Here is a 144,179-nt window from a genome sequence, read left to right on the forward strand (position 1 = left end):
ATTTATCTTTCAAAATAATATCATCAAATAATGCGTAATTTTTTACTAAGTATAAAAAAATATTGTAAGGTTTAACAAAAGGCATGATAATTTTTTGATAAATTAATATAATTTAAGATTTACGTCAACTAAAAATAAATTTAAAGAAATACCCGTTTTTTGTCAAAGTATGTATGTATTACATGTACATTGTCAGTGCTGATTTTCACAAAATTACAAATTATTAAATTAAAATATGAATTATTACTCCTAAATATTTTTAAAACTTTTTTCTACTTGACCAAACTGCAGATTATATAAAATATGCGTAATCTACCTATAATAATAAGTTTTTTAAATTCACTTAAACGGCAAACATTGATCAATTTATGTTTTTGAAAATGTTATTATTTTTGCAGAAATACTTAAATTTTTCCTGACTCATTGAAATTCCTATGTCGAAATTTGGTTTCAAAAATCATGATTTCCTATTATTAAAATTAAAATGTGTTTTCTCCTAATTTTTGTCTCATTATCACCAATTTTAAATTAAGCCTTTCAATATTGCAATTGGATTCCAATGTTATTAAAAAAACACTGAAAACCCAAGAAAATTGATTGTTATAAATAACTCAAGACACTTAATCTGTATTAAAATTAACGCAAGAAACTTGATTGTTTATTGTAATCAATGACTTGAGGAATTTGTTTGTTTTTTAGTAATATAAATAACTCAAGATATTTATTAGTAATTATAAATAACTCGAGATAGATTGTTCTTATAAATAAACTCACTAAATTTGTTATCACAAATAACTCAATATACAATGCGAACTTGATTGTGTGTTATCCATAACTCGAGAAATTTGATTATTTATTATAAATAACTCGGTTAAATTGTTTGCCATAAATTAATGATACAACAATATTGAAGGTTTAATATAAATAACTCAAAAAAGTTGATTATTTATTTCACTTAACTCAAGAAAATTGATTTTTTATTTCACTTAACTCAAGACAATTGATTATTTATTTCACTTAACTCAAGAAAATTAATTTTTTATTTCACTTAACTCAAGACAATTGATTATTTTTTTCACTTAACTCAAGAAAATTGGTGATTAATACGACAACTCATGAACAATTAGATTATTTTTAAAATGATCAAATAAAGAAACAATTATTATTTATGGGAATTTGAGAAAGAAAAGGCCGAAGTTTGTGGTTTTGGCATCTGGTTTTAATGCTCTGAGTTTTCATTGCACAATTTTCTACCCCCATAAAAGAATGGGTTTGTTCCGCTATTGCGCAACATTCAGCGTACATTAATATATAGAGTGTACATCTACCATGTGTATTTGATTAAATTTAATATCATATTTTATACTGTTTACTACAAAATATTAGAATGTGTACGATTAATAGATAAAATTCTAATATAAAAAGCAAATTGAACATTTCAAAACGTACGAAATCTCATTCCGTTTGAAAGATTCAGTTTCTAGATAGTCAATCCCACAGTGAAAATTATGAGATTTCTCGGAGAACTTTCGGGAAATTCTCTCTCTGACTTTGACAAAAACAACTCGTCTCAGAGATCTGGCAAAGATCTTGCAAGCTCTCAAAAGCGCTTGTAACAAACTCAGAGATCTCGAGAACATCTGCAATGAAACTATAAAACAACTAGAGCAACTATAAAACACTGGCAGGTTCTTGAAAGCGCCTGTAACGAACTCTGACAAACTCTCTGAGATCTTATTAGTGTTTGTAACAAACTCTGGGGATGACCTTAAGATGTTTCAGGTTCTTGAGAGCGCATGCTATGAACTCTGAGGACCTCCCAGAGATCTTACAAGCTCTGAGAAGGCACCAGATGTCTTGAGAGTGCATGTAAGTAACTCTGGGGATCTCTCGGGAGATCTCACAGGCTATTACGAGCGCCGGTCGCAAACTCCGACAGTCTCCCAGGGATCACTAGAGCACATGTAACGAACTCTTGGTATTATCCAAAGATCTCTCAAAATCTTTAGAGCTCCTGTGACGAACTCTAAAGACTTACCATGGATCTTACAATCTCTTGAGAGCGGCTGTAACGGCTCTAAAGATATCCTAGAGATCCTGCTGGCTCCCGGTAGCGCCTGTAACAAACTCTACAAGCCTCCCAGAGATCTTGCAATCTCTTGAGAGTACTTGCAATGAACTTTATAAACATTCTAGAGATCTTACAGGTTCCTGTGAGCGCCTGTAACAAACTCTCAAACCTCCCAGAGATCTTGCAATCTCTTGAGTGCCCCTGTAACAAACTCTTAGACCTTAAAGGGGTCTGTCGCATGTAACAAACTCTCGCTGTAAGCGAATACGTAGGTAATGATGTTTTGAAATGATCAATTACGTGCAGAAGCGCACGAATAACCATAATGTATGTAGTTTTGCTGAATTACTGAGTGTGTGTATTACTGTTTTTAAATAATTCTTTGGCCGACGGACGACAGTTCGCAATTCACAATATTGGAAATACATATTATATGATGCCATTTTATGTGAATACTTAGCATGTATGAATAGAAGGACTTGTTTTGGTGGAACCGAAAGGTGACAAGACTTGTTAGTCTAATATTTATTACTCTACAGACTTCTTTAACGATTAAAAAAAAAAAAACATAGTCTTTAAGTTATTGAATGCCTGTTAACTTAAATGTGTACTTGTAGTTCTTGTTGTTCACATTTCGTGAGACACGATGATCTAAATGTGGAGATATGCAAATATTTACAACTTTCACGCCGCCACTGTCTAATTTTTTCAGCTTACCTCAGCCACTTATTTAAAAAAAAAAACCATGGGGCGATAAAATTCATTGTAAAAAAATATTTAATTATTATTTCACCATGACGAAAGTTGGCATAGTGTAAATATATTGATGACTTTTTGATGACACTATATTATTATTATTGTAATAATTGATAAGTATAAGTTTTAATATTAAATCCTTAAATGTAATTAAACCAAACATAATCTGTTGGACAGAAAGCGAGAGTCACAAACTAAGTTTTAAAATGAGGTTTTGTTGTAACAGTTCAAGGAATACCACTGGTAAAAGAATGCATGTGATAATTTGAACTTATAATGGATCAACCTTTAACTAGGGCAATAGAGAATTTAAGGTTCAATTAAAATTCAATGCGCTGGCGATGTTCAAAGGACATCTTGGAGATGTTGCTCAGACGTTGATACATGTCCTAGAAATGTTTCACATACATTAGCATCATGTTGTATTGATGTTGCACAGACGTTGACTTCTGTGCTAGAGATGTTTCACAGACATTAATTAGCTTCACGTAAAACATGAAGAATTTTAGATGTTGCATAGTTATTGAATTCTTGTTCTACAAATGTTTCACAGATATTGGCTTCACATCCTATTGATGTTGCACAGATATTGACTTCTTGGCACATTAACTTGTATCCTAGGGATGTCGCACAAACATCACATGAGAATGTTTCACAGATGTTAAACTCATATCTCTCAATATATTTTCGCAGACATTAGCTCCTACACATCCTATTAATGTTGCACAGACATTGACTTCTTGTCACATTAACTTGTATCCTAGGGATGTCGCACAAACATCACATGAGAATGTTTCACAGATGTTAAACTCATATCTCTCAATATATTTTCGCAGACATTAGCTCCTACACATCCTATTGATGTTGCACTGACATTAAACTCGTGTCTTAACTGCTCTTAAATATCACACGTCTTAGAGATTTCACATGATAGTGTGAGAAATGTATCACTGAAGTTCCAGAGATGTTGCACAGCCCTTAAATTCACATCCTGCAAATGTTACACAAATATTCAATTCATGTTCTAACGATGATTAAATTCATGTTTTGGATACATTGTAGATAAGAACATCAATATCTTGGAGATGTCTCACATTAAACGTTCAATATCATGTCCCGTGAACTTGTTACGTTAGATACAAAGATTTCACGTCTTAGCATGTCTCACAGATGTCCTAGAGCTGTCGCCTCTTTAAGGGTTTGCTTTGAACACGCTTTTTCAGTGTTTTGTCATAATATTCGCCTATGAATTTTAACGCTAAGACTTACGCTGAATAAATTCATTAATTTCACAGCAAATGTACACTAATCATTTGCAATAAAAATTCAAACATACAAAAATACGTAGAAAAGATGTACTTTTTGGAAAGATCGAAATGATCTAATTTATTTGTAAAGGAATGGAACGAAAAATAGGAATTTGCAACTATTGATAATATCGGAGAATATTATAATCTTTTTCATCTAAATTTATTTGAAATTCTCATTTATAACTGGAAAATTTGTGTTCAGTTTACAGGGAATGATAATGAAAATTGAAATTGTGTTTTAAAGTGTAAAAAACTAGTGCTGGGACACATTCATATAATTTTATCAAAACTTAGGTCTAATATTACGACGATTTGTCTATGAGATAAGAGTGAGGTTATAAGAAATACAACGCTTTTGAAAGCTGTAAACTATCTGGAATGAACTGTTAAGGGAACATTAAATGATTAGAAATGATCATTTTTACAATTGATTTTAAGGTAACTTAGACCGATCTAATACATTTTTACAATTGATTTTAAGGTAACTTAGACCGATCTAATACATTTTTACAGTTGATTTTAAGGTAACTTAGACCGATCTAATACATTTTGGAACTGTTGCAAAAAAAAGGAAATTTCGTATAAGAAAAGCTGGTCTGAAAATGTTAGAATTATAATTAAGTATTTTATTGTATGACTCCACTTTTGCAAAAGCATTTCACAGTGTCGCTGTCATCAACACTTATTTAACGTATGGAATATTAATTGTATATCCTGATTAGCGATGTGGGTCCGCGTCGCTGATCGGTGGTATTGTTTCCCGCCTATGATTTCTGAATGGAAGCGACTTTTTGGTTCATCGCTTTCTGAAATAATATAATTGTACTGTGTAAGAGTACGTCGTAAGTAGGTGAGTTAATTTTATCATTAAAAATAATATTGTCAATAAAAATGATGGAAAAATAACAACTTGTGTTTTATTTATTTTTATTTGATTTTATTACTTAAAACCAAGAATAATATTATAACTCCCACACAAAAGTATGTACGTTATAACATATTTTCAATTTGTTAAAATAACTTTTGAATCAATGTAATTTTTAACCCTTAACTACCTACCCCCTATTTATATACTCTCGGTCTGTGAGACATCGCGGTCAGTGGCCGAGTTGATATCGCGTTTGGGTCCCACCCAGGCGTAGTGTGTTCAATTCCTCGGCTGGCTAAGTCCTCCATCACAACACAAGCAACATTTTCAGCTTACTGTGGTGGTAGTAGGAGATTTTCAAATATTGTCAGGTTATTCGTAACCCGGGAATGTTTGTCTTTCTTTTAAAAAAAAAAATATATATAGATCACTCGCAAAAAATCAAATCAAATCAAAAAAGGCAGTGGGAGATAATTTATAGTAAAACTTTTTATTTCAGGGGTTTTTGCTATGTATTTTAATTTTGGGGACATAAAACAATAAATGTGGGAACAGCATTTCTTATAAAAATCAAAATCTCTTCGTAAACTCAAGAAAAAAAGCAAAAAATCTAAATATTTGGAGAGTGAGATTTATGTTCATAGGAACATCAATTATTACGAACTGTTGTTACAATTTTCATAAATTCAATAGTAAACTTATACATAAACTCAATTTCAATAAAAAAATTGTTATTTTTACAAAACTTTCTACCTGCCCCCGGTCTCTCAGATTGGTGAAGGAAGTTTCTTACTCAACATGTAAAGATGCATGCACGCTTAGTTTTTCGTAAAAATAATATTCAATGGTGTCTGTGAGACCGGGGGTAGGTAGTTAAGGGTTAATCATAGAAGAAGATAATATTAATAGAATAAATGTAAAATATTTATTGTGTACAATGTTAGCAATATTAATGATGAAAAATGAGATTGATAAAACTAATGGAAAATAATAATATAAATAGAAAATAAGTCTCAATAGCTCAGCGGTTAGAATGTTATCCCGGTAAGAAAAGTATCACATGATTTTGTATTAGGTACTTCGTAGTGCTTCACCTTAAAGCTGCTGCCACACGCAAAGCTCACATCAACAGATAATATAAAGCACAATAGCGCTCGCCATACAATCCCATACAGACCCGACACACGTAAAAAGATAACGCGCTATAAGTGTGGTTCTGAACTTCGCTAACCGAATTTATTTTACGTAACCGCTCCCGACGCGATATTTGAAAAGTTATGCGTCCCCCTCTCCGCCGTAAAAAGGAGAGGGGGTCATTTTAATTACGGAGCTACCAACTAAGTTCCGTGTTCCCTTTGACAGCCATGACATAAGCAGCCTAATAATGCATTTCTTATTTATTATGTTAGCTCATATCGTCATGTGTGCTAGTAAATTTAGAAACATAAAAAAAAACTTTATTTGGCAAACATACTTAACATATATTTAAAATATAAATATAATCTATATTTGAATTTGAAGTAAACAAATTTTCGCCCTTTCAAAATTAATCATATTTTTAATCTCAGTAGGTATGTTTATATGGTAATATCATTCGGTTTTTTGATAAAGTTGGACGGCCTGATACCTACATAGAGAAGCTTCTACTTTGTTCGTTTGTTGATTGTTTTCAATTTTTTTCCTGGGTAATCTGGTTTGCTCTCGTCAGCTCTCGTGCTCTCTTCTCGTTCCCTGCCCTGGTGTTGGTCGAGCTGTCCAACAGATCCAGCAATAGGCAACAAGTATCATCCATTTCGAAAACGTGCTCAAGCTGTCAGTAAGTAAAGTTGTCACTTTGACAGATGAAATTATGTTCCTCGGCCGCTCTCGAATTCAACTGACCCCCTCTCCTACCATAGGAAGAAATATTTGATAGCGTCGTGTGTCGGTAGAAAAGATGATGCGCTGTACATTAACTTTTGATGTGAGCTTTGCGTGTGGCAGCAGCTTAAGGCTCGTAGTAAGCGTTCAAAGATGGTTTGAAAGGGAGATATGTAAATAAAAATGTTAGAGGGAGCGCGCTAATATTAGAAAACGATAATGATTAAGCGAAAATGGTGAAAATATATAATAAATTACGACTCGTTTGAAATAGAGCAAAAATATCTCGTTTAATGCTTTAGTGGCATTTAAAGATACACTGTGAATTTTTTCATGCCTATAACATATTAAATAACAGAACAAAACGTGTTTTTAATAACAGTTGAAAATTTAAAAATTTGGAAATTAAAAACTTAAAAAGTTAACGAGAAAGTTGTTATAAATCGGTAGAAATTGGGTATGTAGGGGCTTAAGATTAAGAACCGTTCTCATCCCAGGCGAAATAAAAAATATTGCATAGACCTACGTAATAAATATTTTATTATTTTTTTCTTATTCCGCTTCACTCTTAATACGCAATATTTCAATTTCAAACAAATGGATTTAGCTTTATTAATTCAAAACATGATTTATTATGTCGGGGGAGACGGAAAAATACGCACTTTTAATTTTAATTTCGTTTATTAAGTCACTTACGCGATATGTCAATTAGTATGCGGCGCCGTTATAGTCGCAGCCGACGGCGACTATGTTCATATCAAGAGTTGGATTATATTCATAATATCGTATTAGAATTAAATCACAAACCAGTCTGAGTCTATACAAACCTAGCGTAGCCTACAAACTTCTTGAAAACTGGGATATAACTCTAAAGGGGACGCGAGCAGGCGTTATTAAAGGTTCCCCAACATTTATAGTAACTTTTAGTAATAATATAACTAAATTCAAGTATTAATTCAATGTAAACATTCCATATTTACCGTGAAGCGGAATTCGTAATATTACCGATATTTTAACCATATATAATTTAGTATATCGTATCAGTCGTGACCATATACGGATACATCTTATTTTTTAATTTTCCATAAAAATAAATACTGTTTTAGAAACTTGATAAAATTATCTCCCCGATATATGCATTTTAAATAAACAAATGAAATAATAAAATTTGAATATCAAATGTAAAAAATGCTAACCACATTTTTACCTAATGTTTTACTCCAATCGTAAAAAATTTGAGAGAAGTCGATAATTCGAAAACACATTTGTGTTGTTTGGGGAATTTGTAAGAAAACTGTGACTTCACTTTTATCGCGTTCATATAATAAAATAAAATAACTTAAAGGTAAACCGATTGTTACGATATCGACGAAAGATATGAATTATTCAATTTGGCTATATTTTGGATTTTATTAATGGATTCCAGTCACAGACATAGGAATTAATAGACGAGAAGATAATGGCGAGGGGTAAAATCAACTGTTGAAGAACGAAGGGAGTGAAGCTGACTGTGATTCGTCAATAAATCAATCTGACAGTAAATAGGCATCTCGCATTATAATATCACCATTTACTTCTTAAAAGTAAAATCTGCTTTTGAATGAATAGACATTTTTACATGGGAGCGCAAATTACTCGCCACGTTATGAACAAATTTGCGAAGTCCAAATTCGGCAAAAAAATTCGGTTCTATTTTCAGAGTCGAATATTTCGTTTAAGTATTTAGTTAAGACACTTTTATAAATGTTCATAATTTACTTCCCAGCAACCAACCAGCTTTGTGTTTCGCGTCCAGACGTTTCTCGATGTGATAGTAACAACTGATTCATATTATACGATGTGAATATGCTTAAAATAAAGTAAAATAATGCTTATATATGGAATGTAATACGACAATTGGGTTTATTCTCTTTTTCACATCTATTTTTACAAGTTTTCATAGTACAAGTCAACATTTTGCCGTGTTATTTCGTAAAATGAACCGATGATGCCTCGACCATAGTTCGCACAAGAATGATGACGTCACGTTTTCAAATTTCACTTGAGGCCATACGCGAGCACAGCCGGCTCCAATGGAACCGGTATGGGGAGTGGGGATAATACGCTTTTAATCACTTAGGGCAGGTCTACTAATATTCATATATCTATGATTCCAGTATAAATATTTGAGGCAAACTGGAAAGAATTATTATTTCTCTTTCTAACGTCAAAAAATTACGTTTTTTCGCATGATAGAAAAAAAGATAAAATTACCTTTATAAAATAATAATTATGCTTTCTGTGAAGAGTATGCTGAAGAAACAAATATGTTGTATAAACCCACTAAAACGGCTCTATTGGTCATAAGCAGAGATGTGCTTTATTTCAAATAAATCCATTTCAAATGGAAATGCAAAATGGGTATTTTCCATTTTGCATTTTAAATGCTTTTCTAAAAACCATTTTGAATTTTGCATTTTAAATGCTTTTCTCAATGCATTTTCCATTTTAAATGTTTTTTTGAAACATTCTTCCTACTATCTCCACTCATCTTTTTTTCATAAGCCCCAAATATCAGTCGTTCCTCAACCTCGCTATAAGAGATAATTTACATTTGTCAAGTTGCTCCCTGGTAGGAGCCCTGGCAATTGAGTGATAACATTACAAAAAATACTGATTCAAATACTGAACATGATGCTGTAATATTAAATGTTAGATAGCAGTTTCTATGTTTTTACGTTAGCAACATTAGTCCCGCGCAAATTTTTTGTGGTTTCATAATCTGCAGTCGTGGTGTTTTTGGATTTACCACCATGTAATATGTTTGTTCTACATTGATGTCCATTATTAAATGACAAAATTGTTTAATAATTCTATAATTATTTTAATTGTTTGACCTGAGAAACCATTTTGCATTTTCAATGCATTATGAAAATAGGTATTTTGCATTTTGCATTTGAAATGCTTTTCTAAAAACCATTTTGCATTTTCAAATGGAAAAGTTTTGACCCATTTCCATTTTGCATTTCAAATGGTTTTGGGTACCCATTTTGCACATCTCTGGTCATAAGACATGGGCAATGCCCGAAAAATATTCCTCCAGCTACCCTGAACGGTGTGAACTTGAAGGTGACCGAAGGAACTAAATACCTTGGACACATAATCACCAGTAATCTGATGGACGATGATGATATCGATAGACAAAGACGAGCTCTCAGCGTTAAAGCAAACATGCTTAGTAGAAGATTTCGCCTTTGCAGTAGGTACTACAATAAAAAGGACGCTCTTCCTTTCCTTCTGCGCAACGTTGTACACGTGCAAACTATGGGCAAACTACAAAAAGAGTAGTATAGAAAGACTACGGGTCCAATACAATAACACCTTCCGCACAATGTTTTGTCTCCCCAGATACTGCAGCGCTTCCCGTATGTTCACGGAGGGGCGAGTTCCCGGATATGCAGCCCTTATTAGATCCAGGGTGGCGGGAATGAGGGAAAGGATAAGAAGCTCTGGAAATATCCTCACGATGGAAGCCCGCCTCACTCCATCCTCCAACATTGACGCACACTGGAGAAAAATACTAGCGCCTAATATAGTCTACGGCTCCCTAAAGGCTTAAACTTTCTATTATTCTATTATTTTTATCATTTTATTCTATTTTATGTTCAATCTGTTTATTTTTCTTCTTTGTTTTCCTGTTCTATTTTTTGTTTTCGATCATATTTTTTGCATCTCTATATGGAATGTGTGGGACTGCACTAACCTCGCCACATACCGGAATAAATATATATTTATTTATAAAACATGGACGCACGGTCATATATGACCCTAAAACGCTTCAGGGGGTAATCTAAGCCAGAGGGTTTTTAAATAATATCATTTAAAAATTTGCAAATTCATTTTATGGCCCAGTCCCTGTTTTCAAATGTCAAACGACAAAAAAAGCGGGATAAAAAAAAACATCTCCGCCATTTTGGTTTGGGTTTGCGCGCGCAGGTCAATCCCGTGACGTCACCGGGCCAAGTTTAAAATACCCGCGCTCTTCGCCGCCGTTCGACTCCAGGCAAATAGTTAATTTTAGTGTCAAATTCGCGCCGTGCCATCTACTCGTGTCGGGACTCGAACTTATTCTGGAAAATCGCGGTACCTACATAACTAGATTACTAGCAAAACGTTTAATTACTTGTCTAATATGCGGTAGATAAATTTGCTATAATAATATATTAAACTTAATGTCAAATTAGCGCCGCGCAATCTTCCCGTGTGGAGTCGGACATATTCTAATTAAGACGCGGTACATACTACCCACTAAATACTAGTAAAAATTACATTTAATTGTTTTATTTAACACAATCTAGATTAATTAGTTTCAATAATAATAATTACACGATAACACATCGTCGCGAGAGGAGAGCAATAACGAAAATAGTTACCTAAAAGTTTTTTTTTTAAATTTAAATTTGAATTGCTTGGTGACTAGATCAAATATTGAGGTACATCCTAACCTTCCTCTGCCCATCTCCTTCATCAACCTAGCAACATAATATAATTATCCCATTAGTCGAAATTATTTTATCGTGATTTATTTTTGAGGTATCATGCCATGTTGTGCTTTTTCATTCTTTAGCCAAATTTTTGGACAGAGTTACAATGTCCATCATCAGGGCAAAAATGTGTTACGCTTTCCGGAAATCTGGCTAAATGAGGAAGCGCAACACGGCATAATACCCCAAAAACAAATCAAGATAATACTTTTGACCGTGAAAATCTCAAATCACTTCAATCAGACATTGTGACTAGATCTGAATATCTGGGTGCTACATATTTTTTTTACTTTCGTTAACCTACCCACCTAGTATCTATTTATATAATGCATTTAATATTTAACTCGACCGAGAGTAATAGTAAGGAACCCGGTGAAAGACTACCATCTTTAGCCGTGTTTAGTGACCAGGTCTGAATAGCCAGGTACTTCCCAACCTCCCTCTTCCCCTCCCCGCTCCCTCCAACCTCACAATATATCGCACTGCACTGAAATGAAAATGCCTTACAACAAGACTAACTGACTTAGTACCTTTTGGTTCTAGCCTATATATCACGGGCTCTGTCTCTCTTTGTCTTGCCTGATATTGTATATCGCCATCCCATTTGAATTTCACAACGATTATGAAACACAATTCTGTATTAATTTGAAATTTAAGGCCAGTTTGGACAAACTTTTGGATTTTGGAACACGCAAACATCGCTTTTATTTTGTTTTTTTTCCTTCTATGTCACCCTGCTCCAGACAGTTTAAACTCTTGTGTGGTATATCTATTAAAAAAATATTCTTAATACAAAGGGCATTCTCTGAGAGAAACGTTCGTTGGTGTTTGTTGGCGATCTGAACGTTAACTGGCATTTAACATAAATTAACAATGGTTGTTTATCAGTTGTGTAAAATTTAAAACACAATTTTTTTATTAAGGCGATGCACTACGTAGTAATGTAAAATCATGTGTTTTTGGTTTGAAAATTTGGTCGCCTAGAAATGTTTCAGATGCTTTAATTAAATACTGCGAGTAGAATACATCTTGGCCTTTGAAATAATCGAGTATATTTTGGATAAGTCTTTTTATAAGCCCAGAAAAATATAATGTATAAAAATATAATGATCGAAAAAAAATTAAATATTTATGACTGAACATGCACAAAATAAAATAAAAGGATCTTTTTGGCCATGTTTTTTTCTTGCATAAATCAAAACAGGCGGATGGTGTTAAGCGGGAATTTAAACCTTTTCGCCATCTACGTAAGGGTTGTTATTGAAGGGGCTCAATTTAAAATATTACACGACGTAGTGCATCGCCTTAAGGCTCATTATCGGTAAACCTTTATCGATTGCGTATACTAGGGGCCTTGTAATCTTGTATTATTTGTCGCTTCGAAGACACAAAAAGAAACGTAAATATAATTCTCTTAATATAATATGTACGTATTTTATATATACATATTTATATATAAAATGGGAAGAAAATTACTTCTGGAAGAAAATTACTAAATGATAGTGAAAACCCTATTAAAATCCGTTGCATAGTTTAGAAGCACTAAGCGCACAAACAGACAGACGGTGTACCCGGCTTTGTTCGGGGATTTATGAATAGTTTGGAGTAAAGATGTCGGGTTATGATGATCTCACAGGGTTTAGCCAGAGCGTTAGCAATGTAAGCACCCGAAAATATTTATTTTTATGACTTGATTACAAAAGATAGATTTTTCTCTATTTTCTATAATTATAGTATGCATGTATTTTATATATAAACCTTCCGGAAGAAATTCTCTAAATGTTAGTCAAAACCTTATCAAAATCTGTTGCGTAGTTTAGTAGAACTAAGAGTACAAACACACAGACGCGGTACGTGATTTTGCCTTACATTATTTAGAGATAAAAAGATAGATTTTCGCCTACACAGCAAAAATATGCTAAATAATTTGTGATCTTTTTCGGTAACCGGACAACTCACCACATTATAATACCCAATTGGTGATATAAAGTCATGAAAAGTGATGAAACAAAAACTAAGTTAAAAAGGTTAGATTTTTTTTGATCATCACTTTTATTGACTTTAAATCACTTTTTAAAGGTGTGTTTACTTGTCGTTGTATTGAGTCGTCATGGAATCATTTTTTTTCACAAATTAGCACATAATACCTATAGCTACAGTCAAACCCGCAGAGGGCCGTCGTGTAATGGAAAAATAATGTTGTTTGGTTTCTATAAATAGTATAAAATAAAGTCGCTATCCGCGTCTGTCTGTTTGTGCGCTTAGTTCTTCTAAACTACGCAACGGATTTAAATAAGGTTTGCACTAGCATTTAGAAAATTTCTTCTGCAAGGTTTATATATAAAAATACATGCATATTTGCTTGTAGAAAGTAGAGATAAGTCGATGTTTTATAATCGAGTCGTAAATTTTTTTCGGGCGCTTACATTGCTAATGCTGGCTAAACCTTATCAGATACACCAAAATGATGTACTACGGAATTGTATATCTTAAAAATACCTACAGAAAAGTCCTGCATGACATATTTCTATCTCCTAAAGATAACCCCCAGTAACGCCGGGTACCCGTCAGCTATTTCGGTTTAAATCCTTCTCACACATCTTGCATGAAAACTAAAAAACAGCATATATCAGAATGTCGAATGTTTTAAATTGATACCTGTTGAAATTGAAGAACGAACTGAATCCTAGGTACACGTAATGCTACGTATACATACGCGAGCCAAACTGCCGAACTGAACCTCAACTTATGGGAAAGGTATGAAGCAAACGCAAATGGCGCGAAACGCCGCTTGCAGTTGCTTCGTTCCTTTCCCGTAATTCGTGGCTCGGTTCGCGTTTCGGTTCGCAAATGTATACTTACCATTAGGTAGGCAAAGGTTATGATAAGCATGACATAGTTAACTGTACAGAAAATGTGAATAAAATCTCTAGAAATTGATAGCAGGGTTTCTAAGAAAATTCATATTTATATCATTTCCTAAATCGTGTAGGAAGTTGAGTTCGTTTCCTAATGATGTAAATTTAATGACGTTCTAAACGGGAGATTTAAATTTAGAACGAATCAATCAGCCAATGAGGGAAGGCAAACTGTAAACGTATTGAAATAATGTTATGTGTATGGTAAAAACAAATTATATTAAAATACTTAAATTATGTGGTTTGACTGAAGATTAAACCATCCTCCCAAAGACACTAAGGGCGGGTTGTTTCGGAGAATTTGAACAATTCATCAAATTTAAACTTTCATTTCCGGGTTCTGTGAAAGTCCTATTCAAGTTCTGTTAATATATCATTATAGGCTATATGCTTGACAGAACTGAAATAAAAACAGAACTTGAAAAAATCTTTCGCATAACTGGAAACTGAACGTTGAAATTTGATGAATTGTTCAAATTCTTCGAAACAACCCGTCCTTAATTTAACCGCGCTAACAACTAAGCCAAATCTCGATTGGATATAATCGATGTTTAATTCGTATTCTTTACTATCTACTATTGTACTCTCATTTTTTAATAAAAAAATGTCTCTATTGAAACTTTCAGAAAGAAGAATAAGGACAGATTTAATACTGTTACAAAGAATACTACATTTTAAAATTGACTGTCCCGAATTACTTCAATGTATCAATATCCATGACATTTCTTACCTTTTTACTTCAATAACACCGCGACACTAGCTTACTCCGATTCCGAAACTTCACAATCTCGGAAACAAATATTCTGATCTGGGTGATATATTTCATTTGAAAACTAATCAGTATAAATGTTGTATATTCTATCAATTTTATTTTTCTAGACACAAATAGACCTATGTACCCATATAACTTCTCCGCTTCTACTATTTTGTTTTGTTGAATCTTTTAAACTCAATTATATTCGTGAGGATTCATTTTTGCCATTATGTTTACATTCTTCTTTAGGGTATTAATTTTTAAGTGTTTACTCTGATACAAAATGCTTGTATTTTTTTTTTTAAGAAAAGCCGCCTAGGGCGTGTAATAAATAAATAAATAAATTTTATCTAAGGCAGCATTATGAAATAACGCAATATCATGTGTTTTTGGTTTGAAAATTTGATCTGCTAGAACTATTGTAGAGATGCTTTAATCAAGTTCTGAGAGTAGAACACATCTTGGTCTTTGCTGTAATGGATCATTTTATAAGCCCTGAAAAAAAATCAGGCCTATAAAAACTGCTTTAAAGTTCAAAATCTCCTACTTACAAAACCTTTTTCATTATGGTTTTATAATGTGGCAAATAAGTGATCGTAAAAAATATTTGTGCCTGAACTTTTGGCGATGTTTTTTTCTTGCATAAATCAAAACGGATGGGTTGTGTTAAGGCCCCGTAGTAAGCGTTCAATAATGATTTAAAAGGGAAAATGTCCAAACGAATGTTGGAGGGAGCGCGCTAATATTTAAAAACGATAAACATTAAGCGAAAATGGTGAAAATATTTATTAAAACACGACCCGTTTGAAATAGAGAAAAAAATTCTCGACAGATGTTTTAGTTGCATTTAAAGATACACTGTGATTTTCATGCCTATAACATATTAAATAACAGAGAAAAACGTTTTTAAATAATTTTCGAAGCTTACTTTGCGATTTTTTTCTATTGAGGGAATTTCATATAATGAACGTTTCGGTATAACAAATATACAAACGTACTTGTTATAAATTCGTAAAAATTGGGAATGCGGGAGTTTAAAACTTATCGCCATCTACATAGAGAGTGTTATTGTTAGCGGCCTGGTTCCAAAATGTTGAAATCCAAATTCTGGCATATCAAATGCATCATTTAGAATTTTATATAGAAATACCAACTCAGTGAGAATCATTATCATTTAAAATAGTGTTAGATTGTGTAGAGTTTTACGTTTTATGGAACACATGAAAGATTTTCATTTCCAAAAGTATTAATTTTTTGCGGCGAAGCTTAATGCTAAATCACTATTTTGATTAATCTTTATAACGAATTGGTGTACATTATGAATACCAAAAAATATGCTTTAGATAAATTGAAGGTTTTCCTATCGTTTCGCTTAAGTAGAATGCAAATAAACAAATAAATTACTCAATAAAACATATAAATGTAAACTATAATTTTTTTCTCTCAATTGAAATGTATGAACGCGTAAAGGAAACAACTTAAAAAAAACAGTATTATAGCTAAGATTATCTGTGACAGTTTCACTTGATTAACTTTTTTGCTTTCTTATAAAATTATTTACAAAATAAATAAAAACCAGTTTTGTGCTTGAAATTTAACGTTTCTAGACTCCGTTTGACAAGCGATTTTAATGCCTATTACCAACAATACAAGGTATACCAAGAATATACATACTTTTTGCTTGTAGCTTTTTCTTAATGTCTCAATAGCATTGTTATCAATGCTGTAATTAAAGATCACTGGATTTTTTAGCAACTTAACAATTTGTTGCTATTTATTATCTTGAACAATACAGTTCGGTGTATCATAAGATAAACAAATCATGAAATATATATTTGATTACGTAGAATTATCTCCTGAATTAGTTCACTTGATTCCCGGACACCTTAATAATGTAATCTAACGTTTAAACAAAGCAAATAACCTACTTTCCAACTATCGAAAGAAACTACACCGCAGCTGTACACAAAAATGCGTATTTTTAAATGTGTTATTCTTGTAGTACGCAGTTTTATTTCTATCATCGAAGATTTGGTTTAGTCATGTTAATTTTTACAAAATAAGTTTACACACGCCTTCGATTAACAACAGAATTACGATATTATTAAAATTAGACACGTTATTTGCTCGACAGATTTACGCTCTTAAATCTATCGATCTTCCAGGGAAATCCATCACTAGTCGACCGAAAAATTGACGAAGTTATTTTCAAATTCTGCGAGTTTTTCAGTCAGTCTAAAATTAAATTTGTTACGTAGCTGCCAACTCTAGCCCTCAGTGCAGTGTTACGTTATATTAAACGGGGAAAACTTAACTTTTCTTGAAACACCTAACTTTCCATAGAAGTGTGATATATACTTAATTCAATATATGATATTCTGATGTCACCGATTTTGGGAGGCGGGTTTGGTTACTGTTGTGTTCGTACAAACAGGTCTCCAACTCTTCTTGAAAGGAGTTTTATAATAAAATGGTTCTTTTATATTAATCAGGGATTTATTAATACTCCATGTATTATAATGGTGACTCGATAGTCGACCTAACTAGAAGCTTGCTAATTGGAATCTGAAACAGTGAGTTTCTCCGAGAGCCTTCCCACTGGCCCTGGCGACTACTGGCCGCTGGTTCCATCTTGCGGACTTCCACGCAAGCTCTATGCACTGCCATCTGTGCTTGCATCTATAAAGCTTTTACTTCCCAACAGTTACCGTCGCCCAGGAAGCATTACTTGGATAACCAAAACTTCTACCCCAAGTGGTTCCCTATGTTTGGCGAATTAGCAGGGGTGCCTGGGTTTATCGGGTGAGGTGTGTTTTGCTGTGTGAGGTGCCTGATCGGGAAAACTGGTTTGGGGAGACCTTTTGATCTCTCCAACTGATCTCTCGACCTTGCGTCGCAAGGATGGAAATTCATATGTCCGTCACTCCTGGATAGACTGATCCCTAGATTCCTACCCAACCATCATACCTATTACCTTCTCAGAACTTCCTCTCCTTCCTTTCCTTAAAAAGACCCTTCACACAGCATCCCAAAAGATGACAGGCCTTGAGCAAAATTATTTTCCCAGGGCCTCCTGTAAAAAAAAAGAAATTTTAGCCTCAATATGAAATTGATAAAATTGTCTTTACTTATGGCGCACTGACACGCCCACAACACATTTAGGTCAGTTCATATCTTCAGTTCTTTTTCCTAACCAGAACGGTTTTATTCTATAATTAATTTCACTCGGTTTCTGATAAAAAAACTTTACACCTAATTATTTTTTCCGATAAAAACCGAAGAACTCTATTAAGGCGATGCACTACGTCGTGTAGTATTTTAAATTGAGCCGCTATCAATAACACACCTTACGTAGATGGCGATAAGGTTTAAATTCCCGCTTAACACCATCCGCCTGTTTTGATTTATGCAAGAAAAAAACATGGCCAAAAAGTGCCTTTTATTTTATTTTGTGGATGTTCAGGCATAAATATTTTTTGATCATTTTATAGATGACTTAATTTGCCACATTATACAATAAAATCATAACCGAAAATTTGTTTGTAAGTAGAAGATTCTGAACTTTAAAGCAGTTTTCATAGGCCTTATACATTATTTTTTTTCTGGGCTTATAAAAAGACTTATCTAAAATATACTCGATTATTTCAAAGGCCAAAATGTATTCTACTCGCGGTATTTAATCAAAGCATCTGAAACATTTCTAGGCGACCAAATTTTCAAACCAAAAACACATGATTTTGCATTACTACGTACGGCATCGCCTTAAGTCTATCGGCAAGTTGAAATTTAACAGCAAATAATTTTATAAATCGGGTCGTAGCCTTGAACGATATTTTAATTAAATTCCTAGCGCCCAACTCTCTTGTGTTTTATAACACCGGCGTGGGAGGAGTGCTGAAAGCGTAAACACCGGGCTGTACGATTCTAGTCATTTATTATTTACACTATTTATTTAAAATTAATTTATATTTTATATAATTGGTTACAGGTTTGTTTGGATTTCAAAAATGAATTAATCAGTTTATATTTTCTAACCTCAAATATTTTTACAACTCATCATCTTTCTTAAATCGTTTTGCATACAAAATGTATTTTCCCGCCAACAATCCATCTGTCAAAACAACTCGTCTGCTTTTGTTTATTTCACCTTAAAAATAGAACAAATTCAAATATTATAATCAACTGAAAAATTTTAAATTTTAATTGTCAATGTTGACAATTAAAATATTTTACCAACAATTATCGGTAATTTGTCGACTTTCGCCAGTATTTATTTTGTATGAATACCGCACAAGTGTTCTAACTCCTCCCAAACGTCCGGAACGAGTGAGACTATGGCATCCCCAATTGGGGGATGTTGTAAGGCTGAAGGCTGTGGGGAGGGGAGGGAGATGGAGAAGAGGAAGGTAGGAGAGTACCTGGTTATTCAGATCTGGTCACCAAACACGATTAAAGTCATTTCTAGAAACGCTTCAATTTTGAATTGTGGTCTTGCACCAGGGCGATACTGACAATATGTTCCACTCTAAAAAGTGCCGAAAATATACTATATTTTATTCTTAATGAATAAATTGTTAAATAACACAAATCTCTGATCTCTAAATAGTATAGTCGCTATCCGCGTCTGTCTGTTTGTGCGCTTAGTTCTTCTAAAATACGCAACAGATTTTGATAAGATTTTCATTATCATTTAGAGAATTTCTTCCGGAAGGTTTATGTATATAATACATGCATATTATATTTGTAGAAAGTAGAGAAAACATCGATGTTTTGTAATCAAGTCGTAAAATTATGTTTTCGGGCGCTTACATTGCCAACGTTGGCTAAACCTTATGAGATACATCAAAATAATGTAGTACGGAATTGTATATCTTAAAAAGACCTACAGAAAAGTCCACTATGGTATATGTCTATTTCCTAAGGTTAACCCCCAGCAACGACGGGTAAACGTCAGCTATAAATTAAATAATTATTTAAAAATAGTGAACAATGTCTGAATACAGTGACACCAACTGCAGTAATTAATATATTTCTAATTTAATGTTCCTTGGCGCAAGTTGGCAACCTGACAAAACTATGTCGGCCGACAAAATGTATAAATATTTAAAATAAGAGTTTTGTTATTTGAGTACATAACTTGTGTTTGCCTCATTGAACTTGCGTTATATCACGTTTTTTCTTAATGTTATCTAATAACAAGGTTAATCCTGTGAAAAAATGCGGGTATATTTCTGTGTAAGAAAGTGGACATTTAAAATTAGCTATAACGTGATAGTAGTGGAATAATCTCGGTATCGCTCTAGGTCAGAGGTTCCCAAAGTGGTCTATATTGACTCCCTGTGGTCGATATCGGCTTGCTAAGGGTCTATGTCAGTGAGAAAAAAAATTGGGGGTCCACGAGATTCAAATGGGGGTACATACGAGCGGACCCCCATTTACCTCAAGTCAACATTTAGAAGTTCCGTAAATGAAACAATAGACCTAACACAAATATAATAATCTGAGAAATCTCTTCTTTGATATTTGTATTTTTATATTTCGTAAAGTTGTTAATTGAGGTATATAAATAGAGTCTATGTTCCTTTTCTCGTCAGAATTAATATATTCAAGCAAAACATTGCACATTGGAAGCCGCGAATTTTCCTAGTTCCCCAACTTGTTTTTGAAAAACTTCCATGGTAATAATGACGTTAACATTTAAATGCACTTCACACAGACTTCAAAACTAAGTTTGAGGACATTTTGACTGTGGAAATGGAACGTTGAAGAATCGGATATCATATGACAAGAAGAACTGAACGGAATAAGCACTGACAAAGAACTTAAGAGGCAGTTCTGTAGGGCCAGCTACAGAAAGAAATTCCCGTTGCTTATCCTGCTTCATTTTTATTTGGTGTAATACCTCAGAAGGGTGCCCCTGTCTGCACAATGTAAAGACAGAGCAACTATACCGCCACCCGGTTGTTGGGCAGGCAAGGGAAGGGAATATTTTTACTAAAAAAATAAATGATTATCACATGGGACGTTGATAGTTTTAGGAAAATTCAATATTCGGCAGGCAGGGGGTCGACGGAAAAAAAAATGGCAAGTGGTCTACGGGGCAAAAAATTTTGAGAACTTCTGCTCTAGGTTATAACCACGGTTGATCGATAAAGGATTTATCGATAGTCTCGATAACTTGTCTTCGTTCCCGAGCACGATTGCAAATCGTTAACGTACTAACAACAGTTCACCTCGAATGAATTAAGAACTGTTAGTAATTGTTGTTGGTTCGTTGGCGATCTGCAGTCATGTTCGGGAACGATAACAAGTTACCGACATTATCGATAAAATCTTTATCGATTGATTGTGCTTGATACCCTGGTGAAAGTCCACCATTCAGATTCCAAACCGTCTATTATATTTCGTCATATTATATTTAAAAAAAATATAGAAAAGTCGATGTTTTGTAATCAAGTAAAATGTATTTTTTTGGGTGCTTACATTGCTCACGCTGTTTAAACTTATGAGATACATCAAAATAATGTACTACGGAATTGTATATCTTAAAAAGGCCTACAGAAAAGTATGCCATGATATATGTCTACCTCCTAAGGATAACCCCTAGCAACGCCGGGCAGATATCAGCTAGTTGATTCATAATATTAAGACAAATTATTTGTTTGCGCCCGTACATACGCAATATGAATATGAATAAACAGTTTTGTCCGTAAAAAAACACAATTCTTTCAAGAAAGGCATACAAATACAATATTGGATTGAATCATCGGTACAATATTGGATTCAATCATCGATACAATATTGGATTGAATCATCGGTTCAATATTGGATGCAATCATCGGTACAATATTGGATTGAATCATCGGTACAATATTGGATTGAATCATCGGTACAATATTGGATTGAATCATCGGTACAATATTGTATTGAAACATCGGTACAATATTGGATTGAATCATCGGTACAATATTGGATTGAATCATCGGTACAATATTGGATTGAATCATCGGTACAATATTGGATTGAATCATCGGTACAATATTGTATTGAATCATCGGTTCAATATTGGATGGAATCATCGGTATAATATTGGATTCAATCATCGGTACAATATTGGATTGAATCATCGGTTCAATATTGGATGGAATCATCGGTATAATATTGGATTTAATCATCGGCACAATATTGGACGGAATCATCGGTACAATATTGTATTGAAACATCGGTACAATATTGGATTGAATCATCGGTACAATATTGGATTGAATCATCGGTACAATATTGGATTGAATCATCGGTACAATATTGGATTGAATCATCGGTTCAATATTGGATGGAATCATCGGTATAATATTGGATTCAATCATCGGTACAATATTGGATTGAATCATCGGTTCAATATTGGATGGAATCATCGGTATAATATTGGATTTAATCATCGGCACAATATTGGACGGAATCATCGGTACAATATTGTATTGAAACATCGGTACAATATTGGATTGAATCATCGGTACAATATTGGATTGAATCATCGGTACAATATTGGATTGAATCATCGGTACAATATTGGATTGAATCATCGGTACAATATTGGATTGAATCATCGGTACAATATTAGATTGAATCATCGGTACAATATTGGATTGAATCATCGGTACAATATTAGATTGAATCATCGATACAATATTGTATTTGTATGCCTTTCTCGTAAGAATTGACTTTAAAAAAAAAAAAAATAACTAACTCCATCTATGAACACATAGAATATGCGCCAATTCAAGCGCCCTTGAGGTGATTTTCTCACGAAAACGGCGCTATATAAATAATCCAATCATTATTATTAATATGAGGAGCGTCGCGTTTAAAAGTCCCAAAATGGACAGCGCAGCAAACTTTAGCCTTACTTCAGCGAACTTTTACTTTTCTACGCACGGCTTGGTTATTTCAATGTGCGCTCTTAGGTGGTCAATGTACGACTGATGTCGTAGTTTATTCAAAGCTTTTTCGAACCCCCCTGGTGCCAAAAATATGGTCACGTGGTTCGACTACAGCTAGTCAAAAAGATACCCAGATTTCGTTTTAGGGCAAGTCTATTATCAATTTGGGTGTATTCACATGTTTTATGGCAGTTTTTTTCTTGTCTCATTTAACCTAAAATATAAATCTAAGAACCTGAAATAGGATCTTAGTTTGCGTTTAATTCAAAAAATAAATTTAAGTGGCCTAAAAAAACTATTTTGATATTGTCAAAACGTGGCGTAAAGAAAATATGTCAAATTATTATTTTTTAACGAAATAGCTATTAAAATGCGTTATTTTCTATTTTCGATTACTTACTTATGGCGATGCACTACGTCGTGTAATATTTTAAATCGAGCCGCTATCAATAACAATCCTTACGTAGATGGCGATAAGGCTTAAATTCCTGCTTAACACCATCCAGCTGTTTTGATTTAGGCAAGAAAAAAACATGGCAAAAAAGTGCCTTTTATTTTATTTTGTGGATGTTCAGGCACAAATATTTAAATGTTTTTCGATAATTTTATAAATAACTTAATTTTCCACATTATACAATAAAACCATAACTGAAAATAGGTTCGTAAGTAGGAGATTTTGAACTTTAAAGCAGATTTCATAGGCCTATACATTATTTTTTTCTGGGCTTATAAAAGACTTATTCAAAAAATACTCGATTATTTCAAAGGCCAAGATGTATTCTACTCGCAGTATTTAATTAAAGCGTCTGAACCATTTCTAGGCGACCAAATTTTCAAACCAAAAACACAAGATTTTAAATTACTACGTAGTGCATCGCCTTAAGTTAAAACATGGCGTAAAGAAAAGTTTTCAATTTTTTTTTTCTTACGAAATACCTATTAAAATGCGTTATTTTCTATTTTAGATCAAATTACTTACTAAAACACTCGTAGTTGTTTCTCGTTATATAACTAAATTTATAAGAAAATTCTTAAATTATAAGAAAATTCTTACTCTCCCAAACTAAAAAATTCGCCAGAGAAAATAACTACAAATACTCTTGGTCATCTTTGGGGCGCATTCTGCTAAGACATACGGATACATCCAAAATTATTACGATTAAAAACATCACTGATCTTGATCGAGAAAAACGCCAACAACTATGACAGATGATAAAAAGTACCTCAACATTTACTGCACTGCTAAACAAAAATAATCCGGATAATATCATATTCATCGCAAGTTTTCTCATGAGTTATTTCTTTGTCTTTATAAATAATAATGTTTTAATTGAAAATAATGCATTCCTACTCTTTTTAGGAGTTTTTTCATGTAGCAACAATATCAGTGTGAAAATTGTTTATATCAGTATTCACTATTTTTATTATACTTTACCTCCTTCGACTGTATCTCACGTTTCGTTAGCTCTCTCTAAAAAAAAATTATATATCTCCATAAATAATACTTTCACTTCAAGTTTTTATTTGAATATTACCGCTATATACTTTTCACACACCCTAAGCGTAATACCTAATTTTTATCAAAATAATTCATTCTTACTTTCATTAGTAGCTTTCCCTAGTAACATCAAAATTATTATAAAAATTGCGAATCTTACAATTAAAAATTCTAACCATACTCTTCCTCTAAGCAACAAAAACCACGCTGTTTTAGTATTCTTTAAAATATCTGTTTACTGGGTAAATATTATTCTTCCTTCATGTTCTCGTAGGAATCAGAGTAGTAATATCTTATTTACTCACTATATGACGCTCTTATTTTCTTCAATAATCTTTTTATTTTGGCTAACTTTTATTATATTCACTTGTATTTACAGAATTTACATTAACTACAAATGCTCGAGCTCTGTCAAAATAATGTTTTTGTATTTCTCAAAAACCTTTACTACTGTTTTATTTACATATTTTATTCGCACATTTTTAATCATTCTTTTGCATTTTTCACATGTTAATAAATTTAATTATTGTCCTTTATCATACCTAACAATTACAATCAGAAGCATTATACACTATAGTATGCACTTTACAGTTAAAATATATTTTAAGTTGGAATACTATGTATCAACATTATCATTCATGTTATATAATGTTCTCTCATTATCTCATAATAATGCACTCTCTCTATTCCCTCTCTCTGTGCTTCAATCAAACTCATATGTACGTATCACAAGCAGCGAGAGTCTTTGTAAGATTATGTTCCCAACAAATCTATGTAAATCTGGAAAAAATCTTAATTTACATAAATATGTCCTAGTATTGGTTCTTCTTTGCATTTTTCGCATGTTATGGTATTTAATTATTGTTTTTTGGCATTTTTTTTCGCATCAACTCCTCTACAGAATCAGCACATACTTTGCATTTGGCCATTTTATTGATTTTATTGTTTTCATATTTTTTGTATTTGCAGCCTTCACGACAGATATCTACATAATCATCAACTGCTTAGATTGCTCTATACGAAACATACCAACACCATCATCTTTTATAACATCTTTTACATCTAATATAATTAGTGGATTCAACTTTCATCTCGAAGTAAAATACGCATCATACTCGAATAATCAGAACTCACATTCTACTATACAATATATTAATAAAACACTGATTAACAACACAGTAATTTACACTTTCGCTTTTAACTTTTTGTTTGCAGACTTTTCGCAAAAGAACTACGGGTTCACCACCACACATCATAGTAAATTTAATCATAATTATGTTTCAGTTACCTTCGGATAATTACAATGATTCTGTAATTAGCATTAATATGAATATAATTCGAGATCTGGAGAATTTAAACAACTATAACTGGGACTCATATAGTCTAAAAATCATACACCAGAATATTAGAAGCATATCAAATCTCGATGACTTTACAATTTTTCTTGATCAATTTAATTCATCTTTCGATGTTATAATATTAACCGAATGCTGGTTAAATAAATACTACACCGTAAAATCAATCCACAATTACTCTGAATATCACACCACAACCAACCTCAATAAATCCAGTGGAATTGTTATCTACATCAAGGACGGAATTAAAGCTCATGTAGAGGAAATTACTTTAGCACAATCAAACTGTATGAAAATAGTATTGAATAATAACATATGCATATTTGCCATTTACAGATCTCCTTCCTTCATCAATATTGACCCCTTCCTTTCTTCATTGCAAGCAATTTTAAACAATGCGAAAAAATTTGAACAGCAAATTATAATGGGAGATTTAAACATTAACACTATCCCTGACTACCACCGTCAATCAATCGATTATCTATGTCTACTCGCGGAAAATGGTTTCACACAGACTATTAACAGCTTTACTCGTGAACAGGGCTCGAGTAAATCCTGTCTTGATCACATCAATGTAAAAAATATTAACTTTATTGACACTTTTGTTATACACTCAACTATTTCAGACCACTATACAACATCTCTTTGTCTTAAAAACAAGCCTCCCACTTCTTCGAAAATTAAATACGTTGCTAAAACTAATTTCAACAAGTTAATTGAGGACTTGAGCGCAGAAAACTGGCTAAATGTTCTAGATAAATCAGATACTGACTTAGCAATGAAAGAATTTATTATCAAACTACACGAGTATATATCAAAACACACAAGTAATACAACCGTATCTAATAAACAAATTAAATTCACACCATGGATCACCCTGGGGCTAGTTAAATCGATTCACAGAAGAAATCATCTTCATGAAAAGGCAAAAACATATCCTGAGAATTTGGTATTACAATGTTATTATAAAAAATATAGGAATTTGTGTAAGAAATTAATTACATCGGCGAAAGAAAATTATTATAAAAAACTCATTTACGAAAACAACTGCAATCCAAAACGTTTTTGGGATACCTTTCGCAACATAACCAAATCCAAAATCAATAAATCTTCTGAAATAAAATCGCTATACATTAACACATCAAACTCTGAAGTCCCCAAAGATATGGCAAACTTTGCAAACAGTTACTTTTCATCTGTGGGTGACACACTTGCGAAAAAAATTCTCGATAAGTGTAAGAAATCAGAAACCGCTCTCGCCAATTTAACTATCCCTAGGATAGGTCACAAAATAGACTCAATCACAACTTCAACTAAAGAAGTCATGAAGATAATTGACGACCTTAAGTCATCAAAAGCATGTGGTCCCGATAAGATTTCATCAAATCTTCTAAAAATCATTAAAGTATACATAGCCATACCGATTGCGTTCATTGCGAATCTTAGCTTTAATTCAGGGAAATTCCCTAACCATTTAAAACAGTCAATCGTCATTTTACTGCATAAAAGTGGGGACAAATCACTGATACATAATTACCGGCCTGTTTCCTTGCTCAACTCTGTCTCTAAAATTATGGAGAAAATTGTAAAGAACCGTCTCATCCTCTATCTCGAAAATAACAACATCCTTTCTAGTAGACAATTCGGCTTTCGCAAAGGTTTAAGCACTGAAAACGCCATCGCTAATTTGACAAAAATCATCTCTAATAATCTAGATAAAGGTAATAAATGCATTGCACTTTTTTTAGATCTAGCTAAAGCGTTCGACACTATCTCGCACAAAATTCTGCTGAATAAACTACAGCGAATTGGGATACAGGGTCAAATTTTCAAGTGGTTTGTTAGTTACCTAGAAAACAGGAGCCAAAGAGTGGATATTAACGGTACTCTGAGTGATCCAGCCAATATTAAATATGGCGTACCGCAAGGAAGTACACTAGGTCCCATATTGTTTAATGTTTATATAAATGACTTATGTAATACTTCATTTGCAGACCACATTATTACATTTGCTGACGATACAGTACTTTTATTCGAAGGCAAAACCTGGAATGAGTCTTGCATTAAAGCTGAATTTGGCATAAACAAAGTTAAACAGTGGCTAGATAGTAATCTCCTCACTCTAAACTCGGATAAAACGAAATTCATCTGCTTCAGTTCAACTCAAGCGGGTCAACCACAAGAAATTATTAACATTAGAATACACCATTGTTACGACACTATTACATGTAAATGCAATACCTTAGAATGTGTGGACAATATAAGATACCTAGGAATTATCATTGATAAATTTCTGAGATGGGACAAACACATAGCCTTTACTTCCACAAAGGTCAGGAAACTTACACATCTGTTTATAGCAATAAGAAATATTCTATGTCTAAATGATTTGAAACGAATTTACTTTGCAATGTGCAATTCCATACTAGACTATGCTTCCTTAGGTTGGGGAGGTTGTGCTAAAACCATACTCGATCCCTTAGCTAAATCCCAGAAATCGCTTATAAGAGTCATACTGAAAAAACCTTTCAGGTACCCCAGCGATTCATTGTTCGCAGAGTTTCGTGTTCTTGATGTAAGACAATTATACATGAGGAAAATCATTTTACATACTCAAAAACAGAGGCACTACTTAGCTTCCGTAAACCACTGTCATAATACAAGACATGCAAAAAAAAACCCAACAGTTCCGCCCACCACTTCCTCATCTTTAGCACAGAGACAATTCTCATACTTAGGCCCTAAACTGCTCAATCTCATACCTGATGCATGGAAGGCAAAGAGTACTAATATTCTGCGTATGCAGGTAAACAATTGGCTTCTGGTCTTGGGGAGAGTTGAATGCGAGAATATGCTAAAAAACAGTAATTAAATGGTAAATTTTGTTTTTCTTTACATTCTTCTTTACATTTTAACTTATATTGGTATTATATTAGCATTACAGGAACTGTATTTTTACATAAAGAAAGTTCGAAAATTGTTCAATTCTTCGTGATATTTCTCCTTAAAGGAAAAGTTCCTTCTTTACTTTCATTTTTTATTTTTTGTTATTTTTCATTTCCTTTTTTTATATATTAATATTTCTTTAGTTTAATATATCAGCTAAACAATAGTAAAAAAAAAAAATGAATGTACATTTGTATTACTTTACCAACAGAATTTCTTCAATTCAGTTTCATTTTCAAATTCATTTTCTTGTTTTTATCTATTAATTCAGCTTATGTTATGTTAATTCAGTTATTATGTCAGCTAAATAATAGTAAAATATGTCGTGATATAACTGGAAGTATTCTAGAATATGAATATACATATGTATTTTTTTTAACAACAGAATAGTCAACACTATAATGTACCATAATTTACATGTAAAAACATTATCATATTGGAATGTCCTAAAACGGGCAATCGCCTAGTTGGACATTTTAAGTTCATTAATTGTATTATGTAATATTTACAAACAAACAATAAATAAAATAAAATAAAATAAATAAAACTGGTACAAAGGTTTTAAAAATAAAATGTGGATATTAAAATTGTGCCATTTTTCTGTACATTTACCGAAATGGCTTCAGTCGTGTTGGGTGACTAGATCTGAACAGCCTAGTACCTTTTGATTAAATTAATCATTTTTCACTTTGTTTAAGTATTTTGGTCTCAAATCCAAATTTAATTTTTTATATGCCGTTACTAGTATATACGATGATCAATTCCATGCATCTCTTTGGAGCCCAGGAGGCAAAATGTCTTGTGTAAACTTAAGTTTTATTTTTATTTGGTATAAATTACAAATCCTGAAACAGGATTACGAAATTACAAATATTATATTATAGTAAAAAAAAAAAAATTCCACTTTGAAATTACAAATCACAGAGAACGTGTGTTTATCGGAGATTGTTCAAATGTCCAATCAAAACGGTGCTGATCGACGATTTCATTAACGCATTACGTCATTTTCTTTATTGGTGTGGAAATTTTTGAGAAAGCGCAAACATATTACCATCAAATTGAAATAGAATCCAATAAGACACAACACGATAATATTTACGCTTTTTGATTCGTAAACATCTTGTTCCGCATACGAGTTGCATCCGACTATTCAATGTTAATATCCTAACAACATAATGTATGCATAAAGTTATCAACAAGTTTTAAAATTGCTTCGTAAATTTGCTATTAAATTTTATTTGCTTCAAGATTCATTTGTCAATTTTCTTTGGCCATCATTTAAATGATAAGCTTAACATTGAAGTTTTCGTCTGTTCCAAAATGGTTTCTTCCGGCAAATAATATTTTAATTATTGAAGACAATATTAGCGATTTCTAAACGAAAATCTGAAACAGAAAAATCAGAAAAGGATACGGTCACATCTAGGACTCGAACCCAGGACCCTTGTCTTTCCGGGACAGTGCTCTACCAACTGAGCTAATGGGACCCTATCCCCTTCGGTCACATTTTACTGTATCATACCTACTTCGAATAAGAACATTACAAAGCACATTTTTTATTCAATATATGTTTTTCTAAAAACACTATCTTCATTGCATTTAGTTCGGGTTGAATCTTATGAAGACAATGTTGGTAATTCTAATTCGAAGTATGACACAGTTAAAAGTGACCGAGGGGGATAGGGTCCCATTAGCTCAGTGGTAGAGCGGTGTCCCGGAAAGACAAGGGTCCTGGGTTCGAGTCCTAGATGTGACCGTATCCTTTTCTGATTTTTCTGTTTCAGATTTTCGTTTAGAAATCGCTAACATTGTCTTCAATATTTAGAAATTACAATTTGAGGTTTTACCCAATAAAGTTATTCCGAAAAAATAAATAATATTTTATTAATTTAAACGCCCTGATAGGCTTTAACATGATAAATATTTTACTGCATAATACAGTGCCAACTTCAATGTTTTTATTTTTAAAACACCAACAGCAAAATAAATAACAGAAAACACAAAAAAATAACATAATACATGGTACTAATAATTTTCCATTTAGATGTACTTAATATAAGAAAAAAGAAAAAAAATAAAGCTGTTTTAATAGTGCAGATGGCATAAAAATAATTTAAATTAATAGAACAGGTTGGTAACATGTAATTTACAATAAGAAGTAAATGAAAAAAAATGTAATCGCTCCTACGCAATATACGTAAATAATATTACGAGCTTCATAAAAACATCATTCAGGTATTTCTTATATAATGATAAACTTATATTAATTATTAATAATATAGTATAATTAAGTCAGTTTAGAATCCACTTGTGGTAATCAAATAGAAAAAGATTTAATTATTGAAGACAATATTAGCGATTTCTAAACGAAAATCGGAAACAGAAAAATCAGAAAAGGATACGGTCACATCTAGGACTCGAACCCAGGACCCTTGTCTTTCCGGGGCACCACTCTACCAACTGAGCTAATGGGACCCTATCTCCTTCGGTCACATTTAACAGTATCATACTTCGAATAAGAACTACCAACATTGTCTTCATAAGATTCAACCCGAACTAAATGCAATGAAGATAGTGTTTTTAGAAAAAACATATATTGAATAAAAAATGTGCTTTGTAATGTTCTTATTCGAAGTAGGTATGATACAGTTAAATGTGACCGAAGGGGATAGGGTCCCATTAGCTATTGTACACAGTTGACATTGTTCACACGAGAACGGATCGTTTCTACGACTCGTTCTTGAGTTCAACAGCTCCTGTGGTTTTTTTTGTATGTTTTTATTTAGTTTTAATTTTTATTACATGTAAAACCTTTTAACTTATTTCTATTACATTAAGGACACTTTACAATACATCTAAAACTTATTCTTTATAGTACATATTACTTATTCATTCAGAATTGAAACGTTGCCCCAAATGGCTTTAGCCGTGTCTAGTGACTAGATCTGAATAGCCAGGTACTTACCCACCTTCCTCTTTCCCTTCCCCACTTACCCTTCAGTCTCACAACATCCCCCAATTGGGGATGCCATAGTCTCACTGGCTCCAGACGGGAGCAGTTGGGACTCTTGTGCCCACGAAAGGCAGCAAGACTTAGCTTCCTTAACATATGTCGGTAATGCATTAAAAATCTAAAATCCTTTAAAATAGAGATTATTTTGGCTTCCCGACAAATAAAACCTCCACAGTTTCTCGTTGGGTAGCCATGTAGCGAAATTAAAATTAACATTCTTAAATATGCATTTTGGGAGTATCTTATTTTTTAGCTTAAATATAAATATTAGACTATTGTAAATTATTCGCTGTCCCACACTTAACATTCCTAAACATTAACATTGTTTAGGGGTGCTCCAGCAACTCTTCAAGGCCTATGTTCACTCCTTGCTCTACTCAAGAATCTTTCCACAAAGCAACCCAAAAGGTGACATAATGACAGTAAAAAATTTCACTCAGTGCCTCCTATGCGGAGTTATTGTAAAAAAACTATAAATTGTGAAAATCGTACTACAAATCCGCCATTTTAAAATATGGCAACCCATTGCACTTTCCCGCGTCAACGGAACGATAATTTTCCCGCCAACAGCTCAGTGTTGCCAACTTGGCCACTAAAAACCCACATAAACTATTGCTCAAATGAAAATACAACAATAAATTTGCTAACACGTCGCCTCGGGCAAACAGACGGGAAACGAAATTGTATTTACAAAAATAAATAGAAAAAATACTTCCGTATTGCCAGAATTAAAAACATATCATTTGAATTTAATTTACTTATTATTAGTGGAGCCCGCAATGCTTCGCTATTACTAATGTCTTTCTCGAGCGTCTTCAACTTCTTTCACCATTCACTACTGTATATCACAATTTTACTGTTAAAAAACTACATTACATTAACTTTAATTCGACTCTGTATTTCATTCCAGTGCAGAGATTTTGCGTTAAGTATTAACACTTTTGTCACTAATCCTGTTATTTTGTGTATCCCAGGGTATATTTTTGCTTTAAGAGGTAAGAATAGGGGACGAGGGTGGTTTTCATAAATCTCATGTAGACAGTGAACCTTGAAGGTCAAGTGTGCAAAATTTCATCAATCTCGTAATAAAACTGTGGATTTGTATAAAAAACCAAAACCACACCGGGACACTCTTCGGTATATATTTATATACCGTGTTCCATGGGGTGGTTATTCATGATAATCTAAGAAAAAAATCTTAATAAAGTTTTCTACAAAGCAATTATAATTGCCAAAAAAATAATAAAACTGTGCTGTGTAATCTTAGCTTTACTTTTGAGCAGTTGCGGCTCGTGATTTTTCGGAGTAATTGTGTGCTAATATTAAAATAAAATGGTATTATTAACGTTGTTGTAGCCGAAAAAGTTTTTTTTCCGAAATTAGATTTTTTTATGAAGATTTTCAGGAAATCGGTGCAGTGCACTGCCAAACTTAAATTTCCCGAATATCTTTTTATATTCGACAAAAATCGAATTTTAGAAAAACAAAAACTTTTCAGGCAAAACATCAATAATACAATTTTATTTAATATTAGCACTCTAGTACACCCAGAAGTCACGAGCAGCTACTGCTTATGAGCAGAGATGTGCAAAATGGGTACCCAAAACCATTTGAAATGCAAAATGGAAATGGGTCAAAACTTTTCCATTTGAAAATGCAAAATGGTTTTTAGAAAAGCATTTCAAATGCAAAATGCAAAATACCTATTTTCAAAATGCATTGAAAATGCAAAATGGTTTCTCATGTCAAACAATTAAAATAATTATAAAATTTTTAAACAATTTTGTCATTTAATAATGGACATCAATGTAGAACAAACATTATACATGATGGTAAATCCAAAAACACCACGACTACAGATTATGAAACCACAAAAAAATTGCGCGGGACTAATGTTGCCAACGTAAAAACATAGAAACTGCTATCTAACATTTAATATTACAGCGTCATGGCCCCATGTTCAGTATTTTTTGTAATGGATCACTCAATTGCCAGGGCTCCTACCAGGGAGCAACTTGACAAATGGAAATGATCTCTCATAGCGAGTTTGAGGACCGACTGATATTTGGGGCTTATGAAAAAAAGATGAGTGGAGATAGTAAGAAGAATGTTGCAAAAAAGCATTTAAAATGGAAAATGCATTGAGAAAAGCATTTAAAATGCAAAATGCAAAATGGTTTTTAGAAAAGCATTTAAAATGCAAAATGGAAAATACCCATTTTGCATTTTGCATTTCCATTTGAAATGGATTTATTTGAAATAAAGCACATCTCTGCTTATGAGTGCTTACAGTGTTCGGATGACAAAATGGCCATCACCACATTTCAAATCTTGAATAGAACAACTGACCAAGAACGAAGAAATAATAATTATAAAGGTGTGTTTATATGAACTCCTTGTAAAACACACAAAATAAGAACTTCTTTATTTGGGCACTAATAAAGTTTTTCATTTACCTCTTTTGAATTAAAAAAAAAATACATACACCTTTGTAATTGTTTTCATTTTAAACACAGAAATTTTATGAAATCAGCCTGCAATTCAGATCTAGTTACTGAATCGTAAAATTTGTGCTCTTTCGCACTCAGATCACGACAATCTGAAAGTATTTTAATTTCTCACTTTCGTCCAGAAATCACTCGTTAAATCTCCCGTGAAAACCTGTCAACATAAAAATAATAAAAATTATTCATGGAATATTAATAATATTGAAACAATACGAAAGATAAATAAGACAAGGTGTCAACAGTGACACAATAAAGGTTTTTTTATCAATATTATCGGTGATTAGTCGACTTTCGCTTGTACGCCTGCGATCTACAATAACGTTTGACAGTTTTAATCGACTGAAAGCTGCTTAGCTTATCGATACTGTGCGCACTCTAGATAAAGTTGTCAATTGTTTAAAATATTATTAAGTTAGATATTAGTCGCTAGATTTGAACACGGAAACTTTCTTTATCCTGGAGAGACGCACTCAAATTATTTTTTCTTATCTCAGAGTAAAAGCTTTCTTCTTGATAAGCAAGTTATTTTGCTCTATAACTTTAATGACGCTCATTATTTCAGGTAAAAAGAGTCAAACTTGACAAGTTAACCACTTAAAATCAACTGTAAATAAACAGTAAATAACCAACAACAACGACAAAGACAAAGTTTAGTGCTTCGTAAAAGAAGGCGACCAACCGATCAGCAACGATGTTGACCATCAGCGAGAGCAACTACTCGTCCAACAAGATGTCGACAATCCACAAGGTCAACGATAAGGTTGTCCACCAAGACAACTTCAACGACGTTCAACAATCAACGTCTACCAACAGCGCGTTGATCACCAAGCGCGGGTTCAAACCCTCCGACATGTTTGACCCCCAGAAGAAGGAGTTTCTGACCAATCTCAGTTATAAGCTTTTTCCCGTAAGTTGGGTAAGTGTTCTGTTGCTTTTACTAACCACAACATCTCGTTGCGTATTACATGTTTGTGTTGTCCGTCTGTTGTGTCAACTACTGCTGTTAGAAATATTATTAATTGAAACATCGAAAAATTTAACTAAATTTGTCACAAATCCATCAGAAATACACAATTTTTCGTAGAATAGTTCCTTCTAAAGATAAGTTTTTACTTTGTCAAGACACAATTTATGACTTAAATTCAAATTACTTTGTTTACACCATTTTATTAGATACGAATGCGTTTGTTCTGAAGAGTGGATTTTGTATCTAATAAAGTAATAAAATTAAAGTAATTTTGTAACAAACCAAATTAGTAATTTATAGATTTCTTGAGTTGATTGATTGGTTCTTCGATCTTGAACACCTTCTCGTTCCAGCATCGCTTCATCTCTTACTAACTAGGACTAGGGGTGATATTTATTAACTTTTTCATCCCCGCCGCTCAGGCTTACATATGTGATTCCTGAAAGGGATGTAACAGCTGTATAATGTCATGATTCATCTCCAGAGAGCAAGTTGATTCTCAGTGCCCAAAGCACAACTTCTGCCTCATCTGGCAGGTCTGAACCAAGAGACGCTTGGTTAACCGTCTGCTTGGGATTTCAGCTAACCCAGAGTAAGAGAAAAAATTTTGTGCCTCACGCGCCATCAGTCACCTCTGGCAGGTCTGACTCCAGAGACGCATAGTTAACCGTCCGCGTAGGAGTTCAGCCAACCCATAGAGATAATCTCATTGGAATCTTTTTAGAAAAACAAAAGGTGAAGGGAACATATAACGTTTCCTTTTGAAGGACCGCGACAATTGTAAATTGTTTCGTGTTTCTCCGTGAACCCTTAAAAGTGGTTGTTAAAGTTTATTACACTGTATTATTATAAATACCTGCCATTATACTTGCAAATTGATTATACCCAAAATAAAGACTAACCCGCTACAATTTGACTTTATTTCATTACCTATGTCAGTTTATATAAATTCGTCCAGCAGTTCAGCCATACATATATGGATCTGTGATACTTATGGATTGGAATTCACCGAGGGACTAGGTCTATTAAAAGGACCTGACACATGGAGGATTGGAAAGTACACACTAATAGCTTTAGGAAATGTGAAGAAGATGAAGAATTGACCATTTATCTATGCTGCCAATGTACCGCCTTGATGGGAAGAAGGCTAATGAGAAATGGCCAACCACAGTTATTTAGTCAGAGTTTGATGATTTTAAGTTTCCACTCGCAATAAAACCGATTCGAAAAACAATTCACGAGTAAGACATCACAAAGATCAAAGCAGTTTTCTGGGGCTGATAATTTATGTTTTTCTGGACTTATGAAAACATATAATAAAAATTGCTAGATCAGAATGTAGGTCAAGATATGCTCTGTCCGTAATACACGTATTTTATTTCAAAATTCTAGAATAATCATTTATTCTTGGCATTATTTCGGACTATTAAAAAATAAAGGTTTTGAAGTCATCTAAAAATCAATCGTCTCAAAAGAGAAGCGGTTTAAAGATCCACCTAAAGATCAATTAGGCATCTCTGATATGATACCATTAAAAATTGGTCGTTCCTTTTTTGGCCGCCTGCATACAAAATCTTGGAGGTCTGTTGAAAGTGTCTTGGGTTCCATTCAAATACATATTTTAAAGTTATTCGTAACTTGTTTGTCTTTCTTTTGAAGAAAAAACTTTAGGAAGATCAATGATGCCATATTTTTATTAATATTTCGGACAGCAGTACTCACAACAAACGGACAACACTATCATTAGCGCTAAATTTGGATGACAACACTAAACTGTATTTGACAGAATTGACAACAATTGACTCACCAGTTACCCGATGTTTGCAGGAATGTATTACCTAGTTTTGGGCTTTTATCTTGAATATTTAGCACTTAATATATTTTTATTTTCATCACCGTTTGGCATTTCCTAATAAATTTCTGCTTTGTGTGATAACATATATTATCTACCTGTAAAATAGTTAACCTTTGTATTATATTGTTTGCTTGTTCGTTAGGTACCTATAGTATGATTTAAGACTATCGTGGCTACTAAATATAGTTGTTACGGCTATGCGTGTGGTCCCAGTTTTTTTTTAAAATGAAAATGAAGACGGTACACTGATAGTTCCCGCGAGCGCTCAGGCCATGGGCCCATTATGCTATCTCCCATTTCACCTCATTCCTTTCAGTTTGTTTCCAGGTCCCGGTGAGGAGCTCTGCTTTCTTATCGGAAGACCCTCTTTGTTTAGGTTTCCTGTAGGATCCACGAGAGAAGACTCCACCGATGTGGTTTCAACTCTCCTCTCCACTCCCCATGGGGGGAGACTACACCTAGGTGGTCTAAGCTCTCCTCTCTTGGTTCCCCTCGACCCCTAGTATTTTGGTTTGAATGCCATGGTCCATTTTTGGTCCCATGTATGTCTGGGGAAATAGAAGGCCCACTCCTGCAGAGTCCCGAGTGCTAGGGTAACGTCCAAATACTCTTAGATGCGACCCCCTATCTCGGAGGCACCGTTCTTAACACTGTTTTCCAGAGTCATTCAGCCTGAGCAGGATAGCTCACGCATTGACTTGGGATGGATATAGTAGGACTTTTTTCCATTCCCCGTACGATGGGTTCGCCACACTCCCTACGCTACTGTTGCCTTTTTAATTTAACCCACACTTAACAAAATGGTTAATAAATAAATGTGTTCTTCACCGAACAGACAAGCTGTGGCCATTTTATACTTCTCAGGATGCTGAGACGGCAGGAGGCCGCATCACACCCACACACCAATAATTCTTCTTTCGTAAGATGGGGGTCAGATGCGAACATAAGGGCCAGTGATCCAATCTAGGGCCTCAGGCGTCGCCCTGTGGACCTCGTCAATCCCGTTTGGGAATTAATGGAGCGGGCATTTGTTGACTACAATACGTTATGTGGTCTGCACTGCACCGCATTCACACATCGCCGAGTATTTAAGGCCCCACCTATGCATCATGTGGGCACAGCGGATGTGGAAGGACCTTATCCTATTGATGACTGACCAGAATTTACTCAGGCTGTTTCTCGATGGGGTCGTGCACGAGACGAGCATATCCCACGTGGGCCGATCGCGACTCAAGGTTCTACCTATCTTCTGATAGACCAATGAGAATTATTACCTAATGAATTCATAAATCTAGTTTTCTGACAGCTTTGCAGTATCTATTATCCATCATAAATGTGCATTCATGTTTAGTTTACTGGATTCTTGAATGATAATACCTATAACATATTACAAAGTACAGGGTTTTCCAATAAGAGGTGTTATTTCGAATAGCCCGTTATTTCGGTAGATGTTACTTTTGAAGCTGTCATTTTTTGACATTTGACAAGTAATAACTACGCCATTAATAAAAATACAACGATACACGCTTCAACAACGATTTAAAATTATTAAAATTCACTTAAGTGAATCAAATGCAAATCATCTTGAGTGATGAGGCCCATTTCCACCCCGGTGGCTTCGTCAACAAACAAAATCGTCGCATCTGGGGCTCGGAAAACCCAAGAGTTATTGTTGAAAAGCCTCTCTATCTTCAACGTGTGACTTTTTGGTGCGGTTTATGGTCCGGCGGAGTCATTGGACCTTACTTTTTCGAAAATGAGGCTGGAGCAATAGTTACGATGAATGGATCGCTATCGAGAGATGATTAATGATTTTTTATGGCCGAAATTAGATGGTATTGATCTAAACAACGATTACTTTCAACAAAACGGCGCTACGTGTTACACAAGCAACGAAACCATTGAACTTTTACGGGAAAAGTTTCTTTGAATATCAAAATAACACATCTTATTGGAAAACCCTGTAGATATCATATTATATAAGAAAACAAGTAATTTATTTCCTCTCATCTCAAAACATTCAATTAGTTGTGACATAATCCGCTTAGCTTCGAGCAGCTGAACTCTTGTGTGGTGTCACAAATCAAAAACATCAAAATCGTTCATTTACATCTCGCGTGCATTCAGGCTCATTAGGAAATCGTTAGAGTAATTAAGAATATTTAAAGAACTGAAGCAGCTACCGCACTTAAAAAGTAGGTCAAGAAGCTCAATCCGTCAGTGCACCAATCCTCAAGCTACAATCCTCAGTCCACATTGCATCCATCTTCCACGACTGTGGGCTGAAGCCACAGTCAAGATTTAGCCAGTAAAAATAAGTAGAGTTTTGTTATATTGTGTAAAACAGGTGAAAGCAACTTGTGGTTTCGTAACCCATTTAATTTTGAGTATGGTATACCTAGTATACAGTAAAAGATTACCTTTCAAGAGTGCTTGGTTATTGCTATCTCGGAGGAAGTTTAGTTGTATGTTACAACAGGATTGTAATACCTAAGTATTTTATTTTAAACTATCATCTGTATCTTGCTGTGGCTCATTCTGTATGTGCATATATGTAAACAATGGCGTGTATTGCTTTACGTTCGACAGATGACGTTGTTTAAAATAAACATGTTTCTACAATAGATGGCGCTGTTTTTCAAAATCTCACGTTTTTACCTGTCACAGGTTACGTCTATATAATATAGGTATATAAAAACACACGCGTATTTGAATGCAAAGTTGTGTCAAAATTTCAAAGCAATCGGTGTAGAACTTTCCAAGATTTAAGATTTTGAAAAAAGCGAACATTTACGTTTTTATTTATATTGACTAGAAACTAGCGCACTTTGAAAAATTGGCAATTAAAATAAATTTCTGTTAAAAATATTACATTATAGGTAGGTACTTTATCGCTTGTCTTAATTCTTCAAACACTACCAATTTTGAAAATGATGACACTTAAATTGAAAGCAAAAGATCTATAGTTTATTGAACCGGATTTACAGACAGATTCACCATCGAAATTAGTATTTTGAATTACTTTGAGAAGGAATTATTTTACTGGAGGAAGCAATTTTTCTCTCCTAGGTATAACACGCGTATCTTGAAGACCTAGGTTTATTTCTTACTTTCCTCAGAACGACTCTCGACACAGCATCTCTAGAGTTGAGTATAGGCTATAAGCTCTGAGGTAAACGTCAGGGTCTTTTTTATTTTTTAATATTTACCAAAATTTTTACCAAGATTTTTGTGAGTGTTGCAAAAAAAAAATCTTTTACTGAATTTGATTAGCATTAGAAAAAGTGCTATACTAACAGTTATCGTCAGACACATAAATAATTAAATTATATCATTTTCTGGTACCTACCCTGATGTATGGAAGTGAGGCATGGAACTGGCAAAGAAAGGATGAAAGTAGATTGAATGCTGTTGAAATGAGATCCCTGGGGCGTATGTGTGGTAAAACCATGTATGATCGTGTGAGGAATGTGGAGATCCGCAAAGAGTGCAAGGCTGATGTAAGCGTAATGAGTAAGATCAAGAAAGGGACGCTTAGATGGTTTGGGCATGTAGAGCGAATGAGCGAAGAAAGGAGCGAAGAATATACGATGCAAATGTGAATGGTAGCACAGGTCGGGGACGCCCGAGGAAGACATGGCACGACCAAGTGAATCAGATACTTTAGTCGGGCCATGTCAAGAGTCAGAACAATAGAAGAGTATGTATGAGACGATATATGAATGTGAATGAGGCAAGGAGTATGTGCCAAGACCGAGTTGTTTGGCGGTCCGTCCTCTCTGCCTACCCCTGCGGAAACGGCGTGATGGTTAGTTAGTTAGTTAGTTAGTTTATATCATTTGATATTTTTCATTCCAAAACGGCGAAGAAAATGGTTGCTCACCCCTGGAGTAGACTGTTGCATGCAAAATAGAATAACGCTCAAAGTAGCTACTAGAAAAAAACACATGGCAAAGAATCCTTACCTATTTTCTGGCTCCCTAAAGAACTGCTGTTTTGTTGGAGTTGTTTTATTAGACCAGGATAATTTATTAGAATTGCCAATTTAAATGTCAACTGAAATTCGATACATGATTTTAGTGGTGCGTCACATAGATTAAATTTGGTATTTGTATAAATATGTACTTAGTATAAAACCGTCAAAAAATTTTTTGATAGAAAACTCCTTTTTGAACAATTTAATTGCATTATTATTTATTTGCCAGCTGACGTGTTCCCGGGTTTGCTCGGGGGTTATGAATGGTTTTTATTAAAGTTTTGAGGTTATGAGTTCTGATGTGAATCTGAAAACTGGGTCCCTTTTGAAGGTGTAAACAGTATATTTCCTTATTAAGGCGATGCACTACGTAGTAATTTAAAATCATGTGTTTTTGGTTTGGAAATTTGGTCGCCTAGAAATGTTTTAGATGCTTTAAATAAATACTGTGAGTAGAATACATCCTGGCCTTTGACATAATCGAGTATTTTTTAGATAAGTCTTTTTATAAACCCAGAAAAAAATAATGTATACGCCCATGAAAACTGCTTTAAAGTTCAAAATCTCCTACTTACGAACCCATTTTCGGTTATGGTTATATTGTATAATGTGGCAAATTAAGTTATTTTTAAAATGATAGAAAAACATTTAAATGAACATCCGCATTCAGGCACAAATATTTAAATAAAAGGCACTTTTTGGCCATGTTTTTTTCTTGCATAAATCAAAACAGGTGGATGGTGTTAAGCGGGAATTTAAGCCTTATCGCCATCTACGTAAGGTGTGTTATTGATAGCGGCTCGATTCAAAATATTGCACGACGTAGTGAATCGCCTTAATTTTAATGATAAATTAACGTTTATAAGACAAGGTTTTATACATAGCATAAAGAATAACAAATAATTATTAGCAATAATTAGTCGCCTGAAATAAGCTGACATAGCTCAGTGGTTTCAGATCGATCGGATGTTGGAAAGTGGGTTATTACCTAACAATACCTAACAGTGCTAACACATCATCCTTGAGAGTATTTTTCATGAAAACGGCACTACACAAAAACAAAAATCATCCGAATGTTATTGATTACAGTGATCATTTATCTACCTAGGCGTCTAACGGTTTTGACAAGAGGCGCAAAAAATTTACTCGCGCCAGGCGCCGTTTGGCTAAGGGCCGGTCCTGACCGTTATCATAAAACGTCATCACTAAATGCTCGTTGTTGGCAAGTCTTCCTTGGAAAGTCATTGGATACAACATTGTAATGTTAATATGGCAAGGTCTGCTACTAAAACCTTATAAATAATTTTCCTTAATTTAATTTAGTTTTCTTGAAAATTAGATGTTTTTAAATAAATCTGTTTGAATTTCACTTTTGTTTTTGGTAATCAATGAATGCACATTTTGGAAGCGGAAATTAAGTCACTTCCCGATATCCGATCGAGCTGGAACTCGTTGTCGATAACAATTTTATTTTATTGATACATGATTTAGAGACTACATATAATTTTTTTTGTGATATTTCACCCTCCATGCTAGGGATGACCTTGTGTTATGGCGGGTGAATTTTACAGTTTGCGGACATAGAATCTATACATTACTGTAATATAAATAAGAAAAATGATGTATAGCTAGTTTGGGTTGCAAGAAGAGGATGGAGAAGTTATAGAATTATAAGAAGATGAAAAATTTGAGAAATTATTAGTAAATAGATCACACTAATTAATTATGTACATACTATACCGCTAAGTTAGGGAATAAGGATATGTTATGTTTTGTCTGAAAGGTGATTAACTTGATAGAGTGTAGAATTAATGGGTATTGCAGTTTATTCCGTGTGTAAGAATCCATATCGTAATTTGTTTTTTAAAGGAATGGGTTTGACTCACGGTTTTTAGGTTTAATGTTGGTCTCGATCGATATTTGGCGAGGTGGGTAGAGTTGTCGACTAATAAAATAGATTAAGGCGATGCACTACGGTGTGTAATATTTTAAAATGAGCCGCTATCAATAACAACCCTTACGTAGATGGCGATAAGGTTTAAATTCCCGCTTAACACCATCCGCCTGTTTTGATTTATGCAAGAAAAAAACATGGCCAAAAAGTGCCTTTTATTTTATTTTGTGGAAGTTCAGGCATAAATATTTAATTTTTTTTCGATCATCTTATAGATGACTTAATTTGCCACATTATACAATAAAATCATAACCGAAAATGGGTTCGTAAGAAGATTTTGAACTTTACAGCAGTTAATATACGATCCAAATATAGGTCCCAATCGACAATAGGCGAGGTGATTAGAGTTGTCGACTAAGAAAATAGATTAATGTAAAAAATTTGGTTTTTTACGGGTCGATTTTTTAATCAAAATATATTTAAAAAAATTAGGAGACAATGAATGAGTTATGATGAATGTAAGTAAGTCTAAAGTAATGGTGTTTGAAAGAGAGAGTACGAAAACAGTGTGCAATATAGTTGTGAATGAGGAATACTTGGAACAGGTGGATGAGTTTGTGTATTTAGGAAGTATGTTCTAGAGAGATGGGAAGGCTGACAAAGATATTGAAAGAATGGTAAATGCAGGTAACTCCATTAATGGAGTACTGAACGCAGTTGGCGCTAACAAAAAATTGTCTAAAGAAGCGAAGTTGGCAGTCCACAATGGAGTGCTGGTACCTACCCTGATGTATGGAAGTGAGGCATGGAACTGGCAAAGGATGAAAGTAGATTGAATGCTGTTGAAATGAGATCCCTGAGTCGTATGTGTGGTAAAACCATGTATGATCGTGTGAGGAATGTGGATATCCGCTAAGAGTGCAAGGCTGATGTAAGCGTAATGAGTAAGATCAAGAAAGGGATGCTTAGATGGTTTGGGCATGTAGAGCGAATGAGCAAAGAAAGGAGTGTAAGGAAAATATCCGATGCAAATGTGAATGGTAGCAGAAGTCGGGGACGCCCGAGGAAGACATGGCACGACCAAGTGAATCAGATACTTGAGTCGGGCCATGTCAAGAGTCAGAACAATAGAAGAGTATGTATGAGACGATGTATGAATGTGAATGAGGTAAGGAGTGTGTGCCAAGACCGAGTTGTTTGGTGGTCCGTCCTCTCTGCCTACCCCTGCGGAGAAACGGCGTGATGGTTAGTTAGTTAGTTTATTAGGAGACAATCTCATCGTTGATCATAGAATGTATGTGATCTGATGTATATATATAGATGCTGGTGATAAGTACCGATTTATCGTGTGAAAAGTGTAATTCGTATGTCTCCGTGGTCCAGTGGGGAGTGGGCCGTGGGCGTGGTGCTGTGGGATGCCGTCTTGGCTCTGGGCCAGGGTTCTAATCCCAGAACAGACAATAACACCACGGTCTACTAAACCACACACTCGCTGATTCTTATAGTTTTTAGACTAGGGAAAACAATGGCATCAAAAGATCTAAAATTACTCTCAGAAGATTGATGTGAAATTAGTTCAAATGTAGGGTAAATTGGACTATGATTGCCGGCAACTAGTAATTGCCCACTCTCACTTTGATTGTCCTTTTCACCGGAAGATTCCGGTGAAATATTAACGGATTTCTCTACGAGTGCAATGTGAATCGACAAACTGCCGTTTTTAATATTGTGGATTAGAGATTTATGTAATCCTATTACAATACACACGACATAATTTACATAACTTTAAAACTCTTGCCTAAAATGACCCTTGAAATCTTCAATGCCAGTGTTAAAAGTGTCAAAGGACCTAGAGATATCATATCATTAAGATATCTCTTGTCACACTATGCTGGACCAGAACGTCTTTTTCTGTCATGCCAATTGCAGGTCGTGGTGTCGACCCAGGCGTTAGTTGTTCGGTACGAACATTTTATAAAATTGCAGGAGGTATGGGCTGTAAATAAAATAGTTTATTATTTTTAATGCTGTTACCGAAAGGGCCCATTCCTCTTAGATTAGACACTTATGTAGCGCGTTACAGAGAGCACATCCATTATGCATAAATAGTGGGTGATATCCATGCATTCTCATGTAAAGATACCTTAGATTTTTTTAAATTTGTTTCAGTAATTCTTTGTATTTTTTCTGGTATGGGACTCAGAGGGACATCAGAAGCGTATTCTAGTTTTGATCTTCAATGCAGTTGAATATTGATGTCATTACTTCGGGCTTGGAAATGTTGTACTTGTTTTTATCAAAAATCCAATATCGACAAAAACAGACACAGAAAAGCGTGTCGAAGTTTTTAAATTTTGCAGGCACTTCTTAGTCTTAACATTATACCTATTATTTATATTAATCTTCTTGTTGTTTTAATAACGATGTTTATCGAATCACTAAGGTGGGCAATCACTGTCATTATTATGTGAATTACTATAAACAAGTGGGCAATCATTGTACGATTTACACTAAGCTGTGTTCTTTTTTACTAAAAAAATGTATTTTATGGTTTTTATCACAAATCCAATATCGACAAAAACAGACACAGAAAAGCGCGTCGAAGTTTTTAAATTTTGCAGGCACTTCTTAGTCTTAACATTATACCTATTATTTATATTAATCTTCTTGTTGTTATAATAACGATGTTTATCGAATCACTAAGGTGGGCAATCACTGTCATTATTATGTGAATTACTATAAACAAGTGGGCAATCATTGTACGATGTACACTAAGCTATATTCTTGTTTATTAAAAAAATGTCATTTAGGGTAATATAAACGATAAAAGGATTTGATAGAAAATTAATTAAATATTTTGTTAAACTATTTATTATGTTGTAATACGATGGGTAGGATCAAACCTATACATCGATCAACATTAAATTTATTTTGGTATGTATACATTTGCGAACCGAAACTCGAGCCGAGCCACGAATTACAGGAGAGGAACGAAGCAACTGCAAGCGGCGACGTTTCGCGCCTTTTCCCGTTGCTTCGTTCCTTTCCCACAAGTTGAGATTCAGCTCGGCAGTTCGGCTCGCGTATGTATCCAGGCCATTAGATTCATTATTAATTAGGTACGTTGTTACTACCATGTTACCCCGTGTTTGAACAAATCCAAAATACATATACAGGGTTTTCCAATAAGAGGTGTTATTTTGAATAGCCAGCTATGTCGGTAGATGATACTTTTGAAGCTGTCATTTTTTGACATTTGACAAGTAGAAACTACGCCATTAGTAAAAAATGGAACGATACACGCTTCAACAACGCATTGAAATTATTAAAATTCACTTGAGTGAATCAAATGAAAATCATCTTGCGTGATGAGGCCCATTTCCACCTCGGTGGCTTCGTCAACAAGCAAAATTGTCGCATCTGGGGATCGGAAAACCTAAGAGTTATTGTTGAAAAGCCTCTCTATCCTCAACGTGTGACTGTTTGGTGCGGTTTATGGTCCGGCGGAGTCATTGGACCTTACTTTTTCGAAAATGAGGCTGGAGCAACAGTTACTGTGAATGGATTGCGCTATCGAGAGATGATTAATATTTTTTTATGGCCGAAATTAGATGGTATTGATCTGGACAACGTTTGCTTTCAACAAGACGGCGCAACGTGCCACACAAGCAACGAAACTATTGATATTTTACGATTGAATATCAAAATAACATCTCTTATTGGAAAACCCTGTAGAACTAATCTTTTCTGCTTCTGCAATAAAATTAATAAATTACAACTTCAATTAGGAACGTGAAGCAGTAGGTACTATTCTATATGCGTTTGCTAATGCCGCTACCTGTTTGTTGAACATGAACATAAGTATATGAGCTCACCCATAGATTAGTCTATTAGTTACCCATAGACGGCCGGCGTTAGTTGTCAAGAATAATAGATAAGGTGAGGTTCAGATAATTCCAATCGCCTTCTATTTAAGATATCAGAGCACGTCATTCTTTCACACTAAAGTGTTTGGTTGAGGTCGGAGTTTTAGTTGCGAGTTTGAGATAACCCCGGAGATATAACAGCTTTCATTTGCGGTTTTTATTAAAATTTGACATAGCATTTTGTTTGACAAGCCTTCGAAGGGTACAGAAACTCCAACAGCTGGTAAGGCTTTGAAGGAGAGAATGACAGTTACCTCGAAACGGTTTCCTCTTGGGTTAAGAATAACCTCGGCGAATTTAATGTTCCAAAGACCCAATCATATCTTATTACTTCAAAAAGGGATCGAAAAGAAAATCTAGTCTCATCTTTGATATCTTTATGCTGTAGTGGGATTTGAACCCGAAACCTCCGGGATAAAATTCAACGCGTCTAAAATGCGTGGTTTCGTCAGTCGTGTTCCGAGCGACAGGAATGTTGTAGTTTGTCGTCGGATGTGCTTCGTAAAATTGCATTCGTAATGAAACAGAATTTTTGGCAAACGAACCCATTTAATTCTGGATGTGAGCCATTTTTTCCTGTTGCCGTCCTGTTTACTACTTCATATTGTGATTTAGGATAATATATGAAAGATTATTAGAAAGACTTTGTGAGTTTGAGAGGTTTTGGTAAAGAATCTATAGTTTTAGGGATTCTTTGCGAGACTCTATGAGTTTGAGAGATCGTTGGTGGAATAATAATAATAATATTTGCGCCGTTTTTGTGCAAAATCACCTCAAGGGCGCTGTACAAATATATAATACATTTCTACAATGATCTATGTTATTACTAACTATATATGGAGATAATGCACAGTACAATACTTACCTGGTAGGTCACTTGAGATTAACACTTAATTAACATTATCTAATTTTTTATTAGCGAAATTTAGAAACAGGATTTAGGACATAATTGGAAAATTGGATATAATTGGACTTTCTCTCAGAAATGGTATATTTAATTTAAGGGTATGACAGCTTAAAAAGGTAAGTTTTTAGTTTAGACCTGATTTCTGTTGGACCTGTTATGGATCTTAGTTCCTGAGAAAGTTTATTCCAAGCATTCGGCTCAGATACTCCGAAAGCGCGATCACCAAACTTAGTATTTGGCTTGCGCTTAGGTTCCATCAGTCTGCCTACAGCTGATGATGTTGCTGACGCACTGCTCTTTGACCGTCGATATATAATAAACTTTAGCAATATCATACTTAATTTCCCCGCTAAATATACTTGGCAAATCTACTCTCATAGTAATAACAATCTAAATAGTATAAAATAAAGTCAATATCCGTGTCTGTCTGTTTGTGCGATTAATTCTTCCAAACTACGTAACGGATTGTGATAGAGTTTTCACTATCATTTAGAAAATTTCTTCCAGAAGGTTAATGTATATAATACATGCATATTATATTTGTAGAAAGTAGAGAAAAGTCGAAGTTTTTCAATCAAGTCAAAATATATTTTTTCGGGTGCTTACATTGCTAACGCTGGCTAAACCTTATGAGATAAATCAAAACAATGTAGTACGGAATTGTATATCTTAAAAAGTTCTACAGAAAAGTACACGATGGTATATGTCTATCTCCTAAGGTTAACCCCCAACAACGCCCGGTACACGTCAGCTAATTTCTTAATAAAACAACTTGTTGTACAAGATTTTGTGATAACAGTGCTGTTGTAATTTGTTGAAATAAATATAAGATTTCTATCAATTATTGTTAGGTACTTTAATCGATACGCCCTCGCGGCCACGAAGCTATTACAAGGTATCTATATGTTTTATAAATATTAAGTCCGCGAGAGCTTCTAATGAAAACATTTCTAACTTCCTCAAATTCGTGTTTGATAAATGATGTTCACAGCTGCTCATTGATCGTTGGGATTAAATTGCTTAGCATACAACTTTGCTCCGTGAAGACCAACACAAGGTAAAAAGCGATGCTTCTTCCAATTCAATCCTTTGACTGCGGGATAATGCACTTTCTTTGAATGTCGTTTGGTTTCGGTGTTAATTTTAATGTTCACATGCCCTGTCTAAACAAAACTTGGTCGATGTCTTTAATCAAAGATAGGCTGTGTCGCTGTGTGTAGTTTGTTTTACACCATAACAAGGGCGTGCGCCTAGCTTGGTGGTCTTAACATACCCAATCATTGTAATAACCAAAAAAAACTGAAAAATGAAAAACTAAAAAAAAACGATTCCGAAATGTGCATTAAATGTTTGAAAATGGCCCCTTACTACGGAGCCTTACGAAGGACTCCATCCAGGCAGCCATAGCAGTGATGATGGTATTTTTAGATTGGCGTAGTCTGCACCATAAGCTTCCCATGCGATGGGGGAAGAAGTGCCCAGAAATAGTGCACTCGTCTCTCAGGAATATTTCCTTAGATCTGTAGCGCTGCAGTATGTCGGTAGGCGGAATAATTGGGGGCATTATTTAGCTTGTCCCAACGGGATGCAGTGTAATCTACTCACAGTTCTGACGCATACAGTGATGTGCAGAATGCGTTAAAATGTATTCTTTTGACATTTGAAAGACCTAATGTATTTGAAGATATTGTGAGAAACTTTATGACTTTGAGAGCTTTTGGGGGACACTTTATGATTTTGTATGCGATTCCTGTTTGTACAAGATCAATATAGTTAACAGTAAGCATTTATAGTAGTGGTATGTGCAGAGGCGGCTCTAGGGGTCCAGAAGTGGGAGCTCAATCGAAAAAATAAAGAATATGAAATGTTAATACATATGGGTAGTTAATATCATAAAAACGCAAATGAATGTAATTAATTTGCCTGTACTCACCTATTCTGAAGCCGGTAGTACAAAATTGTTAAATTCAAGATTATTTATGTAATTTTTTACATTTGTAAATAATTAACGTTTCTTTTTCCCTTAAAAAAATATTTTTCTATTAAGGCGATGCACTACGTACCTAGTAATTCCAAATCATGTGTTTGGAAATTTGGTCGCCTAGAAATGTTTCAGATGCTTTAATTAAATACTGCGAGTAGAATACATCTTGGCCTTTGAAATAATCGAGTACTTTTTAGATAAGTCTTTTTATGAGCCCAGAAAAAAATAATGTATAAGGCCTATGAATACTGCTTCAAAGTTCAAAATTTCCTACTTACGAACCCATTTTCAGTTATGATTTTATTGTATAGTGTGGCAAATTAAGTTATTTATAAAATGATCGGAAAAAAATTAAATATTTATGCCTGAACATCCACAAAATAAAATAAAAGGAACTTTTTGGCCATGTTTTTTTCTTGCATAACTCAAAACAGGCGGATGGTGTTAAGCGGGAATTTTAACCTTATCGCCATCTACGTAAGAGCTGTTATTGATAGCGGCTCGATTTAAAATATTACACTACGTAGTGCATCGCCTTAAAATGTTTTTAAAACACTAACTCCAATCTCAGTCCAATGTTTATCAGTTGAGTTGAAAAGTAAACAATGAAAACAAAAGTACCTGTACGTCAATTTTATAGCACACAACAACACATCACAACAAATTATAACTTTTCGTTTGAAAATATAATTTTTATTTAAATATCTTTATTTTTATCTCCCTTAACGGAACCTAATTGACACTTCACTTAAAATATCTATCTAGTGTAATTTTTTTTTCAGTTAGCATTTTTTAATTATTAGAATGTAAAGCCAACAACCCTTTTATTCCAGTATTTTGAACATCTACGTTGTCTGCTGTAAGTTTTTTGAACTGTACAAAAATAAAATTATGAATCTGTAAACATCAAAACACAAATGTATCTACTGAAAAGAAAACTGAGCCATCCACATCTGGTAGTATTAAAAGCTCTGGTCTGACTCGTAAATCCGCAAACAAAGTATCAAATATATCCCCAAAATACCCCCAAACAAAGCTGGACTGTAAGTATTTCCACGTGTTTTATATTTTTGTGTGTTGTACTAAACATGCTGACATTCCGATCATTAGTCATTTAGTTGCGAGTTTTCAAACAATCCTCAAAGCTTAAAATGGTAGGACATAACATTTTATTTGTAGGTGATTTGTAAGTTGTAAGAATATGGACTGAAATAGATTCCCAAAGTTGGTTAAAGTTCTTATGTATCAAAATGCACGTTTTTTCTGTTTTGTGAAATTCAGGCACAAATATTAAAATATTTTCCAACCATAATCTGAAGAACTAAATTTTCCGCATTATAAAATAGAATAGTGTTCGAAAAGGGGTTCGTAAGTAAGTGATTTTTCACTTTAAAGCAATTGTTACAGGCCTGATATTTAATTATTTCTAAGCGATCAAAATGTCAAACTAAAAACAGGTGGAAAAAAACAGAAAGAGAAACAACGGAATTTACAGATCCAATAAAACATTTAATCCATTCCTGGCTAGAACATTCCGACGTTTAGTAGACAGGTTTAAAACAGTCGGAACAATGTCGTATATTGGAATATGATTCAACACTCTTATATATTTAGTGCGTGAATCATCTCGGATAGAGAATGATCTTCTGTTATAATAATATACAAATAGATTGGCTAGAGTACAAAAAATGATTGTCTGAATTCTTCCCACTAGGCCGGTGCGAGGGAGGTTGAATAATTTAACTAATTAATTTCGCCGTTTCTTTTGCTTTTTAGTAATTGTTTTTATGCTTCTGTCAAGAGTCATTTGTCTATTTGTTAGAGACTTTTTTAATATGGTTGTATCACTATGGAATCCCCGATTGAGGTATGTCATGGAAAGAGGATTTATTTATTTATTTAATATCAACGGTATAAATATATCATAATTCATGCAACAGAATGATCATAAAATGACGACAGAAAGTCTAAAATTAATACTAGAAGGAGATACAAGTACATACAAAATATTATCAACAAGTATGAGTAGACTTACGTTATATTAGTAATGATTTAGAAGATATGATAATATAGCCTTCTTGTACCTAGCTTCTGTGCAGTTAAACAGATCCGCTACATCTGCGTACCTATTACTAACTTCATGTAATCTAGGTACAAGCGAGTGTTTGAAATGCTCAGTCTTGGAATTGTTACAATTTAACAGGGTTTTAGAACGAGTAGCTCTAATGAGTACATGAAATTTAATGAGGTTAATTAAATCATGGTTGTCTACACTACCATTTACAATTTTAAACATAGTAAACATAGTCAGACATAATTCTTCGATCTGAGAGATTTAATAAATTTAATTTTTTCACTAAGTAGGTAATTATAGTTTATACTTTCAATGGGAATACAGAGTTTAAAATTAATGTGTTTTAGGAATTTGTGTTGAATTTTTTCTATTGTATCTGAATGTATTTTTTAATAGGGGGACCATATCGAGGAGTTATATTCGACTTCAAACTAAAGATGTATACAAAATTTTCAAGGTTGAAATATTTCAGAAGCCTCTGGAGTTTCGAAGAATGAACCCAAGCATTTTCATTCCCTTATTGTTAATTACGTTTATGTGAGATATAAAGTTTAATTTAGAGTAAAAAAATATGCCCAGGTAATTAATTTCTTCGACAGAGGTAAGGGTTGAGTTATTAAGTTCATATGAATATACAATTGGTTGACCTTATTGAATGTTGATGGTGTGGAAGTACCTGCTTATATTCTGATATGGTCACTAAATAAATCTAAAGCTACTTAGACAACATTTTGATTTCTGATTGGCAATATTTCACCAGGGTGATGCTGAGAGTATCTACCACCCTTTTTGTAACTTTATTAAGATTTTAATTTTTTTTCTAATTATTTGAGTTGAATGGATTAAAGCCGATTTTATGTTGGCCTTATTTTAGTGACAAGGATCAATGTTAATTGAAATTAAACAACAAGAAATATTGGATGCAATGTCAAGAAAACCAACGACATGAACCACCAAATTCACCGGCAAGAGAACTCCATCCTTAGAAAATGTACGCCGATGTATTGGCACGTATATTTGTTGCATGTATTTGTTTATACCAAAGAAATTGTTGACGGTATTCTTGGGACAATTAGTACGTATCTACAATCCGAGGAGTCAACATTTTTTCGTGCAATTGTTCGCTTGTATACTTGTACGTGGAATTATATTTTCTTTTTAAGTTTTAGCTATTGATGGAACCATGTATTTGGTGTATGTAAGAACTCTTTTTCATTTTTGAGGCATATATGTCTTTCTGTATAGATTCTTTAGAAGCTTTTTGTGCCTACCCCATGGCCCGTTTTTCAACAATATTCAGAAGATAGACACGTTTCTATCAGTGTTCTTGTATTCCCTTAGAAGAAGGCACTGCAAATAGATAAATAGATAGATAAATACCTTTGCACGATGATGTCGTCTCTCACCCTGAATGACGTATAAAGTCCCGAAAACTTTCTGAATGGAAGGAGATAGGTTTCTTCGGTCTCTAGATAGCTCTAACTCCAGAAGATAGGTGGAAAATTGAGTGGCAATTGATCCCACTGAGAGATAGCTTAGGTTCCCACTGCCTCGAAACTCTGTTCCTCCAAGAATAGGATAAGGTGCTCCCACAGCCGTTGTGACCACATGAAGCATAGGTGTTATCTTAAATACTCTGCTCGGTGTGAATACGATGCGGTGAAGACCATGGACCATGTGGTCAACGAATGTCCGCTCCATTCCTTCCCCAGCAGGATTGATGAAGTCCACATGGCATCTCCTGAGGCCTTAGATTAGCTCGCAGACTTAGATGTCTCCCACTTTGACCTACACCAACTAGTAGTAACTACACGTTGGTGTAGGTCAAAGTGGGATGCTGCGATTATCCAGCCAGTCGATGGCAGTCACTTGGTCAACACAGATAAGCACATAATCATAAGTTGGTAACTTTCTTATGAAGGTGATAAGTTGGTCAGTTCTTTCACACCTTACGTTATATCTGCGCTACATTTTCTCTTTCATCCAGTCTCTAGACGCGGCGAGGTATTTAATTAGTCACCTAGTGTTGATTCAAAAACGTCTTGGCTGTCACAATATTATACACAGGTGTTTGCCCTGTCGCAAGAATAATTATTCAACTAATTAACACTGCATACAGTGGTGGTTGTTCTGTAGCGCAGTTATAGATGCGTTTGAGTCTTACCACATGATAACAGAACTGTAATAACTTTGTGTATTTTTGGCCATCGTTCAGGGTATATTTCTAGTTGATGGGCAACGTAGTTTTCTAGGCCCATTGATCTAGATATTCAAATTTTGGTTGTGCAACCAATCAAATATAGTTTTATTGGTTGGGTGAGTTCATTGTGCGCTGATTGTTATGAAATATGAAGGGTGGGAATTCAATTATGAATCAGACATGTGTTTATCATATTGTAGACAAGTGGAAATAAGAATATTCTTGGAAACCATTAAAATAAAATTGATTATGTCAATGTTGGGATGGTAATTTTCGCATTTCCTAGTCAGGTCGGGGCCATTTCTTTGATAAGGAGTTTCGGTAAATATTGAAAATCAATTATTTATTGGACACGGATTAACAAATTATTTATATATACAGTTTAATAACAATGATGAACAGCTATTTCAGTCACCAAAAGTGAAAAAAATATCATGCATTAAAATAGCTATACCCAAAAAGTCAAAATTAAAATTATTCTATAAGAACTAGCACTGACGAAATCTTCAATATCATGTCAATTAAACAACTCTATTCTAAAAAAAATCTCCTTTGTATTCATAAATACAAAACACAAGAAAATACGTATATTAGAAACACCTATTTCAGGGTCATAAACATATCCAACAATGTAAAACATTTTTTTTAAACATGTACAATATTTGTTCATAAAATATTATATTACAAAATATTATAACAATTAAATAGCTGTAACCGAAACTACTCAACTGCACCAAAAACACCATGCAATATATTTATAATTATTTCAGAAAAAACACTTTTTAATATATTTATAATTACTCATACTAATACATTTTATTAACAATTAATCCTTGAGGAAGATCCCAGTGAGGACATAATAAAACATAAAAGGAAGATAATAAAACACAAAAGAAAGATAGTAAAACACAAAAGGAATATAATAAAACACAAAAGGAACATAATAAAACCTTTATTTTAAAAATATTTTATTATTATTATTTTTATTATTTCATTCCAAATTGGGATAATTGTTCTCGCTTTGTTTTGACATAAGTGATAATATGGGTTTTTAAGCTATTTTTAGTTATTTCATTAAAATTAAAATTGATTATTCACTTGGCGACCATTCATATTGTCGGTTTTAAGGTAACATTTTTTTCTTTTAATTTGTATAATTTAATTTAAACCAATTTTATTATTATCACATACTTATTTGCTTATACAAATTTATTTATTATTACTTACCTGATAGTATTTACCTATTGTTCTCTAATTATTATTACTTACCTATTTAGTATTCACCTATTTTTATTTTCATTTATTTATTATTATTTATCTTTGTAATACTTATTTAGTCAGTAGCATAAATGAACCACTCATGCATCACTCATGTCAGTAGACTGTCTGTTAGTGTTGCCAACTTAAAACGTACTCCACAGCTGCAATTTTAGTTAACTGTAGTGTTTATTTTTGTTACAATTTCGTTGGTTAGCGTTCTCAATTTTAGTATTTTTGTCGTTACTAACTATAATAGTATTGCTGCACATCTCGACACAGAAAATATTCCCTATTGAGACATTGCTGTAATATACCATTTTATAATATAAATAAATAAATTCAAATTCATTTTACAATCGAAATAACTAGTTATAATAAAGTACGTCAAATTATCCAAATATTTCATTAAATACATAAATGGATTATTTTTCATTAAATTATTATAAGCAATTATTAGTCGTCTGAAATATCAATAAAAATTGAAAATATCTCGTAAAAATAAATGCTGCCGACGGGAATTGAACCCGTACCTTCTGATGTCCCGTTAGGTGCTATGTACCACTGAGCTACGTCACTACGAGCTACACGCCAAATAATTCAATATGTACTTGTACTTCAATTAATTATTGTTTTTAATAATTTGTTACCCTTCGTGCTATGCATAAAAAAACCTTGTCTTATAAACATTAGTTTTTCATATAAAAAAATAATGTTTTCTCATTATTTTTAAACTGATAAAAGTTTGTTTTTCAAATAGTTTATGCGTGTACTGCGTAGTAATTCTGGATATTTACCCGAGTTTCCAGGCGTCCCTCTTTTACGCTTTTTCGCTGTGACCTAAGTCAATTATCTCTTTGCAAAGCTTCTTCATTTTAAAATCTTAATTAACCTGATAGACGCCACTGTATCGTATATGGGATCTTAACAGGCTGTTGCAAATGTGATCCATGAAGTTTCATACAATTCTATTTATCATGGATACAATTTTAACGTATAGGGGAACGGAATATTGCTAAAGAAGCCGGGACTTGTCAATAATTTATACAAAATAACCTTTGAAATGTATAAATATATTTGTTTAGTATTGAAACAGTTTTGGATAATATCTACTATTTTCCCATCATATACCTACTATACATTTCTTTTCTTAAAAACAGCCTTACCCACACTTGAAAAGAAGAAGATGATTTGTTGCATTGTAAATTGTCGCAAGTACAACATTCGAATTCGTGTCGTGTAGCAAGAAGGTGCAATCGTATTGTCCTCGTCGTATTATTCACATGCTTTGTGCTCGGTTTGCAAATATCATAATCGTATTAAATATTATCTCGTTTCGGAGGAAATTTCACCCCTTGAACAGTGCAAGTTTCTTCGAGAGCCCTATTGCCGGGACTCTTGGGAATTCAAGGTAGGCTGTTCCTTCATTCCACTTTTCCCGTGATTTTTCAAAACCAATTGAAGAGCTTTACATTGTCGTTTTATTGTGGATTTGATTTATAGTTCATTTACATGTAAAATAACACGTTACAATATTATTAATTTAATTTCCAATATTCGTTTGTTATTCAGAATTTTAACCGATTTGTACCATATTTTTATTGAACACGTTATTATTGAAGATAAATCGATTATAGAGCCGAACGGTAATTATATAAAATTCCCTCGATAGAAAAAAATTGCAAAGTATGCTCCTAAAATTGTTAAAAACACGTTTTTTCTGTTATTTAATGTTACAGGTATGAACAAATTCACAGTATATCTTCAAATACAACTGAGACAAGAGATTTTTGCTCTATTTTAAACAAGTCTTGTTTGAATAAATATTTTCACAATTTTCATTTATTTACGGTTTATTTTAAATATTAGTCCCTTTCAAACCATCTTCTTCTTCTTTTTGAACGCTTACTACGGAGCCATAATAGCCACACATCTTCGTAAATACAATATAGGCAAAAGTTTAGAATTATTTATAGTCGGGTGAATTCAGTTTCAGTTTCAGTGCCGGCAACCCGGACGTTTATTTAAGGTTGGTTCTGTACAGATGTTTTTTTTTCATTACCCTCCTCACTAGACAAAGTCTGTTCTGAGGCTGGTAATTAATAATTTATGTTTAAACCAAATGTTAAGTAAAAAATAGTAAAATAAAAATAATAAGAAAAATAGTAGTAAAAAAATGAGTAATTGTTTAAATAACTTTAAAAAAACATGTCATGGTAATGGAACCAGACTTATACAAATATCAATTATTACCTACCATGGCAAGAAAAGTATAATTACCCTATGATTGTGTTACATTACACTGTTGCCAGATTATCTTGAAAGCTTACGACAGCTGCTGTCTCGTTTGTGGGTGTAAAGGATATCTGCACGGAGAGTCGAAAGCTTGCTTTATATTTCACTACACAAGCAGTGTACTACTTCATTAATTTAACCAACGTTGCTTTGAACCCCATCGCTTTGATAAGGCATCAAAATGTATCCCTATGACAACCCCAGACGCTCCCTTGGGCTTCCAACACATAATTTTTAACCACCGCATTCCCAATTTCTACCGATTTATAACAAGTTTATCGTTAACACTCTAAATTTTTAAGTTAAAAAAAATTTATGTTATTTTTTTAAGATAATATCAATAAATTTGTTATGGCAAGCCGTTAATTACATGAAATTCCTTTGAGGGAAAAAAATCACAAAGTAAGCTCCGAAAATTATTAAAAACACGTTTTGTTCTGTAATTTAATATGTTATAGGCATGAAAAAATTCACAGTGTATCTTTAAATGCAACTAAAGCATTTGTCGAGAGATTTTTGCTCTATTTCAAACGAGTCGTGTTTTATTAAATATTCTCACCATTTTCGCTTAATTATTATAGTTTTTTAATATTAGCGCGCTCCCTCTACATTCGTATTTACATATCTCCTTTTTAAACCATCTTTGAACGCTTACTACGGGGCCTTAAGATGGTATCAAGCGATTTTTGAGCATTTTTGGAGTGAAAAATATAAATGTTATTTTGCTGTCACACTGCTAAACGGATCACGTGATACGCACTCTCATCTGTTGGAATTTTTCATCGGACAACAAAATGACATCTACATTTCTTACTTCAATGTTTAGGAACCGCTGGTTAAAATCCTTCAGTCGCTTGCAGTTAAATCTGTATATAAGAAAAGTTTCGTATAATTTTAGGCTATTAGTCTGTTAGTGATTAGTTTGACTTATTTCTGTATTAACGTTGTCTTTTTCTATAAATAATATCTAGAATGACCACCCGAAGTCCAGAGATCTGTCGCCGACTGAGTTTCTCGTAGACGTCGACCAGGAAATCTCTAATCTGGTAAAGCTCAATCAAACGCCATCTATCAATCGAAACTAAAAGCAAATTCCGCCATCGCATTTCTCATTCAACAAATCGTTAACTAAACGATTCTCGTGTAAAATTGTCATTTTATCGAACCATTTCGTCATTTTTTAATAATTTTATTACTTTTCACAACATTATCGTGTAAAACTGTTCATGTTTCCAGTCATTTCGCCATTGTTTGAGGAAATTTTCTTACATACTTTTCATTTCACCTTTTTTGGGTAAATGTTTAAACCTTTGTCAATGTTTGTGCGGAAAGATTCATTTTTGAGTGCCAATATCTTAAAGTGTAAAATATAACCCGATAATTTCCATCTCTCAAAAGTGTAAAATGCCCCATAATTTCCATCTCTCAAAAGTTAAAAATGCCCCATAATTTCAATTTCTTAAAAGTGTAAAATGTCCCATAGTTTCCTTTATATTTATGGTTTGAAATGCCCTACAATTTCCATGTCTCAAAAGTGTGAAATTCCCCATAATTTCCATCTCTCAAAAGTGAAAAATGCCCCATAATTTCCATTTTTTAAAAGTGTTAAATGCCCTAAGTTTCCTTCTATCAAACGTTTGAAATGTCCCACAATTTCCATCTCTCAAAAGTGAAAAATGTCCCATAATTTCATAATTTCCATCTCTCAAAAGTGTAAAGTTCCCCATAATTTCGATCTATCAAAACTGTTCATTGTCCATAATCCATTTCTCAAAAAGTGTAAAATTTCCTTAATATTCAACATTCAAAAGCGAATTATTTATACACTTACTTTAAAAAATGTGAACACTCATAATCTCAAAAGTGTAAAATGTTGTCTATAATCTCATCTCTCAAATGCAAAAATGCTTCATAATTCTGCCATTTTCGAGTTCCTAATACCAATACCCTGTTTGAGCAGTAAACAATTGACGTTTTGAAATGTAAATATGGCTTTGGCGATTTTTGTGTGATTTCACCGATTTCTTTGAGTGCGATCTTTTTAACACATTAAACATTTTACATTACATCACCGTGTATAAGAACTAAGCGCATAAACAGACAGACGCGGATAGCAACTTTATTTTGTATTATTTAGAGATAAAATACCGTTCTTCAAAGTAGAACAAAGAATCTTTCAGATTCTAGAATTATAAATACATTAATATACAATTAAAAATATTAAAATTATGAACGCAAACGCAAAAATAAAGGTTTTTAAGTAGCTTACCCGTGGTTTTTATCGTATATCTAAACTGTAATTATTAGTTTTCAGGAATATAAAAAAAGTGTAATTAGACAATGGTATTATAAAAGTTAATGCCACTTTACTTTTTTCGTTTAAAAAATATATATTTAAAAATTTGCTTACCTTGATAAATATTATTCAAATGTTAAATGTTTCATAGTAATTTAAATGTTTCATAGAATTAATTCAAATGTTTCAAGGAATTAATTTTCGGGAGGGCTTATGGTATTTTTTTTAATTAAAACTAAAAGCGCAGTATTCGCTCTCTTTAACACCGTAACTTTTTCTAACCCTTCAGAACTTTCATCAATTTTGTTCAGTTTGCAATGTTTTCTGTGTATTTCATGTGCGATATATACATCTTATTTTTCAATTTTCAGTAAAACAAATACTGTTTTACAAACTAGACAAAGTTATCTTTCCGGTATACGCATTTAAAACAAACATTACTGTTTCTAAATAATAAAATTAGAAGATCAAACGTTAAAAACCACATTTCAATTAATTTTTTACTCCAATCGTAGAAAAATTGAGAGAACTCGATATTTCGAAAACACGTTCGTTTTGTTTGGGGAATCTGTAAGAAAACTCTACCTTCTCTTTTATCTCGTTTATATAATAAAAAATAGTAAATAGTTTTTTAAATTTAAACCGATTGTTACGATTGTTAATTATTCATTTTGGCTATTTTTAGAATTTAATTAATTGGATCTAGTATATATATTTGAGACAAACTGAAAATAATAATTATTTCTCTTTATAACGCCAAAAAATACGTATTTCCTAATAATAGAAAAAAAGATGAAAATTCTTTTATAGAATATGGATGCCCGGTCATATATGACCCTCAAACGCTGGACGGGTTAAATCACATTTATCACCGCGATACAAAATAATATAAATATGCATAAATTTTATGAAGAATATCTCCCAAAATTGCCCACGACAGATTTTTTCAAATTTGACTTAAAAAATTCCAACTTCGGACACAATTTACTGAAAAAAGAACGCCAAAAATCTAAAAAGTATCTATGCTAAAAATCGACTCCAAATAATGTAACGTGGATTCACCAGTTTCCCACTTATACTACGAGTTTCCGGACACCGTGTAAGTTAAAATTTTAGGCTTTTCAGATTGCTGGACCTTATCCATTTCAATTTGCGTTGAATCCAATCGTTTTGAGATGGTGTTTATATGACCTGTCAGCACTCTTCTCCATTGTCCACCTTATTGATACGGAGATGGTGTGCATATCACCTGTCAGCACTCTTCTCTATTGTACACCTTATTGATACGGAGATGGTGTGCACATCACCTGTCAGCACTCTTCTCCATTGTCCACCTTATTGATACGGAGATGGTGTGCATATAACCTGTCAGCACTCTTCTCCATTGTCCACCTTATTGATACGGAGATGGTGTGCATATAACCTGTCAGCACTCTTCTCCATTGTCCACCTTATTGATACGGAGATGGTGTGCATATAACCTGTCAGAACTCTTCTCCATTGTCCACTTTATTGATACGGAGATGGTGTGCATATAACCTGTCAGCATTCTTCTCTATTGTCCACCTTATTGATACGGAGATGGTGTGCAAATCACCTGTCAGCACTCTTCTCCATTGTCCACCTTATTGATACGGAGATGGTGTGCATATAACCTGTCAGCACTCTTCTCCATTGTCCACTTTATTGATACGGAGATGGTGTGCATATAACCTGTCACCACTCTTCTCCAGTGTCCACCTTATTCTATGAAAGTAACCCTCTAATTGATGTAGTTTTCCAGGTCTTAAAAACGACTTTCCGGCTGTCGCAACGAAACTCTGATAAAAATAAACATAGCCATTGTATTAGCCCCACGTTGGGCGCCAATTACGTAAATGGCTCATAAACAGAATGTAGTATGCGCCACATTACTTGGCAGCGGCCAGCGTAAATATTACCAGTCGTTTTGTTTGGATTGAATTCATCCGCTTGCTAGTGCGGACTAAAGGTCACTAATGTCTATTTTGGGAGCGATAAAATAATAATTCATGGTTCCTGTGTTGCCGAAAGTCATGAAATATGTATTAAATTTGTACGTTTGTACATTTACGAGCAAATTGACCCAATTATATGTATTATAAACTATTTGTTAGCGTTTACATAGGATGAAAAGACCTGATGTGTATGTCTGTGGATGAAGCAGTAGTGTGTGTCATTAGTCATAACATAGTTAGGTTAATCCCTAATGTCTACCTCGGTAAGAAATGGCATGATGGTTAGTTATGTAGTAATTTGTTAATTTTCTGGAAATCGACAGTTTATATTTTATCAGTTTGAACGTGTCGTGGGGTTACTGGCAAACCTGTTTTGAAGTATACTCAATTTTAATGTTTGATATTCATTATAAAAGTAGGGTTTTCGAAATAATGTTATTGTTAATCGTTAACAATTCTATACATAGTTGTTTTTTAAACAAACATGCTAATTTTTGTATGTGTTTTTACAATATTTTTGTTACAATGTTTTGAATTTATTAAATTTTTTTAAAAAGCAGTTCTTATTCTAGACAAAGATAAAAACACATAAACATTAAAATCATCGTTAACTCAAAAAACCAAAAGATGTAGTTACAATTTTTCGGAAATAATCCCACGATGTGTAGTATTAATATCCAAAATAAAGCCAATTATTGATTCCCTATTTTATTAACATTAATTTCTTCATATAAAAACAACAAATCTCATAAACAAAGTAAGAAAAGCATTTGTTTTATGGAGCTTTTTATGGTGTAATTAAGACAAGATATCATATTACAATAAATATATGACAGGATATAACGTTAATGTTCAATACAGAATTATATAAAACTACAACGACAAAAACTCACTACTGATAGTAAAAATTCAGAAAAACATTTCTTTTTCAATGTGTTAATAACATAATTAAAAATATTTAAACAAAACACAAATATTAAATTGCACAGTGGCGTAGCTATAGGATTCTCGTGGGAGGGGTTTGAAACTTATATAACCTATGTAAAATGATGGGCCATAAGTTGGTTATATGCGATTAATGCGTTTATTTCCCATTACAAATCATTGCGCATTTGCATTTTTTGTTTTTGAGCTATCATTAGATGTTTGTTAATTATCTTAGCTCAGTTTTTTGTGAAAATGTCACCTCCAGGGCGCCGTAGAAAGCTAGAAAAATATGCATTTTAAAAAGTTGTTTCTGCCAAAGTTAGGACACGGAAAATCACGGTATATTATGTTAATTAATCTGGTTAGTTAGAAAATAACGCTTTATTGAAAATTGTAAAAAGTTCAGACTCTTGAAAAATCATGAAATCTCACCTTATTTGCCAATTTATACCAAATAAATACACATTTCAAAATTATTAGGTAGGTCTTTATCGCTTGTCTGAATTCTGCAAACAAACTTTGAAAAACCAATTTTGAAAACGTTGACGCACAACTCAAAGCAAAAGTTCTGGAACAGAAATTGCAGACAGAGACACAGCCGAAATCAGTTTTTTTATAATGAATGAGTTTCAGAGAGATGTTGAATGCGCAACAAATTGAATTGTATTCATTCTGACATGCGCATACTTTCCAAGATGTGTCGCCCAGCCAGTCCATGCCAGCAGCTGTCAGTTCGCCCCTGTCAACGATTGATTGGAAGACGGAAATAAATGCAATAAATGGCATTGGGTCAACTGATCGTAAATGCCAATATCTTCTTAAATTAAAGTCGCCACAGAGATGACTTGGGAGCAATAAACTCTCCTGCAAATAAACACATAGAGATGCAAACTCAATGATACGTCATCATCAGTGGCTGTTTTCTAAGGAGCATGTGCACGTGCAGTGAACTCCCGAATAGCACCAAAGACGACAAAGACAAAACATCAATTATAATATTAGACCATATTTTGAACGGCTACTCATAAGTGCACAAGCCCAAAAATCCGTTCACCGGAGCGGAAACCAGAACGCACCTATGAACATATAATTCCTTTGGAATGTTTCATACGAACAATATTCTGTTTCGTAAAGTGAGAGGTACATACTACAAGACCAATATATTCGTATTTTGTCAAGGCACATATTCCACTAGCATTTTACTATATATTAAGCGAGATATTATAAAATTCGCCAGATGTCACTTTCGAATAATGTCATATTATTTGTGTGCGCCTCGGAAAAGCGAAGCACAGTAAAAATATAAGAAATTATTACTGTACTAGCTGTACCCCGCCACACGTTGCTGTAATTCAGTCTATCTGTGCAGACAGAGAAACAATGGCGGATGTTACTTTTACGTCTGACAGATGGCGCCGTTTCTAAAAAGCATGCTTTTACTTGTCACAGGAGACATCTATATAATATAGGTATACAGGGTGTATCGGCACGTACCCGACAAACTTTAACCAGCTTTTACTTAACACATTTGGAGTAAAAAATGTTATGTGCACTTTGCTGTCCAGTAACAATTTTTTTCAATTAAAAACAAAAAATGATAAAAAAATCCACACTCCGTCACTGTCATTGGCATTGTTTCTCGTGTTCAACAGCTGTTATTAGCAAGTGTGTCAAAAAGCGTGTTCGCTCTTTCATACACACTAAATAATAATAGCTAAGAATGAGACGAATGGTGCCATGCCATTTCGTTGTGATTGTAAAAGCGCGCTAATGTAGGTACTTAGGTATATTATTCAACGAAACTCGAATAAAATATTGCCAGGTGGGTTTTCAAACTTTGACAAAGGATAAAACAGTGGTGACATGTGGTGAAAATACGAATAGTAAATTTTTTATTAAAAAAAAATGTTACCTGACAGCAAAGTGCCCATAACATTTTTTACTCAAAATGTGCTAAGGAATAGCTGGTTAAAGTTTGTCGGGTTAGTGCCGATACACCCTGTATAAAAAGACGCGTATTCGAATGCAACGTTGTTTCAAAATTTCAAAGCAATCGTTGAAGAACTTTCGATTTTGAACAAACGAACATTAACATTTTTTTTTTTTTTTTTTTCCTTTATTCATGAAATATTAATGTGTACAGTTTTTACATGCTTTTCGACTACCACACTAGACACACGCCCGTATTATGGTAGTCGAAATTTATATACATAGGTTTATATAATTATATAAATGTAATATTTGATAACTTGTTAATCTAAGTATTTTTTTTCTTACATGCAATGTATGTGTATAATAGGTGACACTTTTACTGGTTCCCAGTTCAGTAGATTGCTCAAGTGTACATCAACCGTATTTTAAACTGTTGATATCAATGAGATAAAATGAACACAATCAGCAAATAAATAGGTTACTTTACTTGTTAAAATAATGAAAATAAAGTAGTAATTATGAAAATGAACTTGTTGAAATAATGAAAATAAAGATTAATTAATTAATTATTAAACTTTTTTCTTTACAGAATTGAATGAAAAACAAAAATGACTAATAAAGAAATAAAGAAAATGAGCTTAATTTAATGATGGCAGGCATTCCTTGAAAAAGTTCCTTCCCTTTATAAATAACCAATTTTGAACACTTATGACATACAAATTGTGAGTTTTTGATTTTCTGATATCAATACTCAGCGAGTTGAATATTTTGGGAGCAATATAAGAAAACTGCCGCTGGGCGAAAGCTGTTTTCGTTTGGGGAATTTTACATTTTAGGTGTGACGAGTAACGGGTGTTAATTTTTTGTTGTGTTTTATTCACCAAGTCATTTTTCCGTATGTATATGAGAATGGTCTTAACATATAATTGTCGAATATCTAATATTCTGAGTTTTCTAAAAAGTGGTTCTTATGGGTTTGTTGGCTTACATTTGAATATTATCCTTAGTAACAGTTTTTGAATTAAAACCATGGGATGAAGAATCGTTTTTGCACAACCTCCCCATCCCACTATACCATATGTAGTAATTGATTGAAAAAGTGCAAAGTATACACATCTTAGTGTTTGTAGGTTAAGGATAGATCTGAGAGAGTAGAAAATGTAGCATAATTTGCGAAGCCTTTTTGTTGTAGAATTTATATGGGCCTCCCATCGCAGTTGATTGTCTATAATGACCCCCAAGTACTTAATTTCGTTTGATATTATAAGGTTATCGCATGAACAATTTTTGTGAGGTGATGTAGCCATGTTGAAGTTCTGTGAACATGAATGTATGGTAAGTTTATGATAGTTTTGAGGGAGATTAGGTTTGCGTATGGAAAAAAGTAAGTATTTAGTTTTCTCAATATTTAGAGTGAGGAGGTTGGAATCTAACCAGTGTTTTATTTCATTTATACCATGATTTGCTTTTTAAAATGCTGAATTCAAATTTTCATCTGCAAATATGATAACCGTATCATCGGCAAAAGATATTATAGTGCCACCAGTATCCAAATTGCATAACGAGTTAATGTATATTAGAAACAGAAGTGGGCCCGACACACTGCCTTGGGGCACGCCATATGTGATTGGCAAACTTGTACTTCTATACTCTTTAGCGGAGTTAATAATAGTTGACTGGGACCTATTTGTTAGATAGCTCTCAAACCATTTAAGAGGAACACCTTTTATTCCTATCTGTGAGAGTTTTTTCAAAAGTATGCGGTGAGATACAGTGTCAAAGGCTTTAGCCAGATCCAAGAATACAGCGAGGGGCTTGCGACTTTTATCGAGGTTATCAGAAATTAATTTAGTAAAAGCTGCAATTGCATCTGATGCACTAAGACCTTTGCGGAAGCCGTATTGGTTTTTTGACAGGATTTTATTTTCTTCGAGCTACTACTTTCTACTTGTAGAGCCTTTGTTTTACTGTTTTTTCGATTATTTTAGAGATTGGACTCAGTAGAGATATTGGTCTATAGTTATTGACGATTGATCTGTCCCCTGATTTAAAGATAGGACTAATTGTTGAATGTTTTAGAGTGTTTGGGAAAAGGCCAGTTCGAAAACTTAGATTTGTGATGTATACAAGGGGCTTAGCAATGATTGGTTTAAGGTGTTTAATTAGTTTAGTGGATATATTGTCAACTCCCGTGGAGTGTGTATTTTTGAGTGAATTGATGATTTCAGTGATTTCTTGTTCTGTTGTTAGTGTGAGATTGAAAGGGTCATAACTCAGATTATCGAGAAAGATAGTATTTGCAAGATTATTTTCAGACTTGCTATTTCTTTTTAAAATATTATTTGCTAGATCCGATCCGATTGTAGAGAAGAATTGGTTGAAGTGATTTGCGATTGTTTCTGAATTTTCGGTTGCATTTAGTGTTTTATTTGTGATGGTTATTTTATTTATGGGTGTGGTAATTTTGTCGGTGTAGCATATTTCTTTGACAATGTTCCAGATTTTTTTATTATCATTCGCAGCTTCCTCTATCTGTTTCCTATAATAATCTTCTCTGGCCGTACAGGTTATTTTTTTACAGGCATTTCTGTATCTTTTATAAAATAAGAGAGATTCGTAATCAGTGGGGTTATTTTTACAATATTTATGAAGTTTATCACGTTTGCGGATACAGTGTAAAATACCAGTAGTTATCCAAGGTTTTAGTTTAATTGTACGACTACTTTGATTGTTGTGTGTGTGGGATGTGGCATTTTTCAGATGCTTATGTAGGATGTTGATGAGAGATTCACACGCTAAGTTTGGATCGCTAATTTTGTAGAAATTTGACCAGTTTTCATTGGAAACCAGTTTGAAGAGAGTGTCATAAGAAATTTTCTTTAGTTGTATAGTGGATGCTGGTAATTTTTGAATTTTATGAGAAATGGAGGTGATAGTAGCGTAGTGATCTGTCACAGTGCACTGATATATGAGAGATTTGATATTTAGCTTACATTTGACAAAGACGTGGTCTATGCAACTGGCGGATAACTCTGAGACACGAGTAGGGGCTGTAATAGCTGGGATAAATCCTTGAAGAGTTAATAAATTTATGTAGTCGTTTGCTTGGGGATGCATTGTATTTATAATATTAATATTTAGGTCACCAATAATAAGAACATTTTCATAATCTCTAATACATGCCAGAAACTGATTAAGCGAGTTTAAAAATGGTGTTATATTGGAAGTGCTCGGTGATCCTTATATAGTTAGAACAGTAACGCTATTTTCTATTTCAAGTTTAAGACAATTTGAGTGAGTTATTGTGATTTCCTTTATAGAGTATTGTATATGATTTTTTATGTATATAATAACGCCATCATTTTGTAATTGGTTATTCTGAGTACTGTATTGATTATAGTTTTTTTATGTTTTTAGGAATATAGTTATCTCTGATCCAGCATTCGCTCAGAATAATCAAGTCAAAGTCTGAGTCAAGTTCTGTAAGTAGTATCATTAGTTCATTGAAATTTTGTTCATGCTTCTGATATTCATGGAAAATATTTTTAGGTTGGATTTATTTAGGGTTTTTTGAACTTCTACAGAACTACTTGTTTCGATACATGGAATCTGCGACAAATTGTCTAAAATATTATTTATATTATCTTCCATTTTTTAAATTGGTGTAGGGTGTTGGTAGCTAAACTTTGGATGAAGACTAGAAGCTGAACAAAACTTGGTGAGCAATTTAGAAAACAAGTTGTATGTAGAGTTTTTACTGTTGGCAATGTTAGAAAATAATGTTGATGTTTCAAAGCAATAGAAATAGGAATAGTATCTTTTACCGGATTCTTGATTCTGACACTAGTACAATATATGTGATACCTCAAAACAAGTACAATAAAAAAATAATAATACGATACAATAAAAGTTTTACACATGATAATTTTAGAACTATAATTGTGATGAATTTGGTGAGAGTAGTGCCAGTGTCACCGCATTAGAAACAAGAATTGCAGGTGTTCCGATATCTCTACGTACGTAGATCTGCCCTGATTTGATCCACGAATACTTAAAAAAATTTTCCTTTGTAGCTTTGCGGGCCAGGTACCACAAGTGGTTAGCACGAAATGTCAGGTGTTCCGCAACGTAGACTGGTGAGCTTGGTCCGGCAATCCCTAAGTTCAGAGTGTTGAGCTTCTCCTCGGGACTGGATGCTTGTTTGTGGAAGGCTTTTATATCCGATAGTAATTGTTCTCGATCGCGATTCGAGGTCAGTTTAAAAACAATAGGTCCATTTTTGTGTTTTTGTGTCCTGTAGGACGCTTCAATGTTTGAAGTATTTACTTTTGATTGAATGGTTTGGCATATATTGTGGAATATATTTTTCAAACTTTCTCCCTTTATTTCGGGTATTCCCCTCACCTCTATATTTTTGGCTCTTGCCGACCTTTCGACATTTTCAAGCTGGCCTTCTAGTAGGTCAATTCGGGATTCTAAAGAGTATTGTATTTATATGTATATAATAACAGATAAGAAGGTTTGTCATATATTATATAGATATCACCACAGGTAAAAACATGTTTTTTAATAAAGGGTCTTTATTTAACCCTTCAAGCCTCGGAAGGACATTACTAGCCACAAACATCATATTCCATTAGAGCCTCTGAAGGACAGATCTGACCGGGCGTCGATACATTATTAAAGTATTTTAAATTTTTTTTCTATAATGCGTAGATATGTGATATGTTCGTCATTGGAAAGATAAATAATTATTCTTCACAGTTTGTATCAAATATTTATACATTATTGCAAAATTTAAAAAAAGTCAAATTACGAATTATACAGACAGTTGAAAATTAAATTAAGGAATATGTAATATGGGAAATAAACACAAAAGGAATATGTTTTATGAATATCGAATTCTTTCAAAATTACAGACGTTCCTAGTCAAAATGTCCTGGTAAGTTTTTTTATTAAAATTTTCACGTTTGATATTAAAAAATTATTTTTAGAAATACAAATATTTCAAACAAAATTTAATCTAGTTTCTAAAATAGTATTTCTTTTAACGATAACTTCAAAAATAAGTAATATGGAGCACATTTTAGATACCTCGGAAGCATTCCGAAATTCAATGAAAATTCACCATGTCGTTAAGACTTGTTGGTAAAAATATTTAAAAACCTTAAGGGTTAAAAAAAATATATATATGAATTTGTGTTGGAAGCTCACCACGAGTCCGATGCAAGATACCACGATATTATGGATTTTTTAAACTATTATTTTAATTATGTATTTATTTCATCTGTTAGTGGTATGAAAAATAAATATACAGGGTGTCCGGAAACTCGTAGTACAAGCGGGAAACTGGTGAATCTACATCACATTTGGAGTCGATTTTGTGGTATATTTTTTTTTGATTTGAGCTTTCTTTATCGAGTAAATCGAGTTAGAAGTTGATTTTTTTTAAATTTTTTAAATTTTAATTTTAATCAAATTCTAATAAATTATTACTGAAGATCGAAGTACCCAACTAATTAAAACTATTTGAAAGTAAAACAAATGAAGAAACTCGGATTTGAAGCATTATTTTGAAATCACCCTTCATTTAATCCGGTGTAATCATAAAATATTTCTGCTCTGCAGGGTTAAAACATCTGTTGTTCAACCCTAAACACCAGAAAAAACTTTAACCCTAAAATAGCCGAAAAATATATATATATATATATTTTTTTTTTTTGTGAAAATGCTCAAATCAAAAAACTTTATGTTTATTTGGGTTCCCCATGTGGTGTAGATTCTCCAGTTTCCCGCTTGTACTACGAGTTTCCGGACACCGTGTATATGTAGGAATACAATTAATATGATGCATATTTATTCACTAACTGCTTATAATGAACACTACCTTAACCTTTACTGCTAATCATACAAAATAAAACTAATATTACAGCTTTAACCTGACAAAATGACACAGACACAGTTATGCATGTATTACGTTTTATTTTATCCACTGGAGCGTTTTTGGCCAAATTTTGGACAATTTTCAAAGACCCGCGAGCGCACACTGGCCAAAATGTGGGCTATTTGAAGAGATACTCGTATATCCCAAAAACACACAAAAAATTTTAAAAAAATTATTGTAGAAATAATTTTTAAACTATTTTCCGCGATTATAGAAATACTGCATTAATAAATACATTGGCTTTGTTCAAACCATGGTTCAGACATACCTAATCTTGTGAACTGTTACCATAATCTATTCCAAAAGTTATATTGAAGAATTATTCAAACATTCTTCTTATTTGCGTGTTACTTTCAAACATTCTTTAATTTAAAATATTAGCTGACATGTCCCGGCGTTGCTAGGGGTTATCCTTAGTAGATAGACATATACCATCACAAACTTTTCTGTAGGCCTTTTTAAGATGTACAATTCCGTAGTACATTATTTTGATGTATCTCATAAGGTTTAGACAGCGTTAACAATGTAGCGCCCGAAAATATATTTTTACGACTTGATTATAAAACATCGACTTTTCTCTACTTTTTATAAATATAATGTGTGCGTATTATATATATAAATCTTCCGGAAAAAAATCTCTAAATGATAGTGAAAAATCTATCAAACTCCGGTGCGTAGTTTAAAAGAACAAAGCGCACAAACAGACAGACGCGGATAGCGAAATTTACTATTTAGAGATTGTCGAAGGAACTGTCACAACAGACCAATAACAACCGTTTAATTATTCGCCAATTATTATGAGTATTAATTTTTGTGTTGACAGCTGGTTTGTTTTTTAGATTTGTTCTGTTGATTATGATTGACATTGACTTTTAAAATCGTACACAAAAATATGAAAATCTTCTGCAAATAGTTTTCTTACATAATTCAAAGAAAAATACAAACATTATTCACTTGACAAAAGAAACAACATTTATGTAACGTTTCTTTTACACATATTTTATTTCAGCTCTAAAAGCTTTGAAGTTTTGTTTGACTAAGCAAAGTTTTGAAAAAGCTTTATTACAGCAGAAGCTTTAATTTTGTCCAACAAGACAAAACCTAGGTTTTTCACGTGTTTTACATCACTATATAATTGTTATAAATCTGTAAATTTCATCCCATCATGTACAGTAATTTCATTTGAACATATTATACACATTTTTAAATATCTGTGTTCAAAGTTAGGCTTACCCAAATGTTATATTTACACTTAGGGCCTTACTAAAATTTAAATCATGTTTATTAGTGGGGGTTGTATCAAAACTGTTGTTAAAATCAAAATGTAATATTCAAGCATTATTCAATTTACTGTCTCAATGTGGCATAGCCACAGTTTGATAATGGCTTTGAACGCCGAAACAGCTGTCATAATAATACAAAATTAAAATACATGCAGAACTACTAACTACGAAGTTCTGCGAATGAAACAAAATAACAGTAAATAAATCAAATATTATCACAATATATATTTTTTTAAATCAACGTCAAAAGTTTTTGGATTGGAGTTTTCAAAACAGGGTAAAAAAGAAGGGATGATTCTTGGGCAGCCTTTTATTGGACACAGATATGAACATTGCTAAACATATTCTATAACTGCGATGTGGGTGGTTTTCAGGAGGAGTTTGGAGACACCCGCTCTCCTATCACAGTTGGGGACAAGGAGATAGACCTCAACAAGATCTTCACTCCTGCTCCTGATGCGGAAGAGCATCTCATCAAGAAGAACAGTGAGTGTTGTCGACCCTCTCGAATAGCTCTGTTTAACCAGGCCACTCCACTCCCCCCTACTTCTCAATCCACTCCACACCCCGCTACACCACGCGCTCCACTCCCCATTCCACTTCATTCCTCGCTCCAATCCCCGCTCCACTTTACTGCTCGTTCCACTCCCTGCTCCACTCCAATCCCCGCTCTGCTCCCCGCTCCACTCCCCATTCCACTTCGCTCCCCGCTCCATTCCTCGCTCCAATACTTAATCTACTCCCCTCCCCGCTCCACTCCTTGCTCCACCGCCATTCTACTCCCTACTCCGCTCCACTTCCCTTACTCTACACCCCACACTCCGCTCCCTGCACCACTCCCCAATACATTCCCTGCTCCATTCCCCGCTCCAGTGCACTCCCCGCACCAATCCCCGCTCCATCCCACTCCACTCTCTACTCCATTTTGATTCCCCCACTCCGCTACCCTCACCACTTCCCATTCCTCTCCCCACTCCACTCCCCGCTCCATTCCCCAATCCCCCCTCCTCTCCCCACTCCAAATCCTGCACTGCTTGGAGATCCGCAGACACCGACGCTTCTACGGCGATTCTTCAACAGGGATACAGCAATTGCCGGATACTCATGTTGTGCACATACTCACATCGCAGGGACTGCAGACTGGCGTCACCGACGAGTTAAGAAAATGTCGTCGGTAATGTTTGTCTGTGTTCGAACCCCGCGCAGATATATGGTGGTGATACCCCAAGATACTTGAATCGTGGAGTATTGGGTACTTACGTTAGGGAAATTCTATCAATTTAGATGTCTATGCTCATCACATTTCTTATTGTTGGCTTTCCACTCCCAACCGTTCCATGTGTCATGTGGTTGTGTCCTGTTTAGTTTTACTAGCTCCCTCAGTGAGTCTTTATTAATATTCGGACCGTCTACGAACGTGCATGGTTCACGATTCTCATAGTAAATAGTAAATAATGTTCGGGCCTTTTTGTACTACCTCCTCTTTAGTCAACACTGTTGTTCATCATCAGAAAAGATGTTTCTTTCTTCAACCGTCCAGTTTTTTAAGTCTAACTTGCTCCGAAGGGTGCAAAGGGGTTTGCTGCGCAAAGAGGCCATAAATGGAACCCTCTAATGACTCTCTCGCTCTCTTCTTTTGATGAAACTTGCTGTTAACTTATTGATCCCAGAACGAAATCACATTATTCCAAAAATTACACAATTCCTGCAAACTCTGAAGGTTTCTTTGTTGCGTTGATTTGTTCAATATAGCCATTCAACACTTATGTAAAGTCAAACTTATCCAAGGTTTGTAAAAACTTGACCGATGTTTGTTTTCAGGTATAGCAGAGTCCGCCTTCGCCAACTCTGCCTTCTACGCCACCGGGCTGCACCCAACCGTGAAGGACCAGATAGAATTGGCTAAGAAGATCAGTAGCTCGCTGAGCGAGCCTGCCAATCAGCTCTCCAAGGGGCAGAGCATGTACGTCAACAGGAAGAAGCGCTCTGTAAAGTGGGTGCATGAAGGAAAAGGTAAATAACCAATATACATTTTATAAATATGTGCCATGTTACCTAACCTAACCTAACCCAACCGTCAAGAAACAGATCGAGTTTGAGGTTTCAAAACAGATCGAGTTTTTAAGGTCAGTAACTCGCCAAAATAGTCCGCCAACCAAAAACTTTGAAAAACTTTTATGATATCCTATGAAAGTTTTTATAAGAAGGTATTGGGCTGAAGCTGCCATGTATTGCACTGGAAAGCTCTTGAAGATATTCTCGAAAGATTCTGGTATGATATTAGGAATAACTTGTCCTCGTAAATAAAATTCATGTTCCGCTTCTTGGAGAAGTGTGGAAAATCTAGAGATTTCTTTGCACAGACACTGTAAATCCTTTGATTTGTCCTTGTATGTTATAAACTCTTGGACTGAAGCTGCTACTTATTGCATCGGTAAGCACTTTGAGTCTGGAAAGATCCTGTTACTAAAAATGTTCTCAATACTAATTGGGTTTCTGTGGATTTCAATTTCCCCCGTAATTAGGCGTGCTAGGTACGTTTTGGGTCTTCCTGTACTTCAGGAACAAACCCGAAGTAATGGCTGTGTAATGATAATACTTCTGGCCGTGAAACTCCTACATCATAATTTGTTTGTACTTCCTTCCAGGTCGCAACACCTCGAACTCCTGCATCACCCCAACACCCAGCAGCAACCACGACACGCCCTACCGCCCGCCCAACAGTCAGAAGCCTCAGCAGAATAAATACAACACCTTCCCAAGACCGAACACCCCCAAATCTGTGCCAGTCAACGTTTTGCCGATGATGGAACCCTTCCCCAGCTCCACACCAGTGCAAGCCCTCACTCCCCTGCCCGACTTGTTCATCCCTCCACATACCAAACTCAATGATAACGTGTCTTCTCCGCTCAGCAACAAGTCCAGCCAGTGGAACGGAAAGAATTACAATACTGCAGCCAGAGGATGGGGACAGATTAAAGACTTCTACAGGCCTGTGACCTTCGACGACCAGGGATATTGCAACAGTCTCCCTTACTCTGATTTTTAATTCTGTCTTTACTTTAGTCGGATTTTGATTTGCGACGTGGTTGTTTATGTTATTGTTTAGTAACTTTCTGGGTTATTTTACATTTTAAAAACATTGTTGTGAACCTATACCATAGATTATTAAGGGTGCAAACAAATAAATCATCTTAATATTTTATTGACTCCGCCAATCAATAATAGAATATGGAATTATTGCTTGGGAAGGAGCAACAAACTCGGCTATCAATTATATAGAAACCGCACAAAAAACGATCTTAAAGGTAATACTAAAAAAACATAGACTTACTGATACAGACCAAATATTCAACAGCTGTGACGTACTAGATATACGCCAATTATACGTTAAAACACTACTAAACTACATTTTTGACAAAAAAATAAAATTCAACATACACAAAATAACACTAACAGACCAGTTAGACAAACGTACAAAGAAAACATAATAACTCCGACAGTAAATTCAAGCTTTGGACAAAGACACTACCAATACCATGCTATAAAAGCTTTCAACAGTGTAATGAATTTAAAATTGAGGAAGATAAAAATAAATTTACACACAAAATTAGAAAATGGATTAAAGAACAAAAAAGACAATATTACCAAAATGTCATAGCATAAAATAAAAATACAACCTACACGTAACACACAAAACCAATATAAACACACATCACTCACAAACACACAAGATCATATTTAAAATAAATTATTTTCTCTTTAAATGTATTATGTAGATTATATTTTCATATTATAAAATAAAGTCCTCAGCACGGGCAAGCCAGTGAGGCCAAAATTACTGGAAAACTTTGAAATGTAAAAAATATTGTACCAAATAAAATTTAAAAAAACATAGATTTTAATATAATTCATCACTTTAATTTTTTCTCCCAACATAATCAAATTAGTGCCATCTATGAAAGAGCAGATTATGAATTAACTTAAGTACACCCTTAAGTTATAGACAATATAACACAAAAAATTGTGTATTTTTGTAAAGTGTTTTTATTTACAAATTCAAAATTTCACTATTTTATTAAACTATTTTCGTAATAGCAAATAAAATGATGAACTAATAGCTGCGATACTATTAAATAAATAATTTAGCAGTCAAAAGGGAAAAATAAAGTGTATGTAATCATTTGTGATCATAATATGAGTGTTTGGGCCTTTTTATCAATGTTCAAGTAATTATTAACTTACTTGTACCGTGTGTACGAAGCTATTGATTTAGGGGACGAATTTTATGCAAATATGGGGTTTTCTAATAAGAGGTGTTATTTTGAATAGCCCGCTATTTCAGTAGATATTAATTTTGAAGCTGTCATTTTTTCACATTTGACAAGTAGAAACTACGCCATTAATAAAAATGGAACGATACACGCTTCAACAACGCATTGAAATTATTAAAATTCACTTGAGTGAATCAAATGCAAATCATCTTGAGTGATGAGGCTCATTTCCACCTCGGTGGCTTCGTCAACAAGAAAAATTGTCGCATCTGGGGCTCGGAAAACCCAAGAGTTATTGTTGAAAAGCCTCCTTATCCTCAACGTGTGACTGTTTAGTGCGGTTTATGGTCTGGCGGAGTCATTGGTCCTTACTTTTTTGATAATGAGGCTGGAGCAACAGTTACGGTGAATGGATTGCGGTATCGAGAGATAATTAATGGTATTAATAATAATTAATAATTTTTTATGGCCGGAATTGGATGGTATTGATCTGGACAACGTTTACTTTCAACAAGACGGCGCTACGTGCCACAAAAGCAACGAAACCATTGATCTTTTACGATTGAATATCAAAATAACACCTCTGATTGGAAAACCCTATATAATGGTAAAACAATGATTTTTGAAAAATAACCCAGAAACGTAAAGCAGTAATGATTTTTTATGTGGTATAATAGTCCCAGCGAGAGATCGTATGTGACGTAATATTCTAGTATCTTTTGTCTTTTTCATTTTCAAACAAGACCCGTGAGTAGGAAGAGGAAAAACGTTGATAACGTCCGTCCGAGCACTGGAACTAGTTTACTTCTTATGACAATATTAAATTAAATTTGTAATTAAATAGTAATTTAATTTTACATTTTTATTTACAATTAGTTTAAAACTTTTATCATTAGTAAACTTATGGTAACTGACACACAATAAAAAAATAATATTAAATTATTAGAGTCATAAATAAATAATAAATTAGAAATATGTATAAACTTTGCACATTTATTTATTTATAATTTTGAAAAGTTGTACACGTAAATTATGAGAAAAAAGATTTTTTTGGCAATATAAAAAAATTATATCAGATTTTTCCTGCTATAAGAAAAATATGAAAAAATAAATAAATCGTTGTTGTTACCAATATTTTTACTAAGTAGCGAAAAACCTCGAACGGAGAGCTCAGGCATTATGAAATTTGCATAGCTTATTCCGTCTATAACTTCAATGATAACGCAACTATTTTCGATTAACAAAATCATTTTTGCTCTAAAAATCGAAAATACTATATACTTATGTACTTCATAAATTGTGTATTTAAAAAATGATTTGTATTACGAAAAATGTAAGTGCCTTATATAACATCATGTCTAAAGAAATTATATGGCTAGTTATTCTAAAATATTTTATATAAGTAAACAAATGTTTTTATATTCTAGTCAAAGAAATTATTAACTATTAACAGAATATCTTATTTTAAAATTTAAAAATTAATTTAGCAATATAATATATTGATGTTAAAAATTGTATATTATTCAGTTACTTAGATTTATTTAATGGCATTTTTAATTTTTAAACAAAAATTGAAATCAATGCAAAAAATACTTTCACAATAATTTTTAATAATAATTGTAATGTTAGTTTATAAGGAAATAATGTTAGTGAGTTAATTCAAATTAACCGAGCTAAAATGACGTGTGTACTTAAATATATTCATTTATTTATTTATTATTTAATGAAGATAGCTGAAGCGTTTTATGTGTTGAAAATAAAAAAAATTATTCAGTTTATTTTTTGTTTTTTTCGATTACACAAAATTTTGCACCGTAAGTTGAAAAGACACTGAACTTAGATACATTTTAATTTTAAGTAAAATTCTCTTATAGATATTGCAGCCATTGTCGGGCAAACAGAACATTCTAATTGACTAACTAAAGAACAGGTAGGTAGAGAGGACTTCTTGCCTCATTCACAATCATACATACTCTTCTATTATTCTAACTCTTAACATGGCTCGACTGGAGTATCTGATTCACTTGATTGCGCCATGTCTTCCTCGGGCGTCCCCGACTTCTGCTACCATTCACATTTGTGCATTCATATATTCTCCTTACACTCCTTTCTTCGTTCATTCGCTCCGCGCCCAAACCATCTAAGCGTCCCTTTCTTAATCTTACTCATTAGGCTTACATCAGCCTTGCACTCTTTGCGGATCTTCTCATTTCTCACACAATCATACATAGTTTTACTACACATACGCCTCAGGGATCTCATTTCAACAGCATTCAGTATACTTTAATCCTTTCTTTGCCAGTTTCATGCCTCACTTCATACATCAGGGTAGGTACCAATACTCCACTGTGGACTGCTGACTTTGCTTCTTTGGGCAATTTTTTGATAAAGCCAACTGTGTTTAGTCTTCCATTAATGGTTTAGAACGTGTTTTTCAACTTCGTAAAAGAAAAATCCATTATAACTGAAAAAGTTCATCTAGCACATAAATAAATATTTCTATGTTATAATATGCATGATACGATGTATGAATGTGAATGACTCAAGGTGGGTGTGCCAAGATTGAGTTGTTTGGCGGTCCATGGCATATTAAAACATGCAAATTTTCGCCACTCTGGCGACCATGAGCAAACAGTATGAGGAGATTCTACTCCGCGTTTGCCAACTTTGAACACAAATAAAAAAACTTGAAAAAAAAACTGTGACTTTGAAGCCTGAAGCCAAAACTAACGTCATTGAAAGTCAATTAGAACAAATTGACAGGTAAAACAGATCAAAAATGTAGAAATTAGAGGGATCCCTGAAATGAATGGGAAAGCAAAACCTACAAAATCTCATTTTTTAAATTCAAAAAAACTACTAACCCTAGTATACAACCCAAAAACATTGATGCAGCGTACCGCGTCACCCAAAAAGTCACCAACGAACAAAGGAGGCCTATTATAATAAGGTTCAAAACAAACAATGACCCTGATGACTTCCTGAATGATGTAAAAAAGTACAACAAACAAGCCACCACCAGAGAGGACAAACTCAACACCATCGCCATTGGAGTTGCAGGACCGAGCTACACCGGAACACCTGACATTTCGAGCTATACATCTATGGTTTCTTGCAAGAAAGGCTACGCGTGATAAGTTATTTAAATTTGCCTGGACCAGGGGAAGTCAAGTGTTTGTACGAAAAGACTTTGGAACTCCTGTCATTAATATTAATGGCAAAACCAAACACTTCTTATCTCCCGCACCCAACAACTTGTAGGCTGAACTTACCTATCTACATAACTTACTTTTACATATTTTTAATTTATATAAAATTCTTTATAGCAGTGAAATTCTATTAGATACTTCCAGCCCAAAGATATTCTCTATGAACACGAGAAGTAGTATGTACCTCCTGACTGTCCTAAATCTTAATCTGAATCTATTTTATAAATGTGTAGAGTCATTCAATGTTGTTTTAAATAATGTGTCAAATCTATTGACATATTTTATTCAGCTTACTATGTTGTGTTTCAAACATTATAAATGGTGGAAATAATTGATCAGTTGGATATTTTGTCTACACTTCCATGTATGGAAACAAACAATGCTCTCGTAGTTCAACAAATAAACTCAATCTGCCCTAAAAATATTTGCAATTAATGTCCGAAGCATAAGGCGAAATTTCGCAACACTGCTACTGCATCCTTACTACCAAGCAATAACAAAAAATGGAAGAATTAGCAGATTTACTAGATAATATAACACCAATACCACGTACACCAACTAATGATTCTGAATTAGTTCATCAATCATTATTAGTTAATTCTATCATAACTATATTCTCTATGAATATAACAAGTTTCTATGTTTTGTTTCAAACAATATAAATGTTGGAAATAGATGATGAATTAAATAACTTGTTTATACTTTCATATACGGAGATAAATAATGCTCTCGTAGTTGCTCTCTCAACAAATGTTAACTAAATCTGCTAAATAGTTATCATATACATAAAAAATCACATATCTCACTCAGTAAACGAAATCTCAACCAATCACTCTAACTGTCTCAAAATTGTTATAGATAAACACGTAACCATTTTTTCTATATATCGATCACCTAACACATCTAACATAACCCTTTTCTAAATTCACTAAATCACTCTAGCTCACTTATCTTGCGTGAATGATTGTGAAAATATCCTATGTACGTAAAAAAATCCCACCAAGGCGAAGCCTGAGTGTGGGTATTATATGTATTTTTATCTCATTTCTATAGTTTAAGTTGAGATATTTATATTAGAAACAACATCAAATATAAATTTAAGTAATTTGAGAAGAGTAACTATACAGATTAAATACAAGAAACAAAAGCATGAAATATATGAGAGCTTTAAAATAACACAAAAAAGGTATCTACTAGTTTAAAAGACATCTTAAAAAGTGAATTATCAAACAAAGCATTACAAATAATAAAATATATCTGCTGTTTTGTATGTATGTGAAATAATAAAAAATAAGAGTTTTTTAGCCAAGATTTGATGTAGTTTTTAAAAGATTGGCGGTTTACACATGTAGCATTTCAGATGGAATTTCTAAAAACTCGAATTTCAAGGCGCTATAAATAATCGCCTAGTAAAACACGATGCCGCAATCTTCTAAGCTTGCTTGATATCCTGTTTTAAGGCGCAATTGATTGTCGCCTTCCAAAACAGGATCCTGCAATCTACATTACTTTAAAACGAAGAAGTTTGCTTAAACTCCTGTTTTAAGGCGCAATTGACTGTCGCCTTCCAAAACAGGATCCTGTAATCTACATTACTTTAAAACGAAGAAGTTTGCTTAAACTCCTGTTTTAAGGCGCAATTGACTGTCGCCTTCCAAAACAGGATCCTGCAATCTACATTACTTTAAAACGAAGAAGTTTGCTTAAACTCCTGTTTTAAGGCGCAATTGACTGTCGGCTTCCAAAACAGGATCCTGCAATCTACATTACTTTAAAACGAAGAAGTTTGCTTAAACTCCTGTTTTAAGGCGCAATTGACTGTCGCCTTCCAAAACACGATAACGCAATCTACACTACTTAAAACGAAGAAGTTTGCTAAAAATCTTGTTTTGAGGCGCAATTGACTGTCGCCTTCCAAAACACGATCCTGCAATCTACACTACTTTAAAACGAAGAAGTTTGCTTAAACTCCTGTTTTAAGGCGCAATTGACTGTCGCCTTCAAAACTTTAAAACGAAGAAGTTTGCTTAAACTCCTGTTTTAAGGCGCAATTGACTGTCGCCTTCCAAAACAGGATCCTACAATCTACATTACTTTAAAACGAAGAAGTTTGCTTAAACTCCTGTTTTAAGGCGCAATTGACTGTCGCCTTGTAAAACAGGATCCTGCAATCAACATTACTTTAAAACGAAGAAGTTTGCTTAAACTCTTGTTTTAAGGCGCAATTGACTGTCGCCTTCCAAAACACGATCCTGCAATCTACACTACTTTAAAACGAAGAAGTTAGCTTAAACTCCTGTTTGAAGGCGCAATTGACTGTCGCCTTCCAAAACAGTATCCTGCAATCTACATTACTTTAAAACGAAGAAGTTTGCTTAAACTCCTGTTTTAAGGCGCAATTGACTGTCGCCTTGTAAAACAGGATCCTGCAATCAACATTACTTTAAAACGAAGAAGTTTGCTTAAACTCTTGTTTTAAGGCGCAATTGACTGTCGCCTTCCAAAACACGATCCTGCAATCTACACTACTTTAAAACGAAGAAGTTAGCTTAAACTCCTGTTTGAAGGCGCAATTGACTGTCGCCTTCCAAAACAGTATCCTGCAATCTACATTACTTTAAAACGAAGAAGTTTGCTTAAACTCCTGTTTTAAGGCGCAATTGACTGTCACCTTCCAAAACAGGATCCTGCAATCTACATTACTTTAAAACGAAGAAGTTTGCTTAAACTCCTGTTTTAAGGCGCAATTGACTGTCGCCTTCCAAAACAGGATCCTGCAATCGACATTACTTTAAAACGAAGAAGTTTGCTTAAACTCCTGTTTTAAGGCGTGATTGACTGTTGCCTTGTAAAACACGATACCGCAATCTACACTACTTTAAAATGAAGAAGTTTGCTTAAACTCCTGTTTAAAGGCGCAATTGACTGTCGCCTTGTAAAACAGGATCCTGCAATCTACATTACTTTAAAACGAAGAAGTTTGCTTAAACTCCTGTTTAAAGGCGCAATTGACTGTCGCCTTGTAAAACAGGATCCTGCAATCTACATTACTTAAAAACGAAGAAGTTTGCTTAAACTCCTGTTTTAAGGCGCAATTGACTGTCGCCTTCCAAAACAGGATCCTGCAATCTACATTACTTTAAAACGAAGAAAATTGCTTAAACTCCTGTTTTAAGGAGCAATTGACTGTCGCCTTCCAAAACAGGATCCTGCAATCTACATTACTTTAAAACGAAGAAGTTTGCTTAAACTCCTGTTTTAAGGCGCAATTGACTGTCGCCTTCCAAAACAGGATCCTGCAATCTACATTATTTTAAAACGAAGAAATTTGCTTAAACTCCTGTTTTAAGGCGCAATTGACTGTCGCCTTCCAAAACAGGATCCTGCAATCTACATAACTTTAAAACGAAGAAGTTTGCTTAAACTCCTGTTTTAAGGTGCAATTGACTGTCGCCTTCCAAAACACGATAACGCAATCTACACTACTTAAAACGAAGAAGTTTTCTTAAACTCTTGTTTTGAGGCGCAATTGACTGTCGCCTTCCAAAACACGATCCTGCAATCTACATTACTTTAAAACGAAGAAGTTTGCTTAAACTCCTGTTTTAAGGCGCAATTGACTGTCGCCTTGTAAAACAGGATCCTGCAATCTACATTACTTTAAAACGAAGAAGTTTGCTTAAACTCTTGTTTTAAGGCGCAATTGACTGTCGCCTTCCAAAACACGATCCTGCAATCTACACTACTTTAAAACGAAGAAGTTAGCTTAAACTCCTGTTATAAGGCGCAATTGACTGTCGCCTTCCAAAACAGGATCCTGCAATCGACATTACTTTAAAACGAAGAAGTTTGCTTAAACTCCTGTTTTAAGGCGTGATTGACTGTCGCCTTGTAAAACACGATACCGCAATCTACACTACTTTAAAATGAAGAAGTTTGCTTAAACTCCTGTTTAAAGGCGCAATTGACTGTCGCCTTGTAAAACAGGATCCTGCAATCTACATTACTTTAAAACGAAGAAGTTTGCTTAAACTCTTGTTTAAAGGCGCAATTGACTGTCGCCTTGTAAAACAGGATCCTGCAATCTACATTACTTAAAAACGAAGAAGTTTGCTTAAACTCCTGTTTTAAGGCGCAATTGACTGTCGCCTTCCAAAACAGGATCCTGCAATCTACATTACTTTAAAACGAAGAAGTTTGCTTAAACTCCTGTTTTAAGGAGCGATCGACTGTTGCCTTCCAAAACAGGATCCTGCAATCTACATTACTTTAAAACGAAGAAGTTTGCTTAAACTCCTGTTTTAAGGCGCAATTGACTGTCGCCTTCCAAAACAGGATCCTGCAATCTACATTACTTTAAAACGAAGAAGTTTGCTTAAACTTCTGTTTTAAGGTGCAATTGACTGTCGCCTTCCAAAACACGATAACGCAATCTACACTACTTAAAACGAAGAAGTTTGCTTAAACTCTTGTTTTGAGGCGCAATTGACTGTCGCCTTCCAAAACACGATCCTGCAATCTACACTACTTTAAAACGAAGAAGTTTGCTTAAACTCCTGTTTTAAGGCGCAATTGACTGTCGCCTTCAGTACTTTAAAACGAAGAAGTTTGCTTAAACTCCTGTTTTAAGGCGCAATTGACTGTCGCCTTCCAAAACAGGATCCTACAATCTACATTACTTTAAAACAAAGAAGATTGCTTAAACTCCTGTTTTAAGGAGCAATTGACTGTCGCCTTGTAAAACAGGATCCTGCAATCTACATTACTTTTAAACGAAGAAGTTTGCTTAAACTCCTGTTTTAAGGCGTAATTGACTGTCACCTTCCAAAACAGGATCCTGCAATCTACATTACTTTAAAACGAAGAAATTTGCTTAAACTCCTGTTTTAAGGCGTGATTGACTGTCGCCTTGTAAAACACGATACCGCAATCAACACTACTTTAAAATGAAGAAGTTTGCTTAAACTCCTGTTTTAAGGCGCAATTGACTGTCGCCTTCCAAAACAGGATCCTGCAATCTACATTACTTTAAAACGAAGAAGTTTGCTTAAACTCCTGTTTTAAGGCGCAATTGACTGTCGCCTTCCAAAACAGGATCCTGCAATCAACATTACTTGAAAAAGAAGAAGTTTGCTTAATCTCCTGTTTTAAGGCGCAATTGACTGTCGCCTTCCAAAACAGGATCCTGCAATCTACATTACTTTAAAACGAAGAAGTTTGCTTAAACTCCTGTTTTAAGAAGCATTTGACTGTCGCCTTCCAAAACAGGATCCTGCAATCTACATTACTTTAAAACGAAGAAGTTTGCTTAAACTCCTGTTTTAAGGCGCAATTGACTGTCGCCTTCCAAAACAGGATCCTGCAATCTACATTACTTTAAAACGAAGAAGTTTGCTTAAACTCCTGTTTTAAGGCGCAATTGACTGTCGCCTTCCAAAACACGATCCTGCAATCTACATTACTTTAAAACGAAGAAATTTTCTTAAACTCCTGTTTTAAGGTGCAATTGACTGTCGCGTTCCAAAACACGATAACGCAATCCAAACTACTTAAAATGAAGAAGTTTGCTTAAACTCTTGTTTTGAGGCGCAATTGACTGTCGCCTTCCAAAACACGATCCTGCAATCTACACTACTTTAAAACGAAGAAGTTTTCTTAAACTCCTGTTTTAAGGTGCAATTGACTGTCGCCTTCCAAAACACGATAACGCAATCTAAACTACTTAAAACGAAGAAGTTTGCTTAAACTCTTGTTTTGAGGCGCAATTGACTGTCGCCTTCCAAAACACGATCCTGCAATCTACACTACTTTAAAACGAAGAAGTTTGCTTAAACTCCTGTTTTAAGGCGCAATTGACTGTCGCCTTCCAAAACACGATAACGCAATCTACACTACTTAAAACGAAGAAGTTTGCTAAAACTCTTGTTTTGAGGCGCAATTGACTGTCGCCTTCCAAAACACGATCCTGCAATCTACACTACTTTAAAACGAAGAAGTTTGCTTAAACTCCTGTTTTAAGGCGCAATTGACTGTCGCCTTCAAAACTTTAAAACGAAGAAGTTTGCTTAAACTCCTGTTTTAAGGCGCAATTGACTGTCGCCTTCCAAAACAGGATCCTACAATCTACATTACTTTAAAACGAAGAAGTTTGCTTAAACTCCTGTTTTAAGGCGCAATTGACTGTCGCCTTGTAAAACAGGATCCTGCAATCTACATTACTTTAAAACGAAGAAGTTTGCTTAAACTCTTGTTTTAAGGCGCAATTGACTGTCGCCTTCCAAAACACGATCCTGCAATCTACATTACTTAAAAAAAAAAGAAGTTTGCTTAAACTCCTGTTTTAAGGCGTGATTGACTGTCGCCTTGTAAAACACGATACCGCAATCTACACTACTTTAAAATGAAGAAGTTTGCTTTAACTCCTGTTTTCAGGTGCAATTGACTGTCGCCTTCCAAAACAGGATCCTGCAATCTACATTACTTTAAAACGAAGAAGTTTGCTTAAACTCCTGTTTTAAGGCGCAATTGACTGTCTTCTTCCAAAACAGGATCCTGCAATCTCCATTACTTTAAAACGAGGAAGTTTGCTTAAACTCCTGTTTTAAGGCGCAATTGACTGTCGCCTTCCAAAACAGGATCCTGCAATCTTCATTACTTTAAAACGAAGAAGTTTGCTTAAACTCCTGTTTTAAGGCGTGATTGACTGTCACCTTCCAAAACAGGATCCTGCAATCTAAATTACTTTAAAACGAAGAAGTTTGCTTAAACTCCTGTTTAAAGGCGCAATCGACTGTCGCCTTCCAAAACAGGATCCTGCAATCTACATTACTTTAAAACGAAGAAATTTGCTTAAACTCCTGTTTTAAGGCGTGATTGACTGTCGCCTTGTAAAACACGATACCGCAATCTACACTACTTTAAAATGAAGAAGTTTGCTTAAACTCCTGTTTTAAGGCGCAATTGACTGTCGCCTTGTAAAACAGGATCCTGCAATCTACATTACTTGTAAACGAAGAAGTTTGCTTAAACTCCTGTTTTAAGGCGCAATTGACTGTCGCCTTCCAAAACAAGATCCTGCAATCAACATTACTTTAAAACGAAGAAGTTTGCTTAAACTCCTGGTTTAAGGCGCAATTGACTGTCGCCTTCAGTACTTTAAAACGAAGAAGTTTGCTTAAACTCCTGTTTTAAGGCGCAATTGACTGTCGCATTCCAAAACAGGATCCTACAATCTACATTACTTTAAAACAAAGAAGTTTGCTTAAACTCCTGTTTTAAGGCGCAATTGACTGTCGCCTTGTAAAACAGGATCCTGCAATCTACATTACTTTAAAACGAAGAAGTTTGCTTAAACTCCTGTTTTAAGGCGCAATTGACTGTCGCCTTCCAAAACACCATCCTGCAATCTACACTACTTTAAAACGAAGAAGTTTGCTTAAACTCCTGTTTTAAGGCGCAATTGACTGTCGCCTTGTAAAACAGGATCCTGCAATCTACATTACTTTAAAACGAAGAAGTTTGCTTAAACTCCTGTTTTAAGGCGCAATTGACTGTCGCCTTCCAAAACAGGATCCTGCAATCTACATTACTTTAAAACGAAGAAGTTTGCTTAAACTCCTGTTTTAAGGCGCAATTGACTGTCGCCTTGTAAAACAGGATCCTGCAATCTACATTACTTTAAAACGAAGAAGTTTGCTTAAACTCCTGTTTTAAGGCGCAATTGACTGTCGCCTTCCAAAACACGATCCTGCAATCTACACTACTTTAAAATGAAGAAGTTTGCTTAAACTCCTGTTTTAAGGCGCAATTGACTGTCGCCTTCAAAACTTTAAAACGAAGAAGTTTGCTTAAACTCCTGTTTTAAGGCGCAATTGACTGTCGCCTTGTAAAACAGGATCCTGCAATCTACATTAATTTAAAACGAAGAAGTTTGCTTAAACTCCTGTTTTAAGGCGCAATTGACTGTCGCCTTCCAAAACAGGATCCTGCAATCTTCATTACTTTAAAACGAAGAAGTTTTACTAAACTCCTGTTTTAAGGCGCAATTGACTGTCGCCTTCCAAAACACGATAACGCAATCTACACTACTTAAAACAAAGAAGTTTGCTTAAACTCTTGTTTTGAGGCGCAATTGACTGTCGCCTTCCAAAACACGATCCTGCAATCTACACTACTTTAAAACGAAGAAGTTTGCTTAAACTCCTGTTTTAAGGCGCAATTGACTGTCGCCTTCAAAACTTTAAAACGAAGAAGTTTGCTTAAACTCCTGTTTTAAGGCGCAATTGACTGTCGCCTTCCAAAACAGGATCCTACAATCCACATTACTTTAAAACGAAGAAGTTTGCTTAAACTCCTGTTTTAAGGCGCAATTGACTGTCGCCTTGTAAAACAGGATCCTGCAATCTACATTACTTTAAAACGAAGAAGTTTTCTTAAACTCTTGTTTTAAGGCGCAATTGACTGTCGCCTTCCAAAACACGATCCTGCAATCAACACTACTTTAAAACGAAGAAGTTAGCTTAAACTCCTATTTTAAGGCGCAATTGACTGTCGCCTTCCAAAACACGATAACGCAATCTACACTACTTAAAACGAAGAAGTTTGCTAAAACTCTTGTTTTGAGGCGCAATTGACTGTCGCCTTCCAAAACACGATCCTGAAATCTACACTACTTTAAAACGAAGAAGTTTGCTTAAACTCCTGTTTTAAGGCGCAATTGACTGTCGCCTTCAAAACTTTAAAACGAAGAAGTTTGCTCAAACTCCTGTTTTAAGGCGCAATTGACTGTCGCCTTCCAAAACAGGATCCTACAATCTACATTACTTTAAAACGAAGAAGTTTGCTTAAACTCCTGTTTTAAGGCGCAATTGACTGTCGCCTTGTAAAACAGGATCCTGCAATCTACATTACTTTAAAACGAAGAAGTTTGCTTAAACTCTTGTTTTAAGGCGCAATTGACTGTCGCCTTCCAAAACACGATCCTGCAATCAACACTACTTTAAAACGAAGAAGTTAGCTTAAACTCCTGTTATAATGCGCAATTGACTGTCGCCTTCCAAAACAGGATCCTGCAATCGACATTACTTTTGAACGAAGAAGTTTGCTTAAACTCCTGTTTTAAGGCGTGATTGACTGTCGCCTTGTAAAACACGATACCGCAATCTACACTACTTTAAAATGAAGAAGTTTGCTTAAACTCCTGTTTTAAGGCGCAATTGACTGTCGCCTTCCAAAACAGGATCCTGCAATCTACATTACTTTAAAACGAAGAAGTTTGCTTAAACTCCTGTTTTAAGGAGCGATCGACTGTTGCCTTCCAAAACAGGATCCTGCAATCTACATTACTCTAAAACGAAGAAGTTTGCTTAAACTCCTGTTTTAAGGCGCAATTGACTGTCGCCTTCCAAAACAGGATCCTGCAATCTACATTACTTTAAAACGAAGAAATTTGCTTAAACTCCTGTTTTAAGGCGCAATTGACTGTCGCCTTCCAAAACAGGATCCTGCAATCTACATTACTTTAAAACGAAGAAATTTGCTTAAACTCCTGTTTTAAGGCGCAATTGACTGTCGCCTTCCAAAACAGGATCCTGCAATCTACATTACTTTAAAACGAAGAAGTTTGCTTAAACTCCTGTTTTAAGGTGCAATTGACTGTCGCCTTCCAAAACACGATAACGCAATCTACACTACTTAAAACGAAGAAGTTTGCTTAAACTCTTGTTTTGAGGCGCATATGACTGTCGCCTTCCAAAACACGATCCTGCAATCTACACTACTTTAAAACGAAGAAGTTTGCTTAAACTCCTGTTTTAAGGCGCAATTGACTGTCGCCTTCAAAACTTTAAAACGAAGAAGTTTGCTCAAACTCCTGTTTTAAGGCGCAATTGACTGTCGCCTTCCAAAACAGGATCCTACAATCTACATTACTTTAAAACGAAGAAGTTTGCTTAAACTCCTGTTTTAAGGCGCAATAGACTGTCGCCTTCCAAAACAGGATCCTGCAATCTACATTACTTTAAAACGAAGAAATTTGCTTAAACTCCTGTTTTAAGGCGCAATTGACTGTCGCCTTCCAAAACAGGATCCTGCAATCTACATTTCTTTAAAACGAAGAAGTTTGCTTAAACTCCTGTTTTAAGGCGCAATTGACTGTCGCCTTCCAAAACAGGATCCTGCAATCTACATTACTTTAAAACGAAGAAGTTTGCTTAAACTCCTGTTTTAAGGCGCAATTGACTTTAAAACGAAGAAGTTTGCTTAAACTCCTGTTTTAAGGCGCAATTGACTGTCGCCTTGTAAAACAGGATCCTGCAATCTACATTACTTTAAAACGAAGAAGTTTGCTTAAACTCTTGTTTTAAGGCGCAATTGACTGTCGCCTTCCAAAACACGATCCTGCAATCAACACTACTTTAAAACGAAGAAGTTAGCTTAAACTCCTGTTATAAGGCGCAATTGACTGTCGCCTTCCAAAACAGGATCCTGCAATCGACATTACTTTAAAACGAAGAAGTTTGCTCAAACTCCTGTTTTAAGGCGCAATTGACTGTCGCCTTCCAAAACAGGATCCTACAATCTACATTACTTTAAAACGAAGAAGTTTGCTTAAACTCCTGTTTTAAGGCGCAATTGACTGTCGCCTTGTAAAACAGGATCCTGCAATCTACATTACTTTAAAACGAAGAAGTTTGCTTAAACTCTTGTTTTAAGGCGCAATTGACTGTCGCCTTCCAAAACACGATCCTGCAATCAACACTACTTTAAAACGAAGAAGTTAGCTTAAACTCCTGTTATAATGCGCAATTGACTGTCGCCTTCCAAAACAGGATCCTGCAATCGACATTACTTTTAAACGAAGAAGTTTGCTTAAACTCCTGTTTTAAGGCGTGATTGACTGTCGCCTTGTAAAACACGATACCGCAATCTACACTACTTTAAAATGAAGAAGTTTGCTTAAACTCCTGTTTTAAGGCGCAATTGACTGTCGCCTTCCAAAACAGGATCCTGCAATCTACATTACTTTAAAACGAAGAAGTTTGCTTAAACTCCTGTTTTAAGGAGCGATCGACTGTTGCCTTCCAAAACAGGATCCTGCAATCTACATTACTCTAAAACGAAGAAGTTTGCTTAAACTCCTGTTTTAAGGCGCAATTGACTGTCGCCTTCCAAAACAGGATCCTGCAATCTACATTACTTTAAAACGAAGAAATTTGCTTAAACTCCTGTTTTAAGGCGCAATTGACTGTCGCCTTCCAAAACAGGATCCTGCAATCTACATTACTTTAAAACGAAGAAATTTGCTTAAACTCCTGTTTTAAGGCGCAATTGACTGTCGCCTTCCAAAACAGGATCCTGCAATCTACATTACTTTAAAACGAAGAAGTTTGCTTAAACTCCTGTTTTAAGGTGCAATTGACTGTCGCCTTCCAAAACACGATAACGCAATCTACACTACTTAAAACGAAGAAGTTTGCTTAAACTCTTGTTTTGAGGCGCATATGACTGTCGCCTTCCAAAACACGATCCTGCAATCTACACTACTTTAAAACGAAGAAGTTTGCTTAAACTCCTGTTTTAAGGCGCAATTGACTGTCGCCTTCAAAACTTTAAAACGAAGAAGTTTGCTCAAACTCCTGTTTTAAGGCGCAATTGACTGTCGCCTTCCAAAACAGGATCCTACAATCTACATTACTTTAAAACGAAGAAGTTTGCTTAAACTCCTGTTTTAAGGCGCAATAGACTGTCGCCTTCCAAAACAGGATCCTGCAATCTACATTACTTTAAAACGAAGAAATTTGCTTAAACTCCTGTTTTAAGGCGCAATTGACTGTCGCCTTCCAAAACAGGATCCTGCAATCTACATTTCTTTAAAACGAAGAAGTTTGCTTAAACTCCTGTTTTAAGGCGCAATTGACTGTCGCCTTCCAAAACAGGATCCTGCAATCTACATTACTTTAAAACGAAGAAGTTTGCTTAAACTCCTGTTTTAAGGCGCAATTGACTTTAAAACGAAGAAGTTTGCTTAAACTCCTGTTTTAAGGCGCAATTGACTGTCGCCTTGTAAAACAGGATCCTGCAATCTACATTACTTTAAAACGAAGAAGTTTGCTTAAACTCTTGTTTTAAGGCGCAATTGACTGTCGCCTTCCAAAACACGATCCTGCAATCAACACTACTTTAAAACGAAGAAGTTAGCTTAAACTCCTGTTATAAGGCGCAATTGACTGTCGCCTTCCAAAACAGGATCCTGCAATCGACATTACTTTAAAACGAAGAAGTTTGCTTAAACTCCTGTTTTAAGGCGTGATTGACTGTCGCCTTGTAAAACACGATACCGCAATCTACACTACTTTAAAATGAAGAAGTTTGCTTAAACTCCTGTTTTAAGGCGCAATTGACTGTCGCCTTCCAAAACAGGATCCTGCAATCTACATTACTTTAAAACGAAGAAGTTTGCTTAAACTCCTGTTTTAAGGAGCGATCGACTGTTGCCTTCCAAAACAGGATCCTGCAATCTACATTACTCTTAAACGAAGAAGTTTGCTTAAACTCCTGTTTTAAGGCGCAATTGACTGTCGCCTTCCAAAACAGGATCCTGCAATCTACATTACTTTAAAACGAAGAAATTTGCTTAAACTCCTGTTTTAAGGCGCAATTGACTGTCGCCTTCCAAAACAGGATCCTGCAATCTACATTACTTTAAAACGAAGAAGTTTGCTTAAACTCCTGTTTTAAGGTGCAATTGACTGTCGCCTTCCAAAACACGATAACGCAATCTACACTACTTAAAACGAAGAAGTTTGCTTAAACTCTTGTTTTGAGGCGCATATGACTGTCGCCTTCCAAAACACGATCCTGCAATCTACACTACTTTAAAACGAAGAAGTTTGCTTAAACTCCTGTTTTAAGGCGCAATTGACTGTCGCCTTCCAAAACACGATCCTGCAATCTACACTACTTTAAAATGAAGAAGTTTGCTTAAACTCCTGTTTTAAGGCGCAATTGACTGTCGCCTTGTAAAAAAGGATCCTGCAATCTACATTACTTTAAAACGAAGAAGTTTGCTTAAACTCCTGTTTTAAGGCGAAATTGACTGTCGCCTTCGAAAACACGATCCTGCAATCTACATTACTTTAAAAAAAAGAAGTTTGCTTAAACTCTTGTTTTAAGGCGTGATTGACTGTCGCCTTGTAAAACACGATACCGCAATCTACACTACTTTAAAATGAAGAAGTTTGCTTAAACTCCTGTTTTCAGGCGCAATTGACTGTAGCCTTGCAAAACAGGATCCTGCAATCTACATTACTTTAAAACGAAGAAGTTTGCTTAAACTCCTGTTTTAAGGCGCAATTGACTGTCTTCTTCCAAAACAGGATCCTGCAATCTCCATTACTTTAAAACGAAGAAGTTTGCTTAAACTCCTGTTTTAAGGCGCAATTGACTGTCGCCTTCCAAAACAGGATCCTGCAATCTACATTACTTTAAAACGAAGAAGTTTGCTTAAACTCCTGGTTTAAGGCGCAATTGACTGTCGCCTTGTTAAACAGGATCCTGCAATCTACATTACTTGTAAACGAAGAAGTTTGCTTAAACTCCTGTTTTAAGGCGCAATTGACTGTCGCCTTCCAAAACAAGATCCTGCAATCAACATTACTTTAAAACGAAGAAGTTTGCTTAAACTCCTGGTTTAAGGCGCAATTGACTGTCGCCTTGTAAAACAGGATCCTGCAATCTACATTACTTTAAAACGAAGAAGTTTGCTTAAACTCCTGTTTTAAGGCGCAATTGACTGTCTTCTTCCAAAACAGGATCCTGCAATCTCCATTACTTTAAAACGAAGAAGTTTGCTTAAACTCCTATTTTAAGGCGCAATTGACTGTCGCCTTCCAAAACAGGATCCTGCAATCTACATTACTTTAAAACGAAGAAGTTTGCTTAAACTCCTGTTTTAAGGCGTGATTGACTGTCACCTTCCAAAACAGGATCCTGCAATCTAAATTACTTTAAAACGAAGAAGTTTGCTTAAACTCCTGTTTAAAGGCGCAATCGACTGTCGCCTTCCAAAACAGGATCCTGCAATCTACATTACTTTAAAACGAAGAAATTTGCTTAAACTCCTGTTTTAAGGCGTGATTGACTGTCGCCTTGTAAAACACGATACCGCAATCTACACTACTTTAAAATGAAGAAGTTTGCTTAAACTCCTGTTTTAAGGCGCAATTGACTGTCACCTTCCAAAACAGGATCCTGCAATCTACATTACTTTAAAAAAAAAAAGTTTGCTTAAACTCCTGTTTTAAGGCGTGATTGACTGTCGCCTTGTAAAACACGATACCGCAATCTACACTACTTTAAAATGAAGAAGTTTGCTTAAACTCCTGTTTTCAGGCGCAATTGACTGTCGCCTTCTAAAACAGGATCCTGCAATCTACATTACTTTAAAACGAAGAAGTTTGCTTAAACTCCTGTTTTAAGGCGCCATTGACTGTCTTCTTCCAAAACAGGATCCTGCAATCTCCATTACTTTAAAACGAAGAAGTTTGCTTAAACTCCTGTTTTAAGGCGCAATTGACTGTCGCCTTCCAAAACAGGATCCTGCAATCTACATTACTTTAAAACGAAGAAGTTTGCTTTAACTCCTGTTTTAAGGCGTGATTGACTGTCACCTTCCAAAACAGGATCCTGCAATCTAAATTACTTTAAAACGAAGAAGTTTGCTTAAACTCCTGTTTAAAGGCGCAATCGACTGTCGCCTTCCAAAACAGGATCCTGCAATCTACATTACTTTAAAACGAAGAAATTTGCTTAAACTCCTGTTTTAAGGCGTGATTGACTGTCGCCTTGTAAAACACGATACCGCAATCTACACTACTTTAAAATGAAGAAGTTTGCTTAAACTCCTGTTTTAAGGCGCAATTGACTGTCGCCTTGTAAAACAGGATCCTGCAATCTTCATTACTTGTAAACGAAGAAGTTTGCTTAAACTCCTGTTTTAAGGCACAATTGTCTGTCGCCTTCCAAAACAAGATCCTGCAATCAACATTACTTTAAAACGAAGAAGTTTGCTTAAACTCCTGGTTTAAGGCGCAATTGACTGTCGCCTTCCAAAACAGGATCCTGCAATCTACATTACTTTAAAACGAAGAAGTTTGCTTAAACTCCTGTTTTAAGGCGCACTTGACTGTCGCCTTCCAAAACAGGATCCTGCAATCTACATTACTTTAAAACGAAGAAGTTTGCTTAAACTCCTGTTTTAAGGCGCAATTGACTGTCGCCTTCCAAAACAGGATCCTGCAATAAACATAAGTTTAAAACGAAGAAGTTTGCTTAAACTCCTGTTTTAAGGCGCAATTGACTGTCGCCTTCAAAACTTTAAAACGAAGAAGTTTGCTTAAACTCCTGTTTTAAGGCGCAATTGACTGTCGCCTTGTAAAACAGGATCCTGCAATCTACATTAATTTAAAACGAAGAAGTTTGCTTAAACTCCTGTTTTAAGGCGCAATTGACTGTCGCCTTCCAAAACAGGATCCTGCAATCTTCATTACTTTAAAACGAAGAAGTTTTACTAAACTCCTGTTTTAAGGCGCAATTGACTGTCGCCTTCCAAAACACGATAACGCAATCTACACTACTTAAAACGAAGAAGTTTGCTTAAACTCTTGTTTTGAGGCGCAATTGACTGTCGCCTTCCAAAACACGATCCTGCAATCTACACTACTTTAAAACGAAGAAGTTTGCTTAAACTCCTGTTTTAAGGCGCAATTGACTGTCGCCTTCAAAACTTTAAAACGAAGAAGTTTGCTTAAACTCCTGTTTTAAGGCGCAATTGACTGTCGCCTTCCAAAACAGGATCCTACAATCCACATTACTTTAAAACGAAGAAGTTTGCTTAAACTCCTGTTTTAAGGCGCAATTGACTGTCGCCTTGTAAAACAGGATCCTGCAATCTACATTACTTTAAAACGAAGAAGTTTTCTTAGACTCCTGTTTTAAGGTGCAATTGACTGTCGCCTTCCAAAACACGATAACGCAATCTAAACTACTTTAAACGAAGAAGTTTGCTTAAACTCCTGTTTTAAGGCGCAATTGACTGTCGCCTTCCAAAACAGGATCCTGCAATCTACATTACTTTAAAACGAAGAAGTTTGCTTAAACTCCTGTTTTAAGGAGCGATCGACTGTTGCCTTCCAAAACAGGATCCTGCAATCTACATTACTCTAAAACGAAGAAGTTTGCTTAAACTCCTGTTTTAAGGCGCAATTGACTGTCGCCTTCCAAAACAGGATCCTGCAATCTACATTACTTTAAAACGAAGAAATTTGCTTAAACTCCTGTTTTAAGGCGCAATTGACTGTCGCCTTCCAAAACAGGATCCTGCAATCTACATTACTTTAAAACGAAGAAATTTGCTTAAACTCCTGTTTTAAGGCGCAATTGACTGTCGCCTTCCAAAACAGGATCCTGCAATCTACATTACTTTAAAACGAAGAAGTTTGCTTAAACTCCTGTTTTAAGGTGCAATTGACTGTCGCCTTCCAAAACACGATAACGCAATCTACACTACTTAAAACGAAGAAGTTTGCTTAAACTCTTGTTTTGAGGCGCATATGACTGTCGCCTTCCAAAACACGATCCTGCAATCTACACTACTTTAAAACGAAGCAGTTTGCTTAAACTCCTGTTTTAAGGCGCAATTGACTGTCGCCTTCAAAACTTTAAAACGAAGAAGTTTGCTCAAACTCCTGTTTTAAGGCGCAATTGACTGTCGCCTTCCAAAACAGGATCCTACAATCTACATTACTTTAAAACGAAGAAGTTTGCTTAAACTCCTGTTTTAAGGCGCAATAGACTGTCGCCTTCCAAAACAGGATCCTGCAATCTACATTACTTTAAAACGAAGAAATTTGCTTAAACTCCTGTTTTAAGGCGCAATTGACTGTCGCCTTCCAAAACAGGATCCTGCAATCTACATTTCTTTAAAACGAAGAAGTTTGCTTAAACTCCTGTTTTAAGGCGCAATTGACTGTCGCCTTCCAAAACAGGATCCTGCAATCTACATTACTTTAAAACGAAGAAGTTTGCTTAAACTCCTGTTTTAAGGCGCAATTGACTGTCACCTTCCAAAACAGGATCCTGCAATCTACATTACTTTAAAAAAAAGAAGTTTGCTTAAACTCCTGTTTTAAGGCGTGATTGACTGTCGCCTTGTAAAACACGATACCGCAATCTACACTACTTTAAAATGAAGAAGTTTGCTTAAACTCCTGTTTTCAGGGGCAATTGACTGTCGCCTTCCAAAACAGGATCCTGCAATCTGCATTACTTTAAAACGAAGAAGTTTGCTTAAACTCCTGTTTTAAGGCGCAATTGACTGTCGCCTTCCAAAACAAGATCCTGCAATCAACATTACTTTAAAACGAAGAAGTTTGCTTAAACTCCTGGTTTAAGGCGCAATTGACTGTCGCCTTCCAAAACAGGATCCTGCAATCTACATTACTTTAAAACGAAGAAATTTGCTTAAACTCCTGTTTTAAGGCGTGATTGACTGTTGCCTTGTAAAACACGATACCGCAATCTACACTACTTTAAAATGAAGAAGTTTGCTTAAACTCCTGTTTTAAGGCGCAATTGACTGTCGCCTTGTAAAACAGGATCCTGCAATCTACATTACTTGTAAACGAAGAAGTTTGCTTAAACTCCTGTTTTAAGGCGCAATTGACTGTCGCCTTCCAAAACAAGATCCTGCAATCAACATTACTTTAAAACGAAGAAGTTTGCTTAAACTCCTGGTTTAAGGCGCAATTGACTGTCGCCTTCCATAACAGGATCCTGCAATCTACATTACTTTAAAACGAAGAAGTTTGCTTAAACTCCTGTTTTAAGGCGCAATTGACTGTCGCCTTCCAAAACAGGATCCTGCAATCTACATTACTTTAAAACGAAGAAGTTTGCTTAAACTCCTGTTTTAAGGCGCAATTGACTGTCGCCTTCCAAAACAGGATTCTGCAATCAACATAAGTTTAAAACGAAGAAGTTTGCTTAAACTCCTGTTTTAAGGCGCAATTGACTGTCGCATTGTAAAACAGGATCCTGCAATCTACATGACTTTAAAACGTAGAAGTTTGCTTAAACTCCTGTTTTAAGGTGCAATTGACTGTCGCCTTCCAAAACACGATCCTGCAATCAACATTACTTTAAAACGAAGAAGTTTGCTTAAACTCCTGTTTTAAGGAGCAATTGACTGTCGCCTTCAAAACAGGATCCTGCAATCTACATTACTTGAAAACGAAGAAGTTTGCTTAAACTCCTGTTTTAAGGCGCAATTGACTTTAAAACGAAGAAGTTTGCTTAAACTCCTGTTTTAAGGCGCAATTGACTGTCGCCTTCCAAAACAGGATCCTGCAATCTACATTACTTTAAAACGAAGAAGTTTGCTTAAACTCCTGTTTTAAGGCGCAATTGACTTTAAAACGAAGAAGTTTGCTTAAACTCCTGTTTTAAGGCGCAATTGACTGTCGCCTTGTAAAACAGGATCCTGCAATCTACATTACTTTAAAACGAAGAAGTTTGCTTAAACTCTTGTTTTAAGGCGCAATTGACTGTCGCCTTCCAAAACACGATCCTGCAATCAACACTACTTTAAAACGAAGAAGTTAGCTTAAACTCCTGTTATAAGGCGCAATTGACTGTCGCCTTCCAAAACAGGATCCTGCAATCGACATTACTTTAAAACGAAGAAGTTTGCTTAAACTCCTGTTTTAAGGCGTGATTGACTGTCGCCTTGTAAAACACGATACCGCAATCTACACTACTTTAAAATGAAGAAGTTTGCTTAAACTCCTGTTTTAAGGTGCAATTGACTGTCGCCTTCCAAAACAGGATCCTGCAATCTACATTACTTTAAAACGAAGAAGTTTGCTTAAACTCCTGTTTTAAGGAGCGATCGACTGTTGCCTTCCAAAACAGGATCCTGCAATCTACATTACTCTTAAACGAAGAAGTTTGCTTAAACTCCTGTTTTAAGGCGCAATTGACTGTCGCCTTCCAAAACAGGATCCTGCAATCTACATTACTTTAAAACGAAGAAATTTGCTTAAACTCCTGTTTTAAGGCGCAATTGACTGTCGCCTTCCAAAACAGGATCCTGCAATCTACATTACTTTAAAACGAAGAAGTTTGCTTAAACTCCTGTTTTAAGGTGCAATTGACTGTCGCCTTCCAAAACACGATAACGCAATCTACACTACTTAAAACGAAGAAGTTTGCTTAAACTCTTGTTTTGAGGCGCATATGACTGTCGCCTTCCAAAACACGATCCTGCAATCTACACTACTTTAAAACGAAGAAGTTTGCTTAAACTCCTGTTTTAAGGCGCAATTGACTGTCGCCTTCCAAAACACGATCCTGCAATCTACACTACTTTAAAATGAAGAAGTTTGCTTAAACTCCTGTTTTAAGGCGCAATTGACTGTCGCCTTGTAAAAAAGGATCCTGCAATCTACATTACTTTAAAACGAAGAAGTTTGCTTAAACTCCTGTTTTAAGGCGAAATTGACTGTCGCCTTCGAAAACACGATCCTGCAATCTACATTACTTTAAAAAAAAGAAGTTTGCTTAAACTCTTGTTTTAAGGCGTGATTGACTGTCGCCTTGTAAAACACGATACCGCAATCTACACTACTTTAAAATGAAGAAGTTTGCTTAAACTCCTGTTTTCAGGCGCAATTGACTGTAGCCTTGCAAAACAGGATCCTGCAATCTACATTACTTTAAAACGAAGAAGTTTGCTTAAACTCCTGTTTTAAGGCGCAATTGACTGTCTTCTTCCAAAACAGGATCCTGCAATCTCCATTACTTTAAAACGAAGAAGTTTGCTTAAACTCCTGTTTTAAGGCGCAATTGACTGTCGCCTTCCAAAACAGGATCCTGCAATCTACATTACTTTAAAACGAAGAAGTTTGCTTAAACTCCTGGTTTAAGGCGCAATTGACTGTCGCCTTGTTAAACAGGATCCTGCAATCTACATTACTTGTAAACGAAGAAGTTTGCTTAAACTCCTGTTTTAAGGCGCAATTGACTGTCGCCTTCCAAAACAAGATCCTGCAATCAACATTACTTTAAAACGAAGAAGTTTGCTTAAACTCCTGGTTTAAGGCGCAATTGACTGTCGCCTTGTAAAACAGGATCCTGCAATCTACATTACTTTAAAACGAAGAAGTTTGCTTAAACTCCTGTTTTAAGGCGCAATTGACTGTCTTCTTCCAAAACAGGATCCTGCAATCTCCATTACTTTAAAACGAAGAAGTTTGCTTAAACTCCTATTTTAAGGCGCAATTGACTGTCGCCTTCCAAAACAGGATCCTGCAATCTACATTACTTTAAAACGAAGAAGTTTGCTTAAACTCCTGTTTTAAGGCGTGATTGACTGTCACCTTCCAAAACAGGATCCTGCAATCTAAATTACTTTAAAACGAAGAAGTTTGCTTAAACTCCTGTTTAAAGGCGCAATCGACTGTCGCCTTCCAAAACAGGATCCTGCAATCTACATTACTTTAAAACGAAGAAATTTGCTTAAACTCCTGTTTTAAGGCGTGATTGACTGTCGCCTTGTAAAACACGATACCGCAATCTACACTACTTTAAAATGAAGAAGTTTGCTTAAACTCCTGTTTTAAGGCGCAATTGACTGTCACCTTCCAAAACAGGATCCTGCAATCTACATTACTTTAAAAAAAAAAAGTTTGCTTAAACTCCTGTTTTAAGGCGTGATTGACTGTCGCCTTGTAAAACACGATACCGCAATCTACACTACTTTAAAATGAAGAAGTTTGCTTAAACTCCTGTTTTCAGGCGCAATTGACTGTCGCCTTCTAAAACAGGATCCTGCAATCTACATTACTTTAAAACGAAGAAGTTTGCTTAAACTCCTGTTTTAAGGCGCCATTGACTGTCTTCTTCCAAAACAGGATCCTGCAATCTCCATTACTTTAAAACGAAGAAGTTTGCTTAAACTCCTGTTTTAAGGCGCAATTGACTGTCGCCTTCCAAAACAGGATCCTGCAATCTACATTACTTTAAAACGAAGAAGTTTGCTTTAACTCCTGTTTTAAGGCGTGATTGACTGTCACCTTCCAAAACAGGATCCTGCAATCTAAATTACTTTAAAACGAAGAAGTTTGCTTAAACTCCTGTTTAAAGGCGCAATCGACTGTCGCCTTCCAAAACAGGATCCTGCAATCTACATTACTTTAAAACGAAGAAATTTGCTTAAACTCCTGTTTTAAGGCGTGATTGACTGTCGCCTTGTAAAACACGATACCGCAATCTACACTACTTTAAAATGAAGAAGTTTGCTTAAACTCCTGTTTTAAGGCGCAATTGACTGTCGCCTTGTAAAACAGGATCCTGCAATCTTCATTACTTGTAAACGAAGAAGTTTGCTTAAACTCCTGTTTTAAGGCACAATTGTCTGTCGCCTTCCAAAACAAGATCCTGCAATCAACATTACTTTAAAACGAAGAAGTTTGCTTAAACTCCTGGTTTAAGGCGCAATTGACTGTCGCCTTCCAAAACAGGATCCTGCAATCTACATTACTTTAAAACGAAGAAGTTTGCTTAAACTCCTGTTTTAAGGCGCACTTGACTGTCGCCTTCCAAAACAGGATCCTGCAATCTACATTACTTTAAAACGAAGAAGTTTGCTTAAACTCCTGTTTTAAGGCGCAATTGACTGTCGCCTTCCAAAACAGGATCCTGCAATAAACATAAGTTTAAAACGAAGAAGTTTGCTTAAACTCCTGTTTTAAGGCGCAATTGACTGTCGCCTTCAAAACTTTAAAACGAAGAAGTTTGCTTAAACTCCTGTTTTAAGGCGCAATTGACTGTCGCCTTGTAAAACAGGATCCTGCAATCTACATTAATTTAAAACGAAGAAGTTTGCTTAAACTCCTGTTTTAAGGCGCAATTGACTGTCGCCTTCCAAAACAGGATCCTGCAATCTTCATTACTTTAAAACGAAGAAGTTTTACTAAACTCCTGTTTTAAGGCGCAATTGACTGTCGCCTTCCAAAACACGATAACGCAATCTACACTACTTAAAACGAAGAAGTTTGCTTAAACTCTTGTTTTGAGGCGCAATTGACTGTCGCCTTCCAAAACACGATCCTGCAATCTACACTACTTTAAAACGAAGAAGTTTGCTTAAACTCCTGTTTTAAGGCGCAATTGACTGTCGCCTTCAAAACTTTAAAACGAAGAAGTTTGCTTAAACTCCTGTTTTAAGGCGCAATTGACTGTCGCCTTCCAAAACAGGATCCTACAATCCACATTACTTTAAAACGAAGAAGTTTGCTTAAACTCCTGTTTTAAGGCGCAATTGACTGTCGCCTTGTAAAACAGGATCCTGCAATCTACATTACTTTAAAACGAAGAAGTTTTCTTAGACTCCTGTTTTAAGGTGCAATTGACTGTCGCCTTCCAAAACACGATAACGCAATCTAAACTACTTTAAACGAAGAAGTTTGCTTAAACTCCTGTTTTAAGGCGCAATTGACTGTCGCCTTCCAAAACAGGATCCTGCAATCTACATTACTTTAAAACGAAGAAGTTTGCTTAAACTCCTGTTTTAAGGAGCGATCGACTGTTGCCTTCCAAAACAGGATCCTGCAATCTACATTACTCTAAAACGAAGAAGTTTGCTTAAACTCCTGTTTTAAGGCGCAATTGACTGTCGCCTTCCAAAACAGGATCCTGCAATCTACATTACTTTAAAACGAAGAAATTTGCTTAAACTCCTGTTTTAAGGCGCAATTGACTGTCGCCTTCCAAAACAGGATCCTGCAATCTACATTACTTTAAAACGAAGAAATTTGCTTAAACTCCTGTTTTAAGGCGCAATTGACTGTCGCCTTCCAAAACAGGATCCTGCAATCTACATTACTTTAAAACGAAGAAGTTTGCTTAAACTCCTGTTTTAAGGTGCAATTGACTGTCGCCTTCCAAAACACGATAACGCAATCTACACTACTTAAAACGAAGAAGTTTGCTTAAACTCTTGTTTTGAGGCGCATATGACTGTCGCCTTCCAAAACACGATCCTGCAATCTACACTACTTTAAAACGAAGAAGTTTGCTTAAACTCCTGTTTTAAGGCGCAATTGACTGTCGCCTTCAAAACTTTAAAACGAAGAAGTTTGCTCAAACTCCTGTTTTAAGGCGCAATTGACTGTCGCCTTCCAAAACAGGATCCTACAATCTACATTACTTTAAAACGAAGAAGTTTGCTTAAACTCCTGTTTTAAGGCGCAATAGACTGTCGCCTTCCAAAACAGGATCCTGCAATCTACATTACTTTAAAACGAAGAAATTTGCTTAAACTCCTGTTTTAAGGCGCAATTGACTGTCGCCTTCCAAAACAGGATCCTGCAATCTACATTTCTTTAAAACGAAGAAGTTTGCTTAAACTCCTGTTTTAAGGCGCAATTGACTGTCGCCTTCCAAAACAGGATCCTGCAATCTACATTACTTTAAAACGAAGAAGTTTGCTTAAACTCCTGTTTTAAGGCGCAATTGACTGTCACCTTCCAAAACAGGATCCTGCAATCTACATTACTTTAAAAAAAAGAAGTTTGCTTAAACTCCTGTTTTAAGGCGTGATTGACTGTCGCCTTGTAAAACACGATACCGCAATCTACACTACTTTAAAATGAAGAAGTTTGCTTAAACTCCTGTTTTCAGGGGCAATTGACTGTCGCCTTCCAAAACAGGATCCTGCAATCTGCATTACTTTAAAACGAAGAAGTTTGCTTAAACTCCTGTTTTAAGGCGCAATTGACTGTCGCCTTCCAAAACAAGATCCTGCAATCAACATTACTTTAAAACGAAGAAGTTTGCTTAAACTCCTGGTTTAAGGCGCAATTGACTGTCGCCTTCCAAAACAGGATCCTGCAATCTACATTACTTTAAAACGAAGAAATTTGCTTAAACTCCTGTTTTAAGGCGTGATTGACTGTTGCCTTGTAAAACACGATACCGCAATCTACACTACTTTAAAATGAAGAAGTTTGCTTAAACTCCTGTTTTCAGGGGCAATTGACTGTCGCCTTCCAAAACAGGATCCTGCAATCTGCATTACTTTAAAACGAAGAAGTTTGCTTAAACTCCTGTTTTAAGGCGCAATTGACTGTCGCCTTCCAAAACAAGATCCTGCAATCAACATTACTTTAAAACGAAGAAGTTTGCTTAAACTCCTGGTTTAAGGCGCAATTGACTGTCGCCTTCCAAAACAGGATCCTACAATCTACATTACTTTAAAACGAAGAAGTTTGCTTAAACTCCTGTTTTAAGGCGCAATAGACTGTCGCCTTCCAAAACAGGATCCTGCAATCTACATTACTTTAAAACGAAGAAATTTGCTTAAACTCCTGTTTTAAGGCGCAATTGACTGTCGCCTTCCAAAACAGGATCCTGCAATCTACATTTCTTTAAAACGAAGAAGTTTGCTTAAACTCCTGTTTTAAGGCGCAATTGACTGTCGCCTTCCAAAACAGGATCCTGCAATCTACATTACTTTAAAACGAAGAAGTTTGCTTAAACTCCTGTTTTAAGGCGCAATTGACTGTCACCTTCCAAAACAGGATCCTGCAATCTACATTACTTTAAAAAAAAGAAGTTTGCTTAAACTCCTGTTTTAAGGCGTGATTGACTGTCGCCTTGTAAAACACGATACCGCAATCTACACTACTTTAAAATGAAGAAGTTTGCTTAAACTCCTGTTTTCAGGGGCAATTGACTGTCGCCTTCCAAAACAGGATCCTGCAATCTGCATTACTTTAAAACGAAGAAGTTTGCTTAAACTCCTGTTTTAAGGCGCAATTGACTGTCGCCTTCCAAAACAAGATCCTGCAATCAACATTACTTTAAAACGAAGAAGTTTGCTTAAACTCCTGGTTTAAGGCGCAATTGACTGTCGCCTTCCAAAACAGGATCCTGCAATCTACATTACTTTAAAACGAAGAAATTTGCTTAAACTCCTGTTTTAAGGCGTGATTGACTGTTGCCTTGTAAAACACGATACCGCAATCTACACTACTTTAAAATGAAGAAGTTTGCTTAAACTCCTGTTTTAAGGCGCAATTGACTGTCGCCTTGTAAAACAGGATCCTGCAATCTACATTACTTGTAAACGAAGAAGTTTGCTTAAACTCCTGTTTTAAGGCGCAATTGACTGTCGCCTTCCAAAACAAGATCCTGCAATCAACATTACTTTAAAACGAAGAAGTTTGCTTAAACTCCTGGTTTAAGGCGCAATTGACTGTCGCCTTCCATAACAGGATCCTGCAATCTACATTACTTTAAAACGAAGAAGTTTGCTTAAACTCCTGTTTTAAGGCGCAATTGACTGTCGCCTTCCAAAACAGGATCCTGCAATCTACATTACTTTAAAACGAAGAAGTTTGCTTAAACTCCTGTTTTAAGGCGCAATTGACTGTCGCCTTCCAAAACAGGATTCTGCAATCAACATAAGTTTAAAACGAAGAAGTTTGCTTAAACTCCTGTTTTAAGGCGCAATTGACTGTCGCATTGTAAAACAGGATCCTGCAATCTACATGACTTTAAAACGTAGAAGTTTGCTTAAACTCCTGTTTTAAGGTGCAATTGACTGTCGCCTTCCAAAACACGATCCTGCAATCAACATTACTTTAAAACGAAGAAGTTTGCTTAAACTCCTGTTTTAAGGAGCAATTGACTGTCGCCTTCAAAACAGGATCCTGCAATCTACATTACTTGAAAACGAAGAAGTTTGCTTAAACTCCTGTTTTAAGGCGCAATTGACTTTAAAACGAAGAAGTTTGCTTAAACTCCTGTTTTAAGGCGCAATTGACTGTCGCCTTCCAAAACAGGATCCTGCAATCTACATTACTTTAAAACGAAGAAGTTTGCTTAAACTCCTGTTTTAAGGCGCAATTGACTTTAAAACGAAGAAGTTTGCTTAAACTCCTGTTTTAAGGCGCAATTGACTGTCGCCTTGTAAAACAGGATCCTGCAATCTACATTACTTTAAAACGAAGAAGTTTGCTTAAACTCTTGTTTTAAGGCGCAATTGACTGTCGCCTTCCAAAACACGATCCTGCAATCAACACTACTTTAAAACGAAGAAGTTAGCTTAAACTCCTGTTATAAGGCGCAATTGACTGTCGCCTTCCAAAACAGGATCCTGCAATCGACATTACTTTAAAACGAAGAAGTTTGCTTAAACTCCTGTTTTAAGGCGTGATTGACTGTCGCCTTGTAAAACACGATACCGCAATCTACACTACTTTAAAATGAAGAAGTTTGCTTAAACTCCTGTTTTAAGGTGCAATTGACTGTCGCCTTCCAAAACAGGATCCTGCAATCTACATTACTTTAAAACGAAGAAGTTTGCTTAAACTCCTGTTTTAAGGAGCGATCGACTGTTGCCTTCCAAAACAGGATCCTGCAATCTACATTACTCTTAAACGAAGAAGTTTGCTTAAACTCCTGTTTTAAGGCGCAATTGACTGTCGCCTTCCAAAACAGGATCCTGCAATCTACATTACTTTAAAACGAAGAAATTTGCTTAAACTCCTGTTTTAAGGCGCAATTGACTGTCGCCTTCCAAAACAGGATCCTGCAATCTACATTACTTTAAAACGAAGAAGTTTGCTTAAACTCCTGTTTTAAGGTGCAATTGACTGTCGCCTTCCAAAACACGATAACGCAATCTACACTACTTAAAACGAAGAAGTTTGCTTAAACTCTTGTTTTGAGGCGCATATGACTGTCGCCTTCCAAAACACGATCCTGCAATCTACACTACTTTAAAACGAAGAAGTTTGCTTAAACTCCTGTTTTAAGGCGCAATTGACTGTCGCCTTCCAAAACACGATCCTGCAATCTACACTACTTTAAAATGAAGAAGTTTGCTTAAACTCCTGTTTTAAGGCGCAATTGACTGTCGCCTTGTAAAAAAGGATCCTGCAATCTACATTACTTTAAAACGAAGAAGTTTGCTTAAACTCCTGTTTTAAGGCGAAATTGACTGTCGCCTTCGAAAACACGATCCTGCAATCTACATTACTTTAAAAAAAAGAAGTTTGCTTAAACTCTTGTTTTAAGGCGTGATTGACTGTCGCCTTGTAAAACACGATACCGCAATCTACACTACTTTAAAATGAAGAAGTTTGCTTAAACTCCTGTTTTCAGGCGCAATTGACTGTAGCCTTGCAAAACAGGATCCTGCAATCTACATTACTTTAAAACGAAGAAGTTTGCTTAAACTCCTGTTTTAAGGCGCAATTGACTGTCTTCTTCCAAAACAGGATCCTGCAATCTCCATTACTTTAAAACGAAGAAGTTTGCTTAAACTCCTGTTTTAAGGCGCAATTGACTGTCGCCTTCCAAAACAGGATCCTGCAATCTACATTACTTTAAAACGAAGAAGTTTGCTTAAACTCCTGGTTTAAGGCGCAATTGACTGTCGCCTTGTTAAACAGGATCCTGCAATCTACATTACTTGTAAACGAAGAAGTTTGCTTAAACTCCTGTTTTAAGGCGCAATTGACTGTCGCCTTCCAAAACAAGATCCTGCAATCAACATTACTTTAAAACGAAGAAGTTTGCTTAAACTCCTGGTTTAAGGCGCAATTGACTGTCGCCTTGTAAAACAGGATCCTGCAATCTACATTACTTTAAAACGAAGAAGTTTGCTTAAACTCCTGTTTTAAGGCGCAATTGACTGTCTTCTTCCAAAACAGGATCCTGCAATCTCCATTACTTTAAAACGAAGAAGTTTGCTTAAACTCCTATTTTAAGGCGCAATTGACTGTCGCCTTCCAAAACAGGATCCTGCAATCTACATTACTTTAAAACGAAGAAGTTTGCTTAAACTCCTGTTTTAAGGCGTGATTGACTGTCACCTTCCAAAACAGGATCCTGCAATCTAAATTACTTTAAAACGAAGAAGTTTGCTTAAACTCCTGTTTAAAGGCGCAATCGACTGTCGCCTTCCAAAACAGGATCCTGCAATCTACATTACTTTAAAACGAAGAAATTTGCTTAAACTCCTGTTTTAAGGCGTGATTGACTGTCGCCTTGTAAAACACGATACCGCAATCTACACTACTTTAAAATGAAGAAGTTTGCTTAAACTCCTGTTTTAAGGCGCAATTGACTGTCACCTTCCAAAACAGGATCCTGCAATCTACATTACTTTAAAAAAAAAAAGTTTGCTTAAACTCCTGTTTTAAGGCGTGATTGACTGTCGCCTTGTAAAACACGATACCGCAATCTACACTACTTTAAAATGAAGAAGTTTGCTTAAACTCCTGTTTTCAGGCGCAATTGACTGTCGCCTTCTAAAACAGGATCCTGCAATCTACATTACTTTAAAACGAAGAAGTTTGCTTAAACTCCTGTTTTAAGGCGCCATTGACTGTCTTCTTCCAAAACAGGATCCTGCAATCTCCATTACTTTAAAACGAAGAAGTTTGCTTAAACTCCTGTTTTAAGGCGCAATTGACTGTCGCCTTCCAAAACAGGATCCTGCAATCTACATTACTTTAAAACGAAGAAGTTTGCTTTAACTCCTGTTTTAAGGCGTGATTGACTGTCACCTTCCAAAACAGGATCCTGCAATCTAAATTACTTTAAAACGAAGAAGTTTGCTTAAACTCCTGTTTAAAGGCGCAATCGACTGTCGCCTTCCAAAACAGGATCCTGCAATCTACATTACTTTAAAACGAAGAAATTTGCTTAAACTCCTGTTTTAAGGCGTGATTGACTGTCGCCTTGTAAAACACGATACCGCAATCTACACTACTTTAAAATGAAGAAGTTTGCTTAAACTCCTGTTTTAAGGCGCAATTGACTGTCGCCTTGTAAAACAGGATCCTGCAATCTTCATTACTTGTAAACGAAGAAGTTTGCTTAAACTCCTGTTTTAAGGCACAATTGTCTGTCGCCTTCCAAAACAAGATCCTGCAATCAACATTACTTTAAAACGAAGAAGTTTGCTTAAACTCCTGGTTTAAGGCGCAATTGACTGTCGCCTTCCAAAACAGGATCCTGCAATCTACATTACTTTAAAACGAAGAAGTTTGCTTAAACTCCTGTTTTAAGGCGCACTTGACTGTCGCCTTCCAAAACAGGATCCTGCAATCTACATTACTTTAAAACGAAGAAGTTTGCTTAAACTCCTGTTTTAAGGCGCAATTGACTGTCGCCTTCCAAAACAGGATCCTGCAATAAACATAAGTTTAAAACGAAGAAGTTTGCTTAAACTCCTGTTTTAAGGCGCAATTGACTGTCGCCTTCAAAACTTTAAAACGAAGAAGTTTGCTTAAACTCCTGTTTTAAGGCGCAATTGACTGTCGCCTTGTAAAACAGGATCCTGCAATCTACATTAATTTAAAACGAAGAAGTTTGCTTAAACTCCTGTTTTAAGGCGCAATTGACTGTCGCCTTCCAAAACAGGATCCTGCAATCTTCATTACTTTAAAACGAAGAAGTTTTACTAAACTCCTGTTTTAAGGCGCAATTGACTGTCGCCTTCCAAAACACGATAACGCAATCTACACTACTTAAAACGAAGAAGTTTGCTTAAACTCTTGTTTTGAGGCGCAATTGACTGTCGCCTTCCAAAACACGATCCTGCAATCTACACTACTTTAAAACGAAGAAGTTTGCTTAAACTCCTGTTTTAAGGCGCAATTGACTGTCGCCTTCAAAACTTTAAAACGAAGAAGTTTGCTTAAACTCCTGTTTTAAGGCGCAATTGACTGTCGCCTTCCAAAACAGGATCCTACAATCCACATTACTTTAAAACGAAGAAGTTTGCTTAAACTCCTGTTTTAAGGCGCAATTGACTGTCGCCTTGTAAAACAGGATCCTGCAATCTACATTACTTTAAAACGAAGAAGTTTTCTTAGACTCCTGTTTTAAGGTGCAATTGACTGTCGCCTTCCAAAACACGATAACGCAATCTAAACTACTTTAAACGAAGAAGTTTGCTTAAACTCCTGTTTTAAGGCGCAATTGACTGTCGCCTTCCAAAACAGGATCCTGCAATCTACATTACTTTAAAACGAAGAAGTTTGCTTAAACTCCTGTTTTAAGGAGCGATCGACTGTTGCCTTCCAAAACAGGATCCTGCAATCTACATTACTCTAAAACGAAGAAGTTTGCTTAAACTCCTGTTTTAAGGCGCAATTGACTGTCGCCTTCCAAAACAGGATCCTGCAATCTACATTACTTTAAAACGAAGAAATTTGCTTAAACTCCTGTTTTAAGGCGCAATTGACTGTCGCCTTCCAAAACAGGATCCTGCAATCTACATTACTTTAAAACGAAGAAATTTGCTTAAACTCCTGTTTTAAGGCGCAATTGACTGTCGCCTTCCAAAACAGGATCCTGCAATCTACATTACTTTAAAACGAAGAAGTTTGCTTAAACTCCTGTTTTAAGGTGCAATTGACTGTCGCCTTCCAAAACACGATAACGCAATCTACACTACTTAAAACGAAGAAGTTTGCTTAAACTCTTGTTTTGAGGCGCATATGACTGTCGCCTTCCAAAACACGATCCTGCAATCTACACTACTTTAAAACGAAGAAGTTTGCTTAAACTCCTGTTTTAAGGCGCAATTGACTGTCGCCTTCAAAACTTTAAAACGAAGAAGTTTGCTCAAACTCCTGTTTTAAGGCGCAATTGACTGTCGCCTTCCAAAACAGGATCCTACAATCTACATTACTTTAAAACGAAGAAGTTTGCTTAAACTCCTGTTTTAAGGCGCAATAGACTGTCGCCTTCCAAAACAGGATCCTGCAATCTACATTACTTTAAAACGAAGAAATTTGCTTAAACTCCTGTTTTAAGGCGCAATTGACTGTCGCCTTCCAAAACAGGATCCTGCAATCTACATTTCTTTAAAACGAAGAAGTTTGCTTAAACTCCTGTTTTAAGGCGCAATTGACTGTCGCCTTCCAAAACAGGATCCTGCAATCTACATTACTTTAAAACGAAGAAGTTTGCTTAAACTCCTGTTTTAAGGCGCAATTGACTGTCACCTTCCAAAACAGGATCCTGCAATCTACATTACTTTAAAAAAAAGAAGTTTGCTTAAACTCCTGTTTTAAGGCGTGATTGACTGTCGCCTTGTAAAACACGATACCGCAATCTACACTACTTTAAAATGAAGAAGTTTGCTTAAACTCCTGTTTTCAGGGGCAATTGACTGTCGCCTTCCAAAACAGGATCCTGCAATCTGCATTACTTTAAAACGAAGAAGTTTGCTTAAACTCCTGTTTTAAGGCGCAATTGACTGTCGCCTTCCAAAACAAGATCCTGCAATCAACATTACTTTAAAACGAAGAAGTTTGCTTAAACTCCTGGTTTAAGGCGCAATTGACTGTCGCCTTCCAAAACAGGATCCTGCAATCTACATTACTTTAAAACGAAGAAATTTGCTTAAACTCCTGTTTTAAGGCGTGATTGACTGTTGCCTTGTAAAACACGATACCGCAATCTACACTACTTTAAAATGAAGAAGTTTGCTTAAACTCCTGTTTTAAGGCGCAATTGACTGTCGCCTTGTAAAACAGGATCCTGCAATCTACATTACTTGTAAACGAAGAAGTTTGCTTAAACTCCTGTTTTAAGGCGCAATTGACTGTCGCCTTCCAAAACAAGATCCTGCAATCAACATTACTTTAAAACGAAGAAGTTTGCTTAAACTCCTGGTTTAAGGCGCAATTGACTGTCGCCTTCCATAACAGGATCCTGCAATCTACATTACTTTAAAACGAAGAAGTTTGCTTAAACTCCTGTTTTAAGGCGCAATTGACTGTCGCCTTCCAAAACAGGATCCTGCAATCTACATTACTTTAAAACGAAGAAGTTTGCTTAAACTCCTGTTTTAAGGCGCAATTGACTGTCGCCTTCCAAAACAGGATTCTGCAATCAACATAAGTTTAAAACGAAGAAGTTTGCTTAAACTCCTGTTTTAAGGCGCAATTGACTGTCGCATTGTAAAACAGGATCCTGCAATCTACATGACTTTAAAACGTAGAAGTTTGCTTAAACTCCTGTTTTAAGGTGCAATTGACTGTCGCCTTCCAAAACACGATCCTGCAATCAACATTACTTTAAAACGAAGAAGTTTGCTTAAACTCCTGTTTTAAGGAGCAATTGACTGTCGCCTTCAAAACAGGATCCTGCAATCTACATTACTTGAAAACGAAGAAGTTTGCTTAAACTCCTGTTTTAAGGTGCAATTGACTGTCGCCTTCCAAAACACGATAACGCAATCTAAACAACTTAAAACGAAGAAGTTTGCTTAAACTCCTGTTTTAAGGCGCTATTGACTGTCGCCTTCAGTACTTTAAAACGAAGAAGTTTGCTTAAACTCCTGTTTAAAGGCGCAATTGACTGTCGCCTTCCAAAACAGGATCCTACAATCTTCATTACTTTAAAACAAAGAAGTTTGCTTAAACTCCTGTTTTAAGGCGCAATTGACTGTCGCCTTGTAAAACAGGATCCTGCAATCTACATTAATTTAAAACAAAGAAGTTTGCTTAAACTCCTGTTTTAAGGCGCAATTGACTGTCGCCTTCCAAAACAGGATCCTGCAATCTACATTACTTTAAAACGAAGAAGTTTGCTTAAACTCCTGTTTTAAGGCGCAATTGACTGTCGCCTTCCAAAACACGATAACGCAATCTACACTACTTAAAACGAAGAAGTTTGCTTAAACTCTTGTTTTGAGGCGCAATTGACTGTCGCCTTCCAAAACACGATCCTGCAATCTACACTACTTTAAAACGAAGAAGTTTGCTTAAACTCCTGTTTTAAGGCGCAATTGACTGTCGCCTTCAAAACTTTAAAACGAAGAAGTTTGCTTAAACTCCTGTTTTAAGGCGCAATTGACTGTCGCCTTCCAAAACAGGATCCTACAATCCACATTACTTTAAAACGAAGAAGTTTGCTTAAACTCCTGTTTTAAGGCGCAATTGACTGTCGCCTTGTAAAACAGGATCCTGCAATCTACATTACTTTAAAACGAAGAAGTTTGCTAAAACTCTTGTTTTAAGGCGCAATTGACTGTCGCCTTCCAAAACACGATCCTGCAATCAACACTACTTTAAAACGAAGAAGTTAGCTTAAACTCCTGTTATAAGGCGCAATTGACTGTCGCCTTCCAAAACAGGATCCTGCAATCGACATTACTTTAAAACGAAGAAGTTTGCTTAAACTCCTGTTTTAAGGCGTGATTGACTGTCGCCTTGTAAAACACGATACCGCAATCTACACTACTTTAAAATGAAGAAGTTTGCTTAAACTCCTGTTTTAAGGCGCAATTGACTGTCGCCTTCCAAAACAGGATCCTGCAATCTACATTACTTTAAAACGAAGAAGTTTGCTTAAACTCCTGTTTTAAGGAGCGATCGACTGTTGCCTTCCAAAACAGGATCCTGCAATCTACATTACTCTTAAACGAAGAAGTTTGCTTAAACTCCTGTTTTAAGGCGCAATTGACTGTCGCCTTCCAAAACAGGATCCTGCAATCTACATTACTTTAAAACGAAGAAATTTGCTTAAACTCCTGTTTTACGGCGCAATTGACTGTCGCCTTCCAAAACAGGATCCTGCAATCTACATTACTTTAAAACGAAGAAGTTTGCTTAAACTCCTGTTTTAAGGTGCAATTGACTGTCGCCTTCCAAAACACGATAACGCAATCTACACTACTTAAAACGAAGAAGTTTGCTTAAACTCTTGTTTTGAGGCGCATATGACTGTCGCCTTCCAAAACACGATCCTGCAATCTACACTACTTTAAAACGAAGAAGTTTGCTTAAACTCCTGTTTTAAGGCGCAATTGACTGTCGCCTTCAGTACTTTAAAACGAAGAAGTTTGCTTAAACTCCTGTTTTAAGGCGCAATTGACTGTCGCCTTCCAAAACAGGATCCTACAATCTACATTACTTTAAAACAAAGAAGTTTGCTTAAACTCCTGTTTTAAGGAGCAATTGACTGTCGCCTTGTAAAACAGGATCCTGCAATCTACATTACTTTAAAACGAAGAAGTTTGCTTAAACTCCTGTTTTAAGGCGTAATTGACTGTCACCTTCCAAAACAGGATCCTGCAATCTACATTACTTTAAAACGAAGAAATTTGCTTAAACTCCTGTTTTAAGGCGTGATTGACTGTCGCCTTGTAAAACACGATACCGCAATCAACACAACTTTAAAATGAAGAAGTTTGCTTAAACTCCTGTTTTAAGGCGCAATTGACTGTCGCCTTCCAAAACAGGATCCTGCAATCTACATTACTTTAAAACGAAGAAGTTTGCTTAAATTCCTGTTTTAAGGAGCAATTGACTGTCGCCTTCCAAAACAGGATCCTGCAATCAACATTACTTGAAAAAGAAGAAGTTTGCTTAAACTCTTGTTTTGAGGCGCAATTGACTGTCGCCTTCCAAAACACGATCCTGCAATCTACACTACTTTAAAACGAAGAAGTTTTCTTAGACTCCTGTTTTAAGGTGCAATTGACTGTCGCCTTCCAAAACACGATAACGCAATCTAAACTACTTTAAACGAAGAAGTTTGCTTAAACTCCTGTTTTAAGGCGCAATTGACTGTCGCCTTCCAAAACACGATCCTGCAATCTACACTACTTTAAAATGAAGAAATTTGCTTAAACTCCTGTTTTAAGGCGCATTTGACTGTCGCCTTGTAAAACAGGATCCTGCAATCTACATTACTTTAAAACGAAGAAGTTTGCTTAAACTCCTGTTTTAAGGCGAAATTGACTGTCGCCTTCCAAAACACGATCCTGCAATCTACACTACTTTAAAACGAAGAAGTTTGCTTAAACTCCTGTTTTAAGGCGCAATTGACTGTCGCCTTCCAAAACACGATAACGCAATCTACACTACTTAAAACGAAGAAGTTTGCTTAAACTCTTGTTTTGAGGCGCATATGACTGTCGCCTTCCAAAACACGATCCTGCAATCTACACTACTTTAAAACGAAGAAGTTTGCTTAAACTCCTGTTTTAAGGCGCAATTGACTGTCGCCTTCCAAAACAGGATCCTGCAATCTACATTACTTTAAAACGAAGAAGTTTGCTTAAACTCCTGTTTTAAGGTGCAATTGACTGTCGCCTTCCAAAACACGATAACGCAATCTACACTACTTAAAACGAAGAAGTTTGCTTAAACTCTTGTTTTGAGGCGCATATGACTGTCGCCTTCCAAAACACGATCCTGCAATCTACACTACTTTAAAACGAAGAAGTTTGCTTAAACTCCTGTTTTAAGGCGCAATTGACTGTCGCCTTCAGTACTTTAAAACGAAGAAGTTTGCTTAAACTCCTGTTTTAAGGCGCAATTGACTGTCGCCTTCCAAAACAGGATCCTACAATCTACATTACTTTAAAACAAAGAAGTTTGCTTAAACTCCTGTTTTAAGGAGCAATTGACTGTCGCCTTGTAAAACAGGATCCTGCAATCTACATTACTTTAAAACGAAGAAGTTTGCTTAAACTCCTGTTTTAAGGCGTAATTGACTGTCACCTTCCAAAACAGGATCCTGCAATCTACATTACTTTAAAACGAAGAAATTTGCTTAAACTCCTGTTTTAAGGCGTGATTGACTGTCGCCTTGTAAAACACGATACCGCAATCAACACAACTTTAAAATGAAGAAGTTTGCTTAAACTCCTGTTTTAAGGCGCAATTGACTGTCGCCTTCCAAAACAGGATCCTGCAATCTACATTACTTTAAAACGAAGAAGTTTGCTTAAATTCCTGTTTTAAGGAGCAATTGACTGTCGCCTTCCAAAACAGGATCCTGCAATCAACATTACTTGAAAAAGAAGAAGTTTGCTTAAACTCTTGTTTTGAGGCGCAATTGACTGTCGCCTTCCAAAACACGATCCTGCAATCTACACTACTTTAAAACGAAGAAGTTTTCTTAGACTCCTGTTTTAAGGTGCAATTGACTGTCGCCTTCCAAAACACGATAACGCAATCTAAACTACTTTAAACGAAGAAGTTTGCTTAAACTCCTGTTTTAAGGCGCAATTGACTGTCGCCTTCCAAAACACGATCCTGCAATCTACACTACTTTAAAATGAAGAAATTTGCTTAAACTCCTGTTTTAAGGCGCATTTGACTGTCGCCTTGTAAAACAGGATCCTGCAATCTACATTACTTTAAAACGAAGAAGTTTGCTTAAACTCCTGTTTTAAGGCGAAATTGACTGTCGCCTTCCAAAACACGATCCTGCAATCTACACTACTTTAAAACGAAGAAGTTTGCTTAAACTCCTGTTTTAAGGCGCAATTGACTGTCGCCTTCCAAAACACGATAACGCAATCTACACTACTTAAAACGAAGAAGTTTGCTTAAACTCTTGTTTTGAGGCGCATATGACTGTCGCCTTCCAAAACACGATCCTGCAATCTACACTACTTTAAAACGAAGAAGTTTGCTTAAACTCCTGTTTTAAGGCGCAATTGACTGTCGCCTTCAGTACTTTAAAACGAAGAAGTTTGCTTAAACTCCTGTTTTAAGGCGCAATTGACTGTCGCCTTCCAAAACAGGATCCTACAATCTACATTACTTTAAAACAAAGAAGTTTGCTTAAACTCCTGTTTTAAGGAGCAATTGACTGTCGCCTTGTAAAACAGGATCCTGCAATCTACATTACTTTAAAACGAAGAAGTTTGCTTAAACTCCTGTTTTAAGGCGTAATTGACTGTCACCTTCCAAAACAGGATCCTGCAATCTACATTACTTTAAAACGAAGAAATTTGCTTAAACTCCTGTTTTAAGGCGTGATTGACTGTCGCCTTGTAAAACACGATACCGCAATCAACACAACTTTAAAATGAAGAAGTTTGCTTAAACTCCTGTTTTAAGGCGCAATTGACTGTCGCCTTCCAAAACAGGATCCTGCAATCTACATTACTTTAAAACGAAGAAGTTTGCTTAAATTCCTGTTTTAAGGAGCAATTGACTGTCGCCTTCCAAAACAGGATCCTGCAATCAACATTACTTGAAAAAGAAGAAGTTTGCTTAATCTCCTGTTTTAAGGCGCAATTGACTGTCGCCTTCCAAAACAGGATCCTGCAATCTACATTACTTTAAAACGAAGAAGTTTGCTTAAACTCCTGTTTTAAGGAGCAATTGACTGTCGCCTTCCAAAACAGGATCCTGCAATCTACATTACTTTAAAACGAAGAAGTTTGCTTAAACTCCTGTTTTAAGGCGCAATTGACTGTCGCTTTCCAAAACAGGATCCTGCAATCTACATTACTTTAAAACGAAGAAGTTTGCTTAAACTCCTGTTTTAAGGCGCAATTGACTGTCGCCTTCCAAAACACGATCCTGCAATCTACATTACTTTAAAACGAAGAAGTTTTCTTAAACTCCTGTTTTAAGGTGCAATTGACTGTCGCCTTCCAAAACACGATAACGCAATCCAAACTACTTAAAACGAAGAAGTTTGCTTAAACTCTTGTTTTGAGGCGCAATTGACTGTCGCCTTCCAAAACACGATCCTGCAATCTACACTACTTTAAAACGAAGAAGTTTTCTTAGACTCCTGTTTTAAGGTGCAATTGACTGTCGCCTTCCAAAACACGATAACGCAATCTAAACTACTTTAAACGAAGAAGTTTGCTTAAACTCCTGTTTTAAGGCGCAATTGACTGTCGCCTTCCAAAACACGATCCTGCAATCTACACTACTTTAAAATGAAGAAATTTGCTTAAACTCCTGTTTTAAGGCGCATTTGACTGTCGCCTTGTAAAACAGGATCCTGCAATCTACATTACTTTAAAACGAAGAAGTTTGCTTAAACTCCTGTTTTAAGGCGAAATTGACTGTCGCCTTCCAAAACACGATCCTGCAATCTACACTACTTTAAAACGAAGAAGTTTGCTTAAACTCCTGTTTTAAGGCGCAATTGACTGTCGCCTTCCAAAACAGGATCCTGCAATCTACATTACTTCAAAACGAAGAAGTTTGCTAAAACTCCTGTTTTAAGGCGCAATTGACTGTCGCCTTCCAAAACAGGATCCTGCAATCTACATTACTTTTAAACGAAGAAGTTTTCTTAAACTCCTGTTTTAAGGCGAAATTGACTGTCGCCTTCCAAAACAGGATCCTTCAATCTACATTACTTTAAAACGAAGAAGTTTGCTTAAACTCCTGTTTTAAGGCGCAATTGACTGTCGCCTTCCAAAACAGGATCCTGCAATCTACATTACTTTAAAACGAAGAAGTTTGCTTAAACTCCTGTTTTAAGGCGCAATTGACTGTCACCTTCCAAAACAGGATCCTGCAATCTACATTACTTTAAAAAAAAGAAGTTTGCTTAAACTCCTGTTTTAAGGCGTGATTGACTGTCGCCTTGTAAAACACGATACCGCAATCTACACTACTTTAAAATGAAGAAGTTTGCTTAAACTCCTGTTTTCAGGCGCAATTGACTGTCGCCTTCCAAAACAGGATCCTGCAATCTACATTACTTTAAAACGAAGAAGTTTGCTAAAACTCCTGTTTTAAGGCGCAATTGACTGTCACCTTCCAAAACAGGATCCTGCAATCTCCATTACTTTAAAACGAAGAAGTTTGCTTAAACTCCTGTTTTAAGGCGCAATTGACTGTCGCCTTCCAAAACAGGATCCTGCAATCTACATTACTTTAAAACGAAGAAGTTTGCTTAAACTCCTGTTTTAAGGCGTGATTGACTGTCGCCTTGTAAAACACGATACTGCAATCTACACTACTTTAAAACGAAGAAGTTAGCTTAAACTCCTGTTTTAAGGCGCAATTGACTGTCGACTTCCAAAACAGGATCCTGCAATCTACATTACTTTAAAACGAAGAAGTTTGCTTAAACTCCTGTTTTAAGGCGCAATTGACTGTCACCTTCCAAAACCGGATCCTGCAATCTACATTACTTTAAAAAAAAGAAGTTTGCTTAAACTCCTGTTTTAGGCCTGATTGACTGTCGCCTTGTAAAACAGGATCCTGCAATCTACATTTCTTTAAAACGAAGAAGTTTGCTTAAACTCTTGTTTTAAGGCGCAATTGACTGTCACTTTCCAAAACAGGATCCTGCAATCTAAATTACTTTAAAACGAAGAAGTTTGCTTAAACTCCTGTTTTAAGGCGCAATCGACTGTCGCCTTCCAAATCACGATACCGCAATCTACACTACTTTAAAATGAAGAAGTTTGCCTAAACTCCTGTTTTAAAGCGCAATTGACTGTCGCGTTCCAAAACACGATACCGCAATCTACACTACTTTAAAACGAAGAAGTTGGCCTAAACTCCTGTTTTAAGGTGCAATTGACTGTCGCCTTCCAAAACAGGATCCTGCAATCTTCATCACTTTAAAACGAAGAAATTTGCTTAAACTCCTGTTTTAAGGCGCAATTGACTGTCGCCTTCCAAATCACGATACCGCAATCTACACTACTTTAAAACGAAGAAGTTTGCTTAAACTCCTGTTTTAAGGCGCAATTGACTGTCGCCTTCCAAAACACGATCCTGCAATCTACACTACTTTAAAACGAAGAAGTTGGCCTAAACTCCTGTTTTAAGGTGCAATTGACTGTCGCCTTCCAAAACAGGATCCTGCAATCTTCATCACTTTAAAACGAAGAAATTTGCTTAAACTCCTGTTTTAAGGCGCAATTGACTGTCGCCTTGTAAAACAGGATCCTGCAATCTACATTACTTTAAAACGAAGAAGTTTGCTTAAGCTCTTGTTTTAAGGCGCAATTGACTGTTGCCTTCCAAAACAGGATCCTGCAATCTACATTACTTTAAAACGAAGAAGTTTTCTTAAACTCCTGTTTTAAGGCGCAATTGACTGTCGCCTTGTAAAATAGGATCCTGCAATCGAAATTACTTTAAAACGAAGAAATTTGCTTAAACTCCTGTTTTAAGGCGCAATTGACTGTCGCCTTCCAAAACAGGATCCTGCAATCTACATTACTTTAAAACGAAGAAGTTTGCTTAAACTCCTGTTTTAAGGCGCAATTGACTGTCGCCTTCCAAAACACGATCCTGCAATCTACACTACTTTAAAACGAAGAAGTTTGCTTAAACTCCTGTTTTAAGGCGCAATTGACTGTCGCCTTCCAAAACAGGATCCTGCAATCTACATTACTTTAAAACGAAGAAGTTTGCTTAAACTCCTGTTTTAAGGCGCAATTGACTGTCGCCTTCCAAAACAGGATCCTGCAATCTACATTACTTTAAAACGAAGAAGTTTGCTTAAACTCCTGTTTTAAGGCGCAATTGACTGTCGCCTTCCAAATCACGATACCGCAATCTACACTACTTTAAAACGAAGAAGTTTGCTTAAACTCCTGTTTTAAGGCGCAATTGACTGTCGCCTTCCAAAACACGATCCTGCAATCTACACTACTTTAAAACGAAGAAGTTGGCCTAAACTCCTGTTTTAAGGTGCAATTGACTGTCGCCTTCCAAAACAGGATCCTGCAATCTTCATTACTTTAAAACGAAGAAATTTGCTTAAACTCCTGTTTTAAGGCGCAATTGACTGTCGCCTTCCAAAACAGGATCCTGCAATCTACATTACTTTAAAACGAAGAAGTTTGCTTAAACTCCTATTTTAAGGCGCAATTGACTGTCGCCTTCCAAAACAGGATCCTGCAATCTACATTACTTTAAAACGAAGAAGTTTGCTTAAACTCCTGTTTTAAGGCGCAATTGACTGTCGCCTTCCAAAACACGATTCCGCAATCTACACTACTTTAAAACGAAGAAGTTGTGTAAAGAAATGAAAATAAATAAAGTAAAAAAAAAAAAAAAATTATTATATATTTTATTATTAAATTAAAAGAACACAATGCTCGAAACGCATTAAAATGCAAAATCTATCAGACTGCCATCTGTGAGCCATAAGAGAAAAACAAACTGAAACCCTAGACCCAAACCCAAGATGCAATTCAAAAGGAGTTTCAAAGAAAATTAAGAATTTTGCTCAAATGAAAATTGTAAAAGAAAACTTAAATAACAACTCCCATAATAACAGATTACTATTATATTTTGAAATTAGATAATTCAACAAAAAAAATTAGATAATCATTTTAAAAAGATTATTCAAAACTCATTAAAATCATTTCAATGCGTTAATAAAAATGAAGAGTATAATTTTCATTTTCTTATCATAGTAATTAAAATTACCCATTATAATAATAAAAATTAAGACGATCCTGTGTATAATGAAAATCAATAAAACTTATCGGCAAAGAACCATGCATGAGGTTTCATAAAACCTCAAAAATAGATAGTTATTAGCTTCTGAGGCTCTCGTGGTTTGAATAGCATGGATGTTTACCCAAATTATCAAGAGGAGTAAAATTTGGTAAACTAAAACACAGTAAAATCACCACCAAAATTGGTATAATGGAAGCATGCACAAAATATAAAACTACATAAAACAAACTAAGTGCTAGGAAAATTTTTCCCAAAACATGACTGAAATGTGAGTTGATAATTAAGGAAAGTTTATCTACAGGGAAAAGACATACCAGTATTCCAAAACAAAGTGCGCAGTCACTACCACGGACTAAAGTTTTGTACAACAAAACAGCAAAATCCCGTAAAATTCAAATTAAAATTTTAAAGTGGACAGAAATTAGCACAACTACAGTGGCCTGCTGAAATTGCACAAATTAATGCCCAAGGATGAACCAAGCTAATTTATAGTTTTCAATACGTGGGACTAAGTGTGAGTCAATCTCACGCGTTGAAAAGGAACAAAATACCCAAACTATGACTACAATAAAAACAAGGTAGACAGAACTCATAATAAAAAACACATAAAATCAATGTTAAGACACAATTTTATAAATATAAGGTCATATCTTCACAGTGATTGCCTACAAAAATACCCATTAACATAAATAAATAAGCAAACATTATTCGAATCATGTATGCTTATAACCAAAACAAAACCTTTAATCTAAAATTTATGTGACACGAGAAAATATCCTCAATATAGAAAAGGAAGTCCGCCCTCGATGAAATGACTAATCATCGGGATCTTCTAGTTTTATTATATCTTTGATGTGGAAAGTACCAACTGGCTTACCAGCCATATCCGCTAATTGATATGGCCGAAATCTTTCCAATAATTTTGCTGCGAATAAATTTAGGTGCTAGCTTAGCTGATAAGTATTTACTAGCATAGGACAGAGCAAACGACCTTCTCCAGACAATGTTCCCGACATCGTACTGAAAATCCCTACGACGAAGATTATAATTTACCTTGTTGCGTTCATACGAACGTCTTAGGGACGTGCGAACTTGGGAAAATATGTCATTTAGTTCCTGCAAATCTGATGCCCACGTATTCCGAACAGAAAATCTAATGTCTTCAGCGTTGAAGTCAGCACCCTTATACTCGTTCCCTGAAATCACAATTTCCCTCCCAAAATTTAGGAAAAACGGAGTATAACCTGTAACTTCATGCACAGCAGTGTTAATTGCCAATTCAATTTCCAGAAGATGGTTACCCCAGGATCTGTGATCAGAACCTACGAATGAGCCCAGGGTTGATACCAGTACCTTGTTTGTGCGTTCAACAGGATTGTTCTGCGGATGATATCTGCAATTATAGAACAGGTGACGGATATGAAATTTATCGGCTAACGCTTTTATGTCACGCGATATGTACTGCGGCCCGTGGTCCAAGATAATCGTATCAGGTACCCCGAATTTATAAAATATTTCAGTTTCCAGAGTTTCAGCAATGACCTTACCAGTAGCTCTTCTAAGACGGAAAAGTCTTGTATACTTAGAGAAGAAATCTGAAACTACTAATAAGTAAGTATAAACTTTTTTGTAAGAACTGGGGTAAAGACCTAAAAGGTCCGTCGCTATCATTTGCCACGGGCGTTGTACAAGTTTAGGGTCTCCCATGAGACCAGGAGGTAACAAATTCGAGCTCTTGTATCCCAAACAAGTGTGACACTTACTTACAAAGGACTTGACATCCGCTGCCATTTTGGGCCAATAGTATTTTTGTCTAATTCTATTAATGGTTTTCATTATGCCAAAATGTGCACATGAAGGAGGAACGTGATGTTGAATTATGACGTTTTTCCTACACTCTTTAGGAAGAACTTATTTCCAGTCATAAGACCTGTGTAGCGCCTCCATGCTCGGAATGTGTTTGAAAATAACTCCATCGCAGACTTTCCACGCTGAAAATTTCCCCGGATTAGCCAAAAATTTCTCTCTCAAACTTAAATACCAATTGTCGGAAGTGGAAAAGGACTGATCAATCAAGTCAACATGTAAAGGGTCACGAGACAGTGCGTCCGGAACAACGTTGTCTTTACCGCTCCTATGTATAATTTCAAAGTTAAACTGCTGTAGCCTAACTGCCCACCGCGCTAATCTACCCGACGGAGACTTTAAGTTCGTAAGCCATTTCAAACTATAGTGATCTGTTATAACCTTAACCAAAGGCTCTCGAAGAAAACTCTGGTTTCAGCCAGCACAGCAACCCGATGCCTAGAGGTGATGTCAGCGAACGATGTCGACTTGTCGCTCGTAGACAGGACCCCCAGGGCATCTAGTTTTTTGAACGCCGGCAGTTGCATGAAGGCGCCTTAACACCTGGACGACCGCAGCAAAAGCATCTCACCTCCCTAGAATTCACGTTAGACGGGCTACGATTATTGAAATCAAAAGATTGCCGAAAACTCCTATTATTAGGATTATTTAAATTATTTTGGTTAGCAAAACGATCTGGATTTAAATAAGGATTACCAGAATTATTCCTATTATTTCCTCTGGCCAAGGTTAAGATGGAGCGACAACGTCCTCAAAGATTTGTCTGCCTTGGAGCTTCGAAACTGGAGAGAGCTGGCGCGGGACCGAGATGAGTGGAGGAAGACTCTTGAGGAGGCCAAGACCCACCAGGGGTTGTAGAGCCAAAAGTGATGATGATGATGAGTTCCTCTGGATGAAGCATTATTAAAAGTAGAACGACTTGCGTTTTTATTGTTACAGTTTGCATCTGCAGAGGAAAATCTGAAATCTGAACGACTGTTTGCCAACTCAATCATTTTCCCCAACTCCTTAAGAGAATTCACATCCGTTATTACAGAAAGAGATAGTTTCTGAATGTACCTAGGAAGCATGTTACACTGTAAAATTTCAAGAATTTCATCGTCAGGCAACTTAGTGGTCAAGCGATTATTTAACAGTAAAACTCGAGTAATGAAGCACCCAAGGTTTTCCTTTTGTTGCTGAAACGTAGCTCTGATCTGCGCTAGAAGACGTCTTTCGTGGTCCAACAATTCAAATTCATCTTTTAACGCGACAACAATGTCTGCCCAGGAAGAGAACGACTCGCGATTTACTCTAAACCAATCCAAGGCACTTCCTGAAAAGAGTTCCACAGCAGAAGAGAAAAGAGAAATGGTACTTATATTACGAGAGACAGTTAACTCGTTGACTCTTTCTATAAAATGATGGACATCGCCGGAACCGTCAAAAGTTAAATTCCATTTATGTAGGGGAACCGAGACTGACGAAACCGTGGAATTTTGAACAGGGGAGTCCTCGTTTGATTTCGACATGATGACTTTCAGTTTCGTTTGGCTTCTAGTCACAATTGGAGAATCCGTCATACCTACACAACTATGTGGGTAGAAAAAAATAGTTAGATCACGCTAAAACAAACAACAAAATTGTCACTCAAATTGCTATGTAATAAAATAAAAATAAAAATATGTGCGACGACATAGTGCCGACACAGATGAGTAAAAAGACGAAACGTCTGTGAGTTGGGCCGAGATAACAAAACTGCATAAAATGAAAATTTAAATTAGACACGTGGACATGATACAAATGAAAAAGGTCACCAACCAACCAGAATCTACAAGAGACCCTCCAAAAAGAGATTGAAAAACGGGAAAGTAAATTATAGCATCACTTATCTCTGCAATCTACACTACTTTAAAACGAAGAAGTTTGCTTAAACTCCTGTTTTAAGGCGCAATTGACCGTTGCCTTCCAAAACACGATACCGCAATCTACACTACTTTAAAACGAAGAAGTTTGCTTAAACTCCTGTTTTAAGGCGCAATTAACTGTCACTTTCCAAAACACGATCTTGCAATCTACACTACTTTAAAACGAAGAAGTTTGCTTAAACTCCTGTTTTAAGGCGCAATTGACTGCGCCTTCCAAAACACGATCCCGCAATCTACACTACTTTAAAACGAAGAAGTTTGCTTAAACTCCTGTTTTAAGGCGCAATTGACTGCCGCCTTCCAAAACACGATACCGCAATCTACACTACTTTAAAACAAAGAAGTTTGCTTAAACTCCTGTTTTAAGGCGCAATTGACTGTCGCCTTGTAAAACACGATATCGCAATATACACTACTTTAAAACGAAGAAGTTTGCTTAAACTCCTGTTTTAAGGCGCAATTGACTGTCGCCTTCCAAAACACGATACCGCAATCTACACTACTTTAAAACGAAGAAGTTTGCTTAAACTCCTGTTTTAAGGCGCAATTGACTGTCGCCTTCCAAAACACGATACCGCAATCTACACTACTTTAAAACGAAGAAGTTTGCTTAAACTCCTGTTTTAAGGCGCAATTGACTGTCGCCTTGTAAAACACGATACCGCAATCTTCACTACTCTTAAGCAATACAGCTGGTCTGAACTCGAGTTTCAAGGTGAAATTAATTGTCGCCTACCCAAAACACGATCCGCAGCGTGGCGCTGGAGGCTCTGGTGACTAAGTTGCAGTTCACGTGCCCCCACGAGGGATCCGCCGTTCACATCCCTCTCAAGGAGCTGGACAACCACTCCAAGGACTGCAACATGCACCCAACTACCTGCTTTATGGCCAAAGTCTATTACTTAGTTTTTTTATGTGAGAGTTAGGTAACATAACAGTCTTTTGTTCTTTTCTTAACTAACTTACTAACAACCGTCAGGTCGTTTCTCCGTAGAGGCAGGAAGAGAGGACGGAGAGCCACACAACTCCTTCTTGGCACACTAACCTTGCTTCAATACAGTCACATTCATGCATCATCTCATTCAATTTAAAAACATTTCAAAATTATTATGTTTTATTTTTTTGGTATTATTTTTTTATTATTTTTTTTATTTGGTACAATATTTTTTACATTTCAAAGTTTTCCAGTAATGTAGGCCTCACTAGGTGGCTTTCCCGTGCTGAGGCCTTCATTTTATAATATGAAAATATAATGTACATTATACATTTAAAGAGAAAATAATAATTTTAAAATATAATGAACATAATAAATTTAAGGAGAAAATAATACATTTAAAATATTATCTTGTTTGTTTGTGAGTGATGTGTGTTTATATTAGTTTTGTGTGTTACGTGTAGGTTTTATTTTTATTTTATGCTATGAAATTTTGGTAATATTGTCTCTTTTGTTCTTTAATCCAATTTTTAATTTTTGTTTGTGTATTTATTTTTATTTTCCTCATTTTTAATTTCAAGTTTTACACACTTGAAAGCTTTTATAGCATGGTATTGGTAGTGTCTTTTTCCAAGGCTTGAATTTTCTGTCGGAGTTTTATGTTTTCTTTGTACGCTTGTCTAACTGGTCTGTTAGTGCTATTTTGTGTGTGTTGAAATTTATTTTTTTTTGTCAAAAATGTAATTTAGTAGTTTTTTTTTTTTTTTTTTTCATAGGAATCAATTACTTTGTGGTTAGACATTATATTATAAAATAGAACACAAACACTTTGTATTTAACCACGAATTTATTATTTCATATATCGACCGGTTTCACTTCGACCAAGCTTCTTCAGGATATAATAATAACTAAATGCTAAGACAGAGTTATGGCTTATATATAAGAGTGACAGAGGGAGAAAGAACAAAATTAGAGGGAGACAAAATATTTGACAAAGGTAAAATGGATCATCAATTAGTGGGAGGGAGACAACAATACAATAATCAATTACTGGGGGGGAAACATCAATACACATCATAATCCCAAGTAAATGAACAAACAACAGTTAACTGTAATCTATGAGATATTAAAAAAAGAATTTTTTGTTGTATTTTACATTAACTAAAGGACAATATTTAGATATATGATAATATTAATAATGAATCACGCTACAACACATATATACTATCATGAGTTAGGATGGATTGTGGGAAATAAGTTAAAAATAGGACTATAGGGTGTATTTTTTTGATTTGATAAGTTAATTTGATTATTAAGTAAGTATTCTGACATATTTGTATTTAAAGATTTCCTAATTTCTAAAGCTTCTAAGTTATCTAGTTTTATACCTATACTATTTTTATGTAAGATGCGAGTTCCTGAAATTTTATTAAATGTATGATCTGTTGAGATCAAGTGATTTGCGAGCTCAGAGAAACCTTTTCCATTTAAGCAGCGTAAATGTTCTTTTACTCTAATGTTGACATTACGTGCTGTTTTTCCAATGTAGAACGCAGGACAATCGCTGCAGCTAAGTTTATAAATACAGGAGAAGTTTAACTTATCTTCTTTATCCTTAGTATTAATTAACAATTTGGCGAGGTTATTATTTGTGTAGAAAGCCGGTTTTATATCGAAAGGAAGGTTCTTAACACTTAGGTTAGAAAAGTTATTTATAAATAAAATCCTACGCCAATGGTAATTTAGTGTATCGTTATTGTTATCCGGGGTGCTTTTATACAGGAATTTATTTGTAGCTATTTGTTTTAGTTTCTTATTAAGTATTTTATTAACTAAATCCGGGTCATAGCCATTGTTTATCGCTATTTGCTGAATAAGAGATAATTCTTTTGAAAAATTACTGTCAGTCAATGGCACAGAAACTAATCTGTGAACCATTGAATGAAATGCCGAGTGTTTGTGGGAGATTGGATGATTGGATGTGTTGTGGATGGTTATGTCTGTGTAGGTTGGTTTGCGGTATATGTTGAAATCAAGTCTATTATTTAACAAAGTGATTGTAAGATCCAGAAAATTTAAAGAAGCATTAATACCTATTTCTAAGGTGAATTGTATTTGAGTGTGAAATGAATTTAAAAGCTGGAGGAAGGAATTTAATTGTCGATCCGTACCTGACCAAATGCAAAACACATCGTCTACGTATCTTTTCCATACCAGCACGTTTTTGAGGAGAGGGGATTTGCAAGAAAAAATGTTATTTTCTAGGTTATCCATTAATATATCAGCTACCAAGGGTGACGTTGGAGACCCCATCGGCAATCCCATAGTTTGTTCATAGATGATATTGTTGAATTTAAAATAATTTTGGTTTAAGCAGATATTAAACAGACGAGAGAGATCATTAGAAAAATCTTTTGGCAATTTAGAATTATTAAGTAAATTACTAATAAGAGATTTGCTTTCATTTACTGGGATGTTCGGGAACAAGTTGATAACATCAAATGATATTAGTTTACTGTTAGTAGGAATAACCAGGTCTTTCAACTCATTGATTAGGTCTAATGAGTTTCTAATAGTGTGTTTGGGGAAAAACACTTTGGAATTATTAAAGACATTAGTGACAAAGGAAGCTAATTTAAAATTTGGTGACTCACAACATGCAACAACGGGCCTAATGGGGGAATTAGGTTTATGGATTTTTAGAACTCCATATAGCTTGGGGATTTTTGGGTTTTTTGTCAAAAATTTTACTTTATTATATGAGTCATCTATAAAAATTGGAGTTTTACATGAATTTAAAGCATTTTTTACATTATTTAGGTATTTATTTGTTGGGTCTTGTGATAAGATCTTAAAATTATCATTATTAACGAAATCATCCATTTTTGAATGATACTCAGATTTATGCATTATAATGACAGTATTGCCTTTATCAGCTTTAGTTAAAATTAATTGGTCAGTCACTAATTTTTTACGGATGTTTAACATGTAGCGTGTTTCTGGGTTAGATAAGGGTTTGCATTTTGGTATTAGATTTTTTAACAATTCAGCACTTTTATAGAAGAAAGGATTAGGGCGGCTATGTAGGGCGGTTTCTATGTCGACAGCAACATATTCAACTGCATCTTTGATACTGGTTTTGGTATAATTTAGATTATATTTTAGGCCTTTTGATAAAAGGGCCATTTCTTCTGGAAGAAATTGCGTTGATGAAAGGTTCTGCACTCGATCGAAGAACTGGTAGTTTGGTGATTTGGGAATGTTTTTGTTAAGATTGGCCGCAAGACACAGGTTATTTAGTTTTTTTATTATAATGTTACGTTTTTTAAAAACTTTTAAAGATGCAAAGTATCTGACTTTACTTTGAAAACCGAAGGTAATATTACCACTAATAGCATTACTCCACATATGGTAGAAAGAGCTGTAAGAGAAATGGCTACAGGAAAAGCCACAGGACATGACTCAATAGCTCTTGAGCACATCAAGTATGCTGGGCCAGCGATTCATGTTATCCTAGCAAAACTATTTTCAAATATTATGCGTCATAGGTACATCCCGAACGAAATGACAAAAACGGTAATTATACCCATAATTAAATCAACAAAACTTGATCCATCCATTATCAATAACTACCGACCGATTTCACTCTCGACCGCCCTGGCAAGAATATTTGAAAAAATTTTATCGACGGTCGTAACAGAACATCTGACGACAGAGGATAACCAGTTCGGATTTAAATCTGCACTGTCAACATCTATGGCAATATATTCCTTAAAAGAAACCATTAGCTACTATAAACAAAGAAAAACGCCAATTTATACCTGTTTTCTAGATCTAAGCAAAGCGTTTGATCGTGTTTGTCACAATAAACTCTGGGAAAAACTCAGGAAAAGAGCAGTTTCAGAAGATATAATAGCGATTCTTTCAATTTGGCACACGCAGCAAGAAAATGTGGTGAAATGGTCCGGCGAGTTTTCCAACCCATTTTATCTGAAAAGTGGCGTAAGGCAAGGAGGAAGCATGTCTCCAGCACTGTTTAATATATATACTGATGAACTAATTCAAAGACTTAATAACAGTAAGATAGGTTGCCATGTTCAAGGAGTATGTGTAAACAATATTAACTACGCAGATGATATGGTTCTTCTAGCACCGTCACTTAGCGCATTGATAAAACTACTCCAAATATGTGAAGATTTTGCAAAAAATCATAACCTTGTATATAATACATCCAAATCAATAGTTATGGTTTTCAAATGCAAAAACGAAAACATGCTAACACCTTCAGTATGGCTAGATGGAAGGAAAATGGATGTTAGTCGTAGCGTCAAATACCTGGGACATATTATCACAGACGACCTGAAAGACATCGAGGATATGGAAAGGCAAAGAAGAGCGATATCCGTTAGAGCAGGTATGCTGTCAAGGCGTTTTTATCTCTGCAGTACAAATGTGAAAAAGATACTTTTCAATGCCTTTTGCACTTCGCTGTATACGTCAGAGCTGTGGGTGGATTACACTTCATCCCAATGGCATAAGATAAAAGTTGCTTACAATAATGCATATCGCCAGCTATTCTGCCTACCGAGATACTGCAGCGCCACGGAAATGTTCCTGGAGGGACGAGTACACTCTTTCAGAGCGCTTCTCCGCCATCACATGGGAAGCTTATGGCGCAGACTACGCCAATCTAATAACAAAATCATCGCTGCCATGGTTGCCTGGATGGAGTCCCCTCTGATGGCCCTCTGGAGACGGGAGATGTGCAAATATCCCCCATAAACGGCTGTTCACGATCATTTTTGTGTTTATATAATATCTTTTTTCACTTAAATTCCGCTTTTTTGTGCCTATCGGAATCACCTATGTTATTACCAACCTTAATATTATTTTTATTACTTATTATGTATATTATTTCAAATATGGAATGTATTGCATTGCACTACCCCTGCATACATTCTGGAATAAATTCTTATTATTATTATTATTATTATTATTTATCATCAAACACATCCCATTCCAATGGATGAAGTACATGAACTAACTCAGTGTGTAACACATGTAATTTTAGTTTAATGTTATTACGTTCTTTGTAGGCACTTTTTAAATCTTCTTTGAGCCATGCTGTTTTGGCTTGTGACGCTGAGGAATTGGAGTTCAATTTACTATTTATCCGGTTAAAGTAACCATTTAAATAATTAGGGAACACTTTTAATTTTAAACATTGTTTAAAGAAAAATATATTTACAGACGTAACTCTGCACTTAGTTGTATAGTTTTTATACATTATTGCTTTATTAGCTGTACTTGCTGATATAATTTTTTCATAGGAAGCAATTACTTTGTGGTTAGACATTATATTATAAAATAGAACACAAACACTTTGTATTTAACCACGAATTTATTATTTCATATATCGACCGGTTTCACTTCGACCAAGCTTCTTCAGGATATAATAATAACTAAATGCTAAGACAGAGTTATGGCTTATATATAAGAGTGACAGAGGAAGAAAGAACAAAATTAGAGGGAGACAAAATATTTGACAAAGGTAAAATGGATAATCAATTAGTGGGAGGGAGACAACAATACAATAATCAATTACTGGGGGGGGAAACATCAATACACATCATAATCCCAAGTAAATGAACAAACAACAGTTAACTGTAATCTATGAGATATTAAAAAAAGAATTTTTTGTTGTATTTTACATTAACTAAAGGACAATATTTAGATATATGATAATATTAATAATGAATCACGCTACAACACATATATACTATCATGGGTTAGGATGGATTGTGGGAAATAAGTTAAAAATAGGACTATAGGGTGTATTTTTTTGATTTGATAAGTTAATTTGATTATTAAGTAAGTATTCTGACATATTTGTATTTAAAGATTTCCTAATTTCTAAAGCTTCTAAGTTATCTAGTTTTATACCTATACTATTTTTATGTAAGATGCGAGTTCCTGAAATTTTATTAAATGTATGATCTGTTGAGATCAAGTGATTTGCGAGCTCAGAGAAACCTTTTCCATTTAAGCAGCGTAAATGTTCTTTTACTCTAATGTTGACATTACGTGCTGTTTTTCCAATGTAGAACGCAGGACAATCGCTGCAGCTAAGTTTATAAATACCGGAGAAGTTTAACTTATCTTCTTTATCCTTAGTATTAATTAACAATTTGGCGAGGTTATTATTTGTGTAGAAAGCCGGTTTTATATCGAAAGGAAGGTTCTTAACACTTAGGTTAGAAAAGTTATTTATAAATAAAATCCTACGCCAATGGTAATTTAGTGTATCGTTATTGTTATCCGGGGTGCTTTTATACAGGAATTTATTTGTAGCTATTTGTTTTAGTTTCTTATTAAGTATTTTATTAACTAAATCCGGGTCATAGCCATTGTTTATCGCTATTTGCTGAATAAGAGATAATTCTTTTGAAAAATTACTGTCAGTCAATGGCACAGAAACTAATCTGTGAACCATTGAATGAAATGCCGAGTGTTTGTGGGAGATTGGATGATTGGATGTGTTGTGGATGGTTATGTCTGTGTAGGTTGGTTTGCGGTATATGTTGAAATCAAGTCTATTGTTTATCAAAGTGATTGTAAGATCCAGAAAATTTACTTTTTAAAAAACGTAACATTATAATAAAAAAACTAAATAACCTGTGTCTTGCGGCCAATCTTAACAAAAACATTCCCAAATCACCAAACTACCAGTTCTTCGATCGAGTGCAGAACCTTTCATCAACGCAATTTCTTCCAGAAGAAATGGCCCTTTTATCAAAAGGCCTAAAATATAATCTAAATTATACCAAAACCAGTATCAAAGATGCAGTTGAATATGTTGCTGTCGACATAGAAACCGCCCTACATAGCCGCCCTAATCCTTTCTTCTATAAAAGTGCTGAATTGTTAAAAAATCTAATACCAAAATGCAAACCCTTATCTAACCCAGAAACACGCTACATGTTAAACATCCGTAAAAAATTAGTGACTGACCAATTAATTTTAACTAAAGCTGATAAAGGCAATACTGTCATTATAATGCATAAATCTGAGTATCATTCAAAAATGGATGATTTCGTTAATAATGATAATTTTAAGATCTTATCACAAGACCCAACAAATAAATACCTAAATAATGTAAAAAATGCTTTAAATTCATGTAAAACTCCAATTTTTATAGATGACTCATATAATAAAGTAAAATTTTTGACAAAAAACCCAAAAATCCCCAAGCTATATGGAGTTCTAAAAATCCATAAACCTAATTCCCCCATTAGGCCCGTTGTTGCATGTTGTGAGTCACCAAATTTTAAATTAGCTTCCTTTGTCACTAATGTCTTTAATAATTCCAAAGTGTTTTCCCCCAAACACACTATTAGAAACTCATTAGACCTAATCAATGAGTTAAAAGACCTGGTTATTCCTACTAACAGTAAACTAATATCATTTGATGTTATCAACTTGTTCCCGAACATCCCAGTAAATGAAAGCAAATCTCTTATTAGTAATTTACTTAATAATTCTAAATTGCCAAAAGATTTTTCTAATGATCTCTCTCGTCTGTTTAATATCTGCTTAAACCAAAATTATTTTAAATTCAACAATATCATCTATGAACAAACTATGGGATTGCCGATGGGGTCTCCAACGTCACCCTTGGTAGCTGATATATTTATGGATAACCTAGAAAATAACATTTTTTCTTGCAAATCCCCTCTCCTCAAAAACGTGCTGGTATGGAAAAGATACGTAGACGATGTGTTTTGCATTTGGTCAGGTACGGATCGACAATTAAATTCCTTCCTCCAGCTTTTAAATTCATTTCACACTCAAATACAATTCACCTTAGAAATAGGTATTAATGCTTCTTTAAATTTTCTGGATCTTACAATCACTTTGTTAAACAATAGACTTGATTTCAACATATACCGCAAACCAACCTACACAGACATAACCATCCACAACACATCCAATCATCCAATCTCCCACAAACACTCGGCATTTCATTCAATGGTTCACAGATTAGTTTCTGTGCCATTGACTGACAGTAATTTTTCAAAAGAATTATCTCTTATTCAGCAAATAGCGATAAACAATGGCTATGACCCGGATTTAGTTAATAAAATACTTAATAAGAAACTAAAACAAATAGCTACAAATAAATTCCTGTATAAAAGCACCCCGGCTAACAATAACGATACACTAAATTACCATTGGCGTAGGATTTTATTCATAAATAACTTTTCTAACCTAAGTGTTAAGAACCTTCCTTTCGATATAAAACCGGCTTTCTACACAAATAATAACCTCGCCAAATTGTTAATTAATACTAAGGATAAAGAAGATAAGTTAAACTTCTCCTGTATTTATAAACTTAGCTGCAGCGATTGTCCTGCGTTCTACATTGGAAAAACAGCACGTAATGTCAACATTAGAGTAAAAGAACATTTACGCTGCTTAAATGGAAAAGGTTTCTCTGAGCTCGCAAATCACTTGATCTCAACAGATCATACATTTAATAAAATTTCAGGAACTCGCATCTTACATAAAAATAGTATAGGTATAAAACTAGATAACTTAGAAGCTTTAGAAATTAGGAAATCTTTAAATACAAATATGTCAGAATACTTACTTAATAATCAAATTAACTTATCAAATCAAAAAATACACCCTATAGTCCTATTTTTAACTTATTTCCCACAATCCATCCTAACTCATGATAGTATATATGTGTTGTAGCGTGATTCATTATTAATATTATCATATATCTAAATATTGTCCTTTAGTTAATGTAAAATACAACAAAAAATTCTTTTTTTAATATCTCATAGATTACAGTTAACTGTTGTTTGTTCATTTACTTGGGATTATGATGTGTATTGATGTTTCCCCCCCAGTAATTGATTATTGTATTGTTGTCTCCCTCCCACTAATTGATGATCCATTTTACCTTTGTCAAATATTTTGTCTCCCTCTAATTTTGTTCTTTCTCCCTCTGTCACTCTTATATATAAGCCATAACTCTGTCTTAGCATTTAGTTATTATTATATCCTGAAGAAGCTTGGTCGAAGTGAAACCGGTCGATATATGAAATAATAAATTCGTGGTTAAATACAAAGTGTTTGTGTTCTATTTTATAGTTTAGTAGTGTTTTAACGTATAATTGGCGTTTATCTAGTACGTCACAGCTGTTGAATATTTGGTCTGTATCAGTCAGTCTATTTTTTTTTTAGTATTACCTTTAAGATCGTTTTCTGTGCGGTTTCTATGTAATTGATAGCCGAGTTGCTCCTCCCCAAGCAATAATTCCATATTCTATTATTGATTGGCAAAGTGCAAAATATATTGTTTTCCATTGTTTTATTTTATATATATTTCTTATGTTTGGGAAAATGTGTATTGTTTTGAGAAGCTTATTTGTGATTTGTTTGATGTGAGGTATCCATCTAAGGTTATGGTCAATTACGATTCCTAGATACTTTATTTGTTCTGTTTTTTCTAGAGGGGGGCAATCGCAGATGTTGGTGTTCAAACATTCGTGTATTTTTATGGTGCTTGTGTTGTTTTATGGCTGTCCCGTGCTATTTATACTGTATGTTGTGAATTTTGTCTTTGATATGTTAAGTGTGTTTAAGATATGTTTGAGTCTAGCCACGTTTTCACTTGCGAGGTTCCCAAATTCGCTATGTTATATACAGTGGTACCTCGACATACGAGTGCCCCAACATACGAGTTTTTCGAGATACGAGCCGGTGAGCGAGTGATTTTTCGCTTTGAGTTACGAGCGAAATTTGAGATACGAGTTCGGTTTAGCAGGTCGGCCGGTAGCGGAAAAAGCTGTGGCCTGAAGCGGTAGCTGAAAGGATCTACGAAGAATTGGAACCCGGTATGTCAGTAGAGGAGGAGATTGTGTCTCTGGGGAAATCCATGGGTCTAGAGGTGGAAGAGAGAGACGTGAACCAACTCGTCGAGGAGCACATCCAAGAACTGACGACTGAGGAGATACAAGAGTTACAGTCACAGTATAACGGGAATATCAAAGTACAGGGCACGTTGCGCGCCAATTATAACGGATATGACTAGATAAGCCACGTTGCCGCCATTCTAACATGTTATGAGGTAACAGAGTGTGAAAGTATAAAAAAAATGGTAAAACAAATTCCAAAATCATATTTATTCCTACAAACCTTCAGTAACATGAGAACTCTTTAAATCAATAGTTAATATCTCAGGGGTGTGCATCATCCGAAGGATTGAAATGCAACGGTGGAAATTTTAAGATAAAATTGAGAAGTTGACAATAAGGTTGGTGACATTAAAAAATTAACTGACGTAAAGGGCGCCAAGCAGTGCAATCAGCATTGCTAAAATTTAATGAGTAGAGCGATCGATGACCAAAGTAAAATTATCTAACTACGGCGTCATGATAGCTCGTAAAATATGTCGACCCGCGCGGTGGCTCGAGTCTTCCTCCAGTCGCAACGTCCCCAGCTGCCTGCTCGTGAAATACTGAAGTCGGCCGCGTTGGTGAGTCCGCAATCCAGTGTCGATCTTCCACAGGAAGTTGCCATAAACGCTAGCGACACGTCAACAAGTCCAAATTCTTGACAGGTGTTAGAATCTCTGTAGCGGGGCTAGATTGAACTGCTACAACAGCAGCATACGGATGATATGCAAGAAATTGGTTTCGAGGAGTCAGAAGAGGAGGAGGTTATTTCTACAAGTGACATAAAGGAGATCTTAGGAATTTGGGAGAGAGTTTCACAGTTATTGGAAAAGAAACACCCAGAAAAAGTTGCAACAGGTCGTGCATCTGATCTTTTTAATGACCCTTGCCTAACTCATTTCCGGAACATTCTGAGAGGGAGGAAGAAACAAACCTCCTTGGACATGTTTTTTTCTAAACGGCCTACCGGTGAAAGCGAGAAAAATGTAGCGAAAAAGGCAAAGACCAGTAAGAATATCTAATTTATTTATTTAAATTCTCTTTTTTGTTTTTGTACAGTATATATATGTCATTTATAAATACGTTTTTATTGTTTTGGGGGTTGGAACGGATTAATGGTAGTCTAATTGTTTTGTATGGGGAAATCTGCATCGATAACCGAGTAATTCAAGATACGAGCAATGTTGCGGAACGAATTAAACTCGTATGTCGAGGTACCACTGTACATTATTCCAATCCTTAGATTTGAAGAGTAAAACTGTGTGGTCAACATAGCTAACTATTTCACCGTCTATTTTCATGCTGCAAAGTTCTTTTATGTAAATAGTAAAAAGAACGGGCCCTAGTATGCTTCCTTGTGGAATTCCAGGCAGTGGCAGTGGTTTACTAGTATGGTTGTTAATTTTGACTTGTTGTGTTCTGTTAATCATATATTTTTTGAATAGTCGGGGTTCCTTGCCTTTGATACCCATGTTTTCTAATTTTTTAAAAAGTGAATTGTGGCAGATTGAGTCAAAGGCTTTAGCCAAATCTATATATATCGCTATGCATTTGTACCCTTGATCTAAGTTGCTATGTATATAATCTATTGTACATGCCAAAGCTTCTTTTGTGCCTATTTTTTCTCTTAATCCATATTGGTTATCCGAGATTAATTTGTTTTCTTCTAGGTATTTTATAATTTGGTTTTTTAATACTCTTTCGAAAATCTTTGAAAGCGAGTTTAACAGAGTGATTGGTCTATAGTTAGTTATTTCCAATTTGTCTCCGGATTTATAAATGGGGATAACTAGTCCTTTTTTAAGTGTACTAGGAAAGCAGGAGTGTGTTATACTAAGGTTGATTAAGTGTGTTATAGGTTTTAAAATTTCATTTTTTAATATCTTAATGCAATCCGTTGTTATCTCATCTGATCCAGGAGCAATTCGGTTTTTTAATGTGTTTATTATTTTGTCAATTTCCTCTTCCGAGGTTGTTTTTATTGTAAATCTGTGTTGTGTCAGTTTTTTATTGATATTTGATCTATTTGGTTGTGTTAGTGTGTTTATGTTTTGCAATTTACGGTTCGCTAAAACTTTTCCTATATTTGCGAAGAAGTTATTCACATGATTTGCTATAGTTTCTGTATTTGTATTGACAATACAAATACAGAAATATTATTACAGCATTAGTGTCCATCATCAGGGCAGATGTGTAAATAGTAAAAAGATGTGTTTCAGGGCATTATCACTGTTCCCTGATGATGGACACAGTAATGCTGTCCGAAACGTTGGCTAAAGAAGGAGGTAGCGCAAAATGCGATAAATAGCGTGAAAATCAACATCGGTTACGATACAAAAATTCAGTTCTGTCAAGCAACTATCCTATAATGGGATAATAACCGTACTTGAATAGGACTTTCTTTCTGGCTGTTATCACAAAATCTGTCACTTAGCACAAACAAAACTGAACTTCTAAAATTTTGTCCAGTACAAGCTACGCTTATAAACTTTAATAACAATCATATAGAACGTTCCCAAACTTGTTCACTGCTGGGAATACAACTAGATGCAAATATAATCTGGAAAGAACATGTATCTAAAGTTGTAGCAAAAATCAGTAGCTTTTCTTTTGTTCTAGGCACCCTTAAACCGCATACTACGGTTACGTATACTCAATGATAAAATACGTAATAGTTTTTTTGGGAAACTCAGTAAACGCCAAAGATGTTTTAACCATCCAAAAGAGGTGCTTTGATCACCGGGATTCATGTAGACAATTTTTTAAAAATCTCAAACTTCTGACAGTGACGGACATATATATATATATATAATGGAGTTATGCCTGTTAGTTCGATCATCTCCAGAAAAGTTCCCACAGAAAAACTCAACACATAAACACGCTACAAGGTTCACAGAAAACCTATTAATCCCAAAAGCAAACAAAACTATATTTCAAAAAGGACCACACTACATGGCCATTAAAGTATATAACAACCTTCCACGTAGCATCAAACAAATAACCGACACACTCTAAGTTAAATCATCACTAAAATCATTTCTTTTAAACATTATTATTATTTTATTATTAGTCCAAACAAGAGCATAAAATGCAGCATATGCTTAAATGCATTTCATTACACCTGCATTAAGAGCACCACAGAAAATTTTTAAAAAATGTCAAAAACACTCAGAGACAACTGGAAATGCAAAGAATGTTAAACATCGGATCCTAAAACTCAATTACAATCCAATTACACTCCTTCTTCTAGTAAGAACTTTCGGCCTACCGACTCAACATACACTGAAAACCCAGAAAATATGAATTACATTATAAATTACATCAACAAAAAATTCGATGTAATGAAAACAGTGATTTTAAACAAGATAGAAACGGAATCTGCGGACAATAAAAAATCGCTTCAATTTATAAGCGACCAATTCGATACATTAATAAAATCTATTGAAAAAATTACACAGTTAGAAAAAGAAATATCTGAAATAAAAAATGAACTCGAACAAAAAAACATAGAATTCAAAAGTATTTTAGTAAAAACAACAGAGATGGAACAGGCGACACTAGAAAAGTATCTCGAAATATCAGGTATCCAAAATAATGATCCTAAAATGACAAAAAACATAATAAAAGAAATAACTGCTGCGTGCAGAGTTCAAACTGAAGACACGGAAATTTCGAATATAAATCACATCCAAGATCGCCGACCAAACCACCCACCGAAAATAACTTTCAAATTAAATAACAAAAATTAAAGGGATGTTATACTATCATCAAGAAAAGGTCTCACCACGGAGGCAATACACCAGCCCGGAAAACAAAACATTTACATTGGAGAAGTAATGACGCCATATTACAAGCAACTAATGTGGAAATTAAAAAACCATGCAAAAATAATTAACTACATAAGAGGTTTCGAAGAGACCATCTATTAACCAGGAAGACCCCGGAAGGTAAAATTTTCAATATTAAACATTGTGATGACATAAACAAACTAACATAAACACAACTCCATACGTAACTACACTTCACATCATATACTTACACAATTAATCACCAACATGGCGGATTACATGGAATATACAGACTCGGACAACCAACACTACTGTGTAAGTACAAACGATTTTAATATATGGACAAAAATCAAAAAAGAAAAAAATAGAATCAAAATATAACACCAAAACATTGGGTAAATTAATAAAAAATTTGATGAATTTACGATATACCTACAACAGCTTGATAATAATTTTGATATAATTGTGCTGACAAAATGCTGGTTGAACGATAAATATGTACCAAAAACAATCAAACACTATAACACACACCACACAAAAAAACACAAAAATCAAAATGATGGTATAGTTACATACATCAATGATAAAATAAATACAATCGTCAAAGAAATACACATAATAAACTCCAACTGCATACACATAACATATGATAAAGAAACGTGTATTCTTGCGATGTACAGATCTCTATCCAAAAACAACATCACACATTTCCTAACTGCACTTAACAATACTTTAAAAGAAATCAACAAAAATAAAAATATCATCATCATTGGAGACCTAAACATAAACATCTTACAAAACGGACACCCACAAAACATAGAATACCTAACACTACTAGCACAGCATGGACTGGAGCCAACGATAAAGGTTCCAACACGAGTCACACAAAACACTAAAAGTTGTATAGATCATATAATGATCAAAACAAAACTAAAAACCAAATCCGTAGTACTTGAAAGCACTATCACAGATCACTACATGAATATGATAGCAATAGACACCGAAAACACAAAACCCAACCAAGACAAAATATTCGCAAAAAAAATAATAAACTACTGAAACTTGAAAGAAAAACTCAAAAAATAGACTGGAGTACAATATACCAAATAGAGAACGTGGAAGAGGCCTGGGATAAATTTAATAACATGTTAGCACAAGAAATAAATAATAACACTATCACAAAACAAGTAAAACTCACACACAAAGCAAAAAAAATAAACTATGGATAACACAGGGAATATTAAACTGTATTCGTAAACGAGACAAAATTCACAAACAAATTAAATATACACCCCACGACATGGAACAACTTAACTACTATAAAAGATATAGAAACATCTGCACGAAAATTATTAGAGTGGCTAAGGAATTGTACTACAGAGAAAAACTTTAAAAAGAATAAAATAACCCAAAGGAAATATGGAAAACATTAAAAGAAGTTACATACACACAAAAATACAAACAGAAAAATACTATTGAAAATCTAAATATTAACTCAACAAATACAGAAACTATAGCAAATCATGTGAATAACTTCTTCGCAAATATAGGAAAAATTTTAGCGAACCGTAAATTCCATAACACAAACACACTAACACAAACAAATAGATCAAATATCAATAAAAAACCGACACAACACAGATTTACAATAAAAACAACCTCGGAAGAGGAAATTGACAAAATAATAAACACATTAAAAAACCGAATTGCTCCTGGATTAGATGAGATAACAACGGATTGCATTAAGATATTAAAAAATGAAATTTTAAAACCTATAACACACTTAATCAACCTTAGTATAACACACTCCTGCTTTCCTAGTACTCTTAAAAAAGGACTAGTTATCCCTATTTATAAATCCGGAGATAAAATGGAAATAAGTAACTAAAGACCAATCACTCTGTTAAACTCGCTTTCAAAGATTTTCGAAAGAGTATTAAAAAACCAAATTATAAAATATCTAGAAGAAAACAAATTAATCTCGGATAACCAATATGGATTTAGAGACAAAATAGGCACAAAAGAAGCTTTGGCATGTACAAAAGATTATATACATAGCAACTTAGATCAAGGGTACAAATGCATAGCGATATATCTAGATTTAGCTAAAGCCTTTGACTCAATCTGCCACAATTCACTTTTTAAAAAATTAGAAAACATGGGTATCAAAGGCAAGGAACTTCAACTATTAAAAAATTATATGAGTAACAGAACTCAACAAGTCAAAATTAACAACCATACTAGTAAACCACTGCCGATTACATATGGAGTTTGTAATATTTTCGATCTTTTCGCCATTCTTTTATTTGCTTAAAACAATATAAAATTTTCTTCTCTCTTGGCTATGGCAGATATTTAATTTTTTTTCTCTAAGGCTTTGCATATGTGTTCGCAGAGATGGAAAATTCCTCCCCTACAACACATAAGCCTCCATGAAAATTGGACCCTTAATTTCTTTTATAACTACAGAAAGCTACTTAAAGCTCTGGTACTATATATCTTTATAGACATATGTACTTAACTAATTAATACGTTATTTACGATCATGAACGCAAATATTTTCGTATTTATATTGTAATTAAATTCCATCAAACGTTGTGTAATTTTTTTTGATTTATGATATAGGATTTTAATTACTTTCATTTTGTGGTAACCTTTTTGGTTCTGATCAAGGCGTTGAGTTTCAAAATTGAATTGGTCTTTCCATTGCAAACCTAGACTTAAATGATTTCTCTGAATGAGATAGCTTTCCTATTGTCCCTATTCTGATTCCCTGCACCCTAACAAAGTCGTAGTTAAACGCTGATAAAAGATATTATACATGTTTATTTGGACAGGTAATTTAATATAACTCAAATGGTTAATTGTTAGTAAATTTGATTTTGGTAAACTCTTGTGTCTGTTTGGCGCCACTCCTTTTTGATTCTGCTGCTATAAGGTACATGTAAAGATTGATTTAGTAGGTTAATGTAATTAGTTAATTGTATATTTGACGAACTCAGAATAGCCCTTTGCTGGCATAATTTGGCTCCTATCCTCCTGCAAGTAAACGAGATGATCGAGAGTCAACGAGAAATTCGCACAATCTTTTGACACGGTTCATTGATTGGTACCTAAGTTACCGCGTCCCAAAGAACCTTCCATCGTCATCATGCACTGCCTTCAAGTCTCCTCTCGAGTCCCGAAACCCCCAAATTCCGACCCCTCCTTGAACTATAATTTACTTAGGGCGAACCGGTTTCGTCCTATATACAATAATATACTCACGGTTGGTGTGGACTTACGGGTCGTGAATCCTCATTCCACGTTTAAGAGAAAATGCGAGAGTGGTCCAGAAGACCTAAAATGCAAGCTGTATGCAGGTCCGCATTCTCCAGTAAACAGTACATACGAATAAATATATGTATACATACGTTTTGGGAAAGGTTTATAACTTGCAATACAAGGCTACTTGCCTCGCATCCCAAGCTCGGATCTCGTGCCGAGAACTCTGCGAAGCTCTAGGTTTGGTAACCGAATAGATACATAAGAATAAGGTGATACGAATAAATACGATATAATAAGATCTTATTGATAGTTTGTTTTGGAGAGCTATCGAACTCCAGGCTTTTGTTTTTGTTTGGTTTTGACGTTTTTATTTAAGAGAATCGCCATCTCTATTTTGTTTGGTTAATGGTCTTGTTATAGGAGCGACCACTGCCTCCTATCGGATGAACTGTATTTATTTTAAAATTTTCCTCCAGGGTTCAACATTAAATTTAGTTCATCCTATCCCGTGATTTTTCAACTGTTTCATGGAATTGATTGCCACATAAGAGGGTACACGCCTCTCAACTGTCTCAGGCAACTGATGGGATCTATGCGAACACTCCATCAATAATATTCAAATTTTTCGTATAATATTTCGATATAAGTCTTACTAACCCGTGATTTTTCAATTTTCGATTGTGAATGGTAGGTATTTGTAAGCACGCAGCTTTCAGCTGTTTCAGGTAACTAATAAAAATCTATGCGACTATCTAATCAATGGTACTCAAATGTTTCATGTAATATTACGATATAAATCTTGCTAACCCGTGATTTTCAATTGTCGTTTGTGAATGATAGGTATTTGTGAATACGCAAAATCGCTGCACATTGTACAATGACATCCTGGTAATTATCTAGTTGCGGCCAAGGTCGATTTCAAACCATGTAACTGACCCAATTCTCCAGTGTACGCTTTATTTATAAACAAATCGAATAATGTAAACACCTTCTTTGACACACTAACCTAGATGCGAGATTGTTTATTTAAGAAATATCTCTACCTCTCCCTATAATTCAGTTATTTTACCTTTTATTGAGCATAGTTAATTAAAATATTTTTAATTCCTATTTTGAAGTTAAACTATTTATTTCATTTTCCGAATTGAGTAAATTTACTAGAGGTTAAGTGAAGAATAAATATAAATATATATATATAAGTACACATATCTCGATTGTCAAAATATGTTAAATAAGAATAAATAAATATAAAATATATGATTCTACATAGTCTTGAATATTAATAAATACATATTTTCTTTTTCAATAAAATAGGTATGTCCATAGGCAGGTATTTAAGATCGCTACCATTCCAATGTTTCGATCAAATGATAAATATATATATACATATACATGTAGGTACATACATTACTCATATATATATTCTTTATATACAATATATTACTTTATTTTTATATAGATAAATGCATATATTAATGTGTAATTCCTTTTTGTTGTTTTATTTTAATATTCAATTGATATACCTCCACTTCACAGCCCTTCTGTGCCTCCTGGGACCTGAAAATTATTTATAAAAGGAAAACTTACCCCACCAAGGTCTTTCCGGTTGGGAGCTACACAACAACCTTGCTGAAGAAATCCTACCTAATTAATTGTATTTTTCAAC

General features: G+C 35.0%; 1 protein-coding gene across 6 annotated transcripts; it reads left to right on the plus strand.

Moving 5' to 3' along the window:
* Positions 1-10,927: 10,927 nt before the first annotated feature.
* On the plus strand, positions 10,928-78,064 carry LOC149409850 (uncharacterized). Of its 6 annotated transcripts, none has more exons than XM_089649148.1 (6): positions 10,928-10,987; positions 34,882-35,226; positions 58,626-58,700; positions 72,387-72,498; positions 73,834-74,025; positions 74,661-78,064. In XM_089649148.1, the coding sequence occupies exons 2-6, from the start codon at positions 35,011-35,013 to the stop codon at positions 75,059-75,061; spliced, it is 996 nt and encodes a 331-aa protein (XP_089505274.1). In that variant the 5' UTR covers positions 10,928-10,987; positions 34,882-35,010; the 3' UTR covers positions 75,062-78,064. The 6 variants fall into 6 exon arrangements, with proteins under 6 accessions (XP_089505274.1, XP_089505280.1, XP_089505278.1 ...); XM_089649152.1 differs by having other exon boundaries at positions 10,961-11,041; XM_089649149.1 differs by lacking the exon at positions 10,928-10,987 and adding an exon at positions 11,042-11,162.
* Positions 78,065-144,179: the final 66,115 nt, after the last annotated feature.

This window comes from Hesperophylax consimilis, chromosome 29 (assembly GCF_061612785.1).
Source record: "Hesperophylax consimilis isolate HC1 chromosome 29, BYU_Hcon_1.0, whole genome shotgun sequence".
Classification (NCBI taxonomy): domain Eukaryota; kingdom Metazoa; phylum Arthropoda; class Insecta; order Trichoptera; family Limnephilidae; genus Hesperophylax; species Hesperophylax consimilis.

Bases quoted from the DNA above. Each gene is read 5' to 3' on its own strand.
- LOC149409850 (XM_089649148.1), top strand. From the start codon at position 35,011: ATGTTGACCATCAGCGAGAGCAACTACTCGTCCAACAAGATGTCGACA. The intron at 58,701-72,386 runs GTAAAGCTCAAT...GGTGGTTTTCAG, and splicing joins ACCAGGAAATCTCTAATCTG to GAGGAGTTTGGAGACACCCG. The intron at 72,499-73,833 runs GTGAGTGTTGTC...GTTTGTTTTCAG, and splicing joins GCATCTCATCAAGAAGAACA to GTATAGCAGAGTCCGCCTTC.